A 134737-nucleotide genomic window follows, 5' to 3' on the forward strand; every position below is an offset into this window, starting at 1 on the left:
TGAGAGCAGTGGCAGCTCGTTTCGGCTAATGTAAAGTGCATGCGCTTAATTTGAGAGTCAAGCGGTTGTAGAGCATGTATTATACGGAGGAAAAACCACACACGCAGACGCCCTTTGCAGGGGCGCGTCTTTTCTTCTGGACCCCAAAGGGAGAAAGAGAAAAAGGTCAACGCATTAGTAGCGCGTCAACCTGTACCCCTGGGCGTCGTGGGTGTGTGTGTGTGTGTATAGGGCCAACAATGCGGGAGAAAAGACCTGTATACCTCTCGAGAGGGCCTCTTCTCCCCAACAAAAGAAACATACTTATACTGCCGGCGTGACTCTCGCGGGCCCTGTCACTACGTCATTGTGCACATACATGCGCTGCGTGTCATCCCCGCTTTCTTTTTTTTTTTTTTTTTTTTTTTTTCTACCTTTTGCATGATAATATATACGTGAAATCTCTCTTTGGATATAATATTACGTATTACGTGTCATATACGTCTCGGGACACGTATATATATATATATATTTTTTTTTTTAGTTTTTCCCACAGTATGGGTGTAATGTGGCTTTTGATAGTTTTCATGCGGGCAATTGGAGCGGAAGATATTTTACCTCTGATCAATGTCACGTACGTTTGTCTATACGGTTAACACTCGAGTTAGTGATTTTCAACAAAAAAAAACCGTACAGGTGTGATGAGAGAAGAATTTCAATTACATTAGTACAAGTGCCGATCTTGGTATATACGATCGATTTTATCAAGTGTATATATGTGTATATGCTTAACAAGTACAACTTATTTGCTAAGCAATGACGCATCGGTTAATCCACTATTTTCATCGAATACATTTTTTCTTATTCGTGGGTTTGTGTGTTCAATTAATTATTTCAAAACATATTTTTCACTACCGGTTTTTCTTCTTTTCGTGTCTGGGTGTACATTTTTTTTTTTTTTTTTTTTCAAATTCAAAATCTACGCGTTAAGAAATCTTTAATGTTCTGGTATATCTTTCAAGGTAGGAGCTTACACAATATTAGTGTTTTCACGTCATAAATCTTCAATAAAGTTGTACGTAGTTGAGCAGTTGTTTCTCGATCGCGATAGTCTAATTTAAAAATACTTCAATACCGAGTGTAATTAGGCAAAACGATTTTTTTTTTTTTTTTGTTCAAACACGATTATTCAATAATATTTCAAGTCCAAAAATAAATGATCTTATTGGCCACCTGTAAAAATGAAGCCTCGTTCATCAAAAAGTAGCCGGGAAATTGTATACATTAGTTGCGTGAGTAGAGAAAAAGAAAAAAAAAAAAAAACATACAATCGGCATCCATCATGACGTTAACTTCCCCGAAAAGTTTACCAAAATTTATTCTCGATCCCGCTAATTTCGTTAAAAAAAAAAAAAAAAAAAAAAAAAAAAAAAAAAAAAAAAAAACAGACTACACCTTATATCTGCTCCAAGTTCTCTTTAACACCTATTAACGCGACCCCACGTGCTTTTTCTCATTCAAAGCAGCCAAATGGTACAATGCACCCCTCGGTCTTTATCACGCTCGTCGTGGTCGTTTCACGCTGTGTGCAAACAAAAAAAGAAATGGACAAACATTTTCAAGATCTTCTCCCCCCACCCCCATTATCATAAATATTTATTCATGTACACACGGACACAAGAGCCACAAAGAAGAAAAACAAGAACACACAAAGTCCTGCATTGTGCGCGTGTACCCACAAAGTTGCGTTAAGAGGGCCAAATTAATATACCGCCCAGAAACTCGTGCGGGTTAATATATTCACGTGCGCCATCCGTGAGAGTTATTTTTTTTTTTTTTTTTTTTTTGTCAAAAGGAATCACACGAGCCAATTCTCCCGGCGCCCAACACCCAAGAAATCACCACGAAAAGCAAAAGAGCCAAGCAAAGCCTCCCGTGTCAATATACATTTCATGTACACGAGTACAATTCACTCTATACTCATAATCGATATATATTTTTTTTCTTTTTTTTTTTCCCCTCCTGTATACCGCAATGGACGCGAAAAACATTATCATACCAAACACCGATGACATGCCATCGCGGGGGAGGGAGAAATGTCGCGTATACAGACTCGAGGCAATAATTTCAATTTTCACTTGAATGGTTGTAACGGCTGTTTACGGTATAAGAAAATTACCAAGGGGACCCACCGCTGCATTGAATTTCATACGCGAGGGTGCAGCTTGTCGATAGTTTATAATAGCCGATTGGCAGGACAACATATTGTATATATTATGAACTTTTTTTTTTTTTTTTTCTTCTCCTTCCTTCCTAATTTAACTGCTCTCGTAATTACAGACGTGTGCATAGTTGGAGAGGATGAAAAAAAAAAAATAATAATATATACCACACTGTAGGTATACGGCGTACAAAGGTTGTGTCATATTCGAGTTGAATGGTTTGAAAAACAGCACTTGTCGCGGGGAGTAAAATTGCAGCAGAATTGATTTTGGTGGAAAAAAAAAAATAACGCCATAAGGGCAAATTCGTATGATTTAATTCCATCGAGTCGAGAGAGAGAGAGAGAGAGAGTAAAAAAGAAAGTAAAGAAAATCATCCCGCACCGCAATCAATTTGCAAGGGCGCACCGTTATTAACGCCTTGTATATATACACGTATATCCACCCGAAGAAGAAACAACCAAGTATAGGTATATATATATGATGTGAACAGCCACGCGAAAACCACCGACTGCGGGACTTTTAATATAAAATATTTTGTGCGGGTGCGCCTGTATATTGTACACAGTGTAATATAATAAAGAAACGGGCCCTATTATAAGTACCTTAAACCTACATACATACATATACTTCGCAGCAACAGCAACGAAACATGCGGCTGATGATGTTGGTGCTTCTCGCAACCCAACTGTTGCACCAAGCGCCCGTTTATATATATATATATATATATATATACGTGTATAGGTATATATATATATTATAAGCCGAGAGTATAAAATACCCCCTCAAAGAAGAGAGGATGATAAAGCGCAGTTTGGAGAGGATCAGAGGGGAGGAAGCGAGCCCTGCACGCGCCTCCCAGTCATCACGGAGTGTATATTATATAAATATTTTTATTCATCGATATAAATACATTGTATACTTTTCTTTCTTTTTTTTTTTGTTTTATTGCAGAGCGTATACATAAATATATATGTAATTATCATGCATGTAGGCCTTTTTACGTATACCTATATATGTAAAGGGATGATGGATGCACGCGCGTGTACGTACTATATATATGCGTGTATCGTTAGGATAAATTTTTGATGGCGAAAGGGAAAAGAAAACAAAAAACAGAAAACAAAGGCAGGTCTTTATTATACACCTACACTATACTATACTCGTTGCTTTGTTTTCATTTCACGTAAAAAATAAAAAAAAATAAAAAAGAATCGTGTGTTTACCCGTTGGTCGTGGGTGTTTGAAACTTTGAGGGGGTGCGCGTTGTAGCTCCTTTATCCATCAATTATGGATTTTAAGGATTAGGAAAAGAAAAAAAAAAAAAAAGTTGTTTATTTAGCATCGAAGTATAAGAGCGAGTTCACATGTATATACGACGGACGGCGATTCGCGCTAATCGCACCGAAACTTGTACACTTTTTACGCAAGATAGCGCCTGAAAATTGAATCTCGAGCTCGAGTGGCAGGGGGAGCGAATGTTTCATTGGCCCTCGGACGTGAATAATTGGGCAATAATTGGGCTCGACGAGTTTCGCGCACCGCCAACGTAAACGACAGCGACGACGATGTGGGAGCTCGTATGCATATAATCGACGGAACGCCCTTGCGTGCAATGTATATACTTACGAGCTTGAAATTAATTTAACGGCGCACAAGCAACGATATCCATATATTATATTATCCCTCGTGATCGCCATCCTGAAATTTTCATGCGTCGTTATCGTGGACATTCTTCAATTGTTACATATATACATACATATATATATATATATATATATATACGTACAAAGCGTGTGTGTACATAATAATAATTGCTGCGCCCCATCGTCGAGAAGAGATTATTATGTTATGGCCACACACAATATCTCTCCAACAATGATGTACGGGTATATTTTTGTATACGTGTATATACTTACGTGATAAACTTACGAGCGCTTAACTATACATATACACTTGTGCCTATATTTATGAGACACGATCATGCGCATCTCATATATGAATGAATATATTACAAGTGGGGCAACTTGGGTGAAAACTTTTTCCTGCCACCCCGTCCCCCCACCCCTCCTGGGGTTGTAAGTATACTCTGTATTTATAGATACATACGGGAGCTCGTTAATGAATACTCCAAAGCGCGGGAGATCGAATCTGAACGGGGCGAGTAAAAGTAAGTGTTTTCTAATCAAACGAAGTGATATATAGTCGCGGTCACGCTTTTGCACCCCCCCCCCTTCGCCCCTCCCCCCCACGCACATACACGTGAAATCTTTACGCTCGGGAGCTCTCGCGATTCAAAAGCAAGTCACTTTTCTCCCCCACCCCCCCCCCATCCCCGTGTGTTTTTATACTTGCATATTTGATGAGTCGAGTACCTCGCTGTGGCTTTTGAGTGCACTTGATTGCTTTTTTTATACATATATATCGCGTTTGCGTGTGAGTGAAAACAAATGTGGATGGGTGGGAGGTTTTTTTTTTTTATTAATTTTCCTAATGGCAAAGAGGAAGAGTTGTGTTGGGCTGTGGGTGACAAATTGCCTTGTGTGTGTATGCGCCGAACGATTTTGTACGCCCAACGGGTGAGCGAGGGTCTTTTTGGGGTTTTTTTTAGGTTACGAGGGGTTAATAGAGTTTTTTTTTCTTTTTAGAGCGTTTGTTTTTTATCCACGACAATACGTGATCCGTTCAAAATCGTTGCGAAATAGATTTGAGTGGTTTTCTTTGCGGGATAACGTACAGCTGGGTTTTTGCTTAAGAAAAAAAAAAAAAAAAAGTCAATTACATTTTGGTTCGCCAGAAGTGGGTTACCAAAAAATGTTCCTCCGTCCCATGTGATAATAAGAAAAATCAAAGCATAACCCTCTCTGTGGACTTTTCGCTGTCTTTATTTTGATGTTTCATTACCGAGAGTACACGCGTTCAGCTGTACTTTGCACAATCGATGATTTATTTCCCGCAAAATCCGAATTTAGACCGAGATTATCACAAGTGTGCGTGTGTGTGTGTGTGTGTGTGTGTACTTATAATGAGTATACCATTGTTGTATTACCATCGTCGAGCATAAAATCGCTCTTGTGCTTACACGACAGGTGCTTATACCTGTACGTCTGGGATTTTGAATTAGAGAGGAGCACGTATATGGTTGTTAGTTGTATACGTATATATATGTGTAATATCTGCTGTACTTGCGTAATGGCCGTGTTTTCGTATGACAGATCGATCCGAGCCGGTATACCGGCTTAATGGATTTGTATTAAGTGCCCCGTGTGTACGGGGTTGTCGCAAGTGTAAACATATAACGCACATACATTGTAGGATAGGGGAACGTGGGGGCGAAATTCATGTAAAATTCAGTGCAATCGAGTTTTCGGGTCTATTTTACACGATTTCACTTGGGATTTTTTTATCGCCTGTGCTTTTCTGCCTTGTTTTTCTCGTCGTAGCAATTATATGTAACGCGCGCGCGCGCGCGGAGCGATTTCATTCGAATGTTTTTTTTTTTTTTTTTTTTTTTTTTTTTTTTTTTTTTTTTTTATATTCCAATGTGATTGAGTGGTTTTAATAATTGTGAAAGCGTCGAGTGTGTTATTCAAATGGGTTTTCATCGATTTTCCCGCTGCAAGAAACTGGGTTACGGCAGCGCGTGAATTATTTATTTTTGAGCTTTCATTCGAATGCTTCGAATGGGCCCATGATTAATATATGGACGCGATAACGCGAAGAATGCGTTGATTAAATTTTTTTTCTTTTTTTCTTTTTCTACTTAACGATCGGAGCGAGTTTTCGGTGGATGGAGTGGACAAATGAGTAGATTTGTTAACGTTAACTATATGCAGCATACCAGCGGTTTTCGAGTAGCTACAATAAGCAAGTTCGATCGCTTTTTTTTAAATAAAATAAAATGTAAAGATATAAGAAGAACAATATTATTGCCGTACATTATATGTTTGTAGGTAACTGAAAATTGGTTTATCGAAATCTACTCTGTGTTTGTGGTTAATTACAACTTATTGGTCGAGCGGACACCACGGCTTGAGCAGCGGTTACAACTGTCTTAAAATGAAATTGTTGATTTGACAATAAATACAATGCGGACTTTAACGAGACAAGAGTTACGGGCTTCCTTTTCAATTCCCGGTGTTTATGAAAAAAATTGTTATTTTGAGTGTAATTCGCAGGGTCTGCGTATTTTCGCAAAGATTTTCACAAAAGATTTCTTGACATTTTCATTCAAAAGAACAGATTTTCATACGCATGGTTAACTTATAAAATCGCTCGTGTCAATTATTGTACGTACAAATTACCGACATTTCGAGCTAAAATTTACTCTCTACGAAGAATGATCGAAGCGTGTACGTCGTACATTTTTTTTTTTTCTTTTACAGAGAATAGTGTTCCAATTCATCTTAGAGGATTTACTTACGTAATAATATATGTTGTCGCTCGAGAGTGTAATTTTTTTTTTTTGCATTACTTTCGCTGAACTTTTTATATATCTTTTTTGAATATCAGCGGTCACTATTATACCGTTAGTCGGTAACACTAGGTGATTACCTACGGTCGATTAAACAGAGATTGAATGAATCATTATCTGTCTTAGAAAACATGATTGTGTGCTACTTACCATCCGACGGGGAATCCCGGGATATGTTTAGGGGGGCTCCCAGCAAGCACCGGTACCAACCCGAAAACTATCTAGTTAGTTGGTATCACTGCTGTAAGTATATATCTACATATACGTGTATAGTAATAGTAGTTTTTTATTGGCAATGGCCGCTTAGAGAAAACATACAGCGATACAGCCACTGAGTTGTACATATAATACATGCGAGCAGCTAGAACTGGTTCTGTTTATATAGGTGTGACGTACAGTATCTAGAACCTTTGTAAGTTCCTTTGTAAGAACCTTCATCCGCCTTCATCACGATGGTGCCGTATCAAGCAGGGGCACCGGGGGGGCTTTTCTATAAATTATAAATTTACTAAATATAAACCAATAAAAAGACAGTTAGTGGTTTGTGCCATGTCTTATTCATGATTTATGAGCAAAAAAATGCGAAAAAATTCCGTAATTGAAAAAAGTTACTATTGATAGGGTATCGAAAAAGCTGCGTACGTCCCTATCCAAGCAGACGAACTCGCGCGTGTGCCTCAGCTCCAGCACCTGTCAACTTTCTTATACTTGTTTTGTGTGTATTTTTTTACCAGTAATTTTTTTACGAGAAGCGCTGCCTCAAAGAGTGAAAGAAAAAAAAAAATTTTCAATGGAAGCATTAGTTAGTGATTTTTTACAAACAGAAAACACAGAATCACTTCATAACGCTGTGGAAGATGTGCGAGTTCTCAGAAATTTGTTAGTTAAATTAGGAATAAGTGATGATATTATAAGGGAAAAGTCTCAAAGTATTTCTTATATTTTGAAACAGAAAAACGAAGAAGCAGCTGTTTCTTTGAATAAAGCGTCTTTACTAGAGTACAAAAATAATATTTCGAATGGGATGATGCTGAAAATGGCTAAGGCGCAAGTAAATAAATCTATTTTAAATGAAGTATTTACGAAAAGTGGAGAAAAAGGACTAAGGCTTTTTCTAAGCGAGAATGTTGGAGAAAAGCCACGGGTGACTACTAACACAAAAGTATTAGACAAAATAAGCCAAATATTTGTTTGTAATGAAAAGTAAAGGATATTTTATTTGATTGGAATTTATATTATTTATGGCGTTATTGCTATGTTGTCATCAAATGAACAATTAATATAAAAGTTTTATATTCAACTATTTTTTATTCAACCTATTTATTTAAATTATTGTTATTTCATATTTTTACACAAAGTTTTTGCAATAATATGCGTTCAAAACCGAGCATGACATTCCAGTTTTAGATGTAAACAATATTTTTACAATTTTTTTGCCCACATTCTTATATATGACATTTGAATCTCCCGGGCTAGCGCCAAAAATCAAAATTGAGGTTATCCTGCGGTTAGAACTTTCAAGACTTTATATCTTTTTGTTTTTACCGGTAATCTTGGACTTTCGCGATTTTGTTAGAAAGAGGATTATTTAAACTACTTGCTCTCAGTTTCTGGAGACTGTGGCCCGACTTTTAGCCTACGAAATCTAACACTTTCGGTGAAAAAATCAGACTGCTCCATAAGACCAATGCTAAAATTTCAGACTTTCAATATGATTATTTTTCGATTTTGGCCGGCAACATGCCCTAAAATTTTAACTGTACATCCGCTTAGTCATATTTTAACATAAATTTCAATTTGGGTGCAATGGCTCGACTTTCAAAAATGTGATGAGCCACCTTTTAACAGAGTATGATGATCACCTTTCGAGTTTCGGCAGCGGGCCAGAGCGTTATCAGCTCTCCCGCTCTCTCTCTCCGATCAGCCTCCGAACCTAATGCCACGCACGAGACTGCTCTCGCTTTGAGACTCTAATAAACGAACATATACTTTCTTCCACGTGTATTCAATCCCCTTACACCCCGAAACTCCACAATTCCCACGTAACATAGGTATATTTTGTTAAGAGAACCGATTGAAACGAACCAAAAGGGGCTTGAACGAACCTATATACATTCATTGATGAGATGGTGCTTTGAATTTTCCGCTCAACGAATTAAACTGCTATCACAAACTGCTGCCGTCACTGGAGTGTGTATAACAGAGATAAGTAGGGAGATTGTCACATTGCCAGTGCCTATGTAAGAATTTAGCCACTTAAATTGTAATTACCAGACAAAGCTTATATTTCAAAATTTTTTCATAGCTATTTTTCTTTGTTCTCGTACGTTTTTAATGGATGGCCTTCGGTTATTATACTAAAACGTCGATATGCCACATCAAACATTTTTCCCTTAGTATGTCCCGCGCGAAGTTTGAATAAAAATTTTTTCATTGGCTGCTTTCATACTTATGTTGTCCAACTACTATACTGACACTGATAGACAACATGATGCAACGTGAATTTTGAAATTACTCACCTAAACATAGTAAAGTGTAGAAATAATTGCTTGTATACTTTTTTAAGCAAAAAAAATTATTTAAATAAGCTATAGTGAAAATGTCTTTAAAAACTGTACTCTACAAACAACACAATAGCTAATTCTAAGTGTTATTTTTTCTCTCAAATGCCTAGGCATAAAATAAAAATCACGACATCATTGATAAACTTAAAGTATTTTTTAGTAGTTTCAACATTATGTTTCTTAGAAATCTTTACGTAGCTTAAAGAATTTAGCCACTTAAATTGTAATTACCAGACAAAGCTTATATTTCAAAATACAATTTTATCATAGCTACTTATCGTTCTTTGTTCTCGTACGTTTTTAAGGTGGTTCTTCACGATGGTGCCGTATCAAAGCGACACGGGACCCTGTGGTTTTCTAATTTTCGATTAGCTTATTATTTGCAACCTAAAATATGTTTTACTGGCACTTGACTATAATATCATTGCATTTACGTACAAATAAACAAGCTAATAAAGTCAGAGTAAGAGTTGTAAAAAAATTTTTTTTTGACGCAAGGTTCTGAAAATGGCATGTACGCTCCTACTCAAGCAGACGTTGCCGCAGTTTACACGGCAGACATTTCGTTTACGATTAAATATCGTATACTATTTCCCTGATTAGCCCAAACTTTTGTTATGTTATTAGAAAGCTGAAAAGTTCTTCTTTCACTACAAACTTTTTCTATTACGATCTTAAGTCTACTTTACGAGATATTACATGATATCGTAGTATGGAAAAGTAACCTACATAAGAATACATGTTAAAAGTGCATTTTTTGACTGACTTGTTTTCAAAAATTTGCCTGATAAAGGGACTTAAAATTTTAAGAGAAGATGCCTTATAACTTTAATAACAATCCCTCCAAGTTTCCCTGTAAGTTTAAGTAAATGGGTTAGGTGAAGAACCACCTTAATGGATGGCCTTCGGTTATTATACTAAAACGTCGATATGCCACATCAAACATTTTTCCCTTAGTATGTCCCGCGCGAAGTTTGAATAAAAATTTTTTCATTGGCTGCTTTCATACTTAAGTTGTCCAACTACTATACTGACACTGATAGACAACATGATGCAACGTGAATTTTGAAATTACTCACCTAAACATAGTAAAGTGTAGAAATAATTGCTTGTATACTTTTTTAAGCAAAAAAAATTATTTAAATAAGCTATAGTGAAAATGTCTTTAAAAACTTTACTCTACAAACAACACAATAGCTAATTCTAAGTGTTATTTTTTCTCTCAAATGCCTAGGCATAAAATAAAAATCACGACATCATTGATAAACTTAAAGTATTTTTTAGTAGTTTCAACATTATGTTTCTTTCATCTTTCCATCGTGGCCAGCAGAGGAACCGTGCACATGTTTTCTATTGGCTGGCGGCTTGTTGGCTCGGCTCGCGGGGAGAGGTAAGGGGAAATCAGTGAGGGAGACATGAGAATCCAAATATGTGTGCATCGGTGATGATGGAGGAGAAGCTAAACCTATATGTATATGCACGCAACGGCCTATATATCTATAGCTATAGTTGTACACTGCTAAGTGCTAATACGGAAAAGAGCTGCGCGTATAAGTATTGCTTTTCTCGCTTTTCCTCCCTGAAAGAAAGATAAGCTTTTTAAATGCAGTTGATCATTCGTTCAAATACAATAAACAAAACATAATTGTCAGGTTATTAACAATTTTTTTTTCATTTTTCAAAAAATGACAAGCTCAACGCAATTAGTATATTATTTTGCTTTATTAATAAACCATCGCCTTTAGTCCAATAATCGGGTGCGCTCAATAGTTCTTCACTTTTACGATAAGTGAAATTATTGAATAATATATGAAGGCATTCACCACAACGACACAGTACGCACAAATATTTTTTGTACTAAGTAATATTATTTACTAATATACTGAACACCTTTACCCGAACGCTCCATTGCACTGATATCTTTATTTGTTAATTTATATTTTTTCATCATTAATACATAACTTAACGGCAATCATACGATAAAGCTTAAATTAAATCTCAAGCTTTGAAACTTTACGATAAACATATGTAACTTTTAGTCTCAAAATATCTGAAGCGGTAATAGCTGAGAGGGCAAGAGCAGGAGGGTGGATTTTAGTTTTGCGGCTCCGGGTTCCAATCTCACTTGGAGCAAATTTTTTTTTTTTTTTTTTTTTTCCCAACATTACTTTAAATGTTCATACCTTTTTTTTTTATGATTACTTACGTATTTTGTTTTATCAGTAACTAAAAACATTTTTTTCAATTACTGTTTATGAAGAAGTAATTATGAAAAAAGAAAGTCATTACAGCTTTGTTTGTGGTAATACCTGTAATAGGTTATTATGAAAAAATGCACGTTCTCTCTGTAGTTTTTCCGGGCTGGTGACCGGCACACTAAATGTGGCTACATTACGCGCGCGTTTTTTTTTTTTTTTTTTTTTTTTAATTTGTCGAGTGCTTGACGAATTTATTGAAAATACTACTTCAAGACAAATTGAATAATGAAAACTAGTGATTAACTAGTTACTACAACGAATTCATAAATACTGAAAATTTTTGTAACTGTTATTAAGGTGAGTTGTTTTCCGAAAGCACTATAATTATTTCGTTAAGCGATTATTTTACGACTCGAATTGAAAAGTATAATACAATTCTCAGTGACGCATACATTATGTACATAATTATAAAAATAATAAATATCGCGTAGTAAACAATATTTTTACAGAAATTTAAATTCATGACTCCTATCACACACAGTAGCGCATCCTATCTCGTTTGCATCCCATTTAGAGCGAGAAATTATTTTAATTTATTACGGCTAATAATAATAATAATAATAATAATGTCTAGAAAATTTTTTAGACAACACAAAAACAGTCTTTATTCTTTGGCAATAAAACAAGTAATTTTTTCTACATGACTATCTAAGACATACTAATCAATCATTTTTAATTTACAAAAAAAAAAGTATTTTGTTTATAATTTTAAAAAAAAGTTTAAAATTACTTTTTGAAATACTTTCAACCAATTCAAGAATTCGTTAACGTCAGTACATGTAATGCAAACTAAAATATGAAATTGAAATGATTAACTGCACTTAAAAAGCTGTTACTTAATGCGTCAAATAATTTTTTTAGCCATGAATGGAAAAAAAAATTTCTTGGATCGTATATCAATATAGGAAAAAAAAAAATCGTTTTAGTCACTGATAAAACAAAATACGTAAGTAATCATAAAAAAAAAAGGTATGAACATTTAAAGTAATGTTGGGAAAAAAAAAAAAAAAAAAAAAATTTGCTCCAAGTGAGATTGGAACCCGGAGCCGCAAAAGTAAAATCCACCCTCCTGCTCTTGCCCTCTCAGCTATTACCGCTTCAGATATTTTGAGACTAAAAGTTACATATGTTTATCGTAAAGTTTCAAAGCTTGAGATTTAATTTAAGCTTTATCGTATGATTGCCGTTAAGTTATGTATTAATGGTGAAAAAATATAAATTAACAAATAAAGATATCAGTGCAATGGAGCGTTCGGGTAAAGGTGTTCAGTATATTAGTAAATAATATTACTTAGTACAAAAAATATTTGTGCGTACTGTGTCGTTGTGGTGAATGCCTTCATATATTATTCAATAATTTCACTTATCGTAAAAGTGAAGAACTATTGAGCGCACCCGATTATTGGACTAAAGGCGATGGTTTATTAATAAAGCAAAATAATATACTAATTGCGTTGAGCTTGTCATTTTTTGAAAAATGAAAAAAAAATTGTTAATAACCTGACAATTATGTTTTGTTTATTGTATTTGAACGAATGATCAACTGCATTTAAAAAGCTTATCTTTCTTTCAGGGAGGAAAAGCGAGAAAAGCAATACTTATACGCGCAGCTCTTTTCCGTATTAGCACTTAGCAGTGTACAACTATAGCTATAGATATATAGGCCGTTGCGTGCATATACATATAGGTTTAGCTTCTCCTCCATCATCACCGATGCACACATATTTGGATTCTCATGTCTCCCTCACTGATTTCCCCTTACCTCTCCCCGCGAGCCGAGCCAACAAGCCGCCAGCCAATAGAAAACATGTGCACGGTTCCTCTGCTGGCCACGATGGATTGGCGCTCAACTCACTCTTTAAAATAGGCACTGGCAATCTCCCTACTTATCTCTGGTGTATAAGTCAGTCGGATCAGTCGAGTCAGAGTACAGTACACGTGTATACACTGTATGACTGTACATCGTACGCACCCGCACCGCCAGCACGTCACGTACCACGTCACATCATCAGGGCACAGGCATCACAGCATAGCATAAGTATATTATACGGCCATTGCATTGCAGTCCTAGTGTCAAGTAATACTATTGTGCTGTCGAGTGCCGAGCGATATACTTACTGTTGTTGGTTGTTGACATTGTTTCGCGTAAATATTATAGATTACAGCTGATGCGTGATCTTGGAGAAACGTGCTCAACATAACGGATCGGATTTATCATTTGTATTATTGGTAATGTATTTGATACTTTTTTAGTTCAAATTTTAATTGTGTATAGGTTTTTAAGGTTACATACTTACGCATTTTTTTCTTGAAATGATTAAGCCTACGAAAATGTATCCAATACAATAAAAAAATACTGGATTACGTATTTTTAATGGCACATTTCTTTTATTCAAACAATTATAATCTAGTCTAAAGATCCTAGTCGGACTTCTTGTTGTGCTGTCAAGTGTCGAGGGTAAACTTACTGTTGTTGGTTGTTGACATTATTTCGAGTAAATATTAGATTCTTACAGTTGATGCGTGATTATTGAGAAACGTGCTCGATTTCTATCAGCATAGCTTTAATTAATTAACTATTGATTAAATTTGTCAGTGAATTGTTCATATAGTAGTTGATGCAGCTGTGGCACTGTGCATGTCCAACTGAAAGCGATAGACGCAAAAAACGCCAAAGTGACACCACTTAGCGGCAAATTTAAACGTGCTGCAAGCAAAAAGCTTGAATATTCCGAAACCTCCTAACTGCAAGCGATCCAAATACTAATACGAGGACAGAAACTTTAATTAGTTATCAATTCCATTTTTCAGTAAATATAAATGTACAAATTGTGGCATACAAAATTCAAATTACTTGCATAGCGTGCTATCACTAATCACTTGTATAAAAATCATGATTTTATAGTTAGACGTTTTTCGAGAACTATTATTCCTCAGAAAAAGAAACTTTCAGTGATGGTCGACGCCATAGATTTATACTAATGTATAAGTTGTTAGCATTTCTCGGATAAAATTGTTAGTGTAAATTAGAATTAGATTTTTTAAATTAATATATTGAACTGTAATGCCGTACTACTTCATGAAATTTAAATTGGATGTACGGCAAATGATATTGTTTCAGCAATTAGGGTGGTAAAGTGTTAGGGAGCATAAAATCTTATAAAAATGGTGAGAAAATCATTAAAAAATTTCTGGTAAATATTTTATTGAATATCACTAATTGTGTTACATTTGTAGTTGGTTATTGATTTGAACAACACAATAGCTAATTCGCTCTGAACGACTCTTTTCCTGATTTTCTAATCTAATCAGGTTTGCTCCGATCAAATTAGAGAATGTGCATTCTTACAATTAATGAGGATATACCGGAGTAGCTTAACGAATTTAGCCACTTAAATTGTAATTACCAGACAAAGCTCATATTTCAAAATTTTTTCATAGCTATTTTTCTTTGTTCTGGTCCGTTTTTAATGAATGGCCTTCGGATTTTATACTAAAACGTCGATATGCCACATCAAACATTTTTCCCTTAGTATGTCCCGCGCGAAGTTTGAATAAAAATTTTTTCATTGGCTGCTTTCATACTTGTGTTGTCCAACTACTATACTGACACTGATAGACAACATGATGCAACGTGAATTTTGAAATTACTCACCTAAACATAGTAAAGTGTAGAAATAATTGCTTGTATACTTTTTTAAGCAAAAAAAATTATTTAAATAAGCTATAGTGAAAATGTCTTTAAAAACTTTACTCTACAAACAACACAATAGCTAATTCTAAGTGTTATTTTTCTCTCAAATGCCTAGGCATAAAATAAAAATCACGACATCATTGATAAACTTAAAGTATTTTTTAGTAGTTTCAACATTATGTTTCTTAGAAATCTTTACGTAGCTTAAAGAATTTAGCCACTCAAATTGTAATTACCAGACAAAGCTTATATTTCAAAATACAATTTTATCATAGCTACTTATCGTTCTTTGTTCTGGTACGTTTTTAATGGATGGCCTTCGGTTTTTATACTAAAACGTCGATATGCCACATCAAACATTTTTCCCTTAGTATGTCCCGCGCGAAGTTTGAATAAAAATTTTTTCATTGGCTGCTTTCATACTTATGTTGTCCAACTACTATACTGACACTGATAGACAACATGATGCAACGTGAATTTTGAAATTACTCACCTAAACATAGTAAAGTGTAGAAATAATTGCTTGTATACTTTTTTAAACAAAAAAAATTATTTAAATAAGCTATAGTGAAAATGTCTTTAAAAACTTTACTCTACAAACAACACAATAGCTAATTCTAAGTGTTATTTTTCTCTCAAATGCCTAGGCATAAAATAAAAATCACGACATCATTGATAAACTTAAAGTATTTTTTAGTAGTTTCAACATTATGTTTCTTAGAAATCTTTACGTAGCTTAAAGAATTTAGCCACTTAAATTGTAATTACCAGACAAAGCTTATATTTCAAAATACAATTTTATCATAGCTACTTATCGTTCTTTGTTCTCGTACGTTTTTAATGGATGGCCTTCGGTTTTTATACTAAAACGTCGATATGCCACATCAAACATTTTTCCCTTAGTATGTCCCGCGCGAAGTTTGAATAAAAATTTTTTCATTGGCTGCTTTCATACTTATGTTGTCCAACTACTATACTGACACTGATAGACAACATGATGCAACGTGAATTTTGAAATTACTCACCTAAACATAGTAAAGTGTAGAAATAATTGCTTGTATACTTTTTTAAGCAAAAAAAATTATTTAAATAAGCTATAGTGAAAATGTCTTTAAAAACTTTACTCTACAAACAACACAATAGCTAATTCTAAGTGTTATTTTTCTCTCAAATGCCTAGGCATAAAATAAAAATCACGACATCATTGATAAACTTAAAGTATTTTTTAGTAGTTTCAACATTATGTTTCTTAGAAATCTTTACGTAGCTTAAAGAATTTAGCCACTCAAATTGTAATTACCAGACAAAGCTTATATTTCAAAATACAATTTTATCATAGCTACTTATCGTTCTTTGTTCTGGTACGTTTTTAATGGATGGCCTTCGGTTTTTATACTAAAACGTCGATATGCCACATCAAACATTTTTCCCTTAGTATGTCCCGCGCGAAGTTTGAATAAAAATTTTTTCATTGGCTGCTTTCATACTTATGTTGTCCAACTACTATACTGACACTGATAGACAACATGATGCAACGTGAATTTTGAAATTACTCACCTAAACATAGTAAAGTGTAGAAATAATTGCTTGTATACTTTTTTAAGCAAAAAAAATTATTTAAATAAGCTATAGTGAAAATGTCTTTAAAAACTTTACTCTACAAACAACACAATAGCTAATTCTAAGTGTTATTTTTCTCTCAAATGCCTAGGCATAAAATAAAAATCACGACATCATTGATAAACTTAAAGTATTTTTTAGTAGTTTCAACATTATGTTTCTTAGAAATCTTTACGTAGCTTAAAGAATTTAGCCACTTAAATTGTAATTACCAGACAAAGCTTATATTTCAAAATACAATTTTATCATAGCTACTTATCGTTCTTTGTTCTCGTACGTTTTTAATGGATGGCCTTCGGTTATTATACTAAAACGTCGATATGCCACATCAAACATTTTTCCCTTAGTATGTCCCGCGCGAAGTTTGAATAAAAATTTTTTCATTGGCTGCTTTCATACTTATGTTGTCCAACTACTATACTGACACTGATAGACAACATGATGCAACGTGAATTTTGAAATTACTCACCTAAACATAGTAAAGTGTAGAAATAATTGCTTGTATACTTTTTTAAGCAAAAAAAATTATTTAAATAAGCTATAGTGAAAATGTCTTTAAAAACTTTAATCTACAAACAACACAATAGCTAATTCTAAGTGTTATTTTTTCTCTCAAATGCCTAGGCATAAAGTAAAAATCACGACATCATTGATAAACTTAAAGTATTTTTTAGTAGTTTCAACATTATGTTTCTTAGAAATCTTTACGTAGCTTAAAGAATTTAGCCACTTAAATTGTAATTACCAGACAAAGCTTATATTTCAAAATTTTTTCATAGCTATTTTTCTTTGTTCTGGTACGTTTTTAATGGATGGTCTTCGGTTTTTATACTAAAACGTCGATATGCCACATCAAACATTTTTCCCTTAGTATGTCCCGCGCGAAGTTTGAATAAAAATTTTTTCATTGGCTGCTTGCATACTTATGTTGTCCAACTACTATACTGACACTGATAGACAACATGATGCAACGTGAATTTTGAAATTACTCACCTAAACATAGTAAAGTGTAGAAATAATTGCTTGTATACTTTTTTAAGCAAAAAAAATTATTTAAATAAGCTATAGTGAAAATGTCTTTGAAAAACCCTATTCTACAAATAACACAATAGCTAATTTTAACTTTTTTTCATTTTTTTTAATGCCTGGAACTAAAACAGCTGTTAATTATTTAGATATTTTGATATCATGATGATATTATGATGATAATATTAAGAAATAACACCAATAAATTTATACTTAATGGTTTAACAGAATCGTCATGCAATTTGGGATAACTACAAAAAAGCTAACATTATTTATAAAGAAATGTCTTCAAATGCTTCTAAATCTGATTTACAAGATGATGAAAATTTCAAGGGCTCGTATATACCTATACTTAAAGATGAATTTATTGACGTAAATAAGACAGATGTTAAATTTTCACATAAAAACAGTAAAAAAAAATTCGATTTGACAATATTCTATCAGCAGAACAATGGGAAGAGAATGGGCAAAAAGTGTGCTTTTTCTATACATGTGCTTATGATTCTTCAATGGAAATCGTTAGTTTTTGCATCTGTAACTTGAATAATTTTAAACATTTCATAGAATCACATCAAACTAAATGCGTAGCTAGACAAAACTTAAGTTATGCAAATGCGTTAATGAATTATACCACATTAGGAGCTAGTACCTCGATTTATATAGATAGAGCTTACATTTTGCAATCAAAATTCCCTACTATAAACGGTTCCATTAACTGCACAAACAAATGTTAGTTCATTGTTTTCATATTTAATGGAAGATTTAGATAGCTGTATAGAAGTTTTTGAATGTGAATGTGGTGAAAAAAGGGAATTAAAGATATACATTATACCAATACCAAATATTAACATAGTACGTGAACATAAATATGCATATTTAGAAATAAAATTAAATCAATACTTGCAGTATAAGCCTGTTTATATACTGTCATCAATGCTCAAATACTTCAGCTTGCATCATTCATAATACAGGATCCTACTTGTATTTGTTGAAGATGCCCATAGAGAATTATTGGCACCAACTGCAACCAAAGATTATGATAAAGACAAAGATGAAAATATGGAATTGAGTCACTACAAACTTGAACATAATGTACTAAACAAGCTTTCCATCAAAAATAATTGTTTTGTACTGTGTGGTGCAATCAAGCACATTCCTCCTGCTCGGCTCAATGTTCCGGTTGTCCCAATTTCTGCCTTTCAGCTTACTTTGACGGCTTTACCCACTTCACTACACAATCTAATTTATAAATTTGCAAAACAGATCTAAGTATGCTCCTGACTTTTAACGTTCTAACCAACAATCAAAACAAATAGATTCAGAGATTTCGGAGTAAAGCAGACGCGAGAGATCTCTAGCGGGACAGCGGATACCTATACCTTTACTTATTATCATCTAGACTAGACATCGCACTGTGCGACTTCGCACATCGCGTAGTCCCGAAGTTGGGCATGCGCACTGATGCGTAGTGCTACAGCAGGCTACAGCTGCATCAACTATATAAACAGTTCACTGACAAATCCAATCAATAGTTAATTAATTAAAGCTGTATGCTGATAGAAATTTTGCATGTGCAGTTGAATTTGAACATTGTAAGGGCATTTAAAGCTGTGTGCAGTTCGAATTTAAGCTTTTTGTTAACCTATTTGTGGAATTACAACCGGATGCAGAAAGTTTGATGCATTTTGGATAATTTTTTTGTTACGATTACGATATGAACAACTACAATTGTTTGAATAAATGAAATGTGCAATTATAAATACGTAATCCAGTATTTTTTTTATCGTATTAGATTCATGTTCGTAGGCTGGCGTGGGGTTGGTTGAAACTTGGAAGTTATCGTTGTTGCATGTAACAACACGTATACGTAATGTAATTATTGACAAATCGTTTTCAGGTGTTGACAAACTCTCCGCTTCTCGCCAATAAGTTAGAAGCAGCAAGACCTCAACGACAATGGAGATACCTGAAAGAGACGATGAGAACTTTGATGCGGAAGAGAAATCCGATGAGATGCCACCGATGCCTGCTCCGAGCCCAGCACCCAGCGACCGGAGCAACGGTACAACTTCGCCACCACCCACGTGCAGCATCTGCCTCGGGGTGCTGGTGAACACGTCCTTCACTGACAGCTGTTTGCATCAATTTTGCTTCAGCTGTCTAGTGTCATGGTCTAAAATTAAGACAGAGTGCCCACTATGTAAACAGAATTTTCGTTCCATCATACACAATGTGAGATCTGAAGAAGATTATGACCAGTATCACATCGCGAATAATTCGCAAGCTGCTGCTGCTGCCTCAGCTGCTGCATCGCGGAATAACGTCACAGCTGACGGTCAAAGGGAATCTCGTACTGTGGCTGACAGGTATTGTATCTGAACACATTGTTTCAGATTATTGTGCCTTATTTCATGATTGTATTAGAATGGTAAAATTTTTCTTCGGGAGACTAATTTCTTGTCCCATCACCCAACTCCTGAGTTTTTTTTTTAACCGATTTGAAATTGTGTTTTCATAAGAAATATAAGAACCAGTAAAAATCAGTGGGTCAGCAACGTTCGCTATTAACAAAGTAGTCACAAAAATCCGTTTTTTTTCAGTATTCATTGATTGTTGGAAAAACTGTAAAATGTGTAGAAAAATGTATTAAGTAAAAGTCGTAGCTTACTTTGTTATCTGCAATTTTAAAAATTTGAAGTTTGTCCTATAGCTAAGTTGTAAATCGCAAACAACCAGAAATCGGAATTTTTGTTTTTATTGAATGACTGTTGTTAAAATTGTAATTCAATGCTCAAAACCCACCAAATTGTAGCATAAGTTATGCAGAAATAGTAATCTAAAAATGAAAACCATCTACCAGATAAGTTATATGCAGTGCAATTTGCCACTTAGAAAATTCACTAATTTAAATTTTTTTACTAGTCTATACTTACATGTAAAAAAAACTTTTGTTTATTAGGACCGCAAACTACCCTAGAAGATCCGAAAGAGCTGTACTGTTGAATCCGGAGGCTGTGGCGAGACGTGAACAAATACCCAGTATTGCTCGTCAAGTTTCCTCTGAAGAACAAAGTCGCAGGTTTAGTGATATACTGGACTATAGGCGGAATGTTTACAGTACAGGAGCATTGGCTATGCCACTGACTGATCGTTACGGTCTTTTTCGACAGTCCAATGCTCATTATTACCGGTAAAACTCATCACTGATTGTTAAATTTCATTTATTGACTGCATGTTATATCAGTATGGGGTGATTTGTGCATACTTACTTTTCAAATTTCAGAATCAACCGTTTAGAAGTCGCCAGACTCTCTGTATGGTTGAACCGTGAGCTGCATGTGTTACTGGACTTGCATCCACAGCATTTTGTTTATATTTTAAACATAATTTTAGATGCGTTGACTCTCATAGACATTAACTCCAACGAGTTCCGCGATCTGGTGCGACCTTATTTCGGCGTTTACACGGATCATTTCCAGCATGAATTTTATAACTTTGCTCGCTCTAGCTTTGATATGACTGGCTACGATCAGTCTGTAACTTATTACTCTAACCAAGGTTTGAATCTTTAAACAAATAGCTTTTATGTCCTTTTATACTTTTCACGGAAACCATGGTATTTTTTTGCTTTGACAGGATCCTCTAATGAGGATGTTTCAAGAGCCCTATCCCCAAATTCTAGTTCAAGCAATTCCATCTCAAGTGACTCTGAAGTACAAGTAGTTGATCACTTCATTCATTCCAGAAGGTTACTTTCTAACAACGCACCATCAGGTGGTCCACAACTTATTGATGTACCTGGTTAGAAAACTCATTAAATTTGGAATACTTACGTATAAAATGCAAAGTTAATAGTGAATAAATTTATTTCAGGTCCGAGCTCCATTAGACAAGCCAGTAATCCAGAGCCAGATATTGTAACTATATTATCTTCATCTTCTGAATCAGAAAATGAATGCGAAATTGTCAATTATGTTTGGCCGCAAGGTAAAAGAACACTAGTAATTATTGATTTATTCTCTTCGGATGAAGATCATAATTCAGAATTAGAATCTGTTATTGAAGAAGTAAATGAGTGAGTAATTGATATCTTTTACCATAAAAACTTACTGTTGAAAATGAGCATAACAATACTCTAAGAGCAAATGTTTTATGTACAGAACGGAATTAGTACAACCCCCTGAAGAAATATTGAATCTACCTAGCACATCGACTTCATCAGGAAGTCGCGATGTTAACAGTACACGCAAGAGACGATACGTACCAACGTATTGCATGGATTCAAGTTCGCAATCGGACAACATCAATGACAAAACGGATAGTGACTACGAACCATCTCGGTGCAAAATCCGGCGTGGTTCTCGTCATAACAGCTCCTCAAGAAAAACCTCCCGAAAGCTTCGCTCGCGAAAACAAAGCTCCAACCAAAGTTCTTCGCGCAATCGACGTACAGATGATAGTTGCAGGGAACGAGAGTTGAACGCCAGCCCAATGTCCTCGCGTGGTAAAAAACGGCGTTTGTCCGAGAGCACTGATATCGATACTGACAATGAAAACTGCAGAAAAAAATTTAAGAAGAGTACACGATCCGAAAAGTCGAGAGAAAGTGAGCGGCGTTGTCTGCAGCCCTCATCATCAAAGGCACGTATTTACAAGTACGGCAGCGAAGACGAAAGTAGCCATGCCCCTAATAGTGACTCTGACTATGACACCGAGGTCGAGAACAAAAATAAATCTCGCAGAAGAGTAAAAAAGAAAACGACTACAAGTGGAAGACACAGTAACAGCAACTCCTCCGACGATGAATATAGGTAAACACTTGCGTCATTATTACGATAACGTTTTACGTAAAAGTTTACGGTGAAATTTTATCGATCATGTTTTTAGACATTTATTTATTAATTATAAAACTTGACTAGTTATAATATACAGTTTTTTTAAATATATAATTAAATTTTTAATTATTTAATTGAATAATATACCTAAGTAATACTTACTAAGTGCCTTTGCACTTTGTTTTTGAACACTTTTTTTTGGTTAAATGCAAGGTTAGGTCAGTTCGTTATATTTTTAGTCTGCGGCTCTGCGATCGCTGCTCATGCCAGTCATGCCCGCCTGGAGGTGCCGAACCTGCCGAAAGTTTAGAAGTGTCTTATTTTAATTTTAATTAAAGTTTACATAAGAAGTGTTGCGTCCGAGTAAACAGCAGAGAGACCAGGGACGGGGTAGAACACAAAGAGGCAGCACACAAATAAGCGAGAACACTCTTTATTGCAGTTACAGTTAAGCACGTCTATACAGTACGAAGGTTCTAGACTAAGTGTCTTTGCCAGGACCGCTCGTCGTACCTTCTCACGCTCGCACTACTGATGGCGCTCGCTATGCTACTCCTACATATACATTACAATCCTTTCCCCTAACGAGGGGTAGGCGTCATAGAGATCGATACCTTATGAATCTAAGCGATCTGGGGTTTTTCGAATACGTGAAGAGCGTCTAATAGGTTGTAACGCTTCTGGCACCAGCTCGGGCGGCCTTGACTGCTCCGCTCCGTTCTTACCGGTTGTGAATTGTTGGATGAATCTATTTTAGTTACTGGCGAGTATAAGAACGGAGCGGAGCACCAGCTCGGGCGGCCTTGACTGCTCCGCTCCGTTCTTATACTCGCCAGTAACTAAAATAGATTCATCCAACAATTCACAACCGGTAAGAACGGAGCGGAGCAGTCAAGGCCGCCCGAGCTGGTGCCAGAAGCGTTACAACCTATTAGACGCTCTTCACGTATTCGAAAAACCCCAGATCGCTTAGATTCATAAGGTATCGATCTCTATGACGCCTACCCCTCGTTAGGGGAAAGGATTGTAATGTATATGTAGGAGTAGCATAGCGAGCGCCATCAGTAGTGCGAGCGTGAGAAGGTACGACGAGCGGTCCTGGCAAAGACACTTAGTCTAGAACCTTCGTACTGTATAGACGTGCTTAACTGTAACTGCAATAAAGAGTGTTCTCGCTTATTTGTGTGCTGCCTCTTTGTGTTCTACCCCGTCCCTAGTCTCTCTGCTGTTTACTCGGACACAACACTTCTTATGTAAACTTTAATTAAAATTAAAATAAGACACTTCTAAACTTTCGGCAGGTTCGGCACCTCCAGGCGGGCATGACTGGCATGAGCAGCGATCGCAGAGCCGCAGACTAAAAATATAACGAACTGACCTAACCTTGCATTTAACCAAAAACAAAGTGCAAAGGCACTTAAAGAGCGGCGTTGGCTCAGTGGTAAGCGTGCTTGCTACTGATACAACGCTGTTCTAGGGGTCGTAGGCCTAATAGGTAGGGATTAGCCGGCCCGATGCCAGGCAGGGATCGCCGGCCTTACCGGCGAGGAGTGGCCCCTGAAACATGGGGCTTCTCCGGGGATGCCGGAAAAAAAAAAAAAAAACAAAAAAAAACAAAAAAAAAAAAACAAAAAAAAAACAAAAAAAAACAAAAACAAAAAAAAAAAAGAACAAAACAAAAAAAAAAACAAAAAAAAAACAAAAAAAAACAAAAAACAAAAACAAAACAAAAAACAAAAAAAAAACAAAAAAAAAAAACAAAAAAAAAGTGCAAAGGCACTTATTAAGTATTACTTAGGTATATTAATATGAATCAACAATAGATTATAAGTAAATGAGTAAATTGAGAGTTTATAAATGCCATTAAAAGATAAGATGGTAAGATGCAATTTGGTTTTTGGATAATTAAAAAAACTGTATATTATAACTAGTCAAGTTTTATAATTAATAAATAAATGTCTAAAAACATGATCGATAAAATTTCACCGTAATTATCTCTCTACTTTTACGTAAAACGTTATCGTAATAATCACGGAAGTGTATACCTATATACAGCGTTCTGCTCGTTGCCAGCTTTCCTATGCCCGTTTTGCCCGACCCTCATGCCAACCATGCCCGATAGGTGGGCATAACCGGCAGTTTTCGATGGTTCTGTTCGTTAAATAAATAAAAAAACGAATCTTCTAGTATTGATTTAACGATTCCAATACTATCCTTACATGCTTCTTTTTCTTATCGTTTTTTCAGATAATGAGAAAACTTTAAAATGAAATTGCAATAATTATTTTAAGTTAGGGTGCCGGCCACACCCGCCTCTCCCCTATTTATAAATGTGTGCAATTTGATTATTTTTTGTATTTATTTTTATCAACAGTCATACCATAAAATGTAAATTAATCTATATTAACATATTTACCATGTCTTTGAAGATAAGCATGTCGTATTGCATAGGTTGATGTTCATGTTATTTTGATTATAAAAGTTATTTCTTGTAAAGTATGTAAAATAATTTTGTACGAATTTTAATAAAGTATTTATTGTCTAGTAAAGGCAACACAAAAAAATATTTACAGAGCGTTTATTTCATTCAAAACTGACATAAAAAATACAGTCTTATATATATATATATATGCATGTACAATTTAACATAGCAAAAAATTGGAATTATGCAAAGTGAAATCCTTCTTTGTTGAAAACTTGTAGTACCCTAAAATTCACAGTATTTCATTATTTCAATATCAACACGCAAGAATGTAAAATTGTCCAACTATATATTATTACCTCATAAACTTATCTATGTCCATTTTTCGGGCTCGTAATTCGCCTAATGGACATTCTTTTTGTTCCTGTCTTTTTTCATCATAATCTTCCACAAAATTATTGGCTAATATATTATTGATCCTTTCTTTCACATTGAAATTTTCAGGAAGAGGCTAAAGTGATATTAGATCGTTAATATTAGCTTACTAATTAATAAATTATGACAACCTACCACATTATGAAGGCTGCAGTGAATTTTGTAATTTTTTTCCATCATCTCGGTCACCGGTGATTGTTTGAAGGCAGCTGACAGAGTTTTATTTTTTCGCACAAATGCTATTCTAGTAAGGCCATCCCATTCTTGATAATTAATGGGTGGCGGAGGATTAATTGGTTCTATTCTGACTACATTAGAGTCCACTTGAGGAGGAGGCCTGAAATTATTCTTACCAACTTTTAATATTAAATCAACTCTTGCCAAGAGTTGTGTGTTTATACTGAGTCTACAGTAATCTTTGCTTCCTGGTTTGGCTACCAGTCGCTCAGCAAATTCCTTCTGGAACATTAGAATGGCACATCTGCAAGGTACCAAGGTATTTAGATACATCGAATAACCCAAAATAAAGTAGGATAAAAATATACCTTGAATCCTTACCTGAAAAGAGGCCTGTGAAGTAACAACTTGAACACCAAAGGTGAAGATATTTGATATGGTATATTTGCAACGCAGAGATTGAAAAATGGCAATTCTTTCTTTAAAACGTCTCCAATAAGAATTTGAAGTTTGGATTGCATTGGCGTACTCATGACGCGCTTCTGCAACTCAGCAACCATCCGGGTATCAACTTCGCACGCCACTACCTTCTTGGCCTTCTCTAGTAACTTGATCGTTAAGTTACCAGTACCTGAACCAATTTCAAGAACCACGTCTGTAGGCCGAATAGCTGATTTTTCTATGATGCTCTCTATGATGTTTGGATTTTTTAGGATGTGCTGTCCAAAATCCTTGTTGAAGAAGATCCCTGAATTTACGTTAAATTTTAAAATCGCAATAATACTTAAATATGATAAATTTTAGAATTGAAAAAACTCGGAAAGTCAGATTTTATTATAATGCATTGCATAGGAAATCAATATTCTTAGTCCATGATTAGGTTAAGTTTTTGAATATTTGTAAACATCTTGTGAGAAAAATTTTTAGGAGATACGTTACCTTGTCGGAACACTTCTCTTTGGACTTTGCCTGATTTTTCTTTGATAACTTTTGGCATCGTGAACTATAAATAATTACTGTACTCAAATGTTTACACGTAAAATCCTCGTGAAGCTGGCTGTTCTGTCAAACTCCAATAATGCCTAATTGCACTGCTTGCACATGGCCATTAGGCCGCGGCCACATAGGCGCATCCACGCACTCCACAGTCCACACGCGTTTGACGTTTGGCCGGTTTGGCGTCCGTCAGAATCGTGCCTAGTTCTTCTTCACTGCCAACGTGTAAACCTTAAATGAACTACAAACAACTAAACAAGTGTGAATATACGGGATGTGTTTGGGAGTTAGTTCATCTGAAGTTGGCAGCAAAGAACTAGGCACGATTCTGACGGACGTCAAACGCGTGTGTGCAGTGTGAAGTGTGGACTATGTGGAGTGCGTGGACGTGCCTATGTGGCCGCAGCCTGAATTTGCAATGAAAATTGGGTTGGGACTCCGTCGATAGGCAGTACTTAGTTTAAATTATTAATTTTTATAAACTTCACAATCTTCCCATGATGTTAAGAATTATAATTTATTTTCATCAATAAATCATACAAATATTGTCTTTTGCTATTACAATTCGATTCAACGCTTTATCTTAGACTATCTAAATCGTAAAAACTAGATTATCATCCATTTAAATTGTTTTATCAACAAATCATTTATTTAAAAACAATGAAAAATCCCTTTGTTCAAATTTAAATAAGCGATATGGATGACAGTAAGAATTACTACGTCATATTATAAAATGTGTGTAGATTTTTCATAAAATGTATTAAATATACAATATTAATGGTGTTGTAGCGGATGGAATGATAATACATTGCAAGTATATCACTGTAATACTAATATAAATCTCAGGATACATAAAATAGTAATAATAATAATAATAACAATAATAATAATAATAATAATAATAATAATAACTACTTAACGCTATACATAACACAGAAATGTATAAATATCTCAAGAGTAACACCAATATTTCTCATGCATCTACCTATAAAATTGAAAAATGAATATTTTTTTCAATCGCAACGAAAACGAAATGAACAAATGGTGAAAGAGCTCAGAAGCATTTGCGGTGTACAATAGAGGGCCCAGACTCGTCGTACTCCTGCTTGGAGATCCACATCTGCTGGAAGGTGCTCAAACTGGCCAGGATTGAGCCACCGATCCATACCGAGTACTTCCTCTCTGGAGGTGCGATTATCTTGATCTTCATCGTGGAAGGTGCGAGCGCCGTAATTTCCTTCTGCATGCGGTCCGCGATGCCTGGATACATCGTGGTACCACCCGAGAGGACGGAGTTAGCGTAGAGATCCTTGCGGATGTCGACATCGCACTTCATGATCGAGTTGTAGGTTGTTTCGTGGATTCCGCTGGATTCCATGCCCAGAAACGAGGGCTGGAACATCGCCTCTGGGCACCGGAAGCGCTCGTTGCCGATCGTTATGACCTAAAAATCGATATTTTTTTCGACATCAAATTATACGTGAGTTGCGCGCAACAAGTGATCGAGAAAGGGACTCACCTGTCCGTCTGGCAATTCGTAGCTTTTTTCAAGAGCACTCGAACCGGCTGCAGTGGCCATCTCTTGCTGGAAGTCCAGAGCGACGTAGCAGAGCTTCTCTTTGATATCGCGAACGATTTCCCGCTCTGCTGTCGTCGTGAAAGAGTAGCCGCGCTCGGTTAGGATCTTCATTAGGTAATCGGTCAGGTCACGGCCGGCGAGGTCCAAACGCAGGATGGCGTGCGGCAAAGCGTACCCTGAAATGGAGAAGCATATTTTATTTGTGTCAATTTTTTTTCAAGCAATCATTAGGACGATATTTAATAAAATTGATTTTTACAAATTCATCATTGATCAACCCTACAGCATTGATTTTTCCGTTACCTTGTTCTACCTGTCAGGCAACACGTTGGTCGGTGCCACCTCTGTACAAACGTTGGTTTTTCATTTCAGTGTAAAACGTTCGGTATTGTAACTGTAACTATCTATCATCTGCTAGTTTACAACCAAGTAAAAACCCCTTCCACTCACATCCAATTTGACTGACATCCCATCCCTAACTAGAACTACACTTTTTGCATAAGAAAATTGTTTGAAGAATAAGTATAGCCATGGCCCTAAATGTAATATAGTTTCAGAGTCAACTTAAATTTCGTCTCCACTAGTTAGAACCATTGCCATTACTGACGCGACACCGTGTGTTGCAGAATCCTCCAACAAAAGCCTTCCCCGAGGGTCTCGATACTTCATCAGATCGAGCTCGACCACGGTTTCCAAGCCCACTTTCTCGGCGGCTCTTTTGGAAATGGGCGACGTGAATAGCCCAAAAACCAAATCGACTCCAGTCTTCCTGGCAAACTTGACACTCTCGGCAAACAGTCGAGTGGCCAGGCCCCTGTTTCTATGCTCCTTGGCTACGGCAACGGCGTAAAACTCCAAAGCCCTCCTAGCTCGGGGAAACTTGTGGAAAAGCTCGGCCTCTCCGATCATGTCGTTCATCAGGTCAAAGTAGCCAGCGAGAAGCTCGCACTTTGGCCTGTGGGTCTCGTAAACGTCAACGGTGCGCTCGTTGGGGTTGGTTATGAGATTCGGATTTTCACTGGCTATCATGACGTTGACGCCCGCGATACTGTCGTTCGTGGGGTAGAGCAGTAGTTGACACGGATGGATAGACAACATCGCCGAGATGATGCTGCGCTGGTCCTCATCAATTTGCTGTCTAAGGAGAACGTTGTTGTTGTCGATGTTTGAGGTGAGGCACGCGAGGATCGTCTCTTCCGGGTGAAAGTTGGCTTCCAGGAAGGTGTTTATATGCGGAATGTCGGGTCTCGTAGCCTCGCGGAGCTCGTAGTTTTCGGCCAACGTTGACATTTTCGCTTTGATCACGTTGTGTTTTTTTCAGTTGAGCTTTTCCTTTTTTTTTCTTTTGAAATGCGTTTATCAATACACAGCAAATATTACATTACGTTTATAACCTTAAACCTTTTCTTGCACTCTTTTTTGGCCTGCACTGCACCCGCTAATTTTCAGACTGATGATGAATTGAATTAATTAATTTAAATTTGACACTCGATGTGTATTGTGACGTTAGTGACAAAATTATACACCAGTGACCAAAATTGACTGTCTGTTACACATTTACAATAGTCAGTATCAGCTCAGTGAAAACTTGAGATGCAATAACAATTAAGTAGTTGTTATTTACGCCTAATTCATTCTGCTCAAACAATTGTCATGCGAACCAAAGTAAAAATAAAAGTTTGAGCAATTCCTTCTACTATTGGCTTAAACGATAGTTTCGTGAGAAGAAAAACGGAAAAATATAACAACATATTACGAGGTTAAAGACGTTTATTTTGACTGAAATCTTTGTTTTTCAAGTGTTTATCAGTTTAGAAGTTGTTTTCTATTTTCCTATCATGGAAATTTTGAAAGCAGAAATAGCAAGAAAGCGCAAAGAACTTGAAGAAAAAAATCTTTTGGTAAGTACTTGCTATCCTTTTACATCCAAAAACTTTACTTAACTAACATCCACAATTTAATGGAATTGTTGACTTTATTGTTTACAGCAAAATAACCGAAAATACTTTAAAAGAGGTGATCTGCTGGCTACGGAGCTGAGAACAACCAATGACACAAACTCTAGCAACAAAACAGACTGCCAAGGTAGCACTGCAACTCATGAGAATCTGATTCAAGATAATGCACAAATACTTCCGAGAGCAGAGGTTGTTAGGAAGTTGAGGGAAAGAGGAGAGCCAATTTTATTATTTGCTGAAACTGAAACTGATGCCTTCAAGAGACTGAGAAAATCTGAAATACTCGCGCCAGAAATAAACAAGGTATGTTGTGTATTTTGTGTTATTTCAATCTTATAGTGATCAGTGTCTTTCCTTCAAGCATTTAATACTTTCATTGGCAGGGTTTAAGAAATGATTTCCAAGAGGCTATGGATCAGGTTGATCAAGCTTATCTTGACGAAATTCTGGAATCCTCAAAACCAGGAGAACAGCGCAAAAAAGGTGATGTTCCCGTCCCAGATGCGGAAATAACGTATGAGGACATTCAAAAGATGGCGGAAAAACTTGACAAGAATGACCGAGAAACCGATATGAAGATCATTACGCAGTTTTTGCAATTTCTACTCAAGTTATGGGGTGATCAGCTCAATAGCAGGCGAGGTGCAGAAAAGATGAGTACCAAAGGTAAAATGGATGGTGCCATTTATGCACAGACAGGAGAGTATCTCAAACCTCTGCTCAGAAAGTTGAAGAACAAATCACTTCCTGAAGACATTACGGACAGCTTGACAGAAATCGTCAAACAGTTGCTCGACAGAAATTACATTTTAGTAAGTGTTTATCAATCATTTTTTGTTTGCTTTCAGTGAAAAACGAAAATTCGTATAGTTTGTGATGATTGAATGTCAATTTGTTTCCAGGCTAGTGACGCTTATCTTCAAATGGCAATCGGCAACTCGCCATGGCCAATTGGTGTCACTATGGTTGGTATTCACGCGCGTACCGGACGAGAAAAGATTTTCTCGAAAAACGTGGCCCACGTGATGAACGACGAGACTCAGCGCAAGTACATTCAGGCTCTCAAACGACTTATGACCAAGTGTCAGGAGTATTACCCGACCGATCCGTCGCGCTGTGTCGAATATTCCAAATTTTCATAAACTCGACATCACAACATGTAAAAGTAATTGTACATTTTGTTTTTTTCACAACAATTTAGTAAGTTGATGTATAAGTTATACTATTTATTAGGTATCGTTGAAATCGTATCGACCTCTCGTTAAAAAATAAAGATTGTATTTTTATCAAATTCATCCATGGTATTTTTCAACAGGTCGTCTTCTTCCGGTAAACGAAAAAGATTTCGTATTCGAAAAAAAACCACAGAGTGACTTATTTTTATCCTCGCTTCCATCGTCGATGTGACATAATTAGTGTCTATTATTGACGAAGCTCGGCAATCGCTTATTTCTCCATCACTTAAGCTCAATCGATCGGCAAATCCTTGGAGACCGATCAGCCCAAAAAAGGACGGAAATAAAACGACCTCGATCTTAAAACCGTCTCTATTTTTTTTTTTCTTCAAACAAAATTCAATCAACTCTATATGGCCATCAGGATAAAGCTCGCGTTTCCTTCAAACCGAGTGATATTGGCTTCAAAATTGTGCCAAATCGTTGCCGAGAAAGGCGAGCTCGTCTTAAGTAAACAGGCACAGGTATATAAATCAGGCTGTACGAGGTGGCGGTGGGCAATCACCAAACATTCAGAGCGTATCGGCACAGCCGCTCGTTAAACGCGGGCGCGCGCGCTTGGTTCAACCATCAATTAAAAGTTAATTAAACGAATCAACAAAAATTAATCCACAATATGTACTTCAATCATAAATTATCGCTGACGTGCGAAATATCCACCACTGTACACGCGATGAAGAGAAAAAAAAAAAAAAAAAAAAAATCATACGACACGCGTGAATGCAAACGCGATTGTTCGCCGCGCTCGTTAGAAATCGCGTTTGGAAGAATGAGTAGCACCTTCGACAGCTCGTTACTCCGATACCGTTGTAACAAGCTCTCCGTATCCGCGCGTTAATTACACACTCGCGTGCGCGCACACAAGGAAAAGAGAAAAAAAAAACAGCCCAGCTTACAACTCACCCTCGTAAATCGGTACAGTGTGAGACACCCCGTCGCCACTGTCGAGGACGATGCCGGTCGTCCGTCCGCTGGCGTATAGCGAGAGCACCGCCTGAATGGCCACGTACATGGCCGGCGAGTTGAAGGTCTCGAACATGATCTGCGTCATCTTCTCGCGGTTGGCCTTGGGATTGAGGGGCGCCTCCGTCAGGAGGACCGGGTGCTCCTCGGGCGCGATGCGGAGCTCGTTGTAGAACGTGTGGTGCCAGATCTTCTCCATGTCGTCCCAGTTGGTGACGATGCCGTGCTCTATGGGGTACTTGACCGTGAGCACTCCGCGCTTCGATTGGGCCTCGTCACCCACGTACGAGTCCTTTTGCCCCATGCCCACCATTATGCCCTGTATGAAAAATGTATGTCGAGTTTCTTTTTTTTTCTTTTCATTTTAGTTGTAAAGGTATATATAAAGGTGTACCTGATAGCGGGGCCTGCCGACGATGGATGGAAAAACGGCGCGGGGAGCGTCGTCGCCGGCAAAGCCGGCCTTGCACATGCCCGAGCCGTTGTCAACCACTAGGGCGGCCACGTCGTCGTCGCACATTTTTTGGATGAAAACTGCAAAATTCGTTTCAATTTTTTTCCAATGTGAATTTCGTCCGAAGAAGCCAAATGAACGACTAAAGAAAGAAAAAAAACTTACTAGTCTCCCTGATCGTAACGCAAATGACTATAGAGCCGACTGTCTGTGTGCGTATATAGTCCAAGAAAATCGGCAAGTAAACGCGGAAGCAGGAAACCGGTGACGGGGAGAGGAAAAAAAAATCTACAAATATGTCAAATAAAAAAAAAAAACAATAGAAGAAGGGGAAGAAAAAAAAGAGTAACTCATCGGCACACGGGTTCACATTAGTGTGAGTGTATATTATGTGAAACGCGTACAGCTCAAGCGCGCGCCCGAAGATTCTTGACCGCGAAGCCGCGCGTCCGGCTGGCTTTATATCGGCTCCCCTTCCTCCTTGGCTCTCTCTCTCTGCCTTGTACGGGCACCGATGGCTCTGTATGTGATATCCAGCGGCAAGTAATAAGAAAGAGAAGTATATGCTATTTTACACCAAAGGACTCGCCTTTTCTTTTTTTCACGGGTTATTTACATGGTATTTGTATATATTTGACTCTAAATGGGGGTGGCTGCAGCACATTCGCTGATAAAGAGAGAAAACGAAAAATACGTATGCTTCGGCAACGAAGATGAAAGAAAAAAATTGGCGTATTAAGGAGCGATTAGGTGATCGGTACTTGGACGTATTTCCTCATATGGAGCTACTGCAAATTATCTTCAGTCAGCTTTCTCGTACACGAAAAGGTATACATCGTCACCAAGTGTTAATTAATCGATATGATTGTGCACGACAACGGTTTCCGTAACGTTGAAAATTCTCTTACCGATCACACTTCCGATGATGTATCGAAGGAAAAGAGATACACTGGAACACTCGTAATGCACATGCAAGATCAACGCGAGCAAACAGAGCATAAAATGTAAGGATGAGGCTTAGCTTTCCTCCTCGTTACTTTGTGCACAGAATCACGAGGAAATCCACCCCTCCCCTGGCGGCAAACCGATTTTCTCTCCTATCTTGTAATAATCATCAGTTTTTTGCCATAATATAATCATCAGTACGAGAAGAGGCGAAAGTCTCCTCCTTTTTTTTGGATTTGTACGTACACTCGTATATTTACGGGATATCGCTAATCGAAAAATTACATCAATGACAGCTCTCGCGTGCAATTACAAAGTTAACGATGCAACGACAAAAAAACAGACGTGAGTGATGTAGAGTGTCTTTAATTCCTGATGATCGGGTGTAAAAATAATCTAGTGGCATGGTGAAAAAAAAAAAAAAAAAAGAATCATCGATCAAGCGAGCAAAAACTCTCCTTGCAGTTCGTTAAAGTACAAGAAGTAAGTAGTAAGTACACATTTTAGGAAACGCGACGCGCACGAGTCTGATTATCCTCGATCTTGACCCGATTTTTACACAAAAATATATACAAGTACATCGGCAACGCGCAAAGTGTGTACTCATTCACGCTCCAAAAGTATGTACTTTTAATATAAACATACCATGTGCATGGCCCAGATGCGGGAGAATTTTAGCTCAGGCTCATACCAATGGCGAAGGACGATCGGTACGTACGTCCGACCTTTGGGACGAAATCGGATGGCTCATCGTGATTATTTTTCGTGGAAAAACGAGAGCATCGGCTATACACGAGCTTTTGTCATCTATAATACAGGTTGTTGGTTTATTTGTTGGGTGTGAACAAAATTAAATGCGTTATTTTGATCCGACATGCATACAGGTAGTTTTTTCAAGACATTTACTGTATACAATTATATCAGTGTGAATCGACAAAACGAGATCTAGGTCAATTTCAAACGAAATAAAAGTGGTATTAGGAGTAAGAGAAATAAATATAGATTGTAACTGATTCGATTAGTCGGACGCCTGATTGGCACAAAAAATCGTACATCGAGTGATTGGTAAATCGTTGTTTCGACAAACTACTTTTTTTTTTTTTCACGTTTACGTTACAACTTTAGCGCGTTAAGGTGTAATAAAGTGGTTTTAAATCTCAATTAAATATACGCAGAGAAAAAAAATGTATTCTCACGCACTTCCGCACCTAATTCTGCATCCAAGTACAACACATTGTGTATACGCATATGAAAAATTGATCTTCCAGGTGTAAGTGATTTTAACGCTTTGTAATTAACGGCATTGCGCTTCAACGGAAAACTCGTTATGAAAATTAATAATTACTCGACGAGTTGCACATTACTCATTCGCCACGTATTCGTAAAGAGCTTGTAGGTTGATGTCCATGGGTAATTAAATTTGATTATTCAACGTTAAAGTATAAAACTGAAAAAACAAAAAAACAAAAACAAGAGTACAAGGTATAACTCGTGGACTCTACAAACGAAGAAACGATCGACAAAAGAAAAATACACGTGAGAGAGCCAAAAACGATTCCAGAGTCAATTTCACTTTGCACGCGATTCGGAAAGCCAAGGATAAGTCCCCGCACTTGTAAGGAAAAAAAAAAAAAAAAAAAAAAAAAAAAAAGCTACGAAACAGCCTGCAAAAGTGGGAGAGCGTTAACCAGCGTTCCGTAACATGAGCCAAGCACAGTACGCTGCTTGGCCCGTGTGTGCATTACATTTTCTAATTAACTGGCTGGTTAATGGTATTAATTAGACTGTGAACATTCACACAAACCAGCTAGCGCTTCCCCATCTTCCGATAAGCCTACATACGTACCTGCATCGCCAGGTTCACTCGTTTTTTTTCCTCCATTTTTTTTTATTTGTATCATGGAATTGGTGAAGATGATGAGAAAAGCGTATGTGAAGGAAGATTATACGTTTATTCAACTAACTTTACAAGCAAAGATGAGAAGACACAATAGTGCCGGTTTTTGAAAAATTCAACATTACAATGACATTACGATAGTACGTTTATAGCCTACATTATTTACACCAAAATTTTACACGCTTCTCTCGTATTTTGAGTTTACAATCGATAATACAAGCTTATATAACTCAATTTAATTTATTACTACTTTTTTTTAATAATTATAATTCAGTCTGACAACCCCTGATGCCATTATGTTTGTTTTCTTATGTTTAATTTAATTTTTTTTTTTTTTTTTTTTTTTTTAATCAGTTCCAACAGTCACACATTACGTTAAAGTTATGCACGGTACTTTTCATTTCAACAATTACAAAAAAAAAACAGTCTTTCGATGTACATACAATGCAAGTACTTTAAGCTGCTTTGAAAAATATTTTCCTTTACAGAGATATTCTTCGCAATAATACATGTTCTTATCTTAAAACTAAAGGATCTCTAACCGAATCAATCAACAAAGTTGAGAAGACAGACCCACGTGAGATACCGCAACCATGCACTCTCAAATCGAATCAAAATCGTTGCAAACTTTGCATTCTCACGGACGGTATTCTATTACTATCACCGTTTAACGCGGATCTTGACACTCACCAAACATCTCAATTAAAAAGTCAATTCCTTGAACCTGTAACTAAACTCTCCCGACCGCTCACTCCTGCAACTCGACGATCTCATCGTCGTCATTGTCATTATTGTTAAGGAGAACGACGTCGGGGACAGAGGACAAAGAAATCTTGCCATCAGCAGTAGACAGCAACAGGTCTCTCGACTATTTGTCCCAAATCCCAAGCTCCTTCATCTTCGTCTGGAAGTACTTCTCGAGAGAGTTGGCGCAGGAATAGTACTCGGTGTCCGGGCCATTGTATAAACGGCAGTTGGTGAAAATGCGTGTCATGTCGGCGATAAAGAGCCGGCGCGTCACGTAGTACCGGAACTTGAGCCGTTCGGTCATTGTTTTTAAATCTGCGATAAAAATTAAAAAAAAAAAAAAAAAAAAAAACAAACGAAGGTAGTAGTTACACACCATTAGAAAAGATCCCTTTGAAATGTCAAAAGATAGCTTACCCATAGGATACTTGATGTGGTCGTAGTAGTCAGGCACCTCGTTTTTGTCAACAGGTTTGAGGAAGGGCCAGGCTGCCGTGTGATTCTTGACGCTCGCGAGTACGCTCTTCAAGCCATTGTAGAGCGAATCGTGAACGTCAAGGCTCGCTTCTATGGGCTCGGGGCCCTGGGAGCCCTTGGCGATTCCTCGCGTACGCGTCTGAGCACAGTTCTTCCATCCCGTCTCGTGGATGCCGGGTATCGACTCGACGGGGATGCCACGCACACCCTCCTTGAAACACGTGAGGCCCGGATGGATCTTTTGTATCTCCTGTTGGCGCTGGTAGATCAGCTGCTTGACGATTTCCTTCTGCTTGCGCACCACGGTCGTGAACTCCGTGTAGACGATCTTGGCGTTAAGCTCGCAGTGCATCAACATCGCGCCCTCGTATTCCTTGATGTAGCCCTGGTACGCTATGCGTGGTAGCTTGATTTCCTTGCTGAAGCCCTGCTTTTTGAAGTAGCCTATGGCATATTCGTCCGCAAACGTGAGGAAGTGCAGAATGTTGTGCTTTACGTGGTAATCCTTGAGCATGTTCATCAAGTGGGTGCCGTAGCCCTTGACCTGTTGCTCGGACGTCATAGCGCAAAAGACTATTTCGGTGAAACCTTGACTCGCGAACATGCGGAAGCAAATACCGCCAATTGGTCGTCCATCCTTTATCAGCGCAAGAGTTTTGTGTTTCCTGTACGACGTTATTTTTTAATAAATTAAAGGTCAAATTTACGTATAGGTAAACAAGATACTCACGGATCAAAGACCAACTGCGATATGTACCCCATCGGCATCCTCGTCAGCTGGTGGCTGAATACATTGTGCAGCCCTATGAGCCAAAGCATAGTTTGCTTGGACACTGGCTTAGTTAGACTGTTACCTACGATGTGGAACTCTATAATCTTCCTGCTTTCCTCGAGCTTGGGTGTCTCATCGCGCGGTGCATTTGGCGGGAATATAGCATCCAAGCCAAACATGAAATTTGGATCTTTGATGGTCGCAATTATCTTGGTCACTACCTCCTCGGATATGTCATCGAACGCCTCGTCAGTTTTGCGCTTCTTCGAGTCGCCTCTGATATCCAAACTCGTGGTTCGTTTACCCTGGATTTTCTTTAACCCCGGACTGAGATTGATCGTCGTGAAATTGTCCTTGTCGTTGGGGGCAACCGTGACTTTCTCGAATTCACCAGTTTTACGTCCAGGAATGGTCTTGAGGTCAACGGACGCTTGCAAATATGGAGGCAGAGCTGGTTTGAACTCTGGGTCCCAGATCGGCGAGGAGTCCCCATAAATTTCGGGATCGAGCATCTGAAGAAATCTGAAAATCGTTGGGTATAATTTATTTTGGGAGATTATAATGCTTAAGCGATGAAAATTTTGCTATATGGGCGTGTTAGCTCACCTAGGAAAGTGATTTAAAATAAGAACGCGTTTCTCCATGGACATTCGGTCTTTTTCGGTGTGGCACTTGTCCATCAACTGTTTACAAACTGATTTGAAAACAGCTTGGAGCATTGTTCGTCCAAAAACAATAGTAGTGTCGAAATGAGGCAGAGAATCACAAAAGGCTGGAACGTGGCAGAAAACTAGCCACCTTGTATAATTGATCTTGTAAGCTGGCGCGTCATCAGTGGTCACGGCAGTTCTTCTAGCATTAGGAGTCTCAAAGTTCCAATGATTCAAACAATGGAGAAACATCTTTGCCAAGTCGTACATTGACTGCCAGTCACGCTGGGAGCAGTGTCCAAACTTATAAGCCACAAAATTAGTTATTGCCTTTGATATGCTCGGCTTCTCGAAAGGAGGCTGTCCCAAGGGTCCATCTATGGTTGGTTTGGTCATCGACAGGATGCTCTTTCTCAGTAATTTAAATAGATAATAATACACCCTCTTTGTGTCCAGATCCTCTTCTCTGTGCATGCCCATGAATATATTATCAACATCAACAACCATGCCTAGCAGTTTGTTGATCATATCATCAGATTGTGTGACCAAGTGTGACACATGATTTTCCAAAGTATGAGTACAACATCTACACGGATCGGTAAAGGTGGCTATGGGCTGTGGTTCATTTCTTTGATTGGATTTTGGATGAGTCTGTGTATTCTTCCAGCCGTTGCACTTGCACTCTTCAACCTGACAAGCGCTGTAGCTTGCTAGTTTCAGTAACTTTTTAACTTGAGGTAAATTAAAAACCTGCTGCTTGCGCAGATGTATTCTCTGAAGATTATTTTGCCTACTGGCTTGTTCTTGTCGTGGCATGGCATTTGACTCTGCAACGTTGCTCGAGCCTTGTGATGAGCTTGTGATTGTTTGCCCGATACTTTCTGCGGAGGCATTGGACATTGGCCTACTGTTTTCCTCTCCTGACATTTTTTAAGCTAGAAAAGGAAATGTTTCATTCAATAAAGCCAACCATTTGAAAAAATGAGTAAAAATCTCAAAGTTATAATAGTATTGAAATGTTAAACAAACATTACAATTGAAAGAATTAAAGATACTTACATTAGAGTAATATTTATAGACTGACATGCTTCATTTTAATTAAAACTTGTAGTAAAAATATATGAGACACTTTTAATTATTTTACCTCGCTTACCTTTTCAATACGGTAGAAATAAATTTTACTGAAGAAAACTAACTGAACTATTTGTTTATTTTCCCATGAAATGTCAGAAAACTGATTACCAATTGGTCAAAACAACAATAATAAAACGTCGTTAATGGTTTCGGGTTAAGCTAGATCACCAGACTAACTTGAAATAATAGCGGCGTTACCACCACGACCTACGTAACTTCACAGCCTCTGATTTTATCATTCTGGTAAAGAGAGCACGGTGTTAGATGTACGTGAAGTTATGTGTAGTAATTAAAGTAATTAAAGTAATTACTACTAAGTAATGCCATATGGTCAATTTTATTAAACCATATGAATATCTATATTTTTGGAGGTCAACTTTTGGGTAGAAAATAGATTGTAAACTTGCCGCAAACAGCACAAACCACGTCAACTTTTTATTATCTATCTATAAGATTAGTTGCGGCTGGTTTGTAATTATCAAAGTAACTTTGCTGTAAATAGCAATAGTTATTTGGATCAGCGCCATCTAGCGGTCTTAATTTTTTGGCCAATTTGGCCAAAAGTGGCTCCTAAAATTCTCAATCAGAGCATTCAGGATTAAAGCCATTTAGTCAATTATAAACCAGCCGCAACTCATGATGAAGCTATAAAATGAGAAAATAACAATACATGTGTCTTAGGCGGCAAGTTAACAATCTATTTTCTACCAAAAAATTGACCTCTTATGTGTTTGTAAATTTAAAGATAAATTTTTGAGCATAAGATAGATTGTTAGCTTGCCGCCAAAAACACACGTATCGTTATTTTCTTATTTTATAGCTTCGTCACGAGTTGCGGCTGGTTTATAATTGACTAAATGGCTCTAATCCTGAATGCTCTGATTGAGAATTTTAGGAGCCACTTATGGCAAAAAAATTAAGACCGCTAGATGGCGCTGATCCAAATAATGATTGCTATTTACAGTTAAGTCACTTTATTAGTTATAAACCAGCCGCAACAAATTTCAAAGATAGATAATAAAAAGTTAACATTTTTTGTGCTAATTGCGGCAAGTTTACAATTTATCTTTTACCTTAAAATCAACCTCCAAAACCATCAATATTCTACTTATCTTATGTGGCTCATAAAATCGACAATATTTACAAAATTACAATACTCTTGACCTTTTACCATTAACTCATGTAAGCACAAATTAATCAGTCCAAAAGAGACAACCGAAGAAAAAAGGCCTGAAAAAGAAGCACAGTCACACGAAAAGTGATCAGAGAAGGTTGGGTTCTTTGTTTACTTATAAGTAACACTTAAAATTTACATCTCTGTAATAAATGTATTTTCCAATTAGTGAGATCCGATGCTCCATTCCTAGGAGACTCTTCGTGTGGCTGCTTCTTTTTAAGACCTTTTTTCTTCAGTTGTCTCTTTTCGACTGATTAATTTACGTGTATATTTGATTGTGATTTACGATTTCTGTAACACAAATTTTGCTATGTACATATTATATAAGTTAACTGTTTATTGGAAATCTAAAGTTGAAGGGCTGTTCTTTTATTAGTTAATGGTAAAAGGTCAAGAGTATTGTAATTTTGTAAATATTGTCGATTTTATGAGCCATATAAGATAAGTAGAATATTGATGGTTTTTGAGGTCGATTTTAAGGTAAAAGATAAATTGTAAACTTGCCGCAATCAGCACAAAAAATGTTAACTTTTTATTATCTATCTTTGAAATTTGTTGCGGCTGGTTTATAACTAATAAAGTGACTTAACTGTAAATAGCAATCATTATTTGGATCAGCGCCATCTAGCGGTCTTAATTTTTTTGCCATAAGTGGCTCCTAAAATTCTCAATCAGAGCATTCAGGATTAGAGCCATTTAGTCAATTATAAACCAGCCGCAACTCGTGACGAAGCTATAAAATAAGAAAATAACGATACGTGTGTTTTTGGCGGCAAGCTAACAATCTATCTTATGCTCAAAAATTTATCTTTAAATTTACAAACACATAAGAGGTCAATTTTTTGGTAGAAAATAGATTGTTAACTTGCCGCCTAAGACACATGTATTGTTATTTTTTCATTTTATAGCTTCATCATGAGTTGCGGCTGGTTTATAATTGACTAAATGGCTTTAATCCTGAATGCTCTGATTGAGAATTTTAGGAGCCACTTTTGGCCAAAAAATTAAGACCGCTAGATGGCGCTGATCCAAATAACTATTGCTATTTACAGCAAAGTCACTTTGATAATTACAAACCAGCCGCAACTAATCTTATAGATAGATAATAAAAAGTTGACGTGGTTTGTGCTGTTTGCGGCAAGTTTACAATTTATTTTTTACTCAAAAGTCGACCTCTAAAAATAGAGATATTCATATGGTTTAATAAAATTGACCATATGGCATTACTTAGTAGTAATTACTTTAATTACTTTAATTACTACACATAACTTCACGTACATCTTACACCGTGCTCTCTTTACCAGAATGATAAAATCAGAGGCTGTAAAGTTACGTAGGTCGTGGTGGTAACGCCGCTTATTAATATCATAATATGAAACATTTATATATTTTCAATCAGCGCTAACTAGCGGTATTGATTTTTTGCTAATTTGCTAAAAGTTTTTTTAAGGCTCACTCAGACCTCAGAGTCTGAGGCTCAGACGCTCACTCAGACCTCAACCTCACACCTCACCTGGCGACCTGGCTCACTTTTCGACTTTTAGCAAAAGCAAAAAAATGAATGCCGCTAGAAAGCGCTGATCCGCATAATTTACATTTTTTAATTTAAAAATAACCGGTGTCTTATTTACACTATGATTTTTTAACGGTCAAGTCGTAATGATTGTTCAACTCTTAAGCATAGCTAAAATATAGTTATTGACAATTTACATCATCGATCAACCACTTTAGTTTAGCTGTTATAACTTTCGTTGAAAATTGTTTTAGATTATTTTTATAAGTCTAGCCATGAGTCTGTCGAAGATTATAACAAGTGAAATATATTGAAGCTCATTTGTGATAGTTATAATTTTAGCTCTTTCAACATACGGTGCGGTTTTTTTTTTTTTTTTTTATTTAAAATACAAAATGTACACAAACACACTCTATACTCCTACGCAAAAAATGATACAAAAAACACACACAAATACGCGCTCTGCGCTCTCCGTGTGCCGCTGCCGCACGCCACGTCGTCCGCATAAGTAGAAGAAGAAAGTGAGGCTGCTGTAAAGGAAATATCACATACATGAAACACATCCCCTTTTTACCCCGCACTTCTTCCCGCTCCCTCAGCGCGCTGCCGAACGGCAGTAGTAACATCAGCGGTTTGCTCAACTTTCGTGTGTGTTGTTTGTGTATCCATTAGCCCCGTGATTTTTTCTTTATCCCCGTAGACGAGTGACCCTATCAACCCATCAAACTTTCGAGGAGTTAATCATCGTCGTCATCGTCGTCGTCTTCGGCGACTGATTGATTGGTGAAAAAAAAAAACTTGGCAGTCGAAATGGTGAGCATACTTACGTACTTCAATTTTACAGTCGTGGGTGCCCCAACCCCAACGTAATGCAACAATTGTTCTCGTTTTGATCATCACTCTCTCCTCGCGTAGCAGCGATCAAGACAACTCCATGAGTTATTTCTTATTCTTTGTTGACGCTTTTGTCAACAACTTTTTAATCATGATTTGACTAAGTTTTGATCGAATGGTCAAATTATATCCTCACATACCATCTGTTTGATTGTCAAAGCAACTTAAAGGACAAATTTCGGAGTCGCAGAGTAATCATAGCTCGTATTTTTGGTGTTGCTCGTTTTTTCATAATGTGCATAGCCGAGGCTTGATGAAATTGATGTTTAAATGATACGTCAAACAATAATGATGACAATCATGATGTTTTAGCCACTGAGACTGGACATCAAGCGCAAGCTCACAGCGAGGTCTGATCGCGTGAAATGCGTCGACCTACATCCTACCGAGCCTTGGATGCTCTGTTCGCTGTACCAGGGCAATGTCAACATCTGGAACCACGAAAGTCAGACGCTTGTCAAGACCTTCGAGGTTTGCGATCAGCCTGTCAGGGCAGCCAAGTTTGTGCCAAGAAAAAACTGGGTGATCACGGGCTCGGATGACATGCAAATCAGAGTTTTCAATTACAACACCCTTGAGCGTGTGCACTCCTTTGAGGCACACAGTGACTACGTCAGGTGTATCGTCATTCATCCCACGCAGCCTTTCATTCTCACCAGCAGTGGTTCGTATTTTATTTCAAACTCTTTCCCTCTAAATTGCAGATATGTTATAACATTGAAAATTAATTTTCAGATGATCTGCTGATAAAGCTTTGGAATTGGGAAAAGGCATGGCTCTGTCAACAGGTGTTTGAAGGCCACACTCATTACGTCATGCAAATAGTCATCAATCCCAAAGATAATAACACATTTGCCAGTGCATCTCTTGATAGGACCCTGAAGGTCTGGCAATTGGGTTCGTCCACCGCGAACTTTACGCTTGAGGGACATGAGAAAGGCATCAATTGTGTCGATTACTATCACGGTGGGGATAAGCCTTACTTGATCTCTGGTGCTGACGATCGTTATGTCAAAATATGGGATTACCAAAACAAAACGTGTGTACAAACTTTGGAAGGCCACACTCAAAACATATCAGCTGTTTGTTTTCATCCCGAGCTGCCCATTATTTTAACCGGCTCGGAAGATGGTACAGTAAGAATTTGGCATGCTGGTACTTACAGACTGGAATCACCATTAAACTATGGTTTTGAGAGATTGTGGTCGATTGCTTGCATGAAAGGCTCAAATAATGTTGCTCTTGGTTACGACGAGGGTAGCGTTATGATAAAAGTGGGTCGCGAAGAGCCTGCTGTGTCCATGGATTCATTAGGTGGTAAGATAGTCTGGGCCAAACACAGCGAAATTCAGCAAGTGAATCTCAAAGCTTTAGGTGAAGAGGTTCAGGATGGCGAGAAATTGCCATTGGTCGTGAAAGACATGGGTGCTTGTGAAATTTATCCTCAAACCATACAGCACAGTCCAAATGGAAGGTTTTTGGTGGTATGTGGTGATGGAGAATACATCATTTATACCTCAATGGCGCTTAGAAACAAAGCTTTTGGCCAAGCATTTGAATTCGTTTGGGCCTCAGACTCCAGTAATTCCAGTTATTATGCGGTAAGAGAAAGCTCTACGACCGTCAAAGTATTTAAGAATTTTAAAGAAAAGAAGAGCTTTAAGCCGGACTTTGGAGCTGATAGTAAGCTTATAAAATCATCATTGATTTTAATAATCGTTACTGGAAACATTTTTTTTTTTTTTTTAATTTACAAAATTTTTCTCGTAGGTGTTTTTGGCGGCTTTTTTCTGGGCATATATTCGAGTTCAGGTCTCTCATTCTACGATTGGGATACACTGAAGCTCATACGTCGCATAGAAATTCAGCCGACCCATGTTTACTGGACAGAGAACGGTTCTCTTGTTGCACTTGCTACGACCGACCAGTATTTCATCCTCAAGTACGTTGCCGAACTTGTCGAAGAATCCAGCGAAAATGCGGAGGATATCGAAGGAGCTTTCGAGGTATTTACTTATTTACTGTAATGTAACGAGTAATTTTAACATATTTATTATATTTCACGTGGTTTTTGTAATTGTAGATAATTGCAGAAATGAACGACGTAGTAAAGACCGGTTTGTGGGTCGGCGACTGTTTCATTTACACAAACAGTGTAAACAGAGTAAATTACTTTGTTGGAGGTGAAGTCGTCACTATATCACATTTGGATAGACCAATGTACTTGCTGGGCTATGTTCAAAAGGACAATAGATTATATCTATGCGACAAAGAACTGTCTGTGGTATCTTATTCGTTACTATTGTCTGTTTTGGAGTACCAGACTGCCGTAATGCGAAAAGATTTTGAAACTGCGAACAAGGTGCTACCCACTCTCCCCAAAGAGCATCGCACTCGTGTCGCTCATTTCCTAGAAAAACAAGTAAGTAAGCCCATGAACTTGCATTCATTCGCATCTTTGACAATATTCAATTTTTTCAATTGATATACATTTTTTTCCAGGGTTACAAGGAACAAGCTCTTGCAGTGTCGACAGATCCAGAGCACAGATTCGAGCTTGCTCTGTCCCTCAAAAATCTCGAAACGGCATACGAACTCGCGAAAGAGGCCAACATTCAGCAAAAATGGCGTCAACTAGCTGCTCTGGCGACGCAGCAGGGAAAACTCCGCCTTGCTCAGGAATGCTTGCACAATGCCGAAGATTTTGCTGGGCTTCTTCTTCTTGCGACAAGTACTGGCAACGCGAACATGGTTGAAAAATTAGGTAATTAAACTTACCTACCTTTTAAACACTCTGATACTTAACGTGCAACTTAATGTGTCCTTTTTATTACTGCAGCAACCTCTTCTGACGACGCTGGAAAAAATAATATCTCATTCTTGTCGTACTTCATGCTCGGTGACATCGATAAGTGCCTAGACATTTTGATCAAGACCGATCGGATACCGGAGGCGGCATTCTTTGCCCGGACATACGCACCGAGCAAAATTTCGCCCATAGTTAAATTGTGGAAAGAAAAACTGTCAGCAGTAAATGAAAAAGCTGGCCAGAGTTTAGCAGATCCAGAACAGTACGAGAACTTGTTCCCTGGCTACAGAGAGTCGTTGGAAGTTGAAAAATTCATGAGGGAAAAGTACAAGAAGCGCATACCCGCTTCGTCGTATCCTACTTTAACAGTATGTAAATTTAGTTCAAGGATCTTCATGATCACTTTTGCATTGGAAAATTTTTAATGTACAAAATGTTAAAACTCTGATCGTTAATTGCAGCCAAATATTAAGCGAAACGCTAAAGAAGAGTATTTAGCGGAAATGGGGGAAGCGTCGTCGAGTCACAGTGATGAACCTCATCCTATAGAGAATGGTGGAGATGATGTGGCAGCAATCACAAATATTTTAAATAACATCGGCATTGAAAACCAAATGTCAGCGTCGACAATTACAAAGACAGTGCCTGGCAAGTCCTTGAGCACTATGAGACCACTTACAGTCGACGACGATGATCTTGATCTCGATCTCGAAATTGACGAGAACATTGACACTAGTGTAAGTTCATTGTCTTGTTTCGTGAATGTTTTTCGTATACTTTATGAATGGTCTTCAATAGAATGTTTTAAAAAAGTCATTGCATCGTCATTAATGTGTATGTGATTTCAAGCAATGGGAACAATTTTATTTTCTTGTTAATTGGCAAATTTGTTTGCATGCGTTGGTTTTACACAAACAGGTACAACCAAAACGTTGATGTAAGTACTGAATTTGCAATCGTGAATTTTTAACGTTACACAAGTTTAAAAGTAGAAATGATTCCTAACATTAACTTGTTAACACTTTTTAAAATATTTGCGTGTATTACCTATTAGAAAAGTAGAATTATATAATGTTGATATTCTTATTTAATTTAGGATTTATTCTTATTCTAATTGTATGTCATGTAGGTTCTTACAGTAGATAAATTAGTAATAATTGTACTTACCAAGTTTTATTTTAAAGCTAAATATTAATTCACGAAAAATAAATTTTTTTTACAGGATGTCAATTTAGATGATGAAATTCTGGATGACTGATGAGGAAAATTGAAAACCAAATTCAACTAAAAGTAATTATAAAACCAGCATATTCAATGGACAAGGAGCACTAAATGAACGAGGCACATGAATAACAAGTGAGCTCTGTTTGGCAAAGTTCTCGAGAGACATTCGTTTTTTACCACATGTCATTCCTCGCACGGGAAACTTAGATGTGGAGTCTAAACAAGTCTAAAAGTGTCATTAACACAAGTGCATTTTTTTAACACTATACGACCGTGTGCACGCCGCGTAAGCGAGGGAGGATGGCTCTGTGGCTCATTGTAAAAAGAAGGATTAACAAAATAAAATTAAAAATCGAGATTCTCGATGCCGTCCTCGCCTCGCCTTCACACAAACTTTTGTGTCTTAACGTTATTTCGCCTCTTTTTGTAAGATCGCGTATGATGTCTCGCAAAGTGCGTGTGCGTGTGTGTGCGTATGAGTATGTAATGTTAAACTTTTACACCTAAAGTCTTGCGTACGCGTGGCGCTATTATTATTACAGTGAAATAATAGTTATATGAATACATAACTACAATACATACATTTACATATATATAAAAATGAACCAAGGCACGAGGAATAATGATATTTCCTCTATCTTGTTGCTAAGACAAATAGAAAATGGTGTAAGAATTTTGTCACTTTTTTCATTCCACAGACAAGACGCTGATGTCCCGTATTACTTACTCTCAAATTATTTTGTGTAATTGATTTTTTTTTTTTTCCTGTTACAACAGTGTTTTTATAGAGTAATATACATTGTTTTGTAATGATATGGGATTCTGAATATTTTAAATATACGAGAGGATATTTTTGAATGGGTGATTGAATTCTGCATAAAGCAGAGCATCAATTGATTCGATTGACTGTAGAAATTGTGAATTTTATGAATTATATTATATTCTTATCGTTATTTTAATAAATTTCTTAATGTATATTATATTTTGCATCTTTGATTTGAACACTTTCCCTTTGTAAAATCTTTTATAATTATCTTTTTCATTCGTTAGGAAACCATAAGTAGTTTATTCACTCAATTTTAACTTTTATTAAATGAAATATTTTAATATCTTATAGACGATTTTTTTTCAGATTACAGAGAAGTTACAAAATCATGGATGAACTTGAAGTGCCTAAAGTCTTAAAATATTATCCATACACATATATTCAGTATTATTTAGTATCCATCCATAATCTACCATTTTATTGATCCATTTAACCAATAACCAATACCAAATACAGATCAGTACCATCTAGCGAGGCTATTTACAAACTTACGAACAAAAATATTAGGTACGTATAAACTTATTTTTTTTAGCTGAAGAAAGACGATTTAGACGATCACTATAATTCCAAATATCTGCGGTCACTTCTTAATCTGAAGTTGGAGCCTGAATTGCCTGATGGAGCGGATGGTACTTATTACAATTTTCATTGTTACACTTAAACTTTAGAAAAAAAAAGGGTAATTCAAATTGCCTTGTGCCGAGCAAACAGTTTTTATACTATGACGTTTTGTCTTAACCTGCGAAAATTATATCGTGACAATTTTTCTAGACTAGCTCGTAGGGATTGAATTGGTATTGGGTGCGTCACTAATGAATTAGCAATTCGTTAGAGTTTCAGCATTTATACTTTTCACTTTACTTTTTGGCTGTCTTTTTGAAGAAGCACGTTGAGATATTTGGGTCTTGCTTGCAACTTTCTGTAAACAATGGAGGACGTGTCGTGCCTATTCTGCGACGAACCCGTCAATCCCGAGTAGGATAAACTCCTCATGACTGAAAAAAGGCGACAAACTTTCAAAAACGCGTGCCGTGAGCGAAAAGATGTCTTTGATCATAGAGTAAAGGTGGACGAATGCGTAGTGCGTACACAAAAAGTGTTACAAAACCTACACGCATTCCAACAACATTGCTGCAGCTAAAAAATTGGACAAACCAAGACCATCTACTCGCGCGCAAACCTCAACGGTCGATGCTAGTGTCATATTGTGTGTTTTTTGCAACGGCGACGCGTCCGATGTATTTATTTCCAAAGAGCAGCAAAAACCAAAAGCGAAACGGAATTCTGTCATCGAGTCAACCGACCCCTTCAGACTTGACGCATTGAAACAAGCTTCATCGCGCGATGATGCATCAGCGCTCAAACAACGTCTCGATACGATAACTCTGCCTATAACGATGTTTTGCGATACCACGCCAAGTGTCACCGAACTTTTCTTCGTCATTATACGTTCCAAAACCGCGCGATACACCGACTTCTGACCCCATTATTGATCACTTACAAAATAATAGAGAAGAATGTAAATTTTCTCTAAATGACATACCGAGACAGTATGATGGGCCATTGGTCGATTTGCGTTATGTTATTCAGAATTTGGAAAAGTACGGAAACAAAATAGTGGTAACGAAAAAGCACGGAAAGGACAGGATTAAGTATATCGTTGAAAGACACCGGTGCTGACATATACTCACGGAGCATTGGTACGCAAACCGCGAGGAAAACGTTGACGAGCGAAAACGGATCGTTCAAACGGCAATCGTGATTATTAACGAGGGTATACGATCACGCAGAGGCTCATCCGGTGCCGGACCGATTTCTCGAAGACGCCGAGCGAGACATACCAGAATCCCTGAAAATGGTCACTGATGGCATAGTTCTGAAGAACAAAAAAAAAATGATCTTGTCAAGTGGCGGGTAAAATCGATCGAGCCATCGCACATTGTTTGTTAGCCGCCGCCCGACCTCGATCGTTCCAGTCCTCCATTCAAAATGCTTTGGCATCGCTGTTGCACAGCAAAACGGAGTCGAAGGACGTTGGCCGTTTATTGTCAACTCTTGGATTCTGCTCTACTAACCAAAGACATTGTTGAAGACCATCTTGAACAGGAAGTAGTTGAATCCATGCTAAGGAAACAAGGATTTCTGTAGCTTATAAGCTAGTTAATTTGTATTTTTGTACCAAAATATATTTGTATCAGTGTACATATTATCATTAAAAAAAAGAAAAGATTTTCGATTCGAAACGAAGAAAAATCACGTCAAATACTACAACAGCATAGTTTTTGGTTGAATAATTTCAAATGTGTTGAAGGAAAACATTTTCGATTACTTTAAAATTAAAGTACTTCAATTCAGAAAAATTGACAACGATTATTTCGTCATAAGGATATATATGACAATTGCGTATTTTCAATAATATTTGTTTTCTAAATCAATGCATATTCAATAGCATTCGCATTATTTTTGTTCACCGTTCAACTTCAAACTGTTGCCGAAGGACACTACAATGTGTTTTGCACTCCTGAATAAGCGCAAACGGCTCTCAATAGTTTCCAGCGTCTATCAACAACCACAGCTTGCATCCGGCGATTATTTTCGTCGACTTGAACGACGTACGCTCTCTACTCTTTCGAAAGTCCACTAAAAAGTCAAAAAGAGCTCCCGCGCTACTTGCGTCTGAAAAAATCGAGCATTTAGCACGAGCGCCGTACGTGACGTTCATCAAAACATTGGAAGCTAATAAAGTATTTTTGCGCGAGAGACATGCGAGTCAACTGAAGTTTATTTTAAAAACTCATGATGTGCTCTAATCGGTACTTACATTGAGAATAAAAATTAAAATTATGAATTTTTCGTACAACATTCAATGAAATATATTTCTCAAGCTCATTCGTCAAATATAAAAATAACTGGAAGTAGTTTCAACTTTCTTTACGTCAAAGATTCATGTGGTACTTGTTAAGTTGCAAACTATTGGCATCATTTGATACTACCATTTTATTCTCGTTTGTCTTTATCCTTCTATAAAACTAATTGAAGGGAAAGAATCAACTACTTAGATTAATGCGTGAAGCAGTTATTTATTAGAAGCATTTTTTTTTAATACAAATTATACAAATGCATACTTTTGCAAGGCACTTGCTTAATATTACAACTCTGATAATTTATCACAATAAATTAACAAATATTTCATACATATTTATTTTTCTTCTCTTGGTAATTAATGAAAATATTTTTCAGATATAAATAAATACATACATTATCACGCGTGGTAATACGTCTCTTTGACTTACTTATTGCTTTGATCCGACATAAAATTAGACAAATATAACGTGAACTTTAAATATTTTTCAACATTTTCTTTGTTAGTTATTTTTACAAAATTACAAACAACACTATATCCTAACGAGTACGAGACTTTTTTGTTCCTTTGGTGTTAATAGCAGCTAATCTAATTATTAGTTTTCTTATGTCATTTCTTTTTTTTTTTATTATATCAGTACTAAACCAGTGGGTAAGAGGTTTTTTGAGCGAACACAATGAATTTGTAGCAACAAAATCCTGAAATTATTAATTACCAGTTTATTTAACCTCAGAGAACAATAAATTAAAAAGTATTGGATTACCTCAAAAAAATGTTCTATGAATTGCAACAGATATACGCCACAATCACTTGCGTTAGTCTGTTGAGGCACATCTGCATGAAATATTTCCGTATTATCGAAAAATAATTCATTTCCATTGTTTTTCTCTTTGTATTCGCATTCCAAATAATTTTTCAAATCCTGTATTACCCTTGTCTTTCCAATAGTAAAAGAGGTCAGCGAATCAAAAATTATAATACATGGACTGAAAACAAATTGTTACTCTGTACAGTAGAGTTCAAACAACCTTTTTTGAATTTTAGAATTCTTATTTAAAAAACTTACTAATGGTTTGAACCATCTGAACATTCCGATTTACTATCATTCGGATCCATTCCAAATAAAGCAGGATAGCAAATAACAGCCGAAAACCAATGCTTACTGTAAATATTTAATTAATATTTTAATCAAACAATCTAGCAAAAGTGAAAATTTTTCGAAATGTAATTTTGAAGACAACTTACTCTAGATTAATAGGTATTATTATGAACTCTTTTTCGAAAATATTAATATTTTTGGTCCACCTTTTAACTTCTGCGTGTTGTATATCTGCCAAACTCATATTTGCATTTGTCAATGTACATTTGGGATTCGAGAGTTTTGTATAAAAAAAGGTATTGAAAATGTATGTTCTTTCTTTATCTTGATCCGATAATTTTTCCAAAGCAAAATATTTTAAATAAAAATCTATAATTATGTCGTTCAGGAAGTGGCCCTGATTCAGGCATTTAAAGTCTTCTATTGTAACAGTAATCCCATACTTCATAGGCGGTTTAGGATACACTAAAATACTGATTCAAAATTTTAATTACATACAGTTCGTTAAAAAAAAGATTACATTCTAATAATCAAGACTTCGTATTTACACTTGTGCATTTCTTCGCAAATCCAGTGTGAGACATTGGTCAGAACTCTGCACTTCTATTATCTAAATCATAAATAAATTAAAATTCAGTGTTTGTTTTTGAATATGCAAGTATTAATTACGTGTACATACATCATCGCTGCTTTTTGTCGAAACAGAACAAGATGAATCAGACGAGCTTCTTCTGCGTTTTCGTCTAAAAAAACAAAATATGCCATAAAATTGCACATTACCAACATAATTAATGCAAAGATAACAAAATTTTTCATTAGAATTAAAGCTTACAATTTTTTCATAGAACTACTAGTTTCACTAATCACAGCATCGTCTAATATTTCCGGATCATCTTGTAAATCGTGATTCGTTGTTTTTCGTGTGTTAATGACATATCTTACATTGTAAATGGGATCATCTTTCACTAAGTAGGTACAAACAATTTCTTCTTCATGCAATCGTGATCTTAACTAAAGATAAAAATGTTTAAAACCAAACAATCGTCAAAATTTGTATGATCACTTTAGAATTAACAGAAGCATTTTATTTTCTAAGATAAAGTGTGATCAAAATACAAAAAAAATTACCATCATTAAAAGATGTTCAACCTTCCAACTGAAATGACATTTCTTAGGCAGCTGAAAATCAATCAACCACTGGTATCCATTATCAGGGGCAACAAGCACCTTTACCTGATCCTCGTCAGGTTTGCGACAAATTGGCGCTTCAGCAGGTTCATCTATCCTCATTGACTGGAGTATATGAATACTTCCAGAACTATTACAATCGCACTTATTGGCACCCTCCTGTTCCTCCTCCTCTTCTAACTCGTGCTCTGGATGCACCATCCTTTTTTAATGCTAGAATATCTTGCTTTACACGTCTTCGAGTTAACCAGCTCGACTGAAAACGGAAATGTGATCTGTACACGCGTTGATTAAGTGATATAACGCTGAGGACCATTCATGGTCGTGTTCCGAGTACTTTATTTACTTTAAGAAAAGATACCTGGATATGGAAAAGGTAAAGACTTGCTTTATTGAAAAAAAATTCATCAACTAGATGTAAATTTTTATTCCAATGATATTACCACGGATTTGGCTTGCTTAAAAAAATATATTTACGTACATTATCAATGAGTGTTGACATTGAAAGATCCCTTCTTCAAAATCTTTTTTTCCTTGTTTGTTCATGTATAGGAAATTTCTGAAGTTAGGTGATAACAAATCATAGAATATATATTTCAGAGCTTCCTTATAGCAATTAATTTAGCGCAATTTGTGAATATTTTATTATGCCTATTTTTTTTGTACAAGTAGTGTTTATCAAAATAAGTCACTTTGTAAATCAAACATAAATGATTATTCATAAATACTTAACGATTAACAAACCAAATTTAATAATGACAATATCACATTATAAAAAGACAGTAACATTGTTCAGTAGTACAACGTAATGGACGTGTAAGTATACATAAGAAAACAAACTTTAAGTCTAATAACTTAGAATGCACGCATTTTATAAATCTTTTTTTTATCAAAACAATTTTTTTTTTTTTTTTTAATACTAATTAATTAGATTTTGTTACTACTAAAAATAATTTATTTCGCAAATATCTACAGTTTCTTTATTTTAAACGAACCCAACAGTTTTGAACCAGCTATTCTGTTCTCCTGTAATTAAATTAAAGACCGTTATTAACTAATAATGAATTTCGAATTATTGATACAACAGTTTTGAAAGAAAAAAGTTAGTTGATTAGTTGAAACAAAAAAAAACAAAATTCATTTTTACTTCTGATCAAATATTCATCATGGATTTCACTATTTTGACTCGAGCATGTTTGCTTTTATGGTATTAGCAATAAGATAAGTAGAAAAATTCGGAAATAATTTTTAAAAATTATTCTCAAGTTGATTTAATGCACTAACAATCTCACCTAATTTAATATAGCCAGCAACATGAATCTATTGCAAATGAACTGTCGCTCTTTTGCTGACAACTAAATATAAGTAGAGCAAAGCTTGAACAAAAATTTATTTTCGAACCCATCAGCTTACTAAGAGAAAAAATTTGGCCATAGATATAGATACCTGTGTGATTCTTTCCCACACTCACATTTTTCTCTTAGTCACTGCATAAAAAGGAATAATAGAATTTTATTACAAATGACTGCAGTGTGCAGAATATACGATGTGTCTATGCACGAGAAATAATGCTTGTATAATATATGTTCTTAATTATTTCGATCTTCTAAATGAAAATTGTGATGCTATAGATGACTGAAATAATGACAGGAAAATTGTTAAAAACGAATCTAATAAAAAAAATGTCGATAATTAATTTATCTGGCTTGTTAAGATTGTTATGAGCAAAAAATGTTAATAACCCATTTGAAAGGTTATCAAATTTTCAGGTTCCGGATTTCATTTTTTTTTTTACAACACTGTGTGTCTAGCATTTGTTTTACGATATAAGAGCCCAAAATAAATTTTTTTTTCCAAAATCAAGACTTGGTAAAATAAGATCACGAAATAATATAACATAATAGAAACATAAGATCACGTAACAATTTATCATAAGCAAGGGGACGACGATATATATTATTATAAATAACCACGTGACCTTACTTTCCGAACATTTCGAAATTGCCCCTCTATGGTGTTTGTTTATGTGAAAAAGGATATAATTGTACAGTATATATTTTACCTGAGGACCTAGTTGTGTTTGTCATTTAGGAGATCGAATTTTTTGAATTAGTTTAAAAAATAGCAACAAATAGAAGAAAATCTGTATGTGGGTACTTAATCAACAAATTATCAACGTGGAAAGCTGTTAGGAAACCATATAGAAATCCGAAACTTAAAAAAAAAAAATGTGTAAGTGTTATTTACTTATCCTAAAAATACTTATTAACTGTACTTTGCAATTTGCATGGTGACAATGTTACTTGTATTGATATATAAAAGGTACATGTATACGTATTCAATCAAGCACAAAGTGTGTACTTTTATATCATATATAAGTACTTAATAGATAATATTAATACGCGAGGTGGATTATAACGGTATGGGATTGCGATTTCGTCATCGCCTGTTATGTTATTTTAGATAAACTTGTTGCCTGGCACACACCGGCGGTGGCGGTTAGCGTGGTGGTTTGCAAATTTTAATGACGTTCGGTAGAGATAGCGGGGGGAACCACTTGCGGGGCAAGGGGGAAGTAGCGATGAGTGAAGACTTGGCATCGCCGCACGGGTCTCCAATGTGTGAATGTTCATGTACACATCTGTCTGCTGCGTCGTTTACGGCAGCGTATGTGTATATTTGTAATGTATTTGTGCTAAAGATGTAAGTATTTGATTTTTATTCGTTATAACAATGTAATAAAAATGAGTAAATAATTAAAAAGACTTGTGACAGATATATGTACATACAATTATATTCGTAGCTAATGTAAATAAAATTCTTGAATTTTTATGTGATTTGAAAAGTCTCATTGAAAGTGATATGTTAAATAATTAGGACATACTCTAGTCTGTGCGATTACTACAAGCATGTTATTTTGTAATCGTGTGAAAAAAAATTGTATCGTATAAAAATTACAAATTAAAAATTTTACTAAGAAAAATAAATATGTGTTATTATAATACATTATTTTGTTATGGGTACGGGTGGAACCTATGTACATACATTCACACACATATACAAGCTTATGTTTTATACAGAAATACATAAATATCTACAATAATATTCAAGTATTTACTGAAATGTACGTCCTGGAACATTTTGAATTTCCCGCTTCTTGCGACGTTGCCGTTACGTTTTTGTCGAACTATTATTTAATTTTTTTATTCATAAACTAATCAGACGATCGTCACGAAACTTTTTATACATATAGTTGATAACATTATCTGTGACATATAAAAAAATTGGAGACATTCATTACGCCAATTTTTTTTAAACCGAGTTTTTATAAGTTTCCCTATAAGCGACCGTGTTAAAATGACTGAACTTTGAAATTCAATATCTCGTAAACGAAACAGACGAACCTCTTGAAAATATAACAGCTTCATTGTAACAACAATAAGAACGTCTGGTTAAAATTTCAAAAAGATTCATCACAGGGTTCTATCTCTACCGAACGTCCTTAACTTTAGCTCATGCCTCATGCATATACTTATGCGGTAGATACAGGTGTTATCACGATTAGATTATAATAAAAAAATATCGTATACGCAATTATGTTTGTAGTTCTCTTAGCGCGTATGTATCGTACTTAAATTTCATTTGTTTACACGACTGTGCATGTATCCAAGGGCAGTATCTCTCGATTTTCCGAATATACATGTATATATATTCTATGAGTTGTGAAAAGAGAAGAGTACATTGACACCATAATAAGTAAGTACGCGTGTCTTGGAAAAAATTTTTACCAGGTTCGAAAGATGGAAAAAGAAAAATCAGTCAAATGGACAGAACCTTTAGTTACCTTTATCTATCCCTGTAGAAGTTTCTCTGTGTGACAAAATATTCGAGCACACTCGAATCGTCTCTTTCTCTCACTTATCAGCTCTCGCGCATCACCTTCAGTGTTTGGTCTACCAACTAAAACTAGTCGGTCAATCACACATTCGAGGAAACTCAGCCGGTACGATATACAAGTTAATGAAATTCAAGTCACGATTGAAGATGTTCCTCTTTCTCTCGCAGTACTTACGTACTTATCTATACGTAACTATATGATAAAGCGTATCAGATGATGATTATTCGAGCCGATTCCAACGATGAGTGTCGCATTGCGAAACATGTGTAGTATATGTACTTATTATGTTATGTACAAAAGAATTAGCAAAGAGACGCGCCCTGCCTATACATTGCAATGTTTACATCAAACGCCACTGTATAGGTAATAGTTATAATACTGAGATTACTGAGACATGTAACACAACTCACGATTAGACGATGCCCATCAGCACGACGACTGACATTTTACCTGCTTGTTTACTGATACGATGATGTGAAATAAAAAAAAATAGAAAAAAAGAGTAGAACTGTAGAAGTAAAGAAAGAGTGCCCTACGCATGCGCGAATTTCCAGGGGCGAAAGGTGGAGGGAGGAAAAAAGTAAAGGGTGTGCGTGCAGCGTGGGTGTGGATATCACACAGATCACACTTGTCAGCAGGTAGATGCTCTGTAAAAGACACCCGCGATGACGACAACCTCGGCTGTGGGCATATTATTTTTTGTTGACTATATCTAACTACCTTAAGGTAATTAGGCTTGTCTGCCTGCCTGTGGGAGAGGGAATTGGGGTGAAATATACGGCGAAATCAAAGAATAGACCAAAGCTGATGTACTTAAATCCATAAACTTATTGAAATCTCTGACACTGCCGGTGCAACATTACCATTCTATTTAAATCAAATGCAAATTTTTTTTAATTTTTTTTTTTTTTTTTTATCAAACCTACACTCAAATCGCATGAGGACTATGTGGAGTGAAGAACTGACCATGTTAAAATAAAAGCCTTCACCACATGGGCAATTATTAACAATAATTCTGTATTGCCTACACCAATTCTCAGATTTCATAAAATGAAGTAGTCAACACAGTGAAATTTTAATTGATCTAGAGCATTATTAGTTACATGTATCAGCCATCATGTTTTCAAGATTATAAAAAAAATAATTTATTGATTTGTGAAAAAAATCATTGTCTAAAGTAAAAAAAAAATTATCTTATATTTTGTTGATCACGGTTAATAATTTTTTTCAAAGGACAGACGGTCACAAAAAAAAGTCATAATTGTACATTTCTTTAAATTATTTTACACGCTTTGACATATTACATTTACTCTTGTCAAATATTGATATCCATGATGTATGTTAGAAATTAAATGTAAAGTTAATGGATTATGTGATACGTATACTGAAAATAATACTTACAGTGGAAATTGATATAGAATAGAATGGATCCGACACGTTAGGTATTGCATAAGAAGGTAATGCCAATTTCATAATTTTTTGCGCTCTTGACTGTTGAGTAGCTGGCGTTGAAAAAATTCTGTTTCTTTTGACAGGACTTCCTGATGCTTCTTCTAAATCTACTGTTTTGTTGTGTGCCTTGTATAACTTTTTACCCTTCTTCAATGTATTACTGGGAAGGCAATATGGTGGTGATCCACAGTTTACTTGCTCAGACGTCTTGTGCTTTAAAGGTGGTTCATCCATCAAAGGAGAGTTACTACTGTTTGCATAACATGGAGTAGTCTTTTGTGAGCCCAAAAATAAGGTCTTCACACTTAGGGGGGAATTTTTATTGCGAATAAAAAAAGATTTAGTGTCTAATGAAGGCAATTTATTTTCCTGAACTGTTGAATCGTCTGACGGTTTCAGGTGAAGTGGCACAGATTCTTCGTCCGAAGATGATTCACTATCAAATAGTCTCAGCTTGAAGGATTTCTTTTTTTTTCCAAAGACTTTTATATCCTCGTTGTTTGGCATGGCTACGTGATTTTTCTTTGTTATCCAAGTCATCTCTTCATTGTCATCTGACTCAATTCTGTAGTCCACCAGACATTTTTTGTTTTGAAATTCAATGCTTGGTAACTCGATACTTTCACCTTTATGAAAGTCTGTGGCCAACTTGCCAATTAAGTTTGCAATATCTTCCCGCTTGTGGTCAATGATTTCTTCAGTAAACCAGTCGCGTAAGTCAATACGTGGTTCTGTATAATCCTCAATTGGGACCTACAAAAGAATATTTTTTCTTTAGTATTTTAAATTATCACTTTAACGAAAATAACTATAAAAATCGTACTTTGAAAAAGTTCTCCACGTATTGTAGCACATACAATCCACAGTCTGTTGCATTAGACTGCTTCGGTATCTTAGGCCTTACAAGTCTTAAATTTGACGGTGAAAATAATTTTTTTTCACCTTTTTTGGCCAGATACTCGCAAGTCAAGTACCCTCGCAATTTATTTACCACCGCTGTTTTATTTGAATACAAAGAGTCAAATACTAAAATACAGGGCCTAAAAAATTATCAAAGCAAAAAATCTTCAATAACGTGTTTTTTCAAATTTATTAACTATTACATTGATATTTACCTTTGTTTAATCAATATTGCATTTACATTTTCGAAAGCAGGTACTTCATCATCATCATCATTATCATTATCAACAACTAAATAAGGAAAACAAATAATTACCAAGTACCAGTGTAGGCTGAAATTAACAAATTTATCATTAAATGCCATGTTGTCATCGTAACTTTTTCAAAATTACAATACTCTCTTACTTTTCATTCACTGGAACGATAATAAAATCTTTATCAAAAATATCAACATTTTTCGTCCATCTTTGCACGCCAGCATGCCGCCTCTCATCTTCACTTGCATAATTAGAACTATCATCATTCTGATACGGTTTAGCAAAACGTGTATAAAAATGAGAACTAAAAACGTGTGTTCTTTGTCTATTAGCTGGAGATAGAACCTCGTGTGTCAAGTAGGATAGATAAAAATCAATGATCACATCATTGAGAAACTCATCATTTCCAAGACACTGATAATCATTCAAGTTGATAGCTATTCCACCTTTTTCTGGTGGTGGTGGGTAAATTGCTAATCTAAAATTAATTTATACTTGATAATATAGTATTTAAATTAATCACTGGTAATGATATTTAAACTTACATATTTGATTGGCTACGTTTTTTTGATTTATTTGCAATCTATAACAAAGAAAATAACCAAATAATCGGTACATTTTATTCAAGATATAACGTTCTAAGTTAAATAATTAAAATTATATATACTTACAGGGGAGCTGTTATTTAACTGGACTGTGTTTGTTGATGTTTCATAATCATTTTCCCCAAGAGCACTGAAAATAATTTTTTTTCAAGTAATCTTCAATAAACGTTATTCTTAATGAAAAAAAAAAAAAGTTATTCTTACGGTGAATTTGATCTAGAACTTCGTATACTTTCCACACTAGGAGCTCTGACGATATTGCTTTTGCTTTGTTCATCTGTTGTATCTGATTCATTTTCTTTATCAGATAAACTAAGATAATTTACTTTGGTGGATGCCTGTGAATTCTGTAACACAGAAAATAAAGTGTTGTTAGAAAATTAGCATGAGAAATTTATGTGCAAAATAACTACCAACAAGGGCCTTTAAATGAAAAGTATTTTAAGTTTTTAAATTGGTTAACCAAAATTAAGACTTGTAAATCAGCTTTCTTGACCAATAAAATACTTAATTAAATATCGATAATACTTAAACAAAAAAAATCTTACATTTAGTGCCTCATTTAATGTTCCTCTACAATGTTCAGTGTCTTTTTTGATTTTGACAACATAGTCATGATTACACTGTAGGTCTGACTTACACTCTAAGTCTAATATGTAATGATTACAGTCTTTATCCTTGATTGCAGCACTTGCAGCCTGAAGCAAATTTAACATGCTTTACAAAGTTTACAACGTGCATTCGTATACTTGCATCATTCAAATTTTCGGAAAAAATACTAAAAGACATAATCGGGGAGATTAGTTAAAAAAAATATTGGTAACTTTGAATAAAACTAGGTAATTGTATACATGCCATTGTATCGTTTCTCAAACTAACGTCACACTCAAATACACCAGTGTTTTTTTTTTAGTTCAACACCATAATATACACTCGTTAAATATTAATACACCCACAGTAATCAAAACTAAACAGATTCAAAAATAAAAATTGTAAGATCGAAGCAAGAAGCTGCTGCTCAAAAATGTACCTACAAGAGAAGCGATAACAGAAAAAAAGCTCCACAAATAAAAATACCTAAGGTAAAACGCCCAATACTTGGACAGATTTTTCGAAACTAATTTTAACGCTCATATTCCGAAGTTAATGTGCAATACTTCCATATTTTTTAAATAATTACTTGTAATTAGGATGCCTTAGGATTATATAACACACAAAAAATGTTTTAAAATAGCTCTTAAATAATAGTTATCGTACATTTTAAAACATGTCAACTTATCGGAGTAGTTGGACAATCATTCTCGACTGTCGTAGTAGTTGGACAACCTTGAAAACCAAAAGTTGGACAATGCTGCAGTACTTGGACAAGTTGGAAAGCAGTACTTGGACAATACTAACTTAAACGATTTTACAGTTGTATAAATTACGATAAGGCACAAGTACTTATTAAAACTAAAGTATGTATTTAGATAAATACCTTATAACGAAAAAATGTTAACGAAGGGGATAAATAATAACAAATTTATTACGTAAAATTCGTAAGTAAAATTATTAATCTTTTTTCCAAAAATAATTTATTAAATGCAAGATAAATCCCTCAGGGTGCATTTTGATTTTCAACATTTTCAATTGTGAGGAATCGCACTTCTCCTTCTTGATTTGAATTTTCTTTAGAAGGAACTGCATCTCTTCAATAGCAAACGAATTATCCAACTCAATTAAGCTCTCACCTCGGTACTCAGTTTTTTCAATTATTCTATCAGTGAGATAGTGTAAAACCAATTTTACTGTTTTTTTTTTAATTTTGTTATTTAAGATTTATTTTTAATAAGACTATAATTTTTCTTACTTTTCTTTTTTGTTTTTGTTGTATGACCTCCACTTTTGTTCTTTTTCATTATTTTATATTTTTTTAAAAACATTTTTCCTCTTTTCAGAACCCATACTTCATCTGTATTTACAGTGAATTGGAGGTTAACTTTTAAAAATGTTGAAAAAACAATTTTCTTAAAGCGGTGCACCCCTTAACAACAAAACTGATTAGTAAAGTGTTTTTTTTCTACAAAGTACTTCACTTTTTATACACTTTTGTTTAAAAAATTCGCATAAAAGATTAACTACGTTAAAAGGTAAACAACTTTGATTGTATGTCCATGTACTGGCTACGACGTTTTTGTGCCTATGACCTGAAGTTGGACAAGAGCTCCACGTCTGTCCAACTACTACGAAATCGTGAGGTGTACTTGGACAGCTAATTTTACATTATAAAAATTTTTTTTGTCCACGATTACATTAGAAATATTGTTAATTAATGTAAAAGTTGTAAAATAATACCATACAGCATTTATACAAATGCATTGGATTAATTTTAACGAGCATTACCTATTATCAAAATCATAGAAAACGGAGAAAAATTATCGCAGTCTTATGGCGCCTACGGTGAAATTTAGAATCATTCGCATGTATTAAATGTTGCTGAAATTTTTTTAAAAATTCAAGTATATCATCAATAATAATCATAGCAATATTAATCTATTACGTTTTTTAAAATATCTCTTTTTTATTTGCTACAATGACTGATTTTCCACTGTCCAAGTATCGGTCTGAATTTCAGTTTTGTCCAAGTATTGGGCGTTTTACCTTACACATAGCACAGCGTGTCCCAAAAGTAACTGAATACCTCGTAAGTATATTGGAGTAAGTACTCACGGCCTGGACGATGTCGGACAAGTCGATGTCACTCGTCACGTCCATCGTGACCACGCTCTGATGGTTATCCGGAGACTCGTCGAACATCACCTTGACCGTGACTTCTTGCGTCTCATTGGACTCACGGGGTTCATCAATTTCCAAGATTTCAAACTCAATTTGCGCGTCGTTGTCATCGTCCTCCTCGACGTCGAACAACTGCTGTTCCGAGGGCTCTGACATCTCGCCCCGACTTTGTTTTCCTATTCTTCTTTATGTCACCGGGTCGAGTCACATTTTCCCTTGCACAACTTTTCTTACGTAAGCACGTGTTTTTTCTTCTTTCGAGTAAAACACTTTTTATTGACAACAACGTCAACCAAACTAGGGATACTTTTGCACGATAGCGCTATCTTAACCTTCAGCTTTAGAAATGAGGACACACACAGAGATGGGTGTTAATGAAGTTGAGTAGGCCCGTAGGGTAAACGAATCAATGATTATGCACTTGTCACTGTTTACATTTTCGACGTACAAATTATAAATTGATGACACTGATAAATATTGATAATTGAAACGAAGAGATAAATACTTAGTCCGATTATTTTGCTTTCTGCATGAGGAATAGCTGCTGTGCCAGTTGTGTGTGAGGGTGGGGGGGGTCAGCGGGGCAAAACTTACTTTTTTAGTTGTCGGACAGTAGTGACACCAACGGTCGAAGATCAAAGTAACCACTGTTGGGCGGTTGATTATGAAAATGTCCGAAAGAAGGAGTCTCTGCAAAAAGTATTTTTTATACGTATAATAATCAATACTTACTAAACAATTTGTCGAACAAGAATAGTATTAATGTAGTCCTTTAAAATTTTTTTTCAAGCGATGAAATCTTTGATCGCATAGTGTCCTGAGAACGCCACTTCACTAAAAAGGGCAAGTTAAGAATTTTACGATTTTTTAAGTGGAATTTTTTTTCACGCTCGTAAAACTCGATATGCATGACGTAAGAGTAAAACGGCGTAATAATAATGGCTATCACGGGGTATTCTTGATGTATGCTGACTTGCACGTTTTTATATTAATAATCTCTCATAAAATTAAGTGCCAAGAACAATAAATTTCATATAATACGTTCTTTTAAGAGCGATTTTATCTCATAATGAAAAATTTTGTGTCTGTATACGTACATACGTACGTATACGTTTATTCGTTCTTTGTTTGCAATTAATATTATTTATGAGATTAATCATCAACGATTTCGAGCATAATTGAAGCAATAAATAGTATAAGTAGTTCAGAAGTTGGCAGTTGCTCAAATAGTAATAACAACAAGTGCGACAGATTGAAATCTCTCTCGTTCTCAATTTGTTTTCTATATATGACTCTCCGTTAATATATGCGTACACGAGCAATAAAAATGAATCGCTGAATGGACTCAAAATGACTGATTTGTTTAAACTACCGTATGAGAGTTTTGAGCACGGAGAATAAAATTAATTTTTTTACATATATATATATATATATAATTGAACCGCATGCCATGAGTGCCCCTAAGCACTTTTTTATTGCATCCTTTATTGTATCCTTCGATTTGTCCTCATATCAACTCGACTCTGAAATTACAAAATTACGAACGATTACCAAAAGGAGGCGGAGAGATATATCTTTCCAATCTATCTATATAAATATTCTCCCGCACCATGCATGTCCGTAAAAGTAGGTATTTGATTTGCGGAAAAACTCCCTCGATGGCTGCCGGGTGGGTGTGGATACTGTAGTGGATCGACAAAACGTATAATTTCGCGAGCCCGAGGCTTTTCCCCATTGGCTGGCGATCTCTGCGCCAGATAACACGCAGCTCTGTCCCGTCCCGCGTAGGTATATACATATAGGTATCGTCCTTTCTCTTTTGTACACTCTGAGAGTAGATGGCTGCTGCTGCAGTAGGGCGGAGCTTTTGGGGACGCTTTTCGGAATACTATATGTGAGAAAAGTGCATGAAAAATAATACTCGTGCAGTCACTGACTCATAAATTATTTATTCATTCGTTATATTGTGCACTACTTATGTTTAATTGTGCTATGTGTACCCTTGGCTTTTACTACATTATAAACATCATCGAAAGAACAACCGCTGTACTTTTGCAAAAGATTGATCACTTATCTCATTTACAGCAAAGCTTTTTGAAACTATTGTGTACATGTGTATGATAATAATAGATATAAAATGTGAGCTTTTATTTTCTGTTTGTATTTCTAATTCGAGATTCTTACACGCAAGTAAAACATACGTAAGAAAAAAAAAAAATCATAAACGAGACGTCTGATAAGTACTGTTTCTTTTTGTTTTCTCGCTAACGTAGAATAGTAATATAATAGTTATCATATAGAGTAATGAACAACTAAGTACATGTCTTGTTTTTTTTTTTTTTTTTTTTTTTCTTCTTTTCATCATCAAATCACGCATTTATCTTTTTTTATGAAATTACAACAAATTATCTGTTACATTATTGTAAATGGTGATTACACTTAGCATTAAATATCCCTTTACTTATCATTACGCTTATAGATATATTTATATAGTCATGAACATAAATCTTAAACGGTAGTTTCGCACTTTCGATACTTAACGGAACTAAAACATTCTCGCGTGAGATTCGCTTCTTATGTGTAAGTATATAATTATTTGAAAATCAACAATTAATGTCTAGAAATGAAATATTATGATATAAAATATATTTACATACACGCATCGAGTGCAGTTTTACAAGAAAAAAAAAACATCACTATAAACGTCCACAACAAATTAATATTTTGCAAAATTATAAAACTCTGAAAATTTTCGATCAGTGTTAAGAGCACCACGAAGAAGTACAAAAATAATTTGTTTCGAACGTTTTAACTCGAAACTCAAGCCTGAGAGACGGGCGTGCAAAAAAATACTGTCCAACTTTTGTAACACAGCTCTAAGCAACAACAAAAAACTGATATTTTATACTTTTCAGTGAAAAATGAATTTTTCCTTTTCTTCTTTTCTTTTTTTTCTCTTTTAATCTTTGAGTATCAAAACGAATGATAAAAACAAAACCAAAGTCCAATGGATCGCAAAAAAAGTGAAAATCAACTGAAAGCTCGCTTCGTTACATAACTAACTCTTTGCTTAAAAACTTGCAAAATTAAATACATTGTTCATTCTTTTTACGCACAGGTAAGGATTATTAACTAAAACTTTTTAAAAAAGCGTTTATATACGTCGATAAAAACTCGATAAAATGAGAATCATTGCTTTTGACCGGCAAAAAAAAAAAAAAAAAAAAAAAAAAAAGACTAAAATGTCATGAAAACTGAATCACATACTTTACAGGGATTCTGACACTATACAAGTCGATTACCAGCACTTGGAGCGTGCCTGAAAATCAACGGGCGAGTATCCGATCGATGAAACACTCGAGGGCGTCGTCGAGCTGTACACGTTAGAGGCGACACCTACGGTGCTGCTTGGCGACAACGGCGTGGTGCCCGGGTCCTCTTTTATCACTGCGGTAACAAAAACACAACTTTCAAACAAATCCTTGATTTTCAGAAAGTGTAAATGTATAATAAATAAGTGCAAAACTCACTGTCCGGCCAGTACGAGCACCTGGACACGGCCTCGGAGACGCTCATGGCAGTGGGATCGTGCCTCCTGGAGCACGCGGCAGCAAAGCCCCCAGCGAAGCCATTCCCGCTACTGATGGCAGCCGCGGCCGCGGCGGCTGCAGTCGATCCGCTCGTGCCACCTGGAACATCGAGGTAATTCCCTTGAAAAGCTTGGGGACCCGGGGGTTCGGTCAGTTTGCGGCGAGGCGCAAGGGAGGGCGGGAAAACGGCGCTAGAGTGCGTGGCTCACCTAAGGACGATCCGATCTGGCTGTAGCCGTTCATCGTCGGGATCTGCATCGGCTGCATCGGCAACTGCTGGGGCAGCTGGCAGCCATACGGCGAGAGCTGTTGTTGCTGCTGCGGCAGGCTCCAGGCACTAGAATCATCATCGGTATGTGTACACGTGAAAAAATTTAATGATTTTGCTACAATATCTAATGTATATAGTACTTGTGTACCTCTCGTAACGAGGGTAAGCGGTGGCCGAGCCGTAAGCAGGCGGTGAGTGGCCAAAGATGCTCCTCGAGGCGTTGATGTGGCCCATGTGAACCGACTGGTAGGGATTGCTGTACATGGCCTTGTTGTACGGATTATTGTTGGGCGGGGCGCGCTTCATCCGCTTGCGTCGCCGGAAGTTGTTGTTCTCGAACATTTCGCCCGCGTTTGGATCTTCAACACGGATCATAACGAATGTACACATCGATACACTTCACGTAAGGATACAAAAACACAACGCTCACCAACTGCGTTGAAATTAATGTAGGAAAGCGTTAAATAAATCTCTGATTGAAAACAACCAATTGATTTAGAAAAAAAAAGGCCAATGAACGGTAATTCATAAACAGCTTATTATATACCTGACACCGCGTTTTAAACGTATATTTCACGATCTGTGATAAAAGTGTACACTAACCGATGACCCAGTAGTTGCCCTTGCGTTCGGCTCCGGGTTCCCTGGGCACCTTCAGGAAGCACTCGTTCAGGCTCAAATTGTGCCTTATGGAGTTCTGCCAGCCCTTAATGTTCTCCTGGTAATACGGGAAATTCGTCATGATCCACGAGTATATCTCGCTGAGGGTCAGCCTGCCCTCGTCGCTGCTCCGGATGGCCAGGACGATAAGCGCCACGTAGCTGTAGGGCGGCTTTTTTTTCTTCGAATTGTCGTTCGTGCCGTCGTTGGCTACCGTCGCGTTGTTGTCGCCACTATTGTTGTTGTTATTGCTACCACTGCTACTAATGCTACTGCTGTTGTTGTTGTTGTTCTTGTTCTTGGCCGTGGTTGTGGTTGTGGTGATCGTGGTCGTGGTGGCAGAGTTATTGTTGCTGCTACTGCTGCTGCTGCTGCTGCTGCAGACACCGTTGGCGTTGGCCGACGGAGCGCGGCTGCTTCGCGAGCGCCTGTTAACGACGACGCTGGTGCTGTTCGAGGCCCTCGACTCCCCGACGCTTCGGTCATCCGTTATACTGTTGAGGTGGTGGTGGCTGCCGCCGGTGCCGTTGTTGCTGGTTGTCGTTGAAGCCTCGAGATAATCCGAACGGTCGGGCGAGTGATCTTCGAACTTTCGTTTCACCGATTTTGGCTGTGTAAGGAACAATCGATATAAAAGACAATGATCGCAAAAGTTGGGCTTGGAGGCCAAAGTAACTTTAAAACGTCATCGTTGTAAAATACATAATGTGGTTCGCAACATACATATATATCCACGCGCACAAAAATCTCTCGATTGTACAGTTACATCAGGGAAAATATAATATATACTAGTGTCGTACATGGCATGAACAATAAGGAGAATGGTTTTCATCTTTTTAAGTTAATATTATGGCAGGAAATGAACCAAAATCTACCGGTAACATGTAAGAATTGACAAAGCTCGTTTCGAGCACTTTTGATGACCAATTCCAGCTAAAAATTGTGAATTTATTTTGATCCATAACAAATTTCTCATGTCATTTTTCAGAATAAAAAACATATACAAGGTGTTTCCAAGTACTGTCACGAATAAGCGAAAAGTACGGGTGAACAAACCCAACAATCTTCACCCCCCCATATACAAGGCTCGATGATTTCCGCAAATATGCAGGTACATAATATTGTATCTATCGATTTTTCTCAGATTTTGAGACGTGAGCGTTAATGATGATTTATAGAGTCAAGCAATTGTGTATATACCAGGCGGTGGTTGTTATGTTGCAGAGGCCCGAGGCTGCTACTAGTGGGCATCGAGGCAACCTGCACGGAGCCGGGACTATGGCTGTGGTGATGGTGGTGCTGGTGCAGTGGTGACTGTAAGCTCGAGCTTACCTGCACCGAGCTGCCGTGCAGGTCCTTATTTGGACTCGCCGTTGGCATGCAACTGCTGCCCAGTGGATCCGACACGAAGCTGCTGACTGGAGAAGAATACATTTTTTTCTTTTTCTTTTTTTTTTTTTTTTTTTTCGTAGTGTACGGTACAGTGTGGGTATACTTATATCGGTAATATGGTTGGAGATCGATGAGGTGAAATGAGAATGAAAAATAAAAGGCACCATGATAGGGTCGAGCTTCCAACAATCGAACAATGCGGGAAAACAAAGAAATCGATAGCGGACGCGAGCGAAAGAGCCGAGAAATCGACAACTTCCTCGAAACCTATACATACGTGTTCACGAGTGTATAATATATACATATATGTATATTATAGTCACCTCCCTCGATATTACGCATAGGTGGAGGGACAATTGGATTTTTTCATACGAATCACGAGGCATCTCGAAATTCGAGGCAACGACTCGCGGTGATGCTCGACACCGTTTCTCTTTGTGCACGGTGATGTATAATGTATATCTGCCCTTATATAATATTGTACCGATCATTTAAAGTGCGAGTGTGTTTAAATATTTATAAACAAGTTGATACTGTACAACGAAGCGCGAGGATACTTTGTTTAATTCACGGGATTTGACCAAAGGGGTCGTTTATCGTTTTTCACATGATGTATATACGTTTACGAGTTTTGTGTAATTGAAGGTGACGTGAAATGATTGCAGAGAAAAAAATACACCCCGATAACTGGGATGATTAAACATCCACATGTAACAGCGTCGATTTTTTTATTATTATAAAAATAAAACTTCTACATATAAATACTTTACACTCATGCAAGAGGAAGTAAAAAAAGACGAGGGTAAAGGTTTTTTTTTTTTTTTTTTTATATGTTTGAAGTTTTGTCACGTGCTCTGTCGATGAACATTGGGATGTAGGAAGCGTGAAGTGACATTTTTGCCCGCTTGTTTGCATACCTCTCGGCCCAACGTGTTGGATGATTTTGTTTAATTCGTACGGAAAACGTGTTGTATATACATGTACGCGTAAAACGAAGCAAGTGTGTTTTGTATGATGTATATGTAAAACAATATGTTCCCGCCACGGCCAAACCAATCAGTTATTATAAACGATTCGAGGCTCACGTTGATGCATAAACAAAAATTTGGCAGCTGCGTTGTTTTTGTATCGTACGTTCCATTCCATATTCCCGCGTTGCTAACGCTTAGGTATATATAGATTGAATTCATGCTGTTATGTGTATGCAAGTATAAGAGTAACGCAAAAACCTCGGTATTTTCGTCCAGATGATAATTAGAACAGGAAACAATGTTAAGTCACGAGGAACTTTTACAATCCTGTACTACCAACGCATCTCCAAAAAATAAATCCACGAATCTCGACGGGTTATAAAAAAAAAAGGCCAAAAGTACACCCCCGAGTGGGACGAGGAGAAGCTTACAAAATATAAATAAAGTATCGCTTGCGCGCGTATACGTATATATACATACGCGCGACGCATTACTCAGAATTAAAGAGAGCACAGCGCATGCGGGGGTGAGGCGAGGCGTAGTAACAATGCCCCTGTGATCGTCTACGTGTGTGTATATATACATGTGTGTAATATACGGTCCGCGAATATATACGGGGCTCCTGGGTAACTGGAGCTGCTCGCGGTAACGCGACTCCACGATATTACGGGTGTATATATTTCGCCTTTGGGCCGTGCGTGCAGCGTTCAAACTCCTTCGGTGCACGTCACGTTGGGCTCTGATAAAAAAAAAAAAAAAAGAAAAAAAAAAAAAAAAAGCCAAGTACCTATAATACTCTCTCGAGCGTAAGTGGCGTTTTTCCTCTCTTTTAAAATCAATACAAATGTGTATTATATATACTGCGTATCTGCTGAGAAAAGCAAATGTTAAAAAAAATAAGGAACAGTCCGAGAGACAACGTAACACTTTGCTGTCACTTATCGCGAGCTTATTGAGGAAATAACAATATTGTTGATTTGATCCACGTAATTCGTCGTGGGGTAACTCCTCTCATTAAAAGAAGAAAAAACGTCGTTTGGCATTAAAATTATATTTCAAACGCATACTAATGTACGAGTACAGGGAATCATAAATATATAGTACTTACAGAGATTTAATAGCCAACTAGACGCAAAAAACAAAAGCTGCATAACTCGCTTATACATATTGTAATAAACCAACTAAGCGTATATACTTTCTTTTTCCTCCCCAAACAAATATTCCCGGATGCAGCGATAAGCGCCGCTGTTACAGCACCATTTGCTTACGTTTGTTAAATTGCAAATACGAATCTCTCTCAAATATTTTTATGTAATCATCTGTTTGTTTCGATAAACAAGCCTGACACGTGATGTTAAATTTTTTCACGACTACGAGTGTCAAGAGAGAGAGAGAGAGAGAGAAAAAAAATTACTCGACAGAGAATCAAAGACAACAAACAGCTATATGTGTAACGCCTTCATTCATCAACTCATCGTCAAAGACAGTATAAAGATATACATATATAATGTTACATGTAAAAGCTCGCACGTATAAGTAGGTGTATCGAGCGGATGATGATGGATGGATAAGCGTATGTACGGTATATATAGGGTGTTGAGTTTCTTCTATTGGATGCACACAATACAACATATATAAGGTACAAGCGCAGGTATAGTGCACGTGCAGAGAGAGAGGGTGTTTTGAAAATAACAGGCCGAATAGCTGTCGACACACGCTGCACTGCACACATGGCACTCGGTTGTTGTACAAATTAATGCTTTTACACTGTCATAATAGCCGAGCTGCAGCATATAATAGAGAAAGGATGTTTTGCTTTACCGGATATGTATAATGTACAGGTACATTTGTACGGGGTGCGATGCGTTAGGTATATCGCTAATTGCGCGCGTAAAGTGATCGCCAACTTACGATTTCTTGCAATTTTTTTTTTTTTTTTTTTTTTTTTTTTCTTACGCGGAATGGAATGCGAAATTTCGAAACGAGTTCCGGATTCGCAGGTTGAACAATTCAACTTTTGGAGTCAATACGCGTTGTTACTTCATGTCATTGTGTACATATATGGGTATGAATTACTCAAGGTATATACGAAACCTGTTGTAATGTACAGTAATCGAGAACTTCCTGATGTTTTTTATACATACATGGAAGAATTTTTTCAGATTTTCAGTACCAGAACGTCAATTGAAAAATCTGTTTCTCTCTTTATAATAATATTTACCAATCCAAAAACGCCTCCTCCCGAGTCAAGGATTTTGTTTTTCGCACACCAGAAAATTTTTTCAAATCCAAACAACTTGACTCTCACACGTATAGGTATTCTCTTTTTTTTTTTTTTTTTTTTTAAATGCTACAATTTTTGTATCAATTAAAAAACCCGTTGTCCCATAGCATTTCAGTGCATAGAAAAACCACAAGCAAATGAGTAAGTACACATTCTCCATGACAAAAGATGTACCACTATACATGCCAACGTGGCACAAAAGAGGGTCGAAGGTCAGCGAGCTAATCTCTCCCCCTCCTACTATTTCAGGAAAAAAAAAAAAAAAAAGCGGCATCCTCTGCATTCCCTCGTCTCAACGGAGTGCTGGCAGCTGCTGAAATCGGCACACACGGGAGAAAAAGAAAGAATCGTCGGTCCGGCCGCGATAAGCGAAATACAATACTCGAATGACATCAGCTCGCGAATCACCCGCGCACAGTTTTACATGTATATATGCATATACAACTTTGCTGCTGCACGTCTTTTTTTTTTTTTTTCTCTTTTGTACATTATATAGGCTATATATGCAGCGACATGGGTACGTGTCGATCGGCCAATGTGGAGTCTTTGCCACGGTGATATGGCGCACCAGAGCTGACGAAGGGGCTGATGATTAATCGCATTTTAATTCGACGTCATACGCGGAAAAGTCTTCGCCTGCCCACTACCTGTAGATCGATCGGTGCTCGAAGGAAAAAAAGTTTTTTTTCCTTCACATTCACGTATTTGTATGTATGAGGGTTTGTTTTATTGAAAAGATTTTTCGATGTAATATTCAGCGAAATTTCTTCAAAAAAATTGTTTAGCTTGCAACGATTTGCCATTTTTGCGAGAAAATTACATGAACACGATCAAAAAATAGTTCGGATTGAACTACCGATTTTATATCATCTGATGGTTATGTGAATATCGTTAAAATCACCAATTTATGCTATAAACTGAGATAAATAATAAATACGTGCAAGTCCAAAAGTTTTTTCGCAACACCGGTATGGGAATAGCAATTTTATTCAAAATGATTCCCTCCGCGTCCTCAATAACAAAAAAAAAAAAAAAAAATCGATCTTACCGATCAATACGCGATAAAATCAAAGAGGCCGTCCACACACGATTCGTTGCATAACCATCCAGCGCAAGCTCGCTTACAAAGAACACAAACGTCCTTCAATTTTTGCCGATCGGCAACCGAGTTGCAGGGATAAGTACATCATCGATTGGGAAATCGTTCTTATGAAAAGTGGGTGCAAGTATACAATGCGTTACACCGAAAAGTGTCACACGCGCGCGTGTGCATGGCTTTTTTATGTTGCCTGCCACGTTACACGAGACCTTGACATGAATATAATTGTTATTGCGAATATCGCCGTTACTCTATACTCGAAATCCGGTATTTGGTGCATCGAGTGCAAATTTTACATGTGATTGGAGAAAACAAGGATGGTGTGCATATCTATACCGATATCTACATTGGATCGGTTGTTAAAACGGACTTTTTCCAGCATAAAGGACCGTGTTGTCCCTGGTCAAACAGATGGGACTTTTGAAAAAAGAAAGGCGCAGTTTTGTCCAACTTTACGAGGCGTCGTGCGCTCAAGATGACTCACTCGCGTCTCTCCCACGAAAAGAAAAGGAAAAAAAAAAAAAAAAAAAAAAAAAAAAAGAACAGAGACTCACGTCAGACGATCCCTACGTGCGTGCAGTCTACCAGAGAGAGGTGAAAGTATACCCATATACTGGAGCTTGGCTCGGTACAAAAGTTTAGAAGAGGAAAGAAAAAAGATTCAAGTCCGCGTGTATCGGAGTGTCACGTTTTACACGCGTCGCGATTACCGTATAGTCTCCAGTTGCAGAGGATGGCTTCTGCTGTATGTTGTTACATGTAACATGTGTAGGTAGGTACTTATATTGGAATTGGATAACGTGCCGTTTGCTTCTGACGCTCTGAAATTATTCATCGCGAGTTCATATTCGTGCGCGAATTTACAGGTAAAAAAAAATTGTCCAATATTCTATCGCAGACAACTATATACGTATATTTAATACAATGTAAGAACGATCAGAACAGGGTATACACATGGAGCTTGAACCGATATGACATTAGAAAAATTTATTAGCATAATTCTAATCAATCGCTTGGATGTATTATGCAACGAAGAGTTATATTGGTAAGGAGCTAAGATGACTATGTGTAAAATGTCACATCAGAGGTTTCTGATTATTATTTTATCATCCAACATCGAATGGGGGAAAAAAAAATCAAATACTGCCTTGTCCACTGTACATAGAACGATCGAGTATACACCAAAAGAGAGGTACTTAATATTAAGAGGAAAAAAGTCAACAGAGGGCGGGCACGGTATTGTCGCATATATATATATATATTATACACGTGGGGCTGCAATAATATATATATATATGATACCTTTATTACGTCAATTTTCCGCTCTGCCGCCATGCAGGCTATATTATCGTAACACACGTGTGTATAGTAATAGCAATTAACCGAGTGTGTAGATATATTACGTAAGTAATACAGGAGGGCTAATATAATCGCAGCATGCACGGAGAGCGGAGAGAGAGAGATCATGTTCGGAGTATAGGGTTTACGGCCCTTTCGCCGCCGACGCAATTAGCCGAGCCATTACGCATACACACACACACACACACAAAGGAGCATGCACGTATCGAGTGCCAAACGACATTGATATACCTACCCTGTATGTATATGCATGTGTGCCCTTTTACTTTGAGCATCGATGGCTCTAGAGGAGGAACGAAAAAAAGTTGTACTTTATACAGAGATAATTGTTCAGCAGGAGGAGGACGAGCGGTGAGGCGGGCAAACAGATATTTGGCCGAGACGAGGGTTTTTTTCTTTCGAAATCGATAAAAACCAACAGCGAGATAAATAAATTTAAAAAAAAAAAAAAAAAATCAAGTTTCCAAAATCCTTTTATTTTTGTCAAATTAACGTATACACGCATGTATATATAATATACATCCCCGGCGTTTGGGTAATTAGGCACACGCGCGTCCAAAGGGAAAATAATAAACAAGCAAATACCTCTGTATGTGTAAAGGGGGTCCAGTGCGCCGGAGAGAGAAAAAAAAAGGACCCATAGCAGCAGCAGCAGAGCAAGGGAACTCGGCCGTATAATAATTCGCCAACTCGGTAATCCGAGACTCGCGTGTATAAATATATATATAAACCCAAAGGTCCAGAGCTCTTTCCCTGGCACATGTACACGTATATATACACATATGTACGCTCTGCCAAATATCTACCATCGAAAGCTCTACTTTACGACTCTCTCGTGCTACATGTGTATGTGTGTGTGTGTTGTACGTGCACACAAAAGAAAGAATCAGAGCAGCGTAATACGGGAAGGAAGCTCGTGTGCGTGAGTAACTCTTGAAATTTCACCGGATATAGCCCGCGGAGCTTTGTTTAATGTACCGGCTTTGATTTCCTTGCTGCGCCTGTCTCGATTTCACGTACACGCAGTGCTCTCACTCTCTCACTTTGGCTTATCGACACAAAACAAAACAAAAAACAAAAAAAAAACAAAAAAAAATTAAAGGGTCTGCGTACCTATTATGTATTACATGGGCATATAGATCTTGCGTTTCATACAACCGTAAGAGTACATGTAATTTTTTTTTTCCTCGCTATAGCGGGATAAAGTGTGATTAGATTTGATTAGATCTAATTTGAAGAGTGTTTTGAAAATTGCCATCAGACAACACAATGATTGTTTTTGGAGTAACTCGTGACCTTTGAAACAATTAATTGATAAATGTATTATTACACGCGATAAAAATCTCGTTCCCAAGCTCGAGATTCCATTGCGAACGCAAAGCGATGTTTATGCATGTATTTTATCCAACGCTTGCGTCTAGTCTTACAAAGTTGCAATTAAAAATGCAATGCGATTGTAGTTTTCGGGTAATACATATATACATTCGTATGGTCACATACAAGAAACCATACGTACACAGCGTGTAACAAAACAGCGGTGCGCATATCCCGGGCCATCAATATTATCCAGCCGAGCCGTGTAAACGTCATTTCGCTAGTCGCAAGAGCAGCCAGAGCAAAAAAAAAAAACCCGGTAGGTATACTTCCCGAAAAAGCACAAGAGAGAGAGACACTCGTGGCCGCGGGCGAAGAGACAAATCATCCGGCAAATAGAGCACTTGTTGCTCGCGTATAAGCCTCTGGGTCGCGCAGTCGACTCCCAGACGCGATATTGTAATTATAATCGTCTCGCCTCTCTATTTTCGCGGAATTTATGCTTGAAAAAAAAAGAAAAAAAAGAAAAAAAGAAAGAAAGAAACTCACGCACGAGCGAGAGAACGAAAGAAAGAAAGTAACGCGTCGTCGCCGGGGCGATAAATCAGCGAGCGTCTCCAGGATTAGCGACGCAGTAACTCACCCGCGCACTAAACACCCTAATGTAACTCTCTCCGACGCGCGCGGCTCCCGACTAATACGCGCACATATACCTATATATGAAAGGGAGAGAGAGAGATAATACCTATATACGAGCGAGAGAAAGAGAGTGCCAAGCGCCTACATCTCGGGATCATGTGCGGGCATTTTTTTTTTTTTTCGCTCGCCGTCGCGCCTCGTTTGCCAAGCCTATACTTGTATGCAAGTAATAAGCGCCGATTTGGGCGATTCTGCTTTTCCGTGTGTAGCGCGAGTCGAGATGAAGGGTCGTTGTTGTATATAGGTGGGTTTCATCGGTGATATGATTGTACGCGCATCGGTGGTGTTTTGTTTAAACAAACACGTCGTAAATCAATCAAGAGAGAGAGAGAGAGAGGGATGAGTAGTGTTTGTTCGTTCTTCGCTGTTTGATGTTTTTGAGGGGCTAACGACGTGTTTTATATCAATATTATATATGCCGAGAAAGAAAAAAAAAATTCAATATACTATTACGTCTGCCACTGCAAGTTAAAGACACTTTATGGTTTTTTTTTTTTTTTTTTTAATTTGAAAACACATTTGTGTCCAGCAGAAAAAAAATGAGACCATAGTCGCAAAAAACCGTGTCCCTACGAACAAAAAGCGAGTCGTTCGCTTACTTATACAGTTTTATTTTCTCCACAATGAATATTTATTTTTAAGGTAAACTGAGAGAAAAAAAATAATAAAAATTCCAGCAGAAATTACCATTCCGCACAGTAAATTGGATGCAAGTTGGCAAAAAAGAAATAAATTAAATTTTTAACGGTAAATATTATCATTCTAACAGTAAAAATTATTATGCTGGAAAAAGAAAAACCTTAAAAGGAACGGTTAATAAATTTCACTTTCTAGCACAGTAATTTTTACAGTTCGAACTGTAATTTCTATTGTTAAAATAATAATTTTTACTTTTAAAAATAATAACTACCTCCTTTTTCGCCACCTTGTACCCGACTTACTGTGCGGAATGGTAATTTTTGCTGCAGTTTCTGTATATAATTTTATGTTTTTCTCTCAGTGTACGAGCACATTTTCATATCCAACAAGACTAAGTATACCTTTGAAAAAAAGTAATGAAACAACGCCGTTTACCCGAAAAAACACACTAAGCTGGAGATGGTGAATCGAGCATTACAATACACACACACCAAACACTTGTAAGCCCCATCGACAGCATCGCATCGAAAAAAAAGAAAATTATCGGTGCAGCCATGTAAAACCAAACCCCAAGTACCCCTTTGACGCCCGAGAAAGAAAAAAAGAAGAAAACTGCCCCCCCCCCTTTCCATACATATATACATGGATGGCACTTTTCCCCCAATCTCTCTCACGGCTTCGATATAATTTAGTGCCGAGTCGCGCGCCTACACCTGACCTGACTTAATCATCCGGAGGGGGGGGGTGTATACGTAAGTGCCGGCAGTACAGCACTTACAAACCAAGACAGTCACGCGCGAATGGACCTCTTGATACACTACGAGGGCCTGAGAAAACAGACGTCGACAAAAAGGGTGCCTTTTCCTCTTCCTCCTCCCGGTCTCTTTCACTCATATATATACCCACACTTTTTTCGTTCGCTCCCCCTCTATACACCCCCCGATTCGCCGGACGATTTGTCTTCTATTTATATATGTATTTTTATACCCACTCCTCCCCCTCCTTTTCGTGCACCATTTCGAGCGCGATGACGAAAACGTCCAAATACCTACACATATAGACACGAGAAAAAACGAAGCGCGACCGTCCTTTACACTTACACCTATATATATATATACGTACTGCAATCACGCGAGAGATTTTTTGCGCAATCGTTAATTCCTCGGACGTTACTCATTGCAATACCCGGTAGGCGCGCGTCGTTTCATTCGCCGTAAAGTCACCGTACACTTTTCACCCGTCCATCCGTCTCTGTCTACGTATAATATCGCGTATCATTGCGTGTTGTCTTCCTTGATGTTTTTTTTTTTTTTTTTTTTTTTTCCCCTCTCAAGTCGGCTTTTATCATCTGAAAAATATGTGCATGCGGGACACAGAGAGAGAAAAAGAGTCGAGTTTCACGCTCTTGTACGCGTTGGAACGGGCGCACACCACGAAAATCAAAGTCTATCCATCTTATCGATCTGCTTGTAAATGAAACGATTGGCTCGTACAGTTCAACACTTGTCTGCGCATTGTTAAATCAATGAAAAGTATATGTATATATATATTTACAAGTTGACACCCCAGCAATATAACTTGAACTTGAGGTCAAGCTGGTGGTCAACGGAGACCTTGTTGATTGATGATTATTCTATGCTAAAAAAATTACACAACTGCACCGGTGTAATAGTTAATTGTTTGTTTTATCTTTTACTTGTGTATTAACTTAATTGATTGAAGAAGAAAAAAAAAATGTCAATAATCCAGTGGAGGTATTCCGTGTTTACGTTATTAATTACCGTGTATGTGGTTTGTTGTTTAAAAGTTGCCCCAGTCAAACGAACATACACATGCGAGAAAGAAGTGATGAGAGCGATAAATATATACATTGCCGAGAGTTGCCGGGAAGTGCAGCTTCCATTATCAATTAATCAACTGTTTATTCGCACACAATATTTATGAATTTCGGGCGGGATGTACAAAGGTTGAGGGGTTTTTTTTTTTTTTTCACGTGTTTTCACGGTGTCAATAATAAATATTTTGCCGAAACAGAGTAAACAACAACAACAGGAGTACAAAAGTATCCATATATTATTATTATTATGTACCTCGACGATATGAATTTCGTGTTTGAATGCGATTAAAATATGCTGTGAGGAAACAAAAACCTCGACGATGTGCGGTTATCGGTAATAATTCGCAAACGCCATCGCTTAACGGTGCAAAAAAAGAAGAAAAAAATATTAATTAATAGGTCGCCAATAGTGTGCAAAGTAATGATAATAAATACGAGAAAGAATCGAAAGTAAAGAGGGAGAGGTATATAGGTAATGTGGTACAAAAACGCGTGTGACTAAACGCCTCGAGGAGAGATCAGGGAGAGCAGCAGCAGCAAGAGTCCCGGGGGCAGTATATCAAAGCTAAACGCGCGGTGTTATACGCGCACGCCTCGCTCATTTGTTTCGGCCCTCCTCCACCTCCCAAAGTGTCGCTCCGTTTTATATCTCTTTCACCTCCCCCCCCCTTCTCCCCTTGTATTATTAGAATATGCACTCTCTTCTCGAGGGGCATTAGCGCGTGTGTTTCTTGTTGGAGGGACCGAGGTCTCGCTTTTTTGGAAAGCTCTCCCCATCCCTCGGGGATTACACCGAGTATATTCGGGGATGAGTGCGTGCGCGTCGTTGCGAAAGAGCTTTGCGGTTTACGTATGTATACATACATCTCTCTCTCTTTCTCTGTGTACTTTGTGTGTACAAGAGCTGGTTTTTTATTTGTTACGTACATATGCAAAAAAAAAAAAAAAAACAAGTGCAGGTACACGTGAGTGCAAAGCGTTAAACTGCAAATGAATTTATAGCAACAATAACATCAGGATGGTGTATCTAAAAGCTCTTGTTTACCTGAAAAAAAAGCTCGTGCACTGTTAGACTCGATGGACACACGTAATCGTAAATTTTCATTGTTTTGGCTTCTTTTTTTTTTTTTTTTCTTCTTTTATTAATACAGTGGGGAAAATCGCTTCGTCATAGCGCACGGCCTCTACACATATATATATACTTATACACTTGTTTGTCGGCTTGTGACGCGGTCGTGTTTCAAAAGGTTTTATATTATTATTATTATGGGCGACGCCGATTTTTCGATGACTTTTTTCCTCTCCCCAACCGAAAAGCTCCGAGTGATCTTGAATATCAGCTCCGATGCGTCGTATCTCCGTTGACTAATTTGCCCCGCGTCGTGCCTTGGCTTGAAAATAGAGTCGTCGTCGCTGTGTGTCCAAACTCGCGCGTGTGTGCTGCTCTATTTTTGTAAGGTACACGCTTACAGCACGTATAGCACGTAAAAGCTATTTTGTTCTTACACGCGTGTAACAACTGTTATAATCGGGAGGAAAATGAAAGCTCGGCCTATACATCGATTTGCTCCGTGCAGGTGTTATGTATACAGGTGAGTGGTGAAATTGTACGTCAAGCGAAGAATATATATACGCAAGTTGTACTCACTTGGGTGCATGGACGGTAGGGTCGGTGTGGTCGACAGCTGGTACGACTCCTGCTTTATCTTGAGGGAATGATGGATCGGGTCCTGGACGTTGTGGCCCAAGCCGGGGCTGCTCAGGCTCACGTTTCCCTGCTGCAGTTCCTACGGAAAACAAAAAAAAATCCAATCATTACAATCATCTTATTTGCTCGCCAAAAACAATCATTTGCGCCGATGGAGCGGAAAAATCTATCCTCCCAATTAGAGCGAGGGGAAACAAAACAAGAAGCGAAAAAAAAAAAAAAAAGAAAAAAAGAAAAACACGTTAACAAAGTGATCTTCCCGCGCTCTCTATTGTTATCCAAACAAACGTCGCGCGCGATATCATCGAGATTTGACAAATGAAGTGGAAATCTAAACAAGATACGCGCGCGTCTGTCTGTGTGTGTATGTATGTATGTGTATATACAATAACGCGTTGATTCGTATATAGTTATGTGTGTATATGGGGAGGAAAGAAAATCACAGAAAGAGAGAAGGAGGTCCTCTTTGAGCACGCGATGTTTGAAGTCTCGTCGCAGGAAGCTTACAAATACCGGCCGGCTGTTGTGACATCCGTATTATGCCCCGGCGAAACTTACGATCCCCTTGGATCGTTGTAGTATGCGATCATCCCCTGTGTACTCTCTCCTTTTTTTTTTTTGTTTTTTTGCTCTTTTGTTTATGCTTTTATTTATTTTTCCTGTTACAGTATATAGGTATCACGTAGGGAGGGGGGTGCATTCCTGTATATGCCGTGTAGTACTTTTATATTGCTCTTTCCGGTTTTTTTTTTTTTTTCCAATTCTCGTAGCTTTTACATTTGGTGATTGTATCTTTTGACAAAAACAAAACAAAAAATTTAACCATTTCTGATTTTTTGTTGACTTTTTTGACACCCTGATTGAAACTATTTTTTAACTTCTTTCGATAAAATTGAAATAAATATTTTGTAATTGTACGAAATTTTCGTTGATTTGAAAGCAAACATAGGATGCAATAGATTCTAGCTGATGCACATAAAATTTCACGTTGCAATAGGTACATTGACTCGTATTATGATTTTTTTTTTTCCACGAGATTAGATTGTTACTATAGTTACACTGTATAATTTATAAATTTAAAGACACACGGCTCACGGTAAGTATTAAAAGAAAAAAAAAAACAAAAAAAAAAAAAAAAGAAAAAAAAAATTGCGTTTCGCAAATCTTGAGCGTTCGTTCAAAAAAGGAGACAAGAGATATTATACGCAGTGCATTCCGCGACGACGCCACTGCACCACTACGCATTTACACCCATCAACGATGCGACGACAAGAGCGGCTCAACCCGCGGACTCCGTAATACACGTCGTCAACACCATACCGATCGGATCTCTTTCGCGAGTACACGTATATATGTATGATGGGGCTAGATCGGCTCCTTCACACCGCAACCACGCAAGTGCATCAGACCGACACGACACTGAGAAATCGCAGCGCCAGAGCGGCTCTAATGGGACACTCTCTCCCTCCTCTCCTTTCGCACCAACGTTTTCTATCTTGTCATCCAGTCGCTTCATCTCCATCCCATTACATGCGTGCATGCGCTTTCATGCATATATATATATGGGGAACGCCGTGTGTCGTGACTTTTTTTTCCTTCCCTCCCGCTTTTTGGGCTGAAATTTCAGGAACAAAGTTCCACCAAACAGCGGTACATACTCAAATATATAATACAAAGGTCCGAGTAAGGAAGGTTCGATGTTTCATCACGCCGATAAACACATTTACTTCAACGTGACAATATTTATGAACTAGTGACTTTTTATCAATTGTTAGGTTGCATTGCAATAAAAATGGTACACAAATTAATGCGATGCTTTAAGAAGATTTGAAACATCATTAAACGCGTCCGACATTTATATTGCATGTATACATGTATACGTCAAATTAAAAGTGCAAAATACTCGATACAGCGGCCATAGTCGTGAGCACAGCATCAGCCTCTGACATTGATTTTTCCATCGATACTATATACATAATCTGCGTTGCTGCTGGTAAATCTACCACATTTTTGTAATTAATGCTCAAAGCCTCTCTTTGCTCACAAGTGTCTATACGTGACCTTGGCTCCCGATAACCCACTTATCGGCGCGTATAGGTATATATTATACTCGAAGAAAAAGGAAGAAACGTTACGAGCGAATGAAACACTTGCACGTTGTTTCTCTCATAATCGCGGGTATTTCACGATTACACCATGCCCGATAAAATGACGCGAGACCTTTTTTTTTTTTTTTCATTTTTTTTTTCAAAATTATTTTTAGAAAGAAAGTTATCACATTATTTAAGCCAATGTATATATATATACACGTGAAATAATGAGATTCCACGACGAAACGCTCGAAATATTTGTTCACCACGCACATTGTGGTATTTTTTAGTTGTGAGGGTTACCAAGTATACAACACACCGAAAAACATTCATCAGGCTTGTATTATTGCGAGTACGGTGGGCCACACTCGTGTCGTTATCAGCGTGTAATATACGCGCGGCGAGTTGATCTCGGACGAGCCTTTTTTTTTTCCCTCCGCACGATATTATGTGGCGCGGGAAGGAGAAAGAGGAAGGGAACTCGTGAATTATAGATTAACGACGAAAGAGAGAGCGTCAATATATTATAAGATGCGCGCTTCGCGCTTTGACCCGCGAGAAGGAAAAATTTTTTTTTTTTTTTTGGCTCTGAGAATCCGTAGGTTCCATTTATTTTTATCATCATTGTCTGGGCGTTGCTTCGTCAAAATGGCACGAGTGACGAATTGTTTTGTTTTACAATCAAAAAGTATTTAATCGATCGTTAGAAATATACGAGTGTGTGTTAATACTCAAGCGATAAAAAAAAAAAAAAAAAGGCTAATAAGCATAAGTTAGTTCCCTTAAAATCGAGCTCATACCGATGTATTTCTCTTCCTTCTGCTTTTCTTTTCCATAAAATAATTGTGGGATTCGCGGATGGCGCGACTTCGGAACACAAAGATCAGCCATTTACTCCACAGTGCCACGCTGTTTTGTTGCAATTATATTGCATTCCGATAAAATACAGCCTGTGTGTGCGTATGAAAATTTCAATTCCCTCGGAAAACCATTGTGCGGCAATTGATGGTGGTAATCCTTGATTTCAGCCGTTAATTATATATAATAATATATTGTACACAAGAGCAATTTCGTAACGAAGCTATGATAACGTCACTAAACTGTATGGTTTTTGATAAAAATTGTCAAGTGTATGTATATACATATAAAACCAATAGTCGATAGGAGCGTAAGACGTGCAGCGAGTCAACGTGATTGTGTAATTATTATTGCAAAGAATTGTTTTCCCAATGATTTGACAATGTTTGTACAAACATGTTTAAGTGACGCAACGCAACGCTTGGCGGGAAAACGTTTTTTTATATCCCCTCGCAATGTTTATCAATATATAGGTGCGCGCATACTTGCACATACTTTTTTTTTTTTTTTTTTTATTAGGCTTATCTTATCGTATTGAACAAATTACGGTACAAACAATCGGTCGAATGGGCAATAAGCTGCGGCATGAATTTTCTTTTAGTTTTTTAAATTCTTTTTCGTCCCTAACTATCGAGGAATATATATGGGCGCTTAATGAAAGAGGAAAAAAAAAGTACTTGTGAGAAGGTCGTCAGCACGAATAAATATTTTGCTACTTTATCTTTTGGCTTTGTAAACAATTTTTTTTTTTTTACTCTCAACTTTCATTGGATACGCAAGAGGAGTTAGAACGTGTATAATCTCGAATTCGCACTAACAACTGCAGTGATTGGATATTGATTGGTTTATTAATGATACAGATAATATTAGTAATCCACATCATTTGAACACTTAAGAGTAATTTTGCCAATCAAAATAAACGTTCATACGAATACAAACAATAAAATATTTTTTTGAACAAAACAAATTAAATCTATTAAATGTTACATTGTACAGCTATTATTTATTTGATTTAAATTAATATTATTTGACTATAATAAATGATTCTTTTACATTTTAAATGTAAGTACACTAAAAGAAAAAAAAAAAAAATTACTGTGCTAGAATGGTAATTCTGGTACTGTCCCGTCGTCTAGAGACTTTTTGCTGTTTAGAACAATAATTTTCATCGCAAGTACATCGATTATAGAAATTGCTGTCCCGGACGGTTATAATTATACGTTGCCCAAAGTAAAAAGTCTCGAGACAACGGAATGACACCAGATGACCATTCAACGGACGAAATTTGTTTTTCTTTTCCATCAGTGAAGATGATCCACGTAACAATTACAGCTACAGGTCCTGCTTATTTATATACACATAAAAAAAAAAGGAAAAAGGCCACTCACATTGTAATGATGGTAAAACTCGTTGTGCAAATTAACGGTGGGGGCGAACGAGGAGCCGACCCCCGTGACGGGCATAACGTGCGAGATCATCCTCTCGGCAGCCGCGCTGGTGTAGCCGCTCATGAAAACGGAGGTGGCCGCATTTACTCGCTGCTGATCCTGCAATTGGTCGTCGCGTTGTTGATTGTCGCAGTACTGCTGTTGTTGTTGTTGTTGCCGGTGGTGCTCGGCCGCGATGAGGTCCTCCAGAAAGGCTGTCGAACCCTCCACTTTTTCCCCGAAAAAAGCGCGAGACGCTCCGCGTACGCCTCGGCTCGCTTTTTATTTTTATTTTTAATTTAATTTTTTTTTTGGTCAGTATAGCGGAGGGGGGTATTCACTTAGATTTGATGGTTTACTCGCATCGAGAGTCGAGTTGCACTGGATAGCTGTTGTCCGAGATGCAGTTCACTCTCTAGGCGATCGATTCTTAAATCTGATGGTTTCCATCGACGACTGGCCGTGAAATCTGAAATTGACAAAAAAAAATTCACTTGTTACATATAGATTATTTACTCGTGTACTCGCATAGTACGTAAATTGTTTGACATGATAATTATTTATTGCAGTGTCAGCTTGTTATGTATCTATTAACCGTAGAAATACAAGAACGTATTAATCGAAAACAAAAAGAAATTTGCGACATAGCAAAGTCTCTTTTGACAACCAAATGCACAGTACATAATGTGTAGTATATATTATATTTATATAAGAGATAGAGACGGCCCTGTTTTGGTTGGAGCCAATCAAGTTGTAACTCGTTATGAACTGTTTTGTCGTATACACGATGATGAGAGTATCGCTGAGACTCATTGATCGCATGCAAGCAGTTCAGACAAGAGTACGTTGCGTTAAGATAAAAATTAATGAGTAAGGAAAAAGATTGTGCAATAAAAATAACGCAGGGTATCGACAAATTGGCAGTAGGTATCATACATGCAATATAAAATTAATCGTTGAAATATCCTTGAGCTTCGTTTAATTGTTATTTCTTTTCATTTGTTTATTTTCTTCTTTTTTTTTTTTCTTCAGGTATCATTTGCAATCTCCAACACGTATTTCTTTGAATTAGTAAAACAAATCTCACGAACCTCATGAGGACTTCAAAAGGTGTATATATAATATATATAATAAAAGGTCTTAGTTTTCCAGGGCATGTAAAAAATTACCTGGCTTTGACAAAATTAATATTTTAAAAGCAAAAAGTTTTCCTGTTTCCCTACAATTAGAGCAACTTAAAAATATCTCAGTTCTTTTACCCGTAAACAATAACCTAGTCGAAGCTTAATCTGAAATTCTGAAAATAGCACTTTTTTTCTCGATGATTCTCAGCTGTAGCGCCCATCGTGAGAGAATTTCATAATTAATTACAGTGGGCCGATGAACGCGCGAGTCAAATAAATTTAAATGTGACGAATTAGACCGTAAACAATTTTCATATAAATATTTACCGAAGCCAGATAACTCGAAATAATTGCACCAAATTATTAACTCAAAAACATGATGTTATTAAACTTGAGTACAATTCGTTCGTGTGTATAAATTGTACGATGATAAAATATACATGAAAAAGTTATCTTAGTTGTACTTGTTAAATTTTTATGTGTTTTTAATGAATAGATAATACCTTTAATTTTTTTTGGGAACTTGAAGTGATATTTTTAAAAAGAAAAACAATCATGAAATCGTTAATTTTCCCAACGCCGGCCGACTCTAATCGTGTAACTATGTAGGTACGTATATGATGTTTAAAAAGAGGAAAGAAACAAGAATATTACGTCTCGTACATGTGGCGTGTGTGGCTTGTCGTTGTTGGGAGGTGCTCAATCTGACGAGTCCGCGACAGCTGCTCTACCTCTAATACTATATCATAGCTCCGTTAGCCACTTGGATGTGCTTTCCGAATATTGTAAATAGTTGTCTTGGATTTATAATTTTTTTTCCCCCCTTTTAAAGAAAAACTACGAAAAAAAAGCGTGATAGAAAGAACCTGCCATGAAATCGACTACACGTTGCAAATGTATTAAGCTGTTACTTATAACGTACCATGTAAAAATTAACGCGTTTCTGTGAAAAAACCTTCACTGCGTAAATCACACGACATGAATAAGACATCACAAGAGTGTAAACCTAAACACATTCCATTTAGCGATACAGCCAAGTTCGTGGCATCAATCTGATTTGGACGATGTTGAAAAAAAAGCGCTCAGAGCGCCCCCCGGTCCCGAGGTCACTCTTGCGTCACTGCATTCGCGTAAACCAACGATCGATTCGACTCGGATGTTCCGTCGAGGAAGGCGATTCGTCGGTATAAATATAATACATTCAATCTCTTTCGAAGAAAAAAAAAAAATTTATAAATAAACACCGCAAGCGGTGCATAAACTTTGTAATCAGCGTCTACTGGTGATTTTTGAGTGACGGACAAAATGTAGGGTGTAACTTTTCACTATTACTCAATATGCCGCATTCAGACTTGGACACGATTTCCGGTTTAACTGCCCAAACACGCCATATAAAACGCGAAAACTCTTGCTTGGTGCTGGGTATAAATTTCAAGTACATCACAGAGAGAGAAAGAGGGGGAGGGGGAGTCGCAAAAAACCACCACTCTTAGCCATGCTGATGCGGAAAGGAAAAACAAAAAAATGACGGAAAGTGCGTGCGTGTACATTCGCAAGCAATAAACTCACGGGTTTTTGCCTCCGTTTAATCCTCGCGCTTCATCTTTGTCTGCTTCTTTCTTTGCTTGAAGAAATAAAAAGTGTGTTCCTATTTGTACATTTATATAGCTTGTTCTGAAATGTTTCTGGGAAACCGTACTATACGAGATTAGGCTTACGAAAATGAATTTCAAAAAAAAGTTTGGTCTGATGCGTTGGCACTTTTAATTATATATTTATGATTATTGAAAATAAGTGAAGAATCAGCCATAAAAAATTTCTCTCGTAATGAAATTTTTTTTTATTTTTAATTGACATCATGTTCGATAAACCGCTTAATTAATTACCGTGTAAAATAATAAAAATTACTGCTCTACTAACGAAAAATTACCGTGTTGAACAGTATAAATTACCTGGCTACCAAAAAATCGGTAAAAATCTGTTGTTATACTGATGATAAAAATTCTTGTTTTGTGGAGTAAATGTTGTTCAATATTCTTGTAAAAATTCCATACAACAACAAGGCACACAACAACCAAGAGCAGTTTGTACACGGTTAAAAAAAAAAAAAAAACAATTGTTTTTACCTTTCCTTTTTCTTTATCGATAACAACTACGATTCGCGCAAAAAGTACGATACAGCGATCGTTGGAATTCGAATTTCAAAAAATTTTGATAACACACATAAAAAACTTAAAAAAATCGCCGGTAGTTCAGAAAAAGAAATTGTTTTTTTTTTTTTAATTTCAAAGAGCCGGCGCTATACAAGGGCCGCAACTTGTGAGAGAGCTTTTTGGGAGGATGATAGAGAGAGGGGAAGTGCGAGAAAAAAAATGTCCCACGGGACTCATCAGGACATCCGGAGGCACGTACATATTAATTTGGGCGCAGTGACAGAGAGCGCCGGGAACGGATGAAACGAGAAATCGTAAATTCATCCCGCGACTACACAGTAATATAATTAATTCGTCCTCCCTTTCACTCTCTCTCTTTTTTAAAAGCGCCGCTGCATCCACTTTATATGCGCACATATATTTTTAGCCAAAAAAGCATCGCACGGACGCGCTAAATGCCGAAAACAGATGATTACTCTTTGCTCGAGTATCCTATGTTTGTGTACGTGTAAACGCGCACTCATAGCCACATGGGAGTGTTTATTGTCGTTAATTTCATTTACTTCTGTAAAATATACGCGTTTTAATATCAAATGCGTGTAAAAACAACACAATATAATGTATAGTTTAGTTGAAAAATCTTAGTATCAATATTCATGTATATAAAAGCAGATAAAACAACGACAACAAGTGGGTGTGCGGTATTATAAATATATATTAACCCAAGGTATGTTTGTGATAAAAAAAAAAAAAAAAAGAGTGACAGAGACATAGCAGATGTCATTGATCTTGGTCATAATAAATGTTGACTCAAAATCTGCAAAGTTTCGTATTTACCTACAAACGCTCGCGTCCTGATTATTATATATACCTTATACCTACGAGTTCCCGGGCGCGCGAGCTCTATCGTGAGTTATTGCGATCTATTTGCATTGTTTGACAACGTCCCGGATTAGTTTTGGCATACAATGCCAACTCCCCGCGAATTTATCTGTATATAGGTATACAGCGTTGCAAGACTATATACCTACAGCTGAACACAAGTCTATTATACATTGCCTTTACGTACATGTATTACACGTGCATATCAGACGCATAATATCCAAATAAATGTTTCACACGGACGGCTCGTTTAATTAAAATTTTTTTTTTTATCCCACTCGCGTCGCTTGGAAAACATGTATATGAGTGTCCGACGGCAAAGTAGAGAGAAAAAAATACACGTAGTATTTTTTTATGGCTAATTTATGCTGTATGTGCCAAAAAAATGGGGTCGGGCCCCAAAAACTGCTGTACTTATACATACGCCCGCGAAGCACCAAAAACGAAGCTATTATAAGCGAGCTGACGAGGTTCTTGTGTGTGTGTGTGCGCGCATAGGTTATACAGATGAGAAATCTTGGAAAGAATGCCAAGTAGAGAGAGAAAAAGCGAGCAAAAAGCCTACATTGGTTCGGTTACAGTAGCGATAAACTCACATTTATTCGTATTTATTAATAGTATGGCGATTATGGTAATAATCTACGTCAAGTACTTATATACGTAATATCAAGCGTTTGACGCACTTACGCGGATGATTGGGATGATAATTAGGTATTGCGCGCCGGCCCCCTCGGAGATTGTCGATTCGTATAATTATAATGTACTGGAGAGCTACTATATTTACTGCTTACTTGTCGTTTCTTTTGTCGTTTGGTTGACAGTGATGGGCGACGTGGTAAAATTGCAAATGGAATTTTTTTGAAATTACTTCGCGTATAAATAAGAAAAAAAAAAAATTTCATTTGCACCAGAGAGTAGAAAAAAAGAAACAACATACGTTTATCCACGCTGTATAGAGTACAGAGAGAACTCATCAGGAAGATAATAATGATAACGACGACGTGTTTTTGCGTTATCCATCGTTTTATTATGCGTGGTAAAATAGTAAAAGTTTCCGACGGTTTGATCTTCGTTGCCGATGATCAGGCGACCTATTGATTGTCGTATAGAAGTACAAGATATTTTCTTGTGCAAATTTTACAACACACGCGCGTTCTAACAATGTGTTTATGTCAATGAATACTTTATACTTGTTCACGTTAAAATAACCACCAATTGGCCGTCGCAAAAGCACTTTTTCTCTCATACACCTCTATTTCTTATTTTTCATGAAAAAAAAAAAAAAAAAAATTATTATTCGATGTTTTTGCAAAGGGTTGTAAAAAGCGTCTGAACACCACCATGAGGTACTACCTAAATAATTTCTAAGGTTTTTTTAGCAGCACGTAGTGTCTGCTCGATAAAAAAAATCTTTCTAACTCGAGGATAATGAGTGTGAGGGTAAAAATTAGTTCGTGGAAATTAATGATAGTAATGAAAATTCTCTGGATCTGTTCGAATAAAATCCACGTAAATACGTGGATATTTTATAGTATTGATAATACCTGGGTGGACGGTATCATTATCATTTACGTGGATAAGGATAAGCCCGCGAATAGACACTGGGATAAAATTTATCAATTTTTGAAAAAGCCCTTGGGACGTGCTCGCATTATATATAATTTCAATTACATCTTGTGAAACAAGTAACTATTGCTTGGGTACATGATAATATATGTGGTAATGATGACTGCAGTGCATGTAAAATTTTCTATTAAATTCCTCGCAATAAGAACCAGAGTAAAATTGCAACTTTTCTCCGTGTGTCGGCCCGGTTAAATCGTTAAAATTTTCGATGAAAGGAAACAACTTTTTATAGTTATTTAATTAAGGTTACGTCACTTACCAATAACGAGAAAACTGGAAAAACAGTAGCACGACGACCGACCTTCTCTCGCCACTAAATCGAACAACACAAAGATTTAAAAAACGTAGTCCCAACAGTTAGTGATGACCTTCGCTCGAAAAAAAAGTCCTCAAGCACACAAAATATCAGAGTAAGGCACGTATTGGTACCTTTCACACACTCGAGTAAAAAGAAAAGAAAAACAAAGCACAAAGAACAAAAAAAAAAAAAAAAAGAAAAAGTTCGATCTTGTCCTTCTCTTGGTCCTCTTCACCAGCACTAACAATACCCTTGCACTGTCGAGAACTAAAAACAATCGTGTGTACTGTACTTGTGCATAACGGTAACAAAGAAAGTATAGGTATCGGAAGAGAGATGTGTCGAGGTACTTCCGCGTAATCGTGGACGCGCGCGACGAGTTTTAGGTAAACTTCCCGACGCACACGCGCCAAGTATACCTAACATACACGTCAACCCCGCGACGGCACACCGAAGAGCCAAACAAAACTCTATTCCTCGTGAACTACAGTAGCCTACTGCTTCGCGTCTCGGCTCTTCTCGTTCTTCGATGCTCGGCTGCTCTGGTTCTTTTTTTTTTCGGTTTTTTTTTTTTTTTTTTTTTTTCAATTCTTTTTTTTTTTTTTTTTCACGCAACCGAGAGCTCTCCCCGATGTGTCAGAGTCGGAGAGAGGAGGCGCGCGCACGCAGCGGCTTTCGAGAGAGCACTGGTGTGTGTGTGCGCTCTTGCTTCTGGGAGGGGAAACAAGGGTGGAGCCTAACTCGCGGCTGGTGCCTTTACTGCGGTAGAGGGGGGTAGATCCATGCCCTGTGTACCCCGCCCTTCTTCTCAGAAAAGCGTTTTTTTTTTTTTTTTAATTTCATAATAGTGATGTGCCATTGCATGTCACAAATTAAAAAAGGCTTTGGTATTCTTAAAATCCTCGAGGAACAACGCATAGCATATTATTTATACTTAAAAAAATCCATTAACGTGCTTAATTGGAAATACGATTTTTTTTGTCAGAGACGATACATTATCCTATAGATCGGCAAAAGATCGGCAAACAGATCATTCAATTAAAAAAAAAAAAAAAAAAAATTATACGATTCTATACATTAGACACGATCGCTATTTTTGTTACTGTAAGTAAGGTTTTTTTTCAATAGCACAGCACACAATACGATAGTTGGCAAAAAAAAAAAAAAAATATTTCTTATCGTCCTGCAATGTCAAACTAATGAAGTTAGCTGATATGAATCAATATTAGGTTCGTTCAAGCCCATTTTGGTTCGGTTCGGTATTAACAAAATATACCTATATATAGGGAACCAAACAGAACTGGTTCTGTATACATATATAGGTATGTGTTTTGTTAAGAGAACCGAACCGAACCAAAAGGGGCTTGAACAAATCTATTGTTACCAAGTGCAAATATCCAATTTTTTAAATTTATTTCAGCTAAATAGGATAATAATTACTCGAGTTAATCTTAAAACTTGTATTTACAGACGGAGATCTGTTCCAAGCAAAACCTGTGGACCACACTCGTTTTAGGATCAAACTTTGTAAAAAATATCATCAGGTATGAGGTTACAGTAACAAAATACACTCCACTCCTGTATGGTCGAACTGTCGTGTTAAGCTTAGAAAACAGTATATAATTAAACTCGAGAAATTTTTTTCTAACCATATATAAACGCAATACATTTTTCAATTCTCAACAAAAAAAAAAAAAAATGTAGACGCATCATACTGCAGGCTGACACACATAAGGAGGAAAAAAAGCGGCCGTTGCATTTTTTCCTGCACCAAATTTCGAGCACCGCGCTCTTCTGCACCGTGAAATTATGTATTGTATTATTGCAGCTCCGCCAAAGACGTATATTATTGCTTAATCCTCGCAACCATCGGCAACTCAGTGGAGGCACACTTGTTATTTATATAACATACATCCACAACGACATCGAGGTCAGGATCAACTTTATTGGTCACACCGAGAAAAAGCGCCGAGGCTTGTACTTTTTTTTTTTTTTTTTCATACATTTATACATCACAGCCGTATGACGATCGACAAAGTTTCTTCGCTTGTTGTGCAATTTTTCGTCAGGGAAGGATGATGAGTCGATGAAATTTAAGCAACAGTGTATACATTACGGCTGCCTTGAGCGAAAATCGTTTTGTTTGATTAAACATATTGTTGCAGCCGCGGAAATCGGTAAGCGATGAACATCGAGGAGTGAAACAACGAGCTGTAGAAAACCTTATTTTGTTAAACTGCGCACGTGAATTCGCTGAGAAAGAATAATATGTGTATTATTCTACGTTTATTATGTAAAATAATTTATCCAATGTACATTTTCTTTAAATAAATTATAGTGTTCATATCTCACTGAGATCAGAACCTAATACAAACAATAAAAAAAAACATATGTATAGATGATATTCCGTAGCAAGATGTATATATTATATGGTTTATTAACACTTTAAAACTAAATTATTGTTCTTCTGAATAAAGTTCATTCTTTTGGCTGAAATTTTTTATTCATTACTATTTACGATGCAATAATTTATAAAAGTTTTACTTTTCTGCCAAAAAAAGTGCAATATATTTTAGGTATACAAGTTGATTGTAAAGGATCTCAAATCATATTGATTTCTATATACCTTGACTCCATTTTATTGTTTTGTCTTTCGAATTTTAAAGCATTAATGCTTTGTTTGTTTTAGCCGATAAACAATTTTTTCAAGCAAAATGGATGCATTGAAATTATACAGTGAATAATTATATTGCAAAAACCTAAAAAAGTATATATGCCAAAATTTGATTACGAAGATATCAGTGTTATACAGTACACTTATACTTTTCAGCATAACTTCATAACATTTTCTACAATTGATGATTCGATTGAAAAAAAAAAGTTTCAACGCGCCATGGAATTAAATTTATGTTTCATGAAATCGTTCATATCCCTCGTTAAATATACGAATTGTTTTTTTTTTCACGTAAGGTAGGCTAGGGAGTAAAAAAACTGGGTTGACCATAGTCCACCATAGTCAAAACCCAAAAGACTAAATAATGTTCACGGTGTAAAGAATAAAATGATGTGTTTATACATTTTGAATATAAGTACTACGATATAATATAAACGATACTATTACACTTTTTAACAAAAAAATTAATGCATTTTGTACTTTTATAAACAATAAACTTGTAAATTTGATCTTTTGAAATAATAAAAAAAAAGCGTCTTTCGTGAAGTACAAAAGATGAAGTTTCAATTTTTAGAAAGAACAAATAATAGGTTTTTTGATCTTTACAAATTATAAATCCTCAACTATACTTGGTACATTTTCCAAGTATTAGGTCCGCATGGACGATTTGAGTCGATCCCTTGCCATGGCGAAAATATAATGTATATATAGGGGAGGATTCCGCGGAAAACATCGCCCGCCGCGAGTATCGTCGAGCGAGGAGGAGGAGGAGGAGGCAGTTCGCGAGAGCGAGGGAGAAGAGAGCAATCGGTCGCCATGAGTGGGCGGTGTCAAAGCCGGCGCCTCGGATTGGTCAGGACAAGAGATACGTATATATATACATGTATATATTATATATGCACATGTGACATACTACCTGTATATACGCGCGTCAACATAATATTATAGCGCGGACTATTTTTCTCTCCTTTTCCTCCACCAGCACGTTTCGGGCATTAATACTTGGTTTGCTGCGCGTTCAATTATCCTTATATTTATTAAGATCCTTGGGTACCTTTGGTATTTCTTGTATCTACTACACGTGATCGATGAAATCTCATATAATTGGCAAACAGCGTGTAATCAAGCCACTGGGACAGTTACTGAAAACAAAAAAAATCAAAATTAATATATGTATTATACATTATCAACGAAATAAATCTTTAAAATCAGGAAATGTGCGCGTCTTTATCGGATACTTATAATTTTATAGTCCTACATTTCATTCGAATAATAATTGCATACTCTTTGGGCAAGTAATATGACACATTATATATATTATGTGATGATTGGTTTCCCTATAACATTTTTTTTTTTTTCATTCAGTCCACAATAATCATTATACATCTGTCGTTATTATTTTTATTGTAATTATTAATCACATCACTGGAAAAATCTTTTGACTTTGTCCGTTATTCCCACTGAAAAATCAATTTATTGGACTGATATATTTGACAACTAGTTCAGTTCTCGGAAACCCAAAACTCAAATGCCACAGTGATTATCCTTTCCTCTCTCTCTATCGACTATAGGTGTATGTATATACATATCCCAAACAATACACGCATATATACACATGCCAAGCCTTATCGCAAATGTATACTCCTATATATACACTCTCGTGCACATTTGGACGAGAGTTTTGTTGACCTTTTTATTTCTGATGGATGAAAGAGAATCTTATAGAGAGAGAGAGAAAAAAAAGAAAGTAATTACGGGTTTTGTACATGGTATAGGTACCTATATTGTACGAACGAACGCGACGTCATCTGCGAGATCTCGAATAACCGAACGTTGTATATATAGGATGTGGCCCGCGTGTGGGTATATGGCTCGAGGAACTCTATATATATATATAGGTAAGTGGACACAATAATGTATATATAGTGACCAATTCGGCGCACAGGACATATTAGATGACACGAGCGGGCTAATCTGCACCCCGTAACTTACGGACACGGATACTTAAGAACAGTTGAACCGCTAACTCGACGAGATAAAAGCCGATTGTGCGTGTGGCTGTATAATACAATAGACAAAGAAATCGGTATATATATACTTACACATACTTACGAGAGGGACGAAGGATAGAATTTATACAACAAAACACTGTACTATCTTTAACGTATATATAATATTATAAACAATCCCATGTACCCGTATACATGTATGTTCCACCATTGTTGGACAATTAGACAATAGATGTAAAAATCGAGGTAAAAATACACGTAACGTTTGTGTCGCGATTAGCTCTCTCGACATTTTTTTTCTCCTCCCCTCGATCATTCAATCATGTTCCTACTTATTATTCTCAAAATCGGAATCCCATGGACCTGCCGTGATTTACGACGAACTAAGTAATTACTCGTAAACGCATCGGTGGATCGTAAAAAAATAAAATAGGCCCCCACTTGACCCCTTGAAAAAAAAAAATCCTCAATAGAGGTAAGAGAGAGAGGCCCGTGCAAGCGCAGAGTTGCGTTCTTGGTCGCTCGTAAAATGGAGTAAAGGAGGGGGGGGGGGCAAAAAAAATCAGGGCGCTCGTAAATCCGTCGTTTTTCTTTTTTTTTTCTACACGTTATATAGGTATATACGAGCGCATTAAAGCGACGTTGTGATGCATGCACTTGGGGCCGAGAGCTCGGAAAGGAGAAAACACCCACACACACACGATATTCGAGCCACTCTCGAGGAGGGTGTAAAAATATATTTGTTCCATCGTTAAATATGCGTAAAGGCGCGTGTATATATATATATAAACTCAACTCGAGATCTCGTGCGTCTCGCGACGTATAATTTGTATATACTTAGCTTTTGTTCGCCTTGTTTCGCGTGTATTTATGAGAAAAAAAAGAAAAATGAGGAAATCGAATCTTCTTATCGAATCCTTACACTATATATATTATGGCGTTGCATAAGAAGTAATTTATACGTTACTGGTGGTCCGTAGGGAAAAATTATCGCCCGCTAAGCTGGTGGTATTATTTTTTACTTACCGAGCATCAGGAGACGTGTAAAATCGCGCGTATACGCACCACGTTCGGACGTTAAAAAATGCCCTAGTTTGACCTACCAACAATACATCGAGACTCTGATAGTCTAGTACTTATGTCTAAGTTTTTTAAAGGATGTACTTACCTACCTTTTTTTTTACACAATCATTTTCGAATCGAAAATTTCGATCAGAGAAGAATAAACAGCGCCATACCACGGAATTCTAAGGAACCAAAAAGTCGTCGTACTTTTAGATTAACCTGCCGTCGGTCAGTGCACACTCTTTAACATTTTTATCACACTAACGATCGGTAAGCTAGTAATCTGCACTATCAAATCAGAAATTCACGCATAGCGCGCGTGTATGGGTGTATTCCGCAAATGCTGCCAGCAGTTAAGTTACGTAGGTCGTGGTAACGCCGCATGGTCGGGTAGCGCTAGCGTCAACCTGTACTAACTGTCGGTGGGTTCCGCATGTCAACAAACTCCGAAATATCAGATGGCATGGGAGCGAAAACAGTAAAAAATATCAAAGTTTGTTGACATGCGGAACCCACCGACAGTTAGTACAGGTTGACGCTAGCGCTGCCCGACCATGCGGCGTTACCACGCCCTACGTAACTTAACTGCTGGCAGCATTTGCGGAATACACCCATAGTCCGCAGGCTAAGTATACGTCCTTAACCGCCTTTTTCACTAACGTTTAGAATAATGATTGAGACAATCAATGATTGTATCATGAGTTTTTGTATAAAGCTCAATTTATACAAATAAGTTGGTAAATATAGGCACACATGATTAATATTTAAACATTTTAAGCTGTATAAATATATAACATAGATTCCAAATATGCATTATTACCGCTGGAATATGCTAACAAAACCAAATATCCGTCTTTCTCACCCAGCAAAATAATAGGTATCTGTATAATCCTGTATCAATTTATTGCACACATGCGAAATGTTCAATGACAGTAAACAATCACATAATTTCAAACTTTACTTTTAACTCTTCATTTCACACGTAATTTTACAATGCAATTGATAAATTATTATTCATACAAAAGTATTAATATTCTCATAGGAGATCGATTTTCAGGCAAAAGATTATTTGTAAACTTGCCGTAAACAGCACAGCCAATGTCAACTTTTTATTTACTATCTACACAACTAGTTGCGGCTGGTTTTAGCGTTTCAGATTTCTAAACTAAAAAGTGGCCCTAAAATTCTGAAGGAAAGCTTTAGATATTTTAGGCCCTAGAGCCATGTTGTCAATTATAAACCAGCCGCAACTTATTTGACAGATACAAAATGAAAATTCAACATTTTCTGTGCTGTTTGCGGCAAGTTTACAATTTATCTATTACTCGAAAGTATAAATATATAGGAGGTCAATATTCGTATAAAACATACATTGCAAACTTGCCGCAAGTAGCACAAACATCGTTAATTATTTATTTTGTATCTATTTCAAGAGTTGCGGCTGGTTTATAAGTGACAAAATGGCTCTAGGGCTAAGCTGCCTAAAGCTCTCCTTCAGAATTTCAGAAGCAATTTTTGGCCAAAAAAATCACGACCGCTAGATGGCGCTGATCCTAGTGATTATAACTACTTATAGTAGAGCCATTTGATCAATTATAAACCAGCCGCAACTAATTTAGTAAATACAAAATAAATAGTTAAAGATAATTGTGCTACTTGCGGCAAGTTTGCAGTGTATGTTTTATACGAATATCAACCTCATATATATTTATACTTTTGGGTAATAGATGAATTGTAAACTTGACGCAAACAGTGCAAACAACGTTAACTTTTTATTTTATATATATGAAATTAGTTGCGGCTGGTTTATAAGTAATTAAATGGCTCTAGGGCTAAGCTGCCTAAAGCTCTCTTTCAGAATTTTAGAAGCAATTTTTGGCCAAAAAAATCACTACCGCTAGATGGCGCTGATCCAAATGATTATTACTACTTGTAGTAGAGCCATTTGATCAATTATAAACCAGCCGCAACTAATTTAGTAAATACAAAATAAAAAGATAACATTGTTTGTGCTGTTTGCGGCAAGTTTACAATGCATTTTTTACACGAATATTGACTTCCTATATATTTATACTTTCGGATGAAAGATAAATTGTAAACTTGCCGCCAATAGTGCGAACAATGTTTACTTTTTATTTTGTATTTATCAAATTAGTTGCGGCTGGTTTATAAATGATTAGATGGCTCTAGTATAAGTATAGTAATAATCATTTGATCAGCGCCATCTAGCGGTAGTGATTTTTTTGGCCAAAAATTGCTTCTGAAATTCTGATGGAGAGCTTTAGGCAGCTTAGCCCTAGAGCCGTTTAATCACTTATAAACCAGCCGCAACTATTGAAATAGATACAAAATAAATAATTAACGATGTTTGTGCTGTTTGCGGCAAGTTTACAATTTATCTATTACCCGAAAGTGTAAAAATAAGGGAGGTCGATATTGGTGTAAAACATACACTGCAAACTTGCCGCAAGTAGCACAAACATCGTTAATTAATTATTTTGTATCTATTTCAAAAAGACTAACTGTCGGTGGGTTCCGCATGTCAACAAACTTTGATATTTTTTACTGTTTTCGCTCCCATGCCATCTGATATTTCGGAGTTTGTTGACATGCGGAACCCACCGACAGTTAGTACAGGTTGACGCTAGCGCTGCCCGACCATGCGGCGTTACCACGACCTACGTAACTTAACTGCTGGCAGCATTTGCGGAATACACCCTATGTCCCTCATGTGTAGCAGACGAGTACTTGGAGTATATATACTTACTCGTCGAGAAAGAGCATTCAAGATTCAAGCTGAACTTTTCTGTCTGTTTCTGTCCGCTCCTTCTCTGTTTGTGTAAATCAATCCCTGTACTTACTTACTGCATCGGCTCCTCTTCGTAAGAGAGTGAAAAAAAAAAAAAAAAAAAAAAAAAAAAAAAGATACCGGTCAGCAATCCAACAGCAAGATACTTATACGCTAATTCGCACGTGCTAAAGCATTGTACAAACGAAACGACAGTTCATGAAATAAAACAAAAAAAAAGAAGTAAAAAAAGTGGCGTGTGCGAGTGTGCTTCTTGTTACAACTCAAGGACGTTGAAGAGAAAAGGATTCAAGCATGGACGAGGAGGAGAAAGACGCTCACTTCGAGGAGGACTACTACACCTTCCTCAACATCCCCAGGGATGTAAGTGATTTCATCCCTTCTTTGCTCTTCAGATGAGACTAACACATGCTGGTGGTGATGATCCATTCCCTTGATCGATCCTGACTCCACGTGACTACACTTTACATCCCATTACATTTCCTCGCGAGCACTCCTGCGGATGCTCCGTTCCATTGCTCCTTTTTTTATTTTCTTCGCCTCTGTTACGCTTTGTCTTTGCGTTGCCTTTTGAAACAGCTGACGTAACAGCTATCCAAATTTCTCGGTGCACGGCGTTCTATCTAAACTAATTTTCAAGCTCTGATTCGATTCTTTACTCATTCACCTTGATACGGTGTCAAGGGTGTCTAATTTTTGGGGTTATCAGGAATACCTTTTGATTGGTGCAAGGTTGTTGATATAAGCAATTCATACTGCACGTAGATTATGTAAAGAAATACTGATTTTTTTGTATGCCTCTCTGTAATCTTTATGTTAAATGCCTGAAATTCTTGAATCACTTTAATGTTAATATTTCTAGTAGTATGCTGTAACACTAATTTTTTTCTTCTTTTTTGTTAACAGGCAAAACCTGAGGAAATCAGCAACGCGTACAAAAGAAACAGCAGAATTTATCATCCTGATAAGCACACTGACCCTGCCCTCAAAAAGGATGCTGAGATACTTTTTAACAAAACGAACAAGGCATATCAAGGTGACATTTAAAAAATACAATAATAATGATAATTAAACATTGGTGTGAATGCAATTTCTAACGAAAAATGATCTTCTTCAGTCCTTTCTGATCCTCACAAGAAGGCTATTTACGATTCCGTGGGTACCAAAGGTCTGGAGACTGATGGATGGGAAGTGATGGTGCGCAGAAAAACTCCCCAAGAAATACTAGAGGAGTACGAAAGATTAGCCAAAGAAGAGGAAGAAAGGAAGCTATTATTGCGCACTAATCCCAAAGGCAGTGTGACGGTGCACATTAATGCCACGGATCTGTTCAGCAGATATGGAAATGATTATGATGATATTTATGAAGGGTGAGAATAAACAAAGATAATTTTATGTTTCATATCGTGACAGCTAGTCTATTAGCTATTTTAGAATTAAAGCAGAATCAATATGTACTTATAATTAATGTACTTCACATTAATTTTAATATTTTTAAACATGTTCCATTGCTCCTTGCAACAGGATTGAAAATAATAGGTTGGACATATTTTATGCGTTTCTGTGTGACTTTCTACTCATCCATTAAGCTGACATATGTTACAACATTGTAATTTTATTTTTAGAAATAGCGTATTTACGTCAGTTGAAGTTAGTGGAATGTCACTCAGTCAGTCAATCGAAGCACCACTCACGACCAAAAATACGGCTGTGCTTGGAGGAGATCTTAGCATGAAAAATGGTGTTGGTTCAGGAACAATAAACTTTTCTGTTAGACGACTTGTATCGCAAAAAGGCTGGTTCGAAGTTGAAGTCGGAGCCGGCAATGGACCTACGTTTTCATTGAGAGGCTACAGAACATTGACCAAAAGAATCTTTTTTAATGGTGGTGCCGTAGTACAGTTCTCACCAAATGAGATCAGGCCGGGCTTTGTTGGAAGTAAGTTAAACATTTGTTCATTTAAAAGAGCTTTTAAAGCTCATCCCCTTGTTATTTGTAATTACTTTATTTATTTCCATTAAAAGCTTTGGCAATGCAATTGGATACGCATACTGTTGGAAATATCACATATAGAGCTGGAATCCAAAGTGGGATGAATACAACGATTGTGAGGAGTACACCTCATTCGTACACTGCCCTTTCAATAGAATTTTCACTAATGAGGTCGTTCATTAGTCTAAGTTACACACAAAAGTTAGAGGAAAGGCAAATGGAACTCAAAGGCTATGTAAAGTACGTAAAAAAAGGCAGTTTTAGACCTCTCTCTCTTCCTCTATATAAGCTGTTTGTGTTTCAAACGAGTTTCAAGCTTCATAGATTTTATTTATTACCATAATTGAATCGTAAATTCTTAAATGTGCATGTTTTATATATTAAAAAAAATTTTTAAACTTTTTACACATTCTAAGTGAGCATTAAACGCCCTAGATCTTAATTTGCAAATAATCACAACCTTACAACATTGCAGTTCAAACTATATTTGCAATCGATAATCAACACTCACGACCCACTTATTTCCAGACTTGGCACGTTCGGCTGGCTCGTAGAATACGGTGCCACGAAAAAACTATCTAAACACACTTCGGTCTCGGCAACAGTTCAAATAGGATCTCCAACAGGTGTGACATTACGAATACGCCTGCGACGCGCCTACCAAAGCTACAACTTCCCGATCTGGTTGTGCGACGAAGTCTTCCCGGCGCCAGTGTTTTACGCCACAGTCGCGCCTATCGTCAGTTGGGTGCTGCTCAAGAACTTTGTCGTTGATCCTATAGTCCGAGAACGACAGCGGCGAGATCGAGATAAGCAAAAAGAGTCGAACAAGAGGTTGAAGCAGGAGAAGCAAAAAGAAGCGAGAGCTGCTGTTGAACTTATGAAAGCTACGTTCAGCCGGATCAGGGCAGAGGAAGAGGCTAAGAAAGGACTCGTCATTACCAAAGCACTCTACGGCAGATTTGTTTATCCGCAGGATCGCGCTAACGGTAGTGAGGAGACTGTTGGAGGACAGAGGGACGAGATTATCGACGTGACCATTCCTCTGCAATGTCTCGTGAAAGATTCCAAGCTGGTACTCCACAATGCTTCTAAGGTGACGTTACATTGTTTATTTTAGATTTTTCTGCATCAATAAAGTAAACATTTAAAACTGACGATGAATTTATTTTGCAGAGTCAACTGCCAGGATTTTACGACCCTTGTGTTGGAGAGGATAAACAACTTCTTGTACAATATTTGTTCCATAGGCAAACACATGAGTGTTTGATCAAAGACATCGAGCCTATTAGGATACCTAAGAGTTGTAAGTATCACTAACATTTTACCATTGACATTGTTCATTGGTTCATTGCACATTTCAATTATTGTTTATAATCCATGCAAGAGATCATTGAACGAAATTTTGTTTTTTTTTAGCTCATCGTGTGAATACCACATGACATAAACGAGATGCTCGTGAAGTAAAGGTTCGCAAGTCTTATATCCCTTGGACAAGCTAGTTACAAATGCATTTTTAGATGGTGTCTTGAGACAGAAACTAAAAGATGATAAGTGACTCTAGGTAGTTTTTTTTTTTTTTTTTTGTTAATTTGTTGTACATTTTTTAGCTACCTTATGGGTAATATACAGTGAAATATGTATATTAAACTGTTTTATTCAAATAATTACTGCCAAAACTATTTGTTCACCAACCAAATTTTATCGCAATCAATCAAATAAACGCAAATACTTTTTTCTTCTAACGAAAAAATAAAAATTTTTCGGAAGGAACAGCACAAAAGTAATCTATACATTTAGGGAAATTTCAAATTACGTCCAATTTTTTATTTTTTCTTACTGTAAAAAAGTTCGAGAATGTTTAAATTTAATCAAGATAATTGTTGACGCTTAAAAAAATATTTTCTTGTGATCAAGAAAATAATTTTAATAATGTTAATAAAATAAAATCTACCTGATTTTTAAAGTTACAAAAAAAAAAAAAAAAAAAAAAAAAAAAAACTAGTTGTACGAAAAATTATCTCTCAGTGCACTAAAATTAGCTCTACAAAATTATTAAAAAAAAAAGTTGACTTTTCTTTATTACCTACTATACAATATATTATGTGATATTTGTTGAAAATAAAAAATCGAACGTATTTCAAGTCTGCCATAGTTTTTGCTGCGTTTCGTGAATGCTTACGAAATTGTAGCTTTTGTTATTAGTGTATAGAAAAATAAATTTTCTTATTAAAAATACCATTTGCTATTTTGTTCAAATAATAAACATGTCCTACATTATATTGGATTTCGTCACTAATGACAAAAGTAATAATAACCAATCAATGTGATGATGACTATTACACAATTAGGGTTGAATAAACAAGTATATTTTACAAAGTTTAAAATTAACAAGGTACCATACTTATAAACTGCCATCCAAGCATCAAATTCATAAATTAACTATTTTATCCATCACAAAACTCGATCTCGCACTTTTGTCAACTCGAGTCGATGCTCATGTACTCTGTTAAGGATACATTTTTCGAAGTATCGTTGTTTTGATAAATTCTATTCAGCACAGCAAGTTCTTGGTCTTTGATGTGAGTATTGGATAGTGGAGTCCATGAATGGTCGAATTCTAGTCTAAAGGAGCCTTTATAAGTCTGCTGTGGGGCAGATTTTCCCCATTCCTGTAATAAGATATTTTGTGATTTAATAAAGCGGATGTAAAACCTGAGCTTGAACTTTTGTTTCCCTCCTTAAGAAATTTCAATGGATACCATGCAAATATGAATCAAGCAATTAATTTAAAAGCCTAATGAAAAAATAACGGTCACATTTGAAGATATTTTTAATCACCTGCGGACTGAGCATTGAAAAATATGTTTGTCCAGATTCTCTCTGATAAAGATGATAAACATTGCCTGGATGCTTGACAAAATTGCATGCAGCATGGTGCATTACTGAGTTTTCCTTGGCTTCCAATAACACTTTTTCAGCTTGACGCTGTAAGAACCTCATCTGTTCTGCAATGATTTGAAGCTTACTACAAGCATTCGCTTTTACATAGTCATCAGCCTAAAAAAATACACATTTTTGTCAATTAACCTTACAACGATCATTAAAAATTAAAGTTGTTACCTTTTGGATTTCCACTGCCAGTTGTACCAAATCACTTGGCATTTTCTTAGCTACTGCTTTAGGATTAACAAGATCAATCCCCTGTGGTGCAATATTTCTCTCTACGAGAGATACTGAAACATCAAACAACAATTACTATTAACACTTGCCTTCATTTATTTTCATTATACACATTTTTTTACAGTGTCAACTAGTTAAACTAGTTACCACGACACTAATTTAGTTTATTTTTTTATAATAATACATACCTTTATTGGAAGTACAGTCAGAATAAGAATCCATTATTGATGTATTTCGTGGACGTTTCAAGTTTTGAAGTACCATTTAGTGCTAAAACATCATTTTAGCGACAAAAAAAAACTGATAACATGAATGAGTGGCCCACGTGTCTTCTACTGTTCTTTCTCTTGTCCACTTCCACGCAATCACGGCTATATGAAATATATGAATATGTATAATTCACATTCTAAGATTTCAAAGTAAAAAATTATATAGAAAGTAAGCAACTACTAGTTTCGGAAAAAACAAGTTTACTTCAGGTATAGCTAGAGCTACGATACAAAATTTGAAAAACTAAAGGTTGGTGAAAAATTGAGAGAGATCACACTAATAATTAAGTATATTATTAGAACAATAATCGAATATCGGAGTGTTTTTTGTAACAGAGCTGCGCTGTGTCCGCACGACATAACGATACCGTCAATTTTCATATCAAAACCAAAAGGGACGTCTCTAGGTCCGTAACTGACGTCCGCTCAATGTTTAATATTTTTTGAAATACAATTAAATTTCGAGCAAATATAGCTTTTCGATCGGAATAGCGTGTTCTTTACAAACTGTAATTTTTATGTACATAATCAGAATAAAATTTGCAAGCAAAAATAATTAAAAGAAAAAAAACGGAGCAGAAGTGTGTGTGTTGAGAGAGGAGAGGTACTCTGCGCTCTCTCTGCGGTCTGCAATAAACTCTGCACACACGCGGCCCCGCGGAGCACATTGTGGCATGAGCCATCCGTTTAAACTTTTGTTGAATAGTGTAGTACAGGAAGTTACATTTGTTTATATAAAATAGATAAAGGTGAAAAATGGCCGCAGAAACGCTGGACTGCTTTCCAAAATTGTTGCACGAAAACACAAACTCCAGAATCGACGGTGGAGTCAAGTTGATAGAGCAGCTGTCAAGGGTAATACAGGTATGATCATTAACACTGCTGTAACCTCAAAGAACCGCAACGCACGTTTGCATCTTTTTTTTCTTCCATCTCTTGGTTATTGCTAAATTATCTACTGTTTGGTTGTTATAATTAGTCCTCGCATACGGTCAAGTAATACAAAACTTACTTTTTATTCCACTACGTTCCTTGTTGGTTTAAAGGTTCCTGAATTGGGAGAGTTGTATGGGGATGTCCCTGTAAAACATTTGCGTACATTGTACTATTTTTATTACATTTACGTCTAGCATGGATTTAAGGTTAATGCTTGATTTTTCATCATACAGGAAAACAATGAAGAAAGCAAGGAGTTCTATTATGCCCTCAATAGGCTGGTTCGAGGCTTGGGATCATCAAAGGTTAATGCAAGGAAAGGTTTCTATGCCACCTTGACTGTTCTCTTAAAAATGAATCCCACTATCACAGTTGAACAAATTTTTAGTGCCATGGAGAAAGAACTAGTAGCAACTGGCAGTAGTAGCAAAGGAGTAAGTCTCGTAAAAAACTTTCGTTTATTTTGGAGTTTCATGAATAAAAACATTTCTTGTTTTTCATTTAGGAACATTCTGACGTGTGCCATGGTCGTGTTTTGGCTTGTGGTGCTTTGATTCGTTCCAAGGTTCTGAAATCTTGTCCAATTGAGGAACAGAAAAAAGTTCTCGAGTGTTTGATACAAAATGGAAAACAGAAGGATTACTTATATTTTGAATGTATATTATTCATTGGAGATTTTTTGAAACAGATCGACGACAATGGTGCAATGGCTGCTTTGTGGCCTGTTATGGAGCAAGAAACTTGCAAACCGTTATCAGAGCAAAATTTGGACTCGCTTCATTTATTACTTATAGTTTTCAATACTTTTCCCGACGTTATTAACAAGGAAACATTGAAAAACTCTTTTGGCTCAGATAAAGTCATCTGTAAAGATACTGTAAAAGAGATCGCTAAAATATTAATGGTAATTAATTCTTTTGACTAGAAACATATTTTTTGAGGTAATTTAAAGTATTTATTCACAAATTATAACATTGTTATAGAAAACTCCCAGAACTGTGTACAAAAAACATCCAGTTCATCAGTTGTTTTGTGAAATTTTAACATCCAAAGGTAAACCAGAATTAGTCATAAAATTTTGGGAAGCCATAGATGAGTGTTTCGATTCTCAGACTCATAAACTCATTAAAACTGAAAAATACATGGCTGTGGAACTGTTTCACTTACTGATTGAAAATCACGGGAAATATGTAACAAGTATGAAAGACAAAGATCCCGCAGATAAAAAAAAACATCCCAAAAATGAAGCTAAATCCTTTTTTCCATCTCTACTTTCGACAAACTTTTTAAAGTACTTTTTAAAAAGATTTAAAACCAATCCCATCAAAAACGACGAAATAGCAATGGACTTTCAAAAAGCTTTGACGCTTTTTGTCAAGGTACTCGATCAGGACTTGGAATTTCAAGTACAGAATTCACTTATCAATAAAGATGAGGAATCCAAGTTGCGTATCTCCATTGTAAAGAAATTGATTATGTTTCCCGGGGACCTCATGATTGAAAAATTGACTGGCACAAAAGTTTTCCAAATACTGTTTCAAAAGCTAAATGCAAATGGTATTGAAGAACTTTCGGACTTGTTCAGAGAAATAGCGGCAAACACTAAATTCAAGGAAAAACCAGATTGCGAGCCAGAGCCCTGGAGATTTGAGGAAAGAATTTATGCCATGCAAATTTTTAGTGTCAAGTAAGTTAAAGCTATACTTTTGATTAACGTATAATATTATATTTTGTAATTATAAAAAATTGTCTTTTTAGATTAATGAACCACTCGGAAATGATGAACAATCATGATTGGAGATTAGAGCAGTTGAAATTCTTATTTAATCTTGGCCTGTGTGAAACGAATGTCGAGCAAGAATTGCTTTGTAAGTATTTGTTGGATTAACAAGTTAAATGAAATCAATAACTATGTTACTATTTTTCATAATTTCAGCCCCGTTCAAGGAATGTTTTTACCGCGCGTTAGATCACAAATTCCCGAAACTCGACGATTTGAGAAATATTCTCAAATCTTTAATAGCTTACATCGATAAAGCTGTTTTTAAAGAAGGAGAAATAAAACTGAAAAAGCCACTGAAAGAAAAAGCGGAAGAAGCTTGGGAGAAAATGCTTAAGCTCAATAAAAAATTAGAAAAAGATGTAAAGAGCACAGAAAAAATCAGTGCCGTCTTCCATACAATAAACCTTCAAATGGGATTGCAGCTGTTCTTCGAGCCTAGAATGGCAAAGGAAGCCATTGACGATATCTGCAGCAGTTTTGAACATTTAAAAGCTACAGACAAGATAAATAACAAGATTGATAATGAAAAGAACGATGAACCCTTGTGGGTCGAGGTTGTTGTTGACTTATTGCTGTTATTGCTTTCGAGAAAGAGTCATTTGTTGCGTTCGCTTGTAGGATGCGTCTTCCCACACATCTGTCCTCATCTGACGTCTGTTGCTGTGCACAGTATCTTGGATACATTAGACCCTAATAAAAATCCTTTGGTCTCGAAAGATGACGAATATTCCAAAAGTGACTCGAGCGATGACGAAGACAAGAGTGACAATGAGAATGAAAATAACGAAGACGAAGAAGAGGACGAGGAGAATGAGGATGAAAAGGATGACGAGACCACAGAAGCGGAAAGTGACTCTGATCTCGAAGAATCAGGCTCAGAGGATGAGACAACAACGGACTTGTTGCGCATGTCAATCCAGAAGATTTTGTACAACGACGCATCTCAAAGTGAAGAAAACGATATCGACGTCGACAACATAGACGAAGACGAGGGCAAACGCCTTGATGCACAATTAGCCGCAGCTTTCAAGATGGTAAAACAAACCCGAAAATCTAGTTCGAAGAAACAAAAGGAAGGCGATCAGGTGCTTATGCACTACAGAATCAGAGTGATGGATCTGCTGGAAATTTACATGGAGTCCGGTCCTTCGATGTCCCTCGCGTTGGATATGCTAGTGCCAGTTTTTCAACTACTGGAGTTCTGTATCAAAGATCCTCATCAGAAACCTTTGGAGAACAGAGTTAGAGCTTGCATGAAGAAATTGGCAGCAACAAAAAAGTTTGAAAGCATCGAGGACGTCGACGAGAATGTCCTAATCACAACTTTGCAAGTAATGATACAAGAAAGCAAATTAACGGCAAGCGTTAGTAAAGAGATGGGCGACAAGTTGGCGGATTGCTGTGTATTTTTGATTAGGTGCTCGCAGCTAGCCAACTGTTCTACCGGAGAATTCATCAAAATATTCGTGCAATATTTGACGTCGTTCTTTGAGAAGAGAAGTTGCATCATTCAGCCAATTTTATTCAAAAGACTGCTACAGCTTAACTGGGTTGGGACTTGGAAACTTGCACCAGTTCTGGTAAATTACGATTATGAATTTTTAACATTTTATTGCTTTGTGGATTGCTGAAAAAATTAATTTTGCTGTTAATTTTTTTTTAGGTAAAATTTTCCTTTGACCAGAATATACGGTCGTACAGAAGAGGCCAGGCTCTTGAATTTCTCAGGACATTTTACAGTAATAAAATGATCAATTTGGAGGACTTTAAAGATAAAAAGCTTAAGTTGGAGAAAAATTTATGCCAGAAAAGCATAGAACTTTTCAAATCAAATGAGCCTTTAAAAGAAGAAGACGAAAAAAATGAAGAGGCAGCTTCTGATGTAGGCAAAGAAATCAAACAAAAATATGTTAGTCATCTTTTGACACTGCTATTTGCGGTTCATACTCATCATGTGCCAGAAGCTTGGGACTGGACAGAAGTCGGAAAGGCAATGGCAAGCTACAGAGCGAAAGTTTCGTTGGGCAAAGATGCCAAAAGTGCTTATAACAAACTTGCTCAGCGTATTGGTGCTCCTGTTGTGTAAGTTCAATCATTCGTTTTTTTTTCTATTCGAATTTTTGAATTTCTTTCACTTATTTTTTTATTTACGTCTTTTTTTTATCATTTCACATGGGCTTAAAGAAAATTACATGTAATGTTTGTCTTCTTCTCAGTTGTAAAAGTGAGCCCAAATCATCCAAAAAACCAAAACATCAAAATGGAGTGAAAAAGCTGGGATGTGAAAATTCAATAGGTGAAGTCCACACGAATGGCCAATCACAGGATCACAATAACAGCCTCTCGGAAGAAATGAATAGTTCTAGCAAAAAAGACAAAAAAAGGAAAAAGAAAATGGCGAAACAAAACGCAAATCACAGTAACGATGATAGCATTGTACAAAATGGAACGAATCAGCCAATGGACAGTGAAGACGCGCTGGAAAAGGAAAAACTAGAAAAAGCAAAGAACAAGAGGTCAAATTTGAACACATCCGATGTTCCTAGTAAGAAGAAAAGAAAATCGGTGCAAAGCGGGGACTGAAAGTTCTTTGATAGATAGAAGATAATTTTCAAGCGCGTTTACCTACGTCGTTACAAGCGGATAAAAGACATTGTTATTTTTTTATATGCGTTTACACGTGAATTGTAATAAATGACAATATATTATATTTAACAAGTTTAAATTGATTGTTTTAAAAAGCATGCTACCTTTCATAAAATTAAAATTAGTCTTGTTATATTCATTTAAAATTTAATGCAAAATAATTTGATTTTTGCACCCATGAGCAAAAATAATTATTTTTGGGTGACATCGGATTATACAAATCTGATGAGCCAGCACGAGGCACACTGAATTTTTAAAGAATGAATATTTTCAAAATATTAATTCAGCAAAGTATTTTTGCAGGATAAGAACAAAATATATATCTCGAACGCACGAAAAAATAATATACATACGAACAATACGAACGCTTCCGCGTGTTTTTTTTTAATACTTTCATCATATTTTGGACCTCTACTTTGTAGTTTAAGTAAATAAAACCTCGTAAATTATAAAAATACTTGTTTAACCAACCAAATTTGTAGCTCAATAAAAAAAAAAAGATGTGGACTAAAATAAAAATTGGTAACCTGCTGAAAGAATTTAAAATTAAGAGCTGAGAGGAGAGAGAGAGCCTCAAAGGAAAGAGCGCAGTATCGCGTGTTTTTGTTATTCAGAGTTCGGAGTTCGGAGACTTCGAAGAGAGAGGTTGCAGTACAGTCTATATGTATACAAGTGTTTTGTAGTTCATTACTTGACTTGACAGCAAGGTTGTTTTTGCGCTGTTAATTAAGTATTTGGCAATGTTATTTTTCACGAAAAAATTCACTAAATAACACGAGTTTTTCTAATTTTCTTAGACGATCCTTTGATTACCGTAACAACGTGATATTTGAAGGTACATATAGGTTTACCACGGTGTTTACTGTTGCATTATCGTACTTAACCTACAGAAATATTATTTACTTCTTCACATCTTGAATATACATAAACTCACTGATTTGTTTGATTTGCTTTGGAGTTTAAACTTTTTTACATGTTGTTGATGTACTTTCTTTATGGTGTTGTACATGACTCCTATTAAATATACATACACACTTTAGAACTATTTTTTTTTTACCAGATGAATCATATGGATTTGGAAGATGGTCCTCGACCTAAGTATAAAAAATGGTACGAGGAGTTTACAAAAACCGAAGGCCCGAAAAAGCACAACAAAAGTGACATGGATGTAATTAATTTGAAAGAAGAAGCAAAGAAATGCTTGGACTCGGAAAGTGCAGCCTACCACTTGAAGCAGTCCAAAACCAAAAATTCAGACTATTTTTGGATGAAAACAGCATTATCCAAAGGAACGATAGCTGACAGAGTAGCTGCTGGGATAGTTTTAGTTCAAGATAGCCCAAAGCACAATCTCAATCACCTGAATTCACTGATGTCGCAAGTGAAGGTGGCCAAACACAATCAGTGCAGTAAAATCATTACAGATTTGAAGGATCTGTTTCTTTGTGATCTACTGCATCCGCAATACAAACTGGTCAAGTTTGAGGATCAAGATTTAAACTTGTTGGACAGTCATGAACTGGGCATGTCCAAAAATAAAATATTGGCGTTGTGGTACTTCGAAGATCAGCTAAAGGAAATTTATGACGGTTTTGTTAACTCCTTGTCGAAGATTGCCAATGACACAGTAGACCTGAACAGAGAAAAAGCCGTCACAGTAATGAATGACCTGTTGATGGGTAATCCCGAGCAGGAGCATAATCTTCTTGCCTTCTTGATAAACAAAGTCGGCGACCCAAGTAGTAAAGTAGCTTCAAAAGCTGTGTTCTGCTTGACAAAACTGCTACACGAGCATCCACAAATGAAGCTCATTGTTCTGAAAGAAGTGGAAAAGTTATTGTTCAGAACTAATATCTCGCCAAGAGCTCAGTACTTTGCCATTTGTTTGCTAACACAATTTCTCTTGACAAAGGAAGACATGCAAGTTGCAACGACTCTTATTGATGTGTATTTTGCTTTTTTTAAGGCTTGCTTGAAAAAAGGAGAACCCGACAGTAGAATGATGGCTGCAATTTTAGCCGGTGTAAATAGAGCTTACAGGTTTGCCGATGTAAATACCATTAAGTTGAGTGATCACATAGATTCTGTGTACAAAGTTGTTCACCATGGGACTTTTAACGTGTCACTGAATGCCTTGAGCTTATTATTTCAGGTAAGTCAATAACTTGCAAAAGATTTGATAAACTTATGTAAAATAATAAAAAATTGGATTTTAACAATTTTTTATTTTTTTTTTTTATTTCAGGTTGTTGGAAAAGATCCAAAACAGTCAGATAGATTCTACATGGCATTTTATAAGAAACTGATTGATCCTCAAATTGGCACTGCCAACAAAAGAGCTATTTTCTTAAATTTATTATATAGAGTTTTACGCAACGATCAGAGCATACTGAGATTGCATGCGTTCATCAAAAGGATTCTTCAAGCATCTATTAGTTTTCCTGCCAATATGATATGTGCTACTCTATACACATTATCACAAGTGTTGAAGTCGAGAAAGTTTACAAATAAGATTTTAACTAGGTCTGCGGCTACTGTCAAAAATGACGATGGCGAAATAGATTTAAGTAAAACGATGGATGAAGTGACTGTTCAAGAAAAAAAGACGAAAACCAAGACAAAAGAGAATACAGTAGTACTATCTAATGTTATCTCAAAGGCTGTAGAGGAGGAAAATAAAGAGGATGATGACGTCAAGCCTGTGGTCGAAGTTAAAAATGAATTCAAAGCTACATTTTACGATCCTTTTAACAGAAACCCACTGCGCAGCGGAGCCAATTTAAATTTCTACTCCGAACTGGGAGCTCTAGCAAGACATTTTCATCCCAGTGTTTCTTTATTTGCAAGCACAATTGTAGCAAGTAATTTCATTTTATTAACATTATCACTAGCTAAACCTTGGTGTAAAATTATTATTTTTTAACCATACGATTATTTTTCTTGAAAAGGTAAGCCCATCGAGTACACAGGAGATCCGCTGGAGGATCTTAGTCTGATTCGTTTCCTTGACCGTTACGTCTTCAAAAATCCGAAAAAACTCGAGGGTAAGAAGGTGTCGAGAAAGAACGACCCACTTGCTCATAGAACAGGATATGCTCCAAAAGGCGTTCGACTGATACCAGTTGATAGTCCTGCATACATTGCTGAGAAGCAAGATCGGATACCAGTCGATGAACTGTTTCTTTATCAGTACATGCAAAAACGTGGGGAAATCAAGGGTAAACAGGAGGAAGATGACAATGAGAGCGTCAACAGTGAAGATTTCAATGATATGTTGGATCAGCTGGGCAAAAGTAAAAAACTGGAAGATATTGACGATTTCGATGTTGCTGGTGACATTAGCCGGAAGCCCAAGAAATCAAAGGGTAAGCACGTCATGTACATTATTTTTACTCAATAATAATTGTAAAATATTGTTTAACGCCGGTGTTGTCTTTCTAGTATCCAATGACGAAGGTGAGGAAGGTGATGACGAACTGGATGACGAAGACGCAGAGATATCTGACGAAGACATGGAAAACAGTGACATGGAAATGGGCGAGTTCGACGAAGATGATGACGGAGAATTTGAAGATTTGGACGACATGGATTTGGATGATCTTGATGACGACATGAGCGACATAGAGTTTAATGAGGACGATGATGACGATGACAATGACGTGGGCTCGAAACAATCATCAAAAAAGAGGAAACAGAACAAGGGTAGCAGTATAAACAAGAAGTTTAAAATCTCGGACGAAAATCCGTTTGTATCTGCTGAAGAATTTGCGGAGATGTTGGAGAATCAAGGCAAAACAAAGTTCAAGCATGGAGCTAGCAAATCATTTAGTGATCGAGATGGTGCTAATGCTAAGCAGCTTGACTGGGAATCCGAGAGAAATCAAAGGCTTGCTGGTTTCCGTGGTAAGAAGCAAAAGAAGCCGTTTAAGAATTTCAAGGGCAGTAAAAAGAACTTTTCAAAACAGAAACTCATGAAGAGGAAAAAATAAAACTAGTTTATTTGTATGTACATACATCGAATATTGATTTTTATTATATTTTGAAAAATATATTGCATGTCTTTATTTTTCTTTAATAGAAAAAAACTATTTTATCCCTTTAATTAATTATTCCTCGGTGTTTATCATAAATCCTTACTCGGAGTTAAATTTGTACTGCATAAGTAATAATTTCATGACATTTGTTGGCTACAAAGTTACAGTTTACTAGAAGGCGAGGAGTTAAAAAGATGAAAACTTGACTTTAGTTCATTATTTATTCTAATCTATAAAAAATAAGAATTTACACTTATTGTAATCATACAAAGATTATTGATATCGAGCTGTGTAAGAATTTTATTTTACGCAATACGTCAGAATACTTAAAATTAAAAGGGGATAATTTCGAAACAAAAACTGTTTTAACTTCCAAAATACGCAATTCTTAAATGTATTTCTATTATATCATATTACAATGTCTATAACACAAATATTTTGAAACGAAGTAAACGAATTTTTGAAGTATGATATCGTTTCTACAGAAAAAATCTTTTAATTTAAACCACAATCGAGACTTACAAAATCATACACTTCAAAGGTCTGATAAAAAAAATCATTCGTTCAAGATCGTCTTTTTTTACGATCTTATCCACATTATATACTGAATTTACAGGTATATAAAACCGAGTCTGTCTCTATTGACTTAACATAACTACAAATGCCAATAATGACTGATGGATATGATTTCTGAAGAACGTAATAGAAGCAAGTTTAATGACACCCAAGATCGTTTTTAGAAAATTTGGACTATATTTTTTTTCGATTTTTTTTACACTACATTGTTTTTTATTAAAAATATTTGGTCGGTGGCACAGTGCGTTATGTTACGTTAATAGTAAAAGAAAAAATATAATCAAAATCTGATTGTTTACACGAGTGACATTATTCAAAGACAGTTAAGTTGTGAGGAAGTGAGTACGGCTATTCGGGATCAGGTTTTACTCCTTCTTCGTCATTACTTGGACTGTGCCACGTCAATCTTTCTTCATAGAACCTGATGACTATCTGCGGGCATTTTTCGTTGGCATCTCGCGCAGGAACTAGATCCGCATCGTCTGTTCCTTTCCATTTCATCAGGAACATAAGTTCTCCGCTAGAATCAGTCGCTCCAATGATACGCTCTGGTTCCAAGCCTCTATCAAAGCCTATACAAAAGTGACTCATTAGCTTAAAGCTCTTATAAATTGTTTAGGACTAAAATAATTTGAATTTTCCCATACATGAATCATTAATAACTGAAATAGATGTAATCCTTACCTTCCGGTTTCTTGTCTTCCACTACCTTCTTCTTGGGCTGTGTTGGTGTGGGTGTGCTGGAACTTTTTCGCTTTTTTAGCTCCTTATCATCAACTTTGCTCTTGCTACTGGCAGCAGCCTCTTTCTTTTTGCGCTGTTCTTCGAATTGAGCAATCAAGTCAGGACAATCCAGGTTCTCCTCTGGCTCCCATGTGTTCTCTTCGTTTGAGTAACCCTTCCACTTCAAGTAATACTCGATCTGCAACAATAAATACAAAATATAAACACCACTTGCGACGAGGACGATTGTATTTGTTTGTTTTACGAAGTTTACGAGTACTTCATTCAAGAGTTTAGAAAAATTGAAGCTCGTATGGAAATGGCAAGTGTGTACGCACAAAGGTACTATAGGTTAGGACGCAAACAGAGTGGACGAGGAAAAAGAGCGGGACGACTTGACTCACCTTGCCGCCCTTGACGACCCTCCTGTCAAGAACTTTCTCCACGCTGTATTCCTCCTCGGTCTCGGCCTCAGTGGATGCGGAATCCTTGGATTTGCTCATGTTTATTCCCTGTTTTTCGCTCTTCTAGACGTAGAACGACTTCTGTTGACTGCGGCAGCCGAGCCTGCAACGTGCAAAGATGAGTGTGTAAATTATCTACACGGCCGTTATAGCTCACGCAGCTACACAATATCATACAGAACGCGAGCTTCGCTCTCTCTCTCTCTCTTCTCTCTGGACGCCGCGCGCGTCTCTCTCTTTCTCTTTCTTCCGCTTCCTTCTCCGACCCTTAACTATCGAAACAAAAAACTAATCTGCTTTCCTTACTCCATCACTCGACACTGTAAACTTTGAAGTTAAAAAAAAAAAAAAAAAAACACGATCGAAAGAAGCAGAAAGGCACGTAAACCCACGAAATTATACTTAAAAATGAAAGCCGGTGAGAAAGCGGGAAAACCATTAACAGACAACTGGAGGATATGTACATGTACACACCTAACACATATATAACAACAGACGAACAAAACCACCGGCTCGCTTGTACACGGCAAAGATATTGGACATCGAACCCTCGTTATCAGAAATGCGATCCAGGACGACGCGATACTTACTTCGTGTTCCGGGCAAACACCAAAGGAGCGAAAAAGAGCAAAAAAAAAAAAAAAAAAGAAAACGTGAAAAGAGCCGCCAACTGAGCCGACGTGAGATAAAATGGCTGCCGATGCCGGCTACCTATAAAGCGCGCGCGTGTGCACGCGTTACTGTATACCTATGTACATCATGTATGGATTGTGCAGACCGCGAAATTGTACTCGTATCCAAGAGAGCGAGCCACGCCGTACTCAACAAAGCTCTAACTCGTAATAAACTTACCTTAGCTTATGCACAGACGGATGAGGTCTGTTCTTGAAGACGATGCTTTAGTACCGCGGGATGATGAACTTTATTGTTCTTTAACGAGGCGCACTCGCTCCGTTTTATATATTATTCGATAGCCGGAATGTTTACTTCACGTCCTAACGAAGCTAGCGCACGAGTACGACTGAAGTAGTGCGAGTGAGTGCGAGGAGGAAGGAGGAAGGTGATTGGAGTATATTGGAGAGAAATGGGGAGAGAGCGGCGTTCGTTGTTCGTTAGTAAATGGTGGCAAGGGGGAGGAAGCGGTTGCATATGCATGTACATACGTTGTGTAAGTATGCGTGTTGCGACTTTTGCAAGTATAGCGAACTGACTCAACTGACGAAGAAGAGAAAAGTGCTGTAATAATACTAGTAATGTGCTTTTTGTGTGTAGAAGTAAAACCGCGGCGGCAGGAAGCAAGAGTGAAAAAAATATATACAACAGGATACCCTACAAAATAAAAAGCGCGTACCGCGCGCCTCTTTCATTTCTCGAAATTCGCCCAACAATTGTTGCTTGTTGCTTGTTGCGTAGAGGATGCGCGCGGTTACACAGTGTTGCCACACATACGCCCTTCCTCCTCGTCCTCCTCGGCCCCCCTCCTCCCCCGCCCGTATCAACACATACGTCCACCACCAACCACCCTTCCTTCCCCTTAATTTGTACATAAAAAAAATATCCTTATTTCACTTTTTTTATGTGTCCTCTTAGGGACTATGCTCCTTTTTTACAGCTCCCTTTTTTTTCTCTATCTACATGCTTAAGTTGTCGAACTTTTAATTAGAATATTATCAGTCAATGTATGAATCAACGAAAATAAGTAAATGCTAGTCTATAATAAGCTGTAATAAATACGCGTGTTTCTATAGCGTTTCTTGAAATTCCAAATTCACCTGTAGGTAACACTTTGTGTGTGTGTGTGTGTGTGTGTGTGTGCGTGTGTGTATTTATTATTATTCAATCAAATAATTAATGACATCGGTAGATGTTAAAGTATCTAAGTAATGAAAATCGGCCAATGAGATGTGCAAATTGCGGGAGAGATTATATATATGTTTGTGTGTGCCTAAGAGAAGTTAACGCTAAAGGGATAGCGGGATAAGCAATATTGCGGGGAGAAATCGCTTCTAATTTGCATAGGTATATATAGATACTCATTGACATAGGCGCTCTTTTTTTTCACACTTGTACACATTTTTTTATGTAGCGCGAAATTTTTTTTTCTTGCCGAATATTGTGTACACTTAAAAGAGCGCGGCGAGCGTGTTTTATATTTACTTTAGGCATCAGTCCCGTATAACGTAGTAGGTATTCTGTAGAGCTTAAATATTATTTTATGCTTGATTTACTCTCTTTAAACTTTTGACATTCAGTGTGACATTGAGTTTACTTCTCTCGCGATAACAGAATATTGCACACTTTCTTTTTAAAGCGAGTGCTTACACTTTTACCTTACTTAAGTTATCAGTTTCGTTTCGGTTTCGTTGAGCAACTCTCCGAACGATCACTGATCTCCCGTATAAGTATATATATTCGTGGCCGTGCGGGTACATCAGCTGCATCGTGTTTTTTTTTCCAAAAACGTCCGTTTAAAACTTTTTTCCTGAACTCGAAAGCTGCACCCAACAAGTGTTGTATTACCATGTCCGAAATATTTGCGGGAAAGGCATTTTTGGTAGTTACGGGGGCGAGTCGAGGCATCGGAAGGGCGATTGCAGAAAAATTCGCGTCGCACTTGAAAAATGACTCGAAAGTTTTGCTCATGGCCAGAAATTTGGAGAACCTCGAGAAAATTGCTGATGGAATGCCGAGGGGTTTAATTATTTTGTGCAAGAGCGTCGATTTCGGCCAAACGACAACTAAGGAGTTGCAAGGTAATTTCGTGCAAATTTTAATTGACCAAGTACATCCTTAATAGGATAACAGTTGTATTTTAAAATGTGACGAAAATTCACCAACAAAAGGTCACACCCATCATAATTAACGCATATATATTATTATTATAACTTGGTTTTCGCGGTGAATTCACGCATTTCTGTAGACACATGTAATTATACGCTCTCTTGGAGATAAAACGAGATACATTGGTTTTCCAGTGCGAGGGGCATCAGATTCATTAAAAATTAACGGCCTCAACGACGCCTTTTAAAAATTACGATAGTGACGCTTTTTTTAACGAAATTTAACGCAAGGTCGATTCTTTATCTTATAAGTATGCCACTTAAAAATATCGTTATCGCTATCTTCTGTGGTGACTTGACATTCATTTTGGTTTGGTATTCACATTTATAGAAGCACTGAACGACGCTCTTAGGGGCGAAAAGCCAGAAAGTTTCAATCAAGCGATAATCGTACACTGTGCCGCCGTAGTGGACTACACCCGAACGGCCAATGATTTGACGGATTTCAGCGAATGGCAAACGTTTTTCAACGTCAACATGTTCTCGTCCGCCGTATTAAACGGGCTCTTCATGAAAACCTTCGAGAGCAGTGGCGTAAAAAAGTACGTGGTCAATGTCTGCTCCTATTGGGGTCTTACGCCAGACGTGTACGTAAGCTCCTACTGCGCCGCCAAAGCCGCCAAGGATATGTTTTTCAAGGTTCTTATTTTCCCCCACAAGATTCACACGCTTCCTTTTCTTTTTGTCCCTAACGATTGTGTCGTATATTCGCAGTCTTTTGCCTTGGAAAATCCCGACGTCGGTGTGTTGAACTACCTGCCGGGGTTGGTTGATACCGAGATGCTTCACGACGCCTACAAGAAAAGTAAGAGCGAAGAACTCGTGACTCGCATCAAATCAGCCCTCGAGAACAACACTGTTTCGACCCCGGAGAAAACCGCCGAGTGCCTCGTTGGTGTTTTGAAACAACAGAATTATAAATCCGGAGATTACGTTGATTTTCAAAAATTGAACACTGTATAGCGCTGACTCAATAAACAATTAATAACCACACGAGGCATCAAACGTTTGCTTTCAAATTACCCGCCAAAGAAGTTGTAGCTTACTGACCAACGATTGGTAAATAATTTTTTGTCGGTATCCACGATCCCTGCAGTACCCGACCACGAAAACCACCATCCCAACTTTAACCACGATTTATGTGTGAATAACTATATATATATCCGTACGTACACATCGATCGTGCCAGAGTGGAAAATAATAACAAACCTGCGTTACGTCAAATCTGTGTCAAATCATCGTAATAATCTGCTTCTTGGATTACAGCATTGAGAAAAAAACATAAAATCAGTAGAAATAAAATTTGCAATAGAAAGGCGCGTGACGAGTTGAGTGTAAAGGTGTATAAGGATAAACGGATACCGAGTGCAGTGGGGAAATATGAGGACGACGACAAGCGATCCATGGTCACCATCATTGGCGAGTCGCGAGATCTGTGAGAACGGTGTCTCCAGCGACGATAACTGCTCCTTCGAGGACTCGTTTGTTTCGACGTCGTCTATCAGCGTAGTTGCATCCAATACTCGTAACTCGGAGGATTTGCCGAGATTACCGGACTCCGAACAGTACTTGGCAAGATTGGGTAATTTTTTTTTTTTTTGCAGTGTAGGTACTTGTGCGAGATCAGCACCTAAGTAGGTCTACTCTTATCATCTTTTGTGTTTACATTCATTCAAAAATCATTTATTGGCTTACTGCGAAAGAGGATAAGAAAAAAAACTGTATTTTGTGCAGTTACACAGTTGGATCTTCATAATTGATAAAATGAATAAATTTTCAAATAATTGACTTGTGAATTAATAGATTGAATTATAGATTCCAGATTGAAAGCAATCAAGAGAGGCACGTCCAAGCGCGACCTCATAAATTCGCTGTCTGTTGCGAAAGAGGATTGCATCGCACGATTAATCAAGGCTGGTGAAGGTCTTGAAAAACCTGAGGAGATAGAACTCGCAGCTAATCCAATCATCCGGCACATCGCACCGCATTTGCAAGTAAGATTGCTCAACAACTTATCAAATTACTGCAAATATTAGCTTACTTGTAAAGGTATGTGTTCGACGGGATTATTAAAACAAAACCCAAAAACAACTTTGAAAGCAACATGATTCAGAGCATAACAAAATTTTGCAGTAAATATTGTTAGGTATAGTCTTCTTGGTCGTAAAGTTTTTTATTTAAGTCTACAGAATCATTTTTTCTTTTTTACACAATCCACAATCCTTTTAGTAATTTCTCACTGCACGCCCTAAGATCGCATCTCACTTTTGGCATAGACGACAACGTATTTTAGTAATTTGGAATAGGTATCTAATTCATACTACTGAACATTTATAATTATTTATGCATAAGGTTCTTTTTAAGTATACATTTGGCTAATTTAATTAAATGAGGTTTCATGAATATAAACCTTTTTAAAATCCATTGATTGTTTAATTTTCTCTCAAGGATGCAGTTAAATTCTTATTTATTTATTATCTTAGAACTACAAATTTCAATGCAATTACTTGCATAACTGTATCTGAAGAATCAACAAATGCAAATCCAAAGCTGCTATATTTCATTACAACGTAATTTTATTCCCCCGTGTTTCTTTTGCGAAATCGTGATTTTTTAAATAATCATAATTATCGCGGGCCAAGTATATCACAATCCTTAAAAAAAATTAACGAGTTTCTGATGTTAGTTTTAAGCTTCTCACCATCATCATTCGTTGATCATACAAAGTTTTACTGGCTAAAACTATTTCGTTCAACTTTCATAGGCTCTTACCGCAAACGAGCTCGTCCATCTCCTCAAGGCTGACGCGCTCGAGGCAGCCGTGAACGAGCAAACAGGCTCGGAAGATATTGAGGACTCCGAGAACAAATCAGTAACCATCAACGGTCAGGAAGAGAACAACGGTCTGTAAAACGGGAAAGATGACAGGAAAGATTTTCAAGGGCAAGGTTTTCCTGCTGGTGACCGGGGCGAGCCAGGGCATCGGGAGGAAAATCGCCGAGGTCCTCGGCTCGACTTTAGAAAGCGGCTCGCTGGTCTTGCTCTTGGCCAGAAATGCGGAGAATTTAAAGGGAACGGCGGATAATATGCCGAAAACCTTGGCCGTTGAATATCGAAGCGTCGACTTGAGCAAAGCTACAGCTGAGGAGCTTCGATCGATCATTGATGGTGAGTTATTTGTATTTTTTGAGATTTTTTAATTTTCTAATTTCAAGTGGTGTATAATTTTAGGTGCTCTTGTCAAGAATTCGGGAGCAGATGCTGCGAGTAAATTTTACGAAATAGTCGTTGTACATAACGTTGGGTCGATTGGAGATGTTACGAAATTGGCTGTTGATATGACAGATTTCGATTATTGGAGACAATACTATGATTTAAATGTTTTTTCTCCTGCTGTTTTGAATGGCGTCTTTATGAATGTATTTAAAGGAAAGAATATCAAAAGACACGTTATCAATATTACTTCTGCGTGTGGAATTCAACCATTCAACTCTATGGGTTATTATTGTTCAGGAAAAGCTGCAAGGGAAATGTATTTTAAGGTCAGTTGTGATAAATTTTATTAAGTCGCATATTTACGAACGATCGTTTTATTCAGTTAACAGGAACTGTACATATAAATTATATACTTATGACTGTTAATTTTATTTAGGTTTTCGCCAAAGAAAATCCTGATGTAAATGTATTAAATTATTCACCTGGACCAGTAGATACAGAAATGTTGGACACAGTGACTGATAATATAGTTGATCCAACGACCAAAGAAATATTTAAAGACTTAAAAGAAAACGAGCGAATACTGACAACTGATCAAACTGTAAAAAAGTTTTTAGACATTCTATCAAGTAAAAAATACGAGTCCGGAGACCATGTGGATTATTATGACGAGCTGTGAATCTCGATGTTTATTGTACTTGCTTTCAAATTTTTCTCACGCGCAACAATATTTTTTAAAAGATTCCGCTTACATGTATCGTCTTGTTACTGTAAAACTTAATGTTTAAACTGTAAATATATTAGTATTTGAAATCACAGATTTTTTTCTTATCACAGAGTCTTTAAAGGCTTCTTGTTAATTACTATCTTAAAAAAAATTTAAATCTCTTTTCTCGTAGTAATTTTGTATAACTAATAATTTTTATAAAATATCGTTATAGTTAATTAAAGTAGCTTAAGAGTAGTGATAAAAATCTTCGATACTTATTCATTTTCGATTGCAGTAAACGGAGTGTATTGCGTGTTTATCAGTCTCCTCCATCTATGTTCAATAATTATTACAAAAATAATAATTAAGAAAGGTAATACTGCTGATATAAACCACACTGGACAAGGGTACAATGTCAGGGTATGGCTATAAACGAATAAATAAATTGGTGTTGTTGCAAACGGCACTATCATTTCCATTACAGTCGTTATAGAAAAAATTTTTCCTGTGTAGAAATTTTCAGTTATACCATACTTCCAATTACACTTTAAAAAAATATAACTAACCACAAATTATTTACCTAAATCTTTTTGAGGAACCGATTTTGAAATGATAGCTCTGATTATTGGAATAGCTGATGAAGTGAACATTCCTAAGCCAGAAGAAAAATACATGTGCCATGGTTTTCTTGCAAAAGCTCGTACCAAGTTGCTTGCACTATTGGATAAACCTGCCAGAACAACTATCATAGTTTCCGGTAATTCTGAAAGCAAAAAGATAGTTTAGCATTAAAAGTATTTTCAAGTACAAAAATGACTAGTTTTAACAATTTGATGCACACTCAGAAATGATCCAACTACTTTGATTAGAAATTGCATTCCACATATGGATATTAGTAATTGAGTTGCTACATAGATGGATTGATCTGAGATATTCCAACCCAATTTCGAACTTGTGAAAAGAAAGGATACTGAGGCATTTCCTTCAATTACGACAACAAACAGGCCAATTGTCAATATACAGATCCATATCAAAAATCTATCAAATCCATCTCTTTTTTTCGCTATAGCATCAAACAACTCCTTAACTAATGAGATGTTGAAAATACTCCTCAGATTTCGCTGTGAGATGACGTATGATGTATTTTACAATTTTATCAGTTAACAGGTTGTAAAAAAATTTTAATTTGCAGTCTTACCTCAGTTTCATTTTTAACTGTTTCTTTGACAGAAACAAATGTATATATTATCGAAAACAAGGAAAAAATTGCTGATGACAGAAATACAGCCATGTAACCGAAATTTCTCATTATAACTGGACCCAATAATAGTCCTACTAAAATTCCAAAAACATATGTGGTATCCAAACACGCCAAATTCCAAGCTCGATTTTCTTTATTGGTAACATCAGTTATGTAGCAAAAAAACGTGAGTAAAATAGCAGGAAATCCACCCAAAAGTGCTGGTGGTATAGAAGGTAACAGAAGCCAGTAGGGACTAATATCTAAATTGCTTAAGCATGCCATGGAGACATAATAAAATAAATAACCTGGAAGTTGAAGGTAGAATTAAAAAATTGTGACCTTAAATAACAATAGAACTGAATTTTGTAAATTTTTGTTCAACCGAGAAATGGAAAAAACAGCAATGGCTTTCTTCCGTGTTTGTCACTCCATGGGCCAAGAAAGAGGGACATTATTGTTGGAAATATCGTTTCAATGCACGATTTCAACATGAAAACATTGGCAGTGTGTGGTTGAACCAATTTTTCAATTGACATTGCTTCCTTGCTACTGCTATTCATGTGTAAAACATCGCATCTACTATTGTTCACATCTGGGATTATTTTGCATGTTCGGTAAATCACCAAATCCGTCGTGACACTATCTGCAACACCAAAGATATTTAAAGTAATTTTTTTTTTTTTTTCCAACTAAATGACGCATGTTTCGATGTATTTTTTAAATTAATTATTTTTGTGGTAAAATATTGTTCAAGTGTGAAGCTAGACTTCGGTACAGTTAAAAATCAAACAATAAAAGTGCAAACTCACCTGATATGGAATAAGAAGACATCAGTGCAAAAGCCAGTGGTAGCATGGCAAACTGACCCCAATCTATCCCGTCTGTAGTAGCCATTATTGCTTTTAAGAAACTTGTAAAAAAAAATATCTAGTCCCAAAAAGCTCCCGAGAACAAACCCACAAATTACAGAGAAAAAAACAAAAAAAAACAAAAGAGTTGTCAATCCGTGTGTCCAGCAGCACTTGAAGGCAGCATAGTTTTCTCTCTGTGTCTCGACTGCTATCAGCTGCTCTTTTACAAAAAATACGAGCCAACATGAAGAATGGAGCTAAAAGCTGTTAGTCACGTATACTTAGGGTACAGACAACGAAGAAATAATTTTCTGTCCATAATTGTTCACGGATAGTGAGAGAATTCCCAGCGGGAGAAGGAGATGATAAGTAACGGAGTGTATTTTCCTTTGTTGCATGCCTCCAGAAGTACTTGCGTCATTCTAAAATTTGGTCACACTATCTACTTATTATGCACTTTCTTTGTGTGTACAACGAAACATATTCTTCTTTAATCGGACGAAATCTTAACTATTTTTAAAGAATTGTCAGTGACAGGTGACACCTATTACTAATATCACATTTTATTTTTACATCGACAACTTTTCTTTTTTTGACAGCTGACGAAAACGCTCTTAAGTATTTGTTATTTTGATAACTTTACAATCAACTCACTCACTCGGCTGCTTTTGACCTGAATACCTGAATTGTATATATACCACTTATATAGTATGCAGTGTGTGAAATTATTATGCTGCAGGGATGAGTGAGGAGAGAGCACACTGCAGAGAGATTAAAAAACAGGAAACAGCAACGTCAAGAGATAGTGTGTGATCTCATGCATACCTATATATCTGTACTTTAACTCAAGATTAAATTGTAACATGATATTATATACAATGTTATCATGATAATAAAACCGATTCGATTGTTATGCGACGTCAGTGTGCAACGCAGACACTTGCAGCAATATTATGAATAATGAAAACAGTACAAATATTTTCGAGAAGAAAAAAAATTCATGTTTTTATATTTGATGATGAAAAAAATTAAGTTATCACCAATTCTAGCTTATACTTGTAAAAAAAATTATTTTCCATTGTTGTTATATGTAAAACGGATTGTTAGTACAATTTGACTATACAATAATACTAAAATAGGTGCTATTAATTTATTATCAGTATTGATTTTTTAGAGCATGACATCGGTAGAAAGCGGTGAAATTGATAATCGTCCTCCTACTCCATTAGAAGAAGATTGCTGTGGAAATGGTTGTAATCCGTGTATATTTGATATTCATAAAAAATTACTGGAAAAATGGAACAAGGAAAAATTCGACAAATTGAATGATACTTTACTGGATAAAAATTACTTGTCACCTGTCAAATATAGCGCATTTATTATCGACAAAATAACAAAAGCATGTGAAGACTGCATTTTTGTATGCTTGAATTGCAAATCAAGTATGACCAAACTTTAATTTTCTGACTTTCTACTACAACAAATGTAAGGAACAATTTTTTTTTTTTAGAAAAAGAAGACGACATTATTTTTTTATCTCCTAGTCAGCACGTGATGATTAAACTTGATACAGTAACAAAGCCATACACTCCTATATCTTGGAGTCAGAAAAGTATAAAACTGCTGATCAAATTATATTCCAACGGGAAAGCAAGTAATTATGTAAAAAAATTAAAAGTCCACGATGAATTAAGCATTAGAGGCCCATACGGAGGGTTCAAGTACCAGAGAAACAGGTAAAAACTAAATATACAATAAATCTTGGAGCTCTTGTAAAAATTATGTATTACGGTTACTTTATTTTTTATTTATTTATATTTTCTTTTAGTTACAAGCATATTCTCATGTTGAGCATTGGATCTGGAATTGCAGCTATGTACCCACTGGCAAGTTCGATTGTTCAAGATGATTTGGAAGACACAAAAATTAATATGACTGTAGGCTTCAGATCTTTCTCACATGTACCATTGAAGGATGAGTTAAGGCTTTTGAGTGATTATTGGAACTTTGAGTGCACCTTCTATTTATCTCAAGAAAGTAAGATCTAGAATTTCAAAATCTATGCCAAAAATACACCTTCCATACTCGACGTAATAATTTCGTATAATTTTTTTGTAGGCACAGCAAATATGACAGGCATAAATATTGTGAGTAATCGTTTGAACGGTGATATAATCAGGGGAATACTCAATTCTTATTCACCAGAATCGTGTTTAATTTTAATATGCGGGACAACGGAATTCAATGAAACTGTTGAAAAAATTGTTGTTGAAAAAGAATTTTCTCATTACCATGTTTTTAGGTGACCATTGAATAAAGATTTTTATGAAAATCCTTTCTGTTAATTTAATTTGAAAATACAAAAGAATAAAAAGTATAAACAAATACTATGGATACCAAAGAAAATACAAATTTGTCATTTGTTCATTGATAAAATGTTAAATTAAGTACGATTTGACTTCAACTCGATTCATAAAGTCCATATGGCTAACTTCTAATTTTTCTCCATCTCAGTTCAACGACAAACGCAAGCACCACAATCAACAAACTCAATCCCGCGGGCAAGAACCACACGGGGCATGGATACGCGGTAAGAAAATTCGTGTGCAAATAAACGAAGATCGGAGTCGTCATGAACGGGCCGATTTTTTCCATCGCCGTTGTCACAGCGAATGCTTTGCCTGCGATACACGTGCGTCTCATTAATCCATTTGGCTTGTTATATACCACAAGTTAAACTCACCAACTTCATGAGGCCGGACGTTTTTCGATATGATGCTGCGAACGAGCGAAGCCGGGGCAAGGCTGAACATCCCAACGACGGTCGACAGATACAAGTGCCAAGACTCGAAAGTCAGAGCTTTCGCGATCGAACCACCGCCGTTTGACATACTCGCCATCATGATGCTCACAGTTTCCGGCAGTTCTGTGAAAAATCCAAGTAAATTTGAAACTCGTCTTAAACTTTATATATAAAAAAAAAAAACAGAGTCGTACTCAGCAGAGGCGATATGACTTTGATGAGAAGCAGCATGCCGCACATGGTGACGAGCAACTGGAACACCGAGTACGTGGCGAAATCCGTGACGCTCCAGCCGATCCTTTTAGTAAAGAGGTAAAGTATAGTGGCCGTACCCTGCATCATGTCGTCGTGCAAGGCGATCATGAGCAAACAACACCAGACGAGACACCTGTCGAAACTGTCGCGCTTCCTCGCGACGACTCGAAACAGATCCCTGATCAACCTGGGATCGAATAAGCTCCTCAAAGAGCGCTGTAAAGGGTACACATTATGAATTGGAAAAAAAAAGATCACTTTTCGTTTTGTAAAAGACGTCGAAACAGTGTACCGACACCAGTCCCCGTGTATATCGTCTCTGCCAGTACGAAGCGCGAGTAGATCAATCCGAGAAGGCAGCTGGAGGCCGAAGTCGCAAAGACAAGCCAGTAGCCAAAGCGCTTGAACAATAGAGGATTGACGAGGTAGCCGACGAGCTGCCCGCCAAACAGCACAAAGTCCAAGAAGCCCAGGCGCCAGGCTCGACTCTGCTCGCTCGTCACGTCCGACACGTAACAAAAGCAGGTCAGCAAAATCGCCGGGAAGCCGCCGAGTAGAGACGATATCGTCGACGCGGCCAGAAACCAGTGGGGATCGACCTCGAGGTTGCTGAGCACGGAAAACAGAGCGTAGTATATCGTTGAGCCTGAAAAACAATACGATTTAATCCACCGTTTGAGGTATGTATAGGTAGTACATGTTACAAAAATGTGTACGTACCGATGAAGGGGACGAGCAAAAGAGGCTTCCTGCCGTTCGTGTCGCTCCAGGGACCGACAAAGAGGATCAGTATTGTCGGGAGGAGTGTTTCGATCGACGATTTTAAAACCAAGAGCGTGGCCGTGTGCGGCTGGACGAGCTCCTGTAAGCGCTTAGCGATCTCGCTACTGCTGTTCATGTACAGGATCGCGCAATCGGTATTGTTTCCAACAAATAATTGGACGCATGTTTTGTAAACTATCGCGTCCGTTATGACGCTGTCTGCATAGAAAGAAATTTGCTTTTTTTTTTCTTTCTCTTTTACAGTATGTAATAACGCGCCCTTGAGTTATCAGATGAGCGTACAAAGTATACTTATAGTTACCAGACACGGTGTAGGCAAACATGATGAAAAAGATAACGGGTTCGACGAAAGTCACTCGTTTCCATTTCGAAGCTACTGGTGGATCCATTGCTTGCGGTTATTATTATTTTTATCTCTTTTACAATCAAGATATTTACTTGGCAGATAAAAAAAAAAAAAAAGAAACCCCCGATAAGCAGTGTGTGACGAACAACACGATGTATTGTAGGTGTTTCGTGAGCTTTTCAAACCGATGCTCAATCACGACTGCGAGCAGCTGATACGGTTCAAAGTTGTTGTAGGCCCGCGACTTAAACGAATGTGCCTTACACAGGAAAAATAATACTGGTGAGTCTAGACTCTCCAACAATAATATTTACAGTGTCAGCTTACTTATGGCTCTGCACACCGTGAGTTTTGCTTTCTTTCGTTCAAGAAGATATTGACATAGGATTTTTTAATTTGTTGGATTTAATATTACACAAGTCAAGTGATTTTTTGATAAACGTGAAATAATCGTAGTACCATGAAAGTTGCTTGTTTATGTAAATATAAATTTATTTTCATGATTTATTGTAACTTTGGCAATCGCTCTTAAAAATTGAATATCACAAGATATTAGGTGGATGGTACGTTACAACATACTTCTTGTTTGCAGTTGGGACAGGCGCCATATATTTTATTGAACACGATTTTGTTGGTGGAGAGTTCTTGCAGCCACTAAAATCAATAAAATAAATGACACATGGTATACGAGTACTAATTTTCAACTGTCGATATCGATAAAAGAGGATTCATAACAATTACCCGGAATAAGCATGTGGGGTGGAAACGTCGCCTGCACTTATTGTTATTACATACTTCATCGGGTAATGTTCCATCGTCGGCTTCGTCCGAGAAACAAATACAACACTCTTCATCACCAAACACGCCTTCCTCGTCTTTCTCGGATTTTGCAGTTAGTGGTTGTACTGGAAAATCATCAATGTTCAACAGTGACAACAGATTTTCATACACACTGGACTCTAGATCCCATTTCTGAAATTATTTGAACATTTTAATACTACACGCTAATGTTTGTAATGCACTACATACTATTACGAGTATACCTCGATATTATCTTCGTCTTGCACCAAATCTCTGTATTTTTCTACCTCATTTTTAGCACCAAGAAACACTAATTTTGGATAGCCAGTAGGATCATTGGGATCAAGAGTAATAAAAACAGATAGCGATGGTGATAAGTAGATTCTTCGATATAGATGGTACGGTTTTGGCTCAAGTGGATCTAGTACCCAACAAAAACTAAAATTCCGCAATGTTTTTTTCATTTGCCCCATAGAATATAACGATTTTCAACAAATATATAAAAAGTATTACTTGTCAAGTTTCCTCAATTGAGCCCAAACATCTTCTAACAGATCCACTTGTTTCTGAAACATGTTCCTTATCTCTTTCAATGTAAAAGATTTTTTTTCATTGATGGTGTAACCAGGTACATCTGGTAATTCTGAAGAAACGATTTTCCACGAATTTTGACCAGAAGAGTTAATCGAAGGCTCTACTATCATAGAAATATCATTCATACTAAGTTTTATTGTACTGAGGTCCTTGTTAGATGAAAGCTCAACCTCCTAAAAATGATGTTATAGATTAAAAATATTTTCAATTTCCATTTAAATTCTCACTCCTTAATATAATATATATTTGGATATTACTGAATTTTCTGATAACACATAATTAAGTTCTTTCAATAGTTTTTCTCTTGCATCCGTTTTAAGGGAAATAATCATTTCTTTTTCATGATAATCACAGATCATTTTTTCCTGAAAAGAAATATCTCAATTATCCATAAGAATTCAGTGAAACAATAAAGTATTACCTATTGCACGTACAATGGCTGTTGTCAGTTCTTGAAAAAAGGAAGGTACCGATTCAGATGCTTTGATTAGTGATTCTATTTGATTTTTAAAACGATTCCCGAACAAGAAAGCAATACTTCTTCCAAAATAAATCGAAGCATCATTCAAGTGTGGATACAATGGAACAACAAATTTGACCACAACATTTGTTTTACAGTTTGTGTAATTATTGGTCACTGTCAGCGATCCTTTCCATGTCGGTGGAGATTCCGACACAAGCACTAACGTAGGATACAATTCCAACATTTCTTTGAAATCATCTTCCATTGTCCACAAATGCTTTTCTTTCTTTCTTTCTTTTTATTAAAATTTAATGGTTTTAAGCAAAAAATATGTCATGTAAGTTCAAAGTCACAATTTTTTTAAACACAATCATGATGTATTTATAGGCGTATGCAAGTATACACGTTATTTTTTAACAAATTTATAAAAATCTGCACGTATCTACTTATTTCGTGTTGTTGTTTACATGTTGAATGGTCCCCGAAACATGACGTATCGAGTCTCGAAGTCAAAAGACTGAATAGACAAACTCAGACCCGTTTTTTATTGGTTCACCTCAACTCCATGTGGAGCAAAAGCGTATACACATGCTTGAAACACAAAAACTCACATTTGCAACAAATGGCGATAGAAGCCGGTAATTTACAAATGGCGGAGCCAATAAGGTAACCCACGTAATGTGTCTTCTCGCGTTTCTTGACCCGCGAAGTTTCAAAGACGATCTACTTTTACGAGCAGCCAGCGGATCCCTTCGTGAGTGTGTAAACCTGTAATTCACTGACATCATGTAACAATGCTTCATTACCTTTTTCTTATGTAAAAAACACAGACTAGTTGTCAACAGTGGGAAAGATGGTGCAATAATGTGATCCTTTTTAACATTTCACACAGTAGTATTTTACTTTGGATACTGATTTCTTTATCACTTAATAACTACAAATTTTAGGATATAATATTTTAATAATATAATGGTTAAAAAAATGAATTACTTTGGTGTATTGTTAAAAAAATCGAATGTTTTAATACATTTACAATGTTATACAAGTTTGAGCAACAGTAAAATACACAGTAGTTCTTTATCAAAGAGGTGAATAATCAATATTACCCATTCTTGCATGGCTCCTGTGTGGATTTGCGTTAATGACTGACGTGTTTTGTTTTTAAATTTCATAATCCAAACTGTAGAGATGACATTTTATTTTGTACTTACAACTACCAAAACAGTTAATAATGAGAACTGAGCAAATAAAGTAATACTTTGTTCATTAAATTTTTTTTTTCAGCGTGTGCTTCTCTCACATAGTAGAGATTGATGTATACAAATAGGTACGTAACAAAGCAAATGCTCTTCACTCCTTGTCCATTTCAGTGATTCTTTTCTTGTGACGATTGATGGCTTCTTGGTGACGTTTAATTTGCTCTTCATGGAATGAAATTTCATCATGCAAGCCATCCTTCAACTTACTAATTTGTTCTTTTTGCTACAACAAATAAGAAGAATTTACTTAAAGGCATCATATGATTAAGAAAAAATATTAAAAACGTCATGATTTTTTCCAATGTAACGATCAGACCGTATATTATGCTTAAGACTACAAAGATTACCAAGTTGTAAAAGTATTGGTCTTCGTGAGCAGCTTCCATTTTTCCAAAGGCTCCACCAGCTTCGCGAATGGATCCACCACTACCTCCACCCTTGCCGGCTCCGGATCCTCGTTCACCAACCATGTTTACACGGCTGAAATAAAATTTATAATACGGACATTAACAAAATATTCCTTAAAATTCATGGTATTACATTGAGTTTTCTAATCAAACAACTTGAAAATCAGGAATAAAGTAAAACTGATAGCAAAGTAGGTGGTGAATACAGCAAAAATGTTATGTAAGACCGGTAGCTTGCGAATAATACGTGTGGAGCGATTCTTGGGCTTTGGGCAATGTTGTAGGCTGTTGGATTAGGTTATACAAAAACTGTAATCGTGCCAAAAAAGTGTCGAAGGAGAGGTCAATCGTGCTAAAAAAAAAACAGTGTTCGATCTCGTTGGGCGTTTCGTTTCGTAAAATCATCGACGACAGCCAGAGGATCAGGAGGAGAGAAAAAAAGTTGGGGCACAGTGCCAAAGTCTGCTCACCAAGTTTGGTTTTTAATGTAAATAAAATTAATATACAGTCGTGGATTACCTCAAGAAGGCCATATTTCTGCTGAAAACCACTGGGACTCGCTGCATTCTAGCACTTGTCAGCTAAACCGTACAAGAAAAACAAACAGCGCTTGTCTACTTACAGGAATTCTGGAAAATATATTAGATTACAGCTTTTGTCGTCAGCTTTTAATATAATCATATATTATGCATCGGTGTAGACATTAAGGTGCGTTTACATTGAACCCCCTGCCGCCCCCGCAAGTTCTACATCGGCGGGTGGTTCAAATTTAACATCACAAGTATTCTCATCAATCCACTGTAATATTTGGACAATTCATCAGAATATGCAATTTTCACGTAATGACAATTTTTTTGTTTGTGTATTACGTAAAATGTTGAAAAACGCGATCTCGACAAAAAATCTAATCTATACCTGTATTGTGAGAAAAATAAAAGTACCTGAAACACTTGTTTGATCGCGATTGCAAATGAGCTGTACAAAAATTTACAAGCTCTTAAAAGTGATCACTAATATAATGTACAACACATTGTAATATTGTATTACATTAGAGACAGGGAAGTCGGTTAAAAATAACAATTATCGATGGAAATGGAGAAAATTCCGGAATAATTTTTTTTGTTCATTTTTTAAATTTAACTATAAAATGATATTCTACTTGTAAAAAATACGACACTGTCCGTTTTACTTAGTTGTATGTCTTAATAAGATGTGAAAATCGTGAAAAATACACCTATGTGCGGTATGTAGACGATACATTATACATATAACGTCATGATCGATCTTACCGATTTTTTTTATCCAAGTACAAACGTCTAGCTGAATAACATGTATATGATCTTTTATTAGGTAGTGAATGTGTATGTATACTCTATACATGTTTTTCTTATTTCAATAATAAATTTAGTTTATTTACCAAATTTTTAGCGAATTCAAATCGTTATCCAACAAAAACCATGCGAATTTTTTATTCTTAATTTTTACTATCCATAGTATAAACCTGGTACATGATACGAACGTACTTAATTTTTATTGATTCAATTCAAGCATATCAGAAGTTCGGTATCGTTATCGCATGTTGTCATACGTAACTTGAAACCGTTTGAAATGTTTTTTAATGATACGTATGTACTTAAATAATAATGGAAGGGAAATGGGATCCTCTGCTGGATTGGCAAAACACATCATCGCAGTTACTCAACTACTTATATATATGGTTGTTGCAAAT

At 36.7% G+C, this 134737-nt stretch overlaps 22 protein-coding genes across 39 annotated transcripts; 10 read left to right on the forward strand and 12 right to left on the reverse strand.

Moving 5' to 3' along the window:
- Nucleotides 1-13419: 13419 nt before the first annotated feature.
- On the forward strand, nucleotides 13420-22772 carry LOC106646997 (E3 ubiquitin-protein ligase Topors). Of its 2 annotated transcripts, none has more exons than XM_014363232.2 (7): nucleotides 13420-13726; nucleotides 19735-20203; nucleotides 20797-21027; nucleotides 21121-21395; nucleotides 21474-21638; nucleotides 21711-21912; nucleotides 21998-22772. In XM_014363232.2, the coding sequence occupies exons 2-7, from the start codon at nucleotides 19794-19796 to the stop codon at nucleotides 22650-22652; spliced, it is 1938 nt and encodes a 645-aa protein (XP_014218718.2). In that variant the 5' UTR covers nucleotides 13420-13726; nucleotides 19735-19793; the 3' UTR covers nucleotides 22653-22772. The 2 variants fall into 2 exon arrangements, with proteins under 2 accessions (XP_014218718.2, XP_014218717.2); XM_014363231.2 differs by lacking the exon at nucleotides 13420-13726 and adding an exon at nucleotides 19310-19654.
- A 2455-nt stretch (nucleotides 22773-25227) lies between these two features.
- LOC106647013 (putative dimethyladenosine transferase) lies at nucleotides 25228-26993 on the reverse strand. Its single transcript, XM_014363253.2, has 5 exons — nucleotides 26646-26993; nucleotides 26088-26454; nucleotides 25665-26010; nucleotides 25454-25605; nucleotides 25228-25379 (listed from the first exon to the last, which is right to left on the reverse strand). Exons 1-5 carry the CDS (start codon nucleotides 26701-26703, stop codon nucleotides 25337-25339), a joined length of 966 nt encoding a protein of 321 aa, XP_014218739.2. The 5' UTR covers nucleotides 26704-26993; the 3' UTR covers nucleotides 25228-25336.
- Nucleotides 26994-27200: 207 nt separating this feature from the next.
- Nucleotides 27201-33228, reverse strand: LOC106646995 (actin-3). Of its 2 annotated transcripts, XM_014363227.3 has the most exons (5): nucleotides 33057-33228; nucleotides 32832-32971; nucleotides 32378-32756; nucleotides 28222-28457; nucleotides 27201-28146 (listed from the first exon to the last, which is right to left on the reverse strand). In XM_014363227.3, the coding sequence occupies exons 2-5, from the start codon at nucleotides 32955-32957 to the stop codon at nucleotides 27757-27759; spliced, it is 1131 nt and encodes a 376-aa protein (XP_014218713.1). In that variant the 5' UTR covers nucleotides 32958-32971; nucleotides 33057-33228; the 3' UTR covers nucleotides 27201-27756. The 2 variants fall into 2 exon arrangements, with proteins under 2 accessions (XP_014218713.1, XP_089450200.1); XM_089594074.1 differs by lacking the exons at nucleotides 32378-32756; nucleotides 32832-32971; nucleotides 33057-33228 and adding an exon at nucleotides 29026-29724 and having other exon boundaries at nucleotides 28222-28458.
- On the forward strand, nucleotides 29863-31761 carry Prp18 (pre-mRNA processing factor 18). Of its 2 annotated transcripts, XM_014363230.2 has the most exons (5): nucleotides 29863-30182; nucleotides 30270-30542; nucleotides 30623-31051; nucleotides 31142-31404; nucleotides 31555-31761. In XM_014363230.2, the coding sequence occupies exons 1-4, from the start codon at nucleotides 30120-30122 to the stop codon at nucleotides 31379-31381; spliced, it is 1005 nt and encodes a 334-aa protein (XP_014218716.2). In that variant the 5' UTR covers nucleotides 29863-30119; the 3' UTR covers nucleotides 31382-31404; nucleotides 31555-31761. The 2 variants fall into 2 exon arrangements, with proteins under 2 accessions (XP_014218716.2, XP_014218715.2); XM_014363229.2 differs by having other exon boundaries at nucleotides 31142-31761.
- Nucleotides 33229-36058: 2830 nt separating the features above from the next.
- Gcn5 (Gcn5 acetyltransferase) lies at nucleotides 36059-39650 on the reverse strand. Of its 2 annotated transcripts, none has more exons than XM_014363238.2 (5): nucleotides 39533-39650; nucleotides 38336-39314; nucleotides 37688-38251; nucleotides 36898-37622; nucleotides 36059-36795 (listed from the first exon to the last, which is right to left on the reverse strand). In XM_014363238.2, the coding sequence occupies exons 2-5, from the start codon at nucleotides 39304-39306 to the stop codon at nucleotides 36602-36604; spliced, it is 2454 nt and encodes an 817-aa protein (XP_014218724.2). In that variant the 5' UTR covers nucleotides 39307-39314; nucleotides 39533-39650; the 3' UTR covers nucleotides 36059-36601. The 2 variants fall into 2 exon arrangements, with proteins under 2 accessions (XP_014218724.2, XP_014218725.2); XM_014363239.2 differs by having other exon boundaries at nucleotides 39524-39650.
- A 3023-nt stretch (nucleotides 39651-42673) lies between these two features.
- beta'COP (coatomer subunit beta') lies at nucleotides 42674-48110 on the forward strand. Its single transcript, XM_014363217.2, has 9 exons — nucleotides 42674-43016; nucleotides 43410-43761; nucleotides 43833-44780; nucleotides 44868-45103; nucleotides 45181-45519; nucleotides 45600-45861; nucleotides 45937-46274; nucleotides 46368-46643; nucleotides 47129-48110. Exons 1-9 carry the CDS (start codon nucleotides 43014-43016, stop codon nucleotides 47162-47164), a joined length of 2790 nt encoding a protein of 929 aa, XP_014218703.2. The 5' UTR covers nucleotides 42674-43013; the 3' UTR covers nucleotides 47165-48110.
- A 2985-nt stretch (nucleotides 48111-51095) lies between these two features.
- LOC111643292 (sentrin-specific protease 7-like) lies at nucleotides 51096-57482 on the reverse strand. 3 transcript variants are annotated; one of them, XM_089593832.1, is made up of 10 exons: nucleotides 57183-57388; nucleotides 56951-57066; nucleotides 53047-53362; nucleotides 52751-52929; nucleotides 52598-52661; nucleotides 52467-52528; nucleotides 52065-52391; nucleotides 51886-51981; nucleotides 51583-51805; nucleotides 51096-51517 (listed from the first exon to the last, which is right to left on the reverse strand). In XM_089593832.1, the coding sequence occupies exons 3-10, from the start codon at nucleotides 53305-53307 to the stop codon at nucleotides 51359-51361; spliced, it is 1371 nt and encodes a 456-aa protein (XP_089449958.1). In that variant the 5' UTR covers nucleotides 53308-53362; nucleotides 56951-57066; nucleotides 57183-57388; the 3' UTR covers nucleotides 51096-51358. The 3 variants fall into 3 exon arrangements, with proteins under 3 accessions (XP_089449958.1, XP_089449959.1, XP_014218711.2); XM_089593833.1 differs by lacking the exons at nucleotides 56951-57066; nucleotides 57183-57388 and adding an exon at nucleotides 57415-57482; XM_014363225.2 differs by having other exon boundaries at nucleotides 56951-57388.
- On the reverse strand, nucleotides 53385-63532 carry LOC106646992 (uncharacterized). Of its 3 annotated transcripts, XR_016293116.1 has the most exons (11): nucleotides 62928-63532; nucleotides 60767-60916; nucleotides 60423-60565; nucleotides 60285-60348; nucleotides 60159-60196; nucleotides 59762-60091; nucleotides 59572-59688; nucleotides 59280-59496; nucleotides 58406-59209; nucleotides 53588-54132; nucleotides 53385-53467 (listed from the first exon to the last, which is right to left on the reverse strand). XR_016293116.1 is itself a non-coding variant. In XM_014363223.2 (10 exons), the coding sequence occupies exons 1-10, from the start codon at nucleotides 63147-63149 to the stop codon at nucleotides 54076-54078; spliced, it is 2142 nt and encodes a 713-aa protein (XP_014218709.2). In that variant the 5' UTR covers nucleotides 63150-63532; the 3' UTR covers nucleotides 53475-54075. The 3 variants fall into 3 exon arrangements, 2 of the variants coding, with proteins under 2 accessions (XP_014218709.2, XP_014218710.2); XM_014363223.2 differs by lacking the exon at nucleotides 53385-53467 and having other exon boundaries at nucleotides 53475-54132; XM_014363224.2 differs by lacking the exons at nucleotides 53385-53467; nucleotides 60767-60916 and having other exon boundaries at nucleotides 53475-54132.
- A 2759-nt stretch (nucleotides 63533-66291) lies between these two features.
- On the reverse strand, nucleotides 66292-91702 carry LOC106647005 (uncharacterized). Its single transcript, XM_089593828.1, has 9 exons — nucleotides 91236-91702; nucleotides 85153-85660; nucleotides 80757-80895; nucleotides 68715-68932; nucleotides 67458-68124; nucleotides 67003-67213; nucleotides 66793-66920; nucleotides 66524-66712; nucleotides 66292-66440 (listed from the first exon to the last, which is right to left on the reverse strand). The coding sequence occupies exons 2-9, from the start codon at nucleotides 85273-85275 to the stop codon at nucleotides 66292-66294; spliced, it is 1824 nt and encodes a 607-aa protein (XP_089449954.1). The 5' UTR covers nucleotides 85276-85660; nucleotides 91236-91702.
- An 8076-nt stretch (nucleotides 91703-99778) lies between these two features.
- Nucleotides 99779-103811, forward strand: LOC106647009 (dnaJ homolog subfamily C member 11). Of its 3 annotated transcripts, XM_014363246.2 has the most exons (9): nucleotides 99779-100194; nucleotides 100738-100867; nucleotides 100949-101201; nucleotides 101356-101370; nucleotides 101457-101770; nucleotides 101857-102064; nucleotides 102353-102920; nucleotides 103001-103130; nucleotides 103244-103811. In XM_014363246.2, exons 1-9 carry the CDS (start codon nucleotides 100126-100128, stop codon nucleotides 103264-103266), a joined length of 1710 nt encoding a protein of 569 aa, XP_014218732.2. In that variant the 5' UTR covers nucleotides 99779-100125; the 3' UTR covers nucleotides 103267-103811. The 3 variants fall into 3 exon arrangements, with proteins under 3 accessions (XP_014218732.2, XP_089450183.1, XP_014218733.2); XM_089594057.1 differs by lacking the exon at nucleotides 101356-101370 and having other exon boundaries at nucleotides 100949-101194; nucleotides 101438-101770; XM_014363247.2 differs by lacking the exon at nucleotides 101356-101370 and having other exon boundaries at nucleotides 99780-100194.
- Nucleotides 103812-104171: 360 nt separating this feature from the next.
- LOC106647015 (uncharacterized protein C1orf50 homolog) lies at nucleotides 104172-105612 on the reverse strand. 2 transcript variants are annotated; one of them, XM_089594058.1, is made up of 5 exons: nucleotides 105458-105612; nucleotides 105196-105378; nucleotides 104948-105060; nucleotides 104666-104884; nucleotides 104172-104496 (listed from the first exon to the last, which is right to left on the reverse strand). In XM_089594058.1, exons 2-5 carry the CDS (start codon nucleotides 105269-105271, stop codon nucleotides 104305-104307), a joined length of 600 nt encoding a protein of 199 aa, XP_089450184.1. In that variant the 5' UTR covers nucleotides 105272-105378; nucleotides 105458-105612; the 3' UTR covers nucleotides 104172-104304. The 2 variants fall into 2 exon arrangements, with proteins under 2 accessions (XP_089450184.1, XP_014218741.2); XM_014363255.2 differs by having other exon boundaries at nucleotides 105196-105612.
- Nucleotides 105613-105888: 276 nt separating this feature from the next.
- Nucleotides 105889-110755, forward strand: Mybbp1A (MYB binding protein 1a). Of its 2 annotated transcripts, XM_089594056.1 has the most exons (9): nucleotides 105889-106140; nucleotides 106446-106646; nucleotides 106718-107116; nucleotides 107196-107409; nucleotides 107461-107899; nucleotides 107971-108080; nucleotides 108149-109575; nucleotides 109659-110077; nucleotides 110212-110755. In XM_089594056.1, exons 1-9 carry the CDS (start codon nucleotides 106033-106035, stop codon nucleotides 110576-110578), a joined length of 3684 nt encoding a protein of 1227 aa, XP_089450182.1. In that variant the 5' UTR covers nucleotides 105889-106032; the 3' UTR covers nucleotides 110579-110755. The 2 variants fall into 2 exon arrangements, with proteins under 2 accessions (XP_089450182.1, XP_014218699.2); XM_014363213.2 differs by having other exon boundaries at nucleotides 107196-107899.
- Nucleotides 110756-111278: 523 nt separating this feature from the next.
- Noc1 (Nucleolar complex protein 1) lies at nucleotides 111279-114690 on the forward strand. Of its 2 annotated transcripts, XM_014363215.2 has the most exons (6): nucleotides 111279-111348; nucleotides 111439-111476; nucleotides 111702-112793; nucleotides 112887-113502; nucleotides 113590-114006; nucleotides 114083-114690. In XM_014363215.2, the coding sequence occupies exons 3-6, from the start codon at nucleotides 111702-111704 to the stop codon at nucleotides 114628-114630; spliced, it is 2673 nt and encodes an 890-aa protein (XP_014218701.2). In that variant the 5' UTR covers nucleotides 111279-111348; nucleotides 111439-111476; the 3' UTR covers nucleotides 114631-114690. The 2 variants fall into 2 exon arrangements, with proteins under 2 accessions (XP_014218701.2, XP_014218700.2); XM_014363214.2 differs by having other exon boundaries at nucleotides 111279-111476.
- A 715-nt stretch (nucleotides 114691-115405) lies between these two features.
- LOC106647001 (chromobox protein homolog 1) lies at nucleotides 115406-117576 on the reverse strand. 2 transcript variants are annotated; one of them, XM_014363240.2, is made up of 4 exons: nucleotides 117291-117576; nucleotides 116379-116541; nucleotides 115936-116173; nucleotides 115406-115823 (listed from the first exon to the last, which is right to left on the reverse strand). In XM_014363240.2, the coding sequence occupies exons 2-4, from the start codon at nucleotides 116475-116477 to the stop codon at nucleotides 115600-115602; spliced, it is 561 nt and encodes a 186-aa protein (XP_014218726.1). In that variant the 5' UTR covers nucleotides 116478-116541; nucleotides 117291-117576; the 3' UTR covers nucleotides 115406-115599. The 2 variants fall into 2 exon arrangements, with proteins under 2 accessions (XP_014218726.1, XP_089450201.1); XM_089594075.1 differs by lacking the exon at nucleotides 117291-117576 and adding an exon at nucleotides 116616-116697.
- Nucleotides 117577-118633: 1057 nt separating this feature from the next.
- LOC106646957 (sepiapterin reductase) lies at nucleotides 118634-120259 on the forward strand. The gene is made up of 3 exons (XM_014363187.3): nucleotides 118634-119191; nucleotides 119610-119917; nucleotides 119993-120259. Exons 1-3 carry the CDS (start codon nucleotides 118960-118962, stop codon nucleotides 120239-120241), a joined length of 789 nt encoding a protein of 262 aa, XP_014218673.2. The 5' UTR covers nucleotides 118634-118959; the 3' UTR covers nucleotides 120242-120259.
- A 211-nt stretch (nucleotides 120260-120470) lies between these two features.
- LOC106647036 (coiled-coil domain-containing protein 32-like) lies at nucleotides 120471-122189 on the forward strand. Its single transcript, XM_014363286.3, has 3 exons — nucleotides 120471-120860; nucleotides 121094-121272; nucleotides 122043-122189. The coding sequence occupies exons 1-3, from the start codon at nucleotides 120659-120661 to the stop codon at nucleotides 122187-122189; spliced, it is 528 nt and encodes a 175-aa protein (XP_014218772.2). The 5' UTR covers nucleotides 120471-120658.
- A 10-nt stretch (nucleotides 122190-122199) lies between these two features.
- Nucleotides 122200-123406, forward strand: LOC106647035 (sepiapterin reductase-like). Of its 2 annotated transcripts, none has more exons than XM_089593635.1 (3): nucleotides 122200-122446; nucleotides 122534-122820; nucleotides 122931-123406. In XM_089593635.1, exons 1-3 carry the CDS (start codon nucleotides 122200-122202, stop codon nucleotides 123171-123173), a joined length of 777 nt encoding a protein of 258 aa, XP_089449761.1. In that variant the 3' UTR covers nucleotides 123174-123406. The 2 variants fall into 2 exon arrangements, with proteins under 2 accessions (XP_089449761.1, XP_014218771.2); XM_014363285.3 differs by having other exon boundaries at nucleotides 122510-122820; nucleotides 122931-123405.
- Nucleotides 122853-126012, reverse strand: LOC106646956 (putative peptidoglycan muropeptide transporter SLC46). 2 transcript variants are annotated; one of them, XM_089593631.1, is made up of 6 exons: nucleotides 125256-126012; nucleotides 124829-125089; nucleotides 124402-124751; nucleotides 124045-124324; nucleotides 123784-123966; nucleotides 122853-123708 (listed from the first exon to the last, which is right to left on the reverse strand). In XM_089593631.1, exons 1-6 carry the CDS (start codon nucleotides 125338-125340, stop codon nucleotides 123479-123481), a joined length of 1389 nt encoding a protein of 462 aa, XP_089449757.1. In that variant the 5' UTR covers nucleotides 125341-126012; the 3' UTR covers nucleotides 122853-123478. The 2 variants fall into 2 exon arrangements, with proteins under 2 accessions (XP_089449757.1, XP_089449758.1); XM_089593632.1 differs by having other exon boundaries at nucleotides 123620-123708; nucleotides 123770-123966.
- A 342-nt stretch (nucleotides 126013-126354) lies between these two features.
- Nucleotides 126355-127603, forward strand: LOC106647034 (NADH-cytochrome b5 reductase-like). 2 transcript variants are annotated; one of them, XM_089593634.1, is made up of 5 exons: nucleotides 126355-126399; nucleotides 126472-126739; nucleotides 126808-127033; nucleotides 127126-127334; nucleotides 127416-127603. In XM_089593634.1, exons 2-5 carry the CDS (start codon nucleotides 126475-126477, stop codon nucleotides 127601-127603), a joined length of 888 nt encoding a protein of 295 aa, XP_089449760.1. In that variant the 5' UTR covers nucleotides 126355-126399; nucleotides 126472-126474. The 2 variants fall into 2 exon arrangements, with proteins under 2 accessions (XP_089449760.1, XP_023245078.2); XM_023389310.2 differs by lacking the exon at nucleotides 126355-126399 and having other exon boundaries at nucleotides 126448-126739.
- LOC149374353 (putative peptidoglycan muropeptide transporter SLC46) lies at nucleotides 126933-129527 on the reverse strand. Its single transcript, XM_089593633.1, has 6 exons — nucleotides 129440-129527; nucleotides 129076-129336; nucleotides 128652-129001; nucleotides 128295-128571; nucleotides 128041-128223; nucleotides 126933-127978 (listed from the first exon to the last, which is right to left on the reverse strand). The coding sequence occupies exons 1-6, from the start codon at nucleotides 129525-129527 to the stop codon at nucleotides 127785-127787; spliced, it is 1353 nt and encodes a 450-aa protein (XP_089449759.1). The 3' UTR covers nucleotides 126933-127784.
- Nucleotides 129528-129991: 464 nt separating this feature from the next.
- Fancl (E3 ubiquitin-protein ligase Fancl) lies at nucleotides 129992-131941 on the reverse strand. The gene is made up of 6 exons (XM_014363258.2): nucleotides 131314-131941; nucleotides 131137-131244; nucleotides 130799-131052; nucleotides 130528-130723; nucleotides 130226-130456; nucleotides 129992-130138 (listed from the first exon to the last, which is right to left on the reverse strand). The coding sequence occupies exons 1-6, from the start codon at nucleotides 131605-131607 to the stop codon at nucleotides 130037-130039; spliced, it is 1185 nt and encodes a 394-aa protein (XP_014218744.2). The 5' UTR covers nucleotides 131608-131941; the 3' UTR covers nucleotides 129992-130036.
- Nucleotides 131942-132339: 398 nt separating this feature from the next.
- Nucleotides 132340-133680, reverse strand: LOC106647014 (ATPase inhibitor mai-2, mitochondrial). Its single transcript, XM_014363254.2, has 3 exons — nucleotides 133528-133680; nucleotides 132949-133081; nucleotides 132340-132824 (listed from the first exon to the last, which is right to left on the reverse strand). Exons 1-3 carry the CDS (start codon nucleotides 133572-133574, stop codon nucleotides 132693-132695), a joined length of 312 nt encoding a protein of 103 aa, XP_014218740.2. The 5' UTR covers nucleotides 133575-133680; the 3' UTR covers nucleotides 132340-132692.
- Between the last annotated feature and the right edge of the window lie 1057 nt (nucleotides 133681-134737).

Source organism: Copidosoma floridanum, unplaced genomic scaffold (genome assembly GCF_036245765.1).
Source record: "Copidosoma floridanum isolate Cflo_tuat_1 unplaced genomic scaffold, Cflo_Japanese_pri ptg000020l, whole genome shotgun sequence".
Lineage (NCBI taxonomy): Eukaryota > Metazoa > Arthropoda > Insecta > Hymenoptera > Encyrtidae > Copidosoma > Copidosoma floridanum.

Coding starts and splice junctions, on each gene's coding strand:
- LOC106646997 (XM_014363232.2), top strand. CDS start 19,794: ATGGAGATACCTGAAAGAGACGATGAGAACTTTGATGCGGAAGAGAAA. Junction 20,204..20,796: donor TCTCGTACTGTGGCTGACAG/GTATTGTATCTG, acceptor TTTGTTTATTAG/GACCGCAAACTACCCTAGAA. Junction 21,396..21,473: donor AACTTATTACTCTAACCAAG/GTTTGAATCTTT, acceptor TTGCTTTGACAG/GATCCTCTAATGAGGATGTT.
- LOC106647013 (XM_014363253.2), bottom strand. CDS start 26,703: ATGCCAAAAGTTATCAAAGAAAAATCAGGCAAAGTCCAAAGAGAAGTG. Junction 26,455..26,645: donor AAGAGAAGTGTTCCGACAAG/GTAACGTATCTC, acceptor ACGTAAATTCAG/GGATCTTCTTCAACAAGGAT. Junction 25,380..25,453: donor GACATAGATAAGTTTATGAG/GTAATAATATAT, acceptor TGTGAATTTTAG/GGTACTACAAGTTTTCAACA.
- LOC106646995 (XM_089594074.1), bottom strand. CDS start 29,571: ATGTCAACGTTGGCCGAAAACTACGAGCTCCGCGAGGCTACGAGACCC. Junction 28,459..29,025: donor CTGGAGTCGATTTGGTTTTT/GGGCTATTCACG, acceptor TTCTCCATTTCA/GGGTACGCTTTGCCGCACGC. Junction 28,147..28,221: donor ACGAATTGCCAGACGGACAG/GTGAGTCCCTTT, acceptor ATCGATTTTTAG/GTCATAACGATCGGCAACGA.
- Prp18 (XM_014363229.2), top strand. CDS start 30,120: ATGGAAATTTTGAAAGCAGAAATAGCAAGAAAGCGCAAAGAACTTGAA. Junction 30,183..30,269: donor TTGAAGAAAAAAATCTTTTG/GTAAGTACTTGC, acceptor TATTGTTTACAG/CAAAATAACCGAAAATACTT. Junction 30,543..30,622: donor TCGCGCCAGAAATAAACAAG/GTATGTTGTGTA, acceptor TTTCATTGGCAG/GGTTTAAGAAATGATTTCCA.
- Gcn5 (XM_014363238.2), bottom strand. CDS start 39,306: ATGTCAGGAGAGGAAAACAGTAGGCCAATGTCCAATGCCTCCGCAGAA. Junction 37,623..37,687: donor TCGCAGTTGGTCTTTGATCC/GTGAGTATCTTG, acceptor AACGTCGTACAG/GAAACACAAAACTCTTGCGC. Junction 36,796..36,897: donor CCACATCAAGTATCCTATGG/GTAAGCTATCTT, acceptor TTTTTATCGCAG/ATTTAAAAACAATGACCGAA.
- beta'COP (XM_014363217.2), top strand. Junction 45,862..45,936: donor GAACATGGTTGAAAAATTAG/GTAATTAAACTT, acceptor TTATTACTGCAG/CAACCTCTTCTGACGACGCT. Junction 46,275..46,367: donor CGTCGTATCCTACTTTAACA/GTATGTAAATTT, acceptor CGTTAATTGCAG/CCAAATATTAAGCGAAACGC.
- LOC111643292 (XM_089593833.1), bottom strand. CDS start 53,307: ATGGTGCATCCAGAGCACGAGTTAGAAGAGGAGGAGGAACAGGAGGGT. Junction 52,930..53,046: donor TTGAACATCTTTTAATGATG/GTAATTTTTTTT, acceptor TTTTATCTTTAG/TTAAGATCACGATTGCATGA. Junction 51,806..51,885: donor TCAGATGGTTCAAACCATTA/GTAAGTTTTTTA, acceptor ATTTGTTTTCAG/TCCATGTATTATAATTTTTG.
- LOC106646992 (XM_014363223.2), bottom strand. CDS start 63,149: ATGTCAGAGCCCTCGGAACAGCAGTTGTTCGACGTCGAGGAGGACGAT. Junction 60,197..60,284: donor AGTTAAATAACAGCTCCCCT/GTAAGTATATAT, acceptor TCTTTGTTATAG/ATTGCAAATAAATCAAAAAA. Junction 54,133..58,405: donor ATTCTATATCAATTTCCACT/GTAAGTATTATT, acceptor ATTTAATTACAG/GAGAACAGAATAGCTGGTTC.
- LOC106647005 (XM_089593828.1), bottom strand. CDS start 85,275: ATGAGCGGCTACACCAGCGCGGCTGCCGAGAGGATGATCTCGCACGTT. Junction 68,125..68,714: donor AACATAACAACCACCGCCTG/GTATATACACAA, acceptor TTCCTTACACAG/CCAAAATCGGTGAAACGAAA. Junction 66,713..66,792: donor CCAGATCGGATCGTCCTTAG/GTGAGCCACGCA, acceptor CGGGTCCCCAAG/CTTTTCAAGGGAATTACCTC.
- LOC106647009 (XM_014363246.2), top strand. CDS start 100,126: ATGGACGAGGAGGAGAAAGACGCTCACTTCGAGGAGGACTACTACACC. Junction 101,771..101,856: donor CAGGCCGGGCTTTGTTGGAA/GTAAGTTAAACA, acceptor TTCCATTAAAAG/CTTTGGCAATGCAATTGGAT. Junction 102,921..103,000: donor TACTCCACAATGCTTCTAAG/GTGACGTTACAT, acceptor TTTATTTTGCAG/AGTCAACTGCCAGGATTTTA.
- LOC106647015 (XM_089594058.1), bottom strand. CDS start 105,271: ATGGTACTTCAAAACTTGAAACGTCCACGAAATACATCAATAATGGAT. Junction 104,885..104,947: donor TGGCAGTGGAAATCCAAAAG/GTAACAACTTTA, acceptor GTATTTTTTTAG/GCTGATGACTATGTAAAAGC. Junction 104,497..104,665: donor TTTCAATGCTCAGTCCGCAG/GTGATTAAAAAT, acceptor ATCTTATTACAG/GAATGGGGAAAATCTGCCCC.
- Mybbp1A (XM_014363213.2), top strand. CDS start 106,033: ATGGCCGCAGAAACGCTGGACTGCTTTCCAAAATTGTTGCACGAAAAC. Junction 106,141..106,445: donor AGCTGTCAAGGGTAATACAG/GTATGATCATTA, acceptor TTCATCATACAG/GAAAACAATGAAGAAAGCAA. Junction 107,900..107,970: donor ATGCAAATTTTTAGTGTCAA/GTAAGTTAAAGC, acceptor TTGTCTTTTTAG/ATTAATGAACCACTCGGAAA.
- Noc1 (XM_014363214.2), top strand. CDS start 111,702: ATGAATCATATGGATTTGGAAGATGGTCCTCGACCTAAGTATAAAAAA. Junction 112,794..112,886: donor CCTTGAGCTTATTATTTCAG/GTAAGTCAATAA, acceptor TTTTTATTTCAG/GTTGTTGGAAAAGATCCAAA. Junction 113,503..113,589: donor TGCAAGCACAATTGTAGCAA/GTAATTTCATTT, acceptor TTTCTTGAAAAG/GTAAGCCCATCGAGTACACA.
- LOC106647001 (XM_014363240.2), bottom strand. CDS start 116,477: ATGAGCAAATCCAAGGATTCCGCATCCACTGAGGCCGAGACCGAGGAG. Junction 116,174..116,378: donor GGGTCGTCAAGGGCGGCAAG/GTGAGTCAAGTC, acceptor TTATTGTTGCAG/ATCGAGTATTACTTGAAGTG. Junction 115,824..115,935: donor GGAAGACAAGAAACCGGAAG/GTAAGGATTACA, acceptor ACTTTTGTATAG/GCTTTGATAGAGGCTTGGAA.
- LOC106646957 (XM_014363187.3), top strand. CDS start 118,960: ATGTCCGAAATATTTGCGGGAAAGGCATTTTTGGTAGTTACGGGGGCG. Junction 119,192..119,609: donor GACAACTAAGGAGTTGCAAG/GTAATTTCGTGC, acceptor TCACATTTATAG/AAGCACTGAACGACGCTCTT. Junction 119,918..119,992: donor CCAAGGATATGTTTTTCAAG/GTTCTTATTTTC, acceptor GTATATTCGCAG/TCTTTTGCCTTGGAAAATCC.
- LOC106647036 (XM_014363286.3), top strand. CDS start 120,659: ATGAGGACGACGACAAGCGATCCATGGTCACCATCATTGGCGAGTCGC. Junction 120,861..121,093: donor ACAGTACTTGGCAAGATTGG/GTAATTTTTTTT, acceptor ATTGAATTATAG/ATTCCAGATTGAAAGCAATC. Junction 121,273..122,042: donor ACATCGCACCGCATTTGCAA/GTAAGATTGCTC, acceptor CAACTTTCATAG/GCTCTTACCGCAAACGAGCT.
- LOC106647035 (XM_014363285.3), top strand. CDS start 122,200: ATGACAGGAAAGATTTTCAAGGGCAAGGTTTTCCTGCTGGTGACCGGG. Junction 122,447..122,509: donor GCTTCGATCGATCATTGATG/GTGAGTTATTTG, acceptor GTATAATTTTAG/GTGCTCTTGTCAAGAATTCG. Junction 122,821..122,930: donor CAAGGGAAATGTATTTTAAG/GTCAGTTGTGAT, acceptor AATTTTATTTAG/GTTTTCGCCAAAGAAAATCC.
- LOC106646956 (XM_089593631.1), bottom strand. CDS start 125,340: ATGGCTACTACAGACGGGATAGATTGGGGTCAGTTTGCCATGCTACCA. Junction 124,325..124,401: donor CAGTTAAAAATGAAACTGAG/GTAAGACTGCAA, acceptor GTCATCTCACAG/CGAAATCTGAGGAGTATTTT. Junction 123,967..124,044: donor AGTAGTTGGATCATTTCTGA/GTGTGCATCAAA, acceptor TTTTGCTTTCAG/AATTACCGGAAACTATGATA.
- LOC106647034 (XM_089593634.1), top strand. CDS start 126,475: ATGACATCGGTAGAAAGCGGTGAAATTGATAATCGTCCTCCTACTCCA. Junction 127,034..127,125: donor TTCAAGTACCAGAGAAACAG/GTAAAAACTAAA, acceptor ATTTTCTTTTAG/TTACAAGCATATTCTCATGT. Junction 127,335..127,415: donor CTTCTATTTATCTCAAGAAA/GTAAGATCTAGA, acceptor ATTTTTTTGTAG/GCACAGCAAATATGACAGGC.
- LOC149374353 (XM_089593633.1), bottom strand. CDS start 129,527: ATGGATCCACCAGTAGCTTCGAAATGGAAACGAGTGACTTTCGTCGAA. Junction 128,572..128,651: donor CGATATACACGGGGACTGGT/GTCGGTACACTG, acceptor TACCCTTTACAG/CGCTCTTTGAGGAGCTTATT. Junction 128,224..128,294: donor AGTCATATCGCCTCTGCTGA/GTACGACTCTGT, acceptor GATTTTTCACAG/AACTGCCGGAAACTGTGAGC.
- Fancl (XM_014363258.2), bottom strand. CDS start 131,607: ATGGAAGATGATTTCAAAGAAATGTTGGAATTGTATCCTACGTTAGTG. Junction 130,724..130,798: donor CAATTGAGGAAACTTGACAA/GTAATACTTTTT, acceptor GCGGAATTTTAG/TTTTTGTTGGGTACTAGATC. Junction 130,139..130,225: donor ACCCCACATGCTTATTCCGG/GTAATTGTTATG, acceptor TATTGATTTTAG/TGGCTGCAAGAACTCTCCAC.
- LOC106647014 (XM_014363254.2), bottom strand. CDS start 133,574: ATGCAGCGAGTCCCAGTGGTTTTCAGCAGAAATATGGCCTTCTTGAG. Junction 133,082..133,527: donor AGAAATATGGCCTTCTTGAG/GTAATCCACGAC, acceptor ATTTTATTTCAG/CCGTGTAAACATGGTTGGTG. Junction 132,825..132,948: donor ACCAATACTTTTACAACTTG/GTAATCTTTGTA, acceptor TATTTGTTGTAG/CAAAAAGAACAAATTAGTAA.